The 144,179-nt window shown below is 44.2% G+C and overlaps 18 non-coding genes and 2 pseudogenes across 18 annotated transcripts; all 20 read left to right on the top strand.

The window, feature by feature from the left end:
* Positions 1–14,255: 14,255 nt before the first annotated feature.
* LOC147219883 (U2 spliceosomal RNA) lies at positions 14,256–14,446 on the top strand. Its single transcript, XR_015108158.1, has one exon. It is a non-coding gene; the product is annotated as a U2 spliceosomal RNA (small nuclear RNA).
* A 583-nt stretch (positions 14,447–15,029) lies between these two features.
* On the top strand, positions 15,030–15,193 carry LOC147219882 (U1 spliceosomal RNA). Its single transcript, XR_015108114.1, has one exon. It is a non-coding gene; the product is annotated as a U1 spliceosomal RNA (small nuclear RNA).
* A 21,848-nt stretch (positions 15,194–37,041) lies between these two features.
* Positions 37,042–37,232, top strand: LOC147219881 (U2 spliceosomal RNA). Its single transcript, XR_015108144.1, has one exon. It is a non-coding gene; the product is annotated as a U2 spliceosomal RNA (small nuclear RNA).
* Positions 37,233–37,867: 635 nt separating this feature from the next.
* Positions 37,868–38,031, top strand: LOC147219880 (U1 spliceosomal RNA). The gene has a single exon (XR_015108631.1). It is a non-coding gene; the product is annotated as a U1 spliceosomal RNA (small nuclear RNA).
* Positions 38,032–39,211: 1,180 nt separating this feature from the next.
* On the top strand, positions 39,212–39,330 carry LOC147219879 (5S ribosomal RNA). The gene has a single exon (XR_015108644.1). It is a non-coding gene; the product is annotated as a 5S ribosomal RNA (ribosomal RNA).
* Positions 39,331–41,179: 1,849 nt separating this feature from the next.
* LOC147219878 (U2 spliceosomal RNA) lies at positions 41,180–41,370 on the top strand. The gene has a single exon (XR_015108187.1). It is a non-coding gene; the product is annotated as a U2 spliceosomal RNA (small nuclear RNA).
* A 991-nt stretch (positions 41,371–42,361) lies between these two features.
* On the top strand, positions 42,362–42,480 carry LOC147219877 (5S ribosomal RNA). The gene has a single exon (XR_015108629.1). It is a non-coding gene; the product is annotated as a 5S ribosomal RNA (ribosomal RNA).
* A 26,581-nt stretch (positions 42,481–69,061) lies between these two features.
* LOC147219876 (U2 spliceosomal RNA) lies at positions 69,062–69,267 on the top strand (annotated as a pseudogene).
* A 993-nt stretch (positions 69,268–70,260) lies between these two features.
* Positions 70,261–70,379, top strand: LOC147219875 (5S ribosomal RNA). The gene has a single exon (XR_015108584.1). It is a non-coding gene; the product is annotated as a 5S ribosomal RNA (ribosomal RNA).
* Positions 70,380–72,246: 1,867 nt separating this feature from the next.
* Positions 72,247–72,318, top strand: trnap-ugg (transfer RNA proline (anticodon UGG)). The gene has a single exon. It is a non-coding gene; the product is annotated as a tRNA-Pro (tRNA).
* A 20,835-nt stretch (positions 72,319–93,153) lies between these two features.
* On the top strand, positions 93,154–93,323 carry LOC147219873 (U2 spliceosomal RNA; annotated as a pseudogene).
* A 642-nt stretch (positions 93,324–93,965) lies between these two features.
* On the top strand, positions 93,966–94,129 carry LOC147219872 (U1 spliceosomal RNA). The gene has a single exon (XR_015108236.1). It is a non-coding gene; the product is annotated as a U1 spliceosomal RNA (small nuclear RNA).
* Positions 94,130–95,317: 1,188 nt separating this feature from the next.
* LOC147219871 (5S ribosomal RNA) lies at positions 95,318–95,436 on the top strand. Its single transcript, XR_015108477.1, has one exon. It is a non-coding gene; the product is annotated as a 5S ribosomal RNA (ribosomal RNA).
* A 6,522-nt stretch (positions 95,437–101,958) lies between these two features.
* Positions 101,959–102,077, top strand: LOC147219870 (5S ribosomal RNA). Its single transcript, XR_015108610.1, has one exon. It is a non-coding gene; the product is annotated as a 5S ribosomal RNA (ribosomal RNA).
* A 1,376-nt stretch (positions 102,078–103,453) lies between these two features.
* On the top strand, positions 103,454–103,572 carry LOC147219869 (5S ribosomal RNA). Its single transcript, XR_015108568.1, has one exon. It is a non-coding gene; the product is annotated as a 5S ribosomal RNA (ribosomal RNA).
* A 30,029-nt stretch (positions 103,573–133,601) lies between these two features.
* On the top strand, positions 133,602–133,792 carry LOC147219868 (U2 spliceosomal RNA). The gene has a single exon (XR_015108136.1). It is a non-coding gene; the product is annotated as a U2 spliceosomal RNA (small nuclear RNA).
* Positions 133,793–134,410: 618 nt separating this feature from the next.
* LOC147219867 (U1 spliceosomal RNA) lies at positions 134,411–134,574 on the top strand. Its single transcript, XR_015108230.1, has one exon. It is a non-coding gene; the product is annotated as a U1 spliceosomal RNA (small nuclear RNA).
* A 1,187-nt stretch (positions 134,575–135,761) lies between these two features.
* Positions 135,762–135,880, top strand: LOC147219866 (5S ribosomal RNA). Its single transcript, XR_015108499.1, has one exon. It is a non-coding gene; the product is annotated as a 5S ribosomal RNA (ribosomal RNA).
* Positions 135,881–137,715: 1,835 nt separating this feature from the next.
* Positions 137,716–137,906, top strand: LOC147219865 (U2 spliceosomal RNA). Its single transcript, XR_015108185.1, has one exon. It is a non-coding gene; the product is annotated as a U2 spliceosomal RNA (small nuclear RNA).
* A 995-nt stretch (positions 137,907–138,901) lies between these two features.
* On the top strand, positions 138,902–139,020 carry LOC147219864 (5S ribosomal RNA). The gene has a single exon (XR_015108557.1). It is a non-coding gene; the product is annotated as a 5S ribosomal RNA (ribosomal RNA).
* Positions 139,021–144,179: the final 5,159 nt, after the last annotated feature.

The following is a 144,179-nucleotide window of genomic DNA, read 5'->3' as shown; positions in this document are numbered from 1 at the left end:
CCTCATCCAGGCTCCACCGGATGGGGCTCACGAGCACCCTGTCAGGCAGAATGTTCTCTGGTTCTTCAGGGGCATTTTCAGATGAGTGAATACGTGAAAGAGCATCTGCCCGGCCATTGAGAGTACCGGGGCGATATTGGATGGTGAACTGAAATCTGGTGAAGAAGAGAGCCCATCTGGCCTGGCGGGGGTTCAACCTCTTTGCTTCGCGTAGGTATTGCAAGTTCTTGTGGTCAGAGAGCACAATGAAGGGATATTTTGCTCCCTCAACCCAGTGGCGCCACTCTTCTAAAGCCAACTTGATGGCCAGGAGCTCTCTATCCCCAATATCATAGTTGCTCTCAGCTGAACTCATCTTCTTTGAAAAAAAGACACAGGCATGTAGGATTGCAGGTAGTTTAATTGGTTTTCAGTCCGGGACTTTCTACACAAGTGGAGATGAAGACAATACGAACTTCTCATCCTAACGAGATCAGACAATGACTGAAACTTTAGGTCCGCCTTTATACTCAGGCCTGATTAGTGGGATTATTCCCTGGTGCGGTGTGGTCACCAGGTGCGGAGGATAATTGCTGTGATTGCTGTGCCGCTTGCCCGGGGACCCGATGAGTCGTGACACTCGGAGCCTGTGATCCAGGGGTACCGGTCGTAGTTTGTGGTTTGAAAATGTTGAACAAATCCTTTTCCTGGTTGTGACAGGTTCGCTAGCTTATGAGTTACCCAACCTTTCTTTACTATGCCCAGCTTTTCTTCAAAACTCCATCTAGAAAACAGTTTTAACAATGTATGAGCAACTGAATCCGTGTCTTCTCCTCCTGCAGCCATTGTGGGTTGACAATGCCAATATTAAACAAACACAACTATATTTCTGTTCGCAGCTCGCTAGTACGCTTCTCCTCGCTAATATACTTGTCCACTCTCTGACTATGCAATCAGAGGGTGTGAATATGCTGATGTTGCTATGGCCTGCTAGAAGGCTTTGATGTCGCCAACTCAAAATCTGATTGGATGAAGCAACAGCGTCATCAACACTTATTATTTGCGTAAAGGGCTTGCAGAACTGATTGTGCAGGCCCCCCCACAGGCAGATTCCTTTGACCTTGACCCTGCCTGACAACAGATTATGGCTGGAATGTGATTGTTAATATGAAAGTATATGTCTGGAAGCAGCACAACCAGGGGAAAAGCTATGAAAGGAAGTGAACCGACCATTTGGAATTATTTAATAAAAATTCATGGACAAAATATAATTAACGTTTGTGATTCAGATATTTTTTTGGGCCAGCAGAGAAGGCCTTGCAGGCCCTGACAGCCCACCACTGCTTGGATCAATGATTATCTGCACTTGGCATGATCGGCTTGTATTTGGATGTGTCATATTAATCTTTTCAGTGAGTTTTTGCGTTTTGGTGTGTCCATGGGCACTTTGAACTTTTATCTTTGTGTTTGAATAATTTATTTTTGGAGGTGCTCTTGTCAATACTGTTTTGCATGCTCCTGTATCACACAGGAATTCTGTTAAGACTCCATTAACTTCCAAATTCATGTAGGGTTTTACTGTCAAATTATTCAGTAGTTCCCATGCACTTGCTATATTTATACTTTCAAGTCCTTCCTCTTCTTCATCATCATCATCTGAATGAGTTGGGGTGCGTGCACTTGGTAAGGGTGCACGCTCCTCACTTCACCTATCTCCCCTGTCATTTCCTCCTTGTCTCTTTTGCCCACACTGTCGTGACCAATGGCCTGTTTTACCACAATGCCAACATGAGTCATCTCTGTCTATTTTGTCTTTTCTCAATTCCACTCTGATATCTAATTCTTCCTGTACTCCCTCTCTGGGGTCTTCGTCCTCTACGACCTCCTTGAAACATTAACAATCCTTCATCATCATCATCTTCCATTACATAAACTGATGTTTCTTTGGCTGTTTGTAATTCCTCTGCATGCCTTTCATACGCCATAACACTGTCTACTGTCGCTGTTTCCCCATCAAGCAGACATTTAAGAATAAAAATAAGAACAACTCTATCTCTCTGTGGCACTCACTGTATCACTCTTTTGTTTGAGAAAGTACACAAAAATTATAGTGGAATAATCATCAGTAAACGACAACGCAAATCTGTGTCCATCTATAGATATGGGATCTACTGGCCCTGCCAGATCTGTATGCACTAAATCAAACACCTCTGTTGCTCTTGCATCAGGCTCTCGGTTTCTGATCTGCACAAACTTCCCTTGAATACACACTTTACATGGTGATACAGGTTTTTCAGTTTTCCCTTGGATTACCATACCATCAACCACTTTTGTCAACTTTTGTACTTCGCTATAATTACAATGGCCGAAAATTTCATGCCATGTTTGTAAATCAAAACACCCTTTGCATTTGTCATTACTTTCATCTGCTGTAGATAGGTAGTAAAGTTTGTTCTGCACATTAATAGGAAATACAGTACCGTCAGTCATTTTGACCATGTCTTTTCCTACATTGAAGATTACCGTTGCTCCGCTTGCTGTGGCGGCCATCACAGAAAAAATGTCCTGTGTATAGGAAGGGATGAACAGCGCGTTTCTCAGTGTTGCTGTGTGGTGACGTCCTCTGCTGTCTATGAGGATCACCTCTGCCTCTCCCCGCTGCTTCCCCACGCCTTGACACTTGGTCCCGTCTGCCAGCTCAACATGGTGTGTGTCAGCTCTGAAAGTCTCATCGAAGCTCTTGAACTTTGTCTCATCCGTGATGATGTGAGAAGTAGCGTCCGTGTCCACCATTAGGCCTTTCATCTTCACACCACGCTCTGGAACGATGTCCGCTCCCCGGTCTTCGGTCAAGAAAACCTACGATGTGTTGCCCTCTCCCTCTGCGGCTTGTCTCGCTTGTTCACTCGTTGGACGACGCCTGCAGTTTGCATCTCTGTGCGTCGAGCTTTTGCAAAAACCGCACCACTGTCTTCTTTGGCATGTTCTTGCTTTGTGCCCCTTCACACCACATTTAAAGCACACCATATCCGCCATTGTGTTTTTGTCATTGCCCCTCAGAGTGTCATTTACTTTCGTGTTCACTTTCATAACATTATCTGACACATGAGCGCAGAGTTTTTCAGTGTCTTCATGTGAACGCAATCTCCTTTTAAAATCAGCAAATTTGAGCTTTTCTTCACTTTTAGTCACATGAACTGCAAATGGTTTGAACGATTCTGGAAGTCCCTTTAGCACCATAGCTATGAGAAGATCATCACTCATGACTTCCTCTGCATTTCTTAGCGCCGTGATTATAGTCTCTGCCCTAATCACAAAGTCTGTTACGCTTTCATTGCTGCCTTTCGGCAGTTTGGTCAGGTCAGTATACAGGTTTATAATGCGAGGCTTCCCTTTACCTGCATAATACTCTCGTAGCATCTTCAGTGCCTTTCTCCCATCATCTGCAGCTCCGCGCATGACCAGGCCTAGACTTTTGTCATCTAAAAACTGGATCAGCTGGGCATAGGCCATTTCATTCTGCTCCTTGTCCTTCGCCTCCTCGTCATCGTCATCAAATTCTGGAGTTTCACTCAGAATTGTGTCTTTGAGCCCCTGCAGCCGCATGTAGGCCAAGAATTTTGTCTCCCAGAGTTCATACTGCTTCTCATCTCCGGTAAAAACTAGCCGTGACCATCTACTTGGCCGCTCCATGCCTTGCTAGTTAGAGCACGTGGTAGCACTGTTAGCAGCTGCTAGCTAATCAAGCTAACCGTCACGCCGAGTTCGCAGTATCGTCGCTCTTCTCAGCGGCTCCAAACTGTCTTCAGCCGTCTTTGGGGGTTTCCTGGGCCATTAACCTGCTGTCAGAGGTTATCTGTGCAGTAGATCTGCGTGTTACCCCTCAATACCGGCTGGGTCTTTTACGGAGGAATAATATGTGTGAGACATCTCTTGCTTTGCAGAACTGGAAGAAGTTAAGTTTATTTTCAAGCAAATAAAAACACAACGGACAGACCGGAAGCTGGGACTGGCCCTTCAAAATAAAACGGAAAATAATTGAGAGCATATTTCTCAGTTAATAATAAGAACAACTTTATTTATCCCGAAGGAAATTGTTGTGCCAGAGTTTCAAGTAAAACATAACAATAATAAATACTAGTAGGAAATTGTGTAAACAGTATAAAAAAAAAGGTGGGGAGAGTAAGAAATACAAATAAAACTATGAAGTGTCTAAGTAGCAAGTCAAGGCTATAAAGTGTCTTAAGGTCTTAAGTACAAAGATTTTGAGATTCCCTGTGGCTGAAGGGAGAGGAATTAAAAAGTCTGATAGCCTCAGGTAGGAAAGACCTCCTGTGGCATTCAGTGGAGCTCCTCGGTGGTCCTCTCAGCCGACCAAGTTTCAGATGTAGTTGGTAAGGAGAATTATCTTGCTCATTGAATTCTAATCCACTATGGTTTCCAAATTTCCCTTCATTGCGGAATTGAAACTGTGTAACAGTTTCTCCTGTTTCTTGTTTGCATGCTGCTTACTGTGCATGGGCTGCGGTGGCTGCATGCAGTGGTCTTGCTCTATTTAATACTGCTTGTACAGCAGCCAGATAATTTCCAACCATAGGACCATCTGTTGGATGTTAACAAATCTCTTGTTGGAGATTTCCTCCTTTGTAATCACCTCGATATCTTGCCCATTTTAATAGAAAGACAAGGTTGAATATTTGTTCTAACTCCAATCCAATCAAACTCTATGACTCAGCTAGATGGAAAACTGCATCTTGGAATGGCCCCCAGCCATTATCTGCAGCTTGTTTTACCTCAGTATGTGATATCTTTACACATGGGGGTTTTCCGCATCGTGTGGATTCGGAAATTGTATGATAGGATATAATTTGGCCTCATCTACAATATAACTTTTGTTAAGGTTCTTTCTCCGTGTTTTGTATGGATGTGTTGGTTTTACTTTTACTTGTTCTTGTTTGTCTTTGTGTATGTCCTCATATGCTGGCAGCTTTTTAAGATCTGGGTATAATGGCTCTGGAACCCCTCCCACTGCGCCTTGTGGCATCTCCAGTGGTGGGGGTTGCTGCATCACAGCTTTGACGGCTGTTCCATTATCCTCCTTCTGCACAAACATAGTTTCTTTACTCTGATCTTTAATTTGTTATTTTTTTCTTCTTTTGTATACTTTGTGTTCGTGTGGAGGCTTGTTTAATCCATTTTTCAACTTTTCTCACTTCGTCAAACTTTTCGTCACTCTTTTTCTTGTTTTTGCATTTTTCGTGTTCATCCATAAGTTTTTAATGATGCTAATCTTAATTTTCCATCCCAGCTTTATGTCTTTTTCCATTTTCTTTAATATTTTATATTATCTGGATCCAATTCGTGCATGAACTTCACATCCCCTTCCAAGACTTTTTCATTTTTACTTCTACAAGAGATTCCCATTTTTTTTTACACTACAGGTTGTTGTGGTTAACTATCAGTCACAATGTTCACAGAGATCTTTGACCGTGCCAAGCTCTTATAGAACCTAGTATTCTGCAGACACAGCTGTCACTGCAAACCAACTTTCTCAATTTTAACCACAACCTAAAAATTACACTTACCTCAGAGACTGACTTTAGTCAGTATAAAAATCTCTTTGAAGTGACAACACACACATATATTCCAGTGCACCCTGCTGTTCTTTCTTTTCTTAGGGCTAAAAGTATAAACCTCTGTCTACTTTCTTTTGAAGGAAAAAGTATGAACCACACCTACCTACTTTTCGTGGACAAAAGTATAAACCACATCTACTTTCTTTTAATGGACAAAACCATACTCAGTCTGTTAATTTGGTGTTTACTCCTTGGCCTTCTCGGTCCAGTCAGATCCTGTCAGTCCAGCGATGGCAGGTGTAAGGAGGAAGTTCTAACCACCGGTCTTTCTCTCAGATCACTAGATCTGGCAGTCATTTGGATATAATATCTTTATCTCACCAGGTTGACAGTTTTTGGCACAAGTTGTAATTCTTTAAAGCTGGTGTCTGAAGCTCAAATTTCCCGATAAGGATGTGATTATACACAGTACAGAATATATTCTGTATATATATATGTATATATATATATACAGAATCTAAACAATGTATAAATTCACTCAAATCCAGCCGCAAGAATGAAAGATAAAGCCATTTATTCAAAAATGTTTATCACCCAAATTGAAGGTTTTTGGAACAAGTTGTAAATTACTTTGGAATTCTTTGAAGCTGGTTTCTGTTAAATAGGATTTGAACTTAGACAAAATATGTCAAATGTATAAATATCATGTTGCAGGTTTAGTAGATGAAGCAGTTTGGTCTTTTTTTTTTTTATTTCACCAAATTGAAGGTTTTTTAACAAGTTGTAAATTACTTTGGAATTCCTTAAAGCTGGCACCTGTGGTTGAAAATTATTGAATAGGATGTGATTCTGCACAGTATATATCATCTTTACTTAAATGCAGCCGACAGTTAGAAATATGAAGCCGTTTGGTCAATTTTTTATCTCAGCCAGTCGAGGGTTCTTTTGCAAAAGTTATAAATAACTTTGTAATTCTTTAAATCTGGTGTCTGTTTTTGGAATATGCTGAATAGGGTGTAATTCTACACAATATATGTCACATTTACTGAAATCCAGCCATTTGGACATCAAGTGTTTATCTTACCAATTGAAGCTTTTTAGAACAAGTTTTAAACAAGAAGAGAATTATTGAAAAATGGTGTCTGGTGCTAAAATATGTTGAAAAGGACGTGATTCTACACAATATCTGCGACAGTTACTGATATGGAGCCACATCTTTAAAAGATAAACCCATTTGGTCAAAAAGTGTTTATCTTCCAAGTTTAAGTTTATTGGCACAGGTTGTAAATAACTTTGGAATTCTTAATGCTGGTGCCTGGTGCTGAATTATGCTGAATATGATGTGATTCTACACAAAGTATGTCATCTTTACCTAAATCTACCCAAAGGTTTAAACCATAGACCTATCTGGTCAAAACTCTTCATGTCATGATGTTGAAGCTTTTTGGACCAAGTTATAAATAACAAGTGAATTCTTAAAACTGGTGTCTGGTGCTAAAATATGTTGAAAAGGCCATGATTCTACACAATATATGTCACATTTACTGAAATCCAGCAGCAGGTTTAAAAGATAAAGCCATTTGATCAAAAATGTTTATCTCACCAAGTCGAATGTTTATGGCACAAGTTGTAAATAACTTTGGAATTCTTTAAAGGTTGTGTCTGGTGCTGAAATATGCTGAATATGAAGGATTTCTACAAAATATAGAATCTACAAAATGAATAAATTCACTCAAATCCAGACTCAACAATGAAAGATAAAGGCATTTGGTCAAAAAGTTTTTATCTTCCAAGTTCAAGATTTTTGGCACATATTGTAAATAACCATGGAATTCTTAATCCTGGTATCTGGTGCTAAAATATGCTGAATAGGATGTGATTCTACACAATGTCTTCACCTACTGCTGAGGGTTTTAACGATAAAGCCATCTAGTCAAAATTGTTTTGATTAGATGGCTTTATTGTGGCTTTATTGGCTTTATTGGGTCGAAGAACAAGAACAAGAAGAAGAGGAGGAGTGCGTGTTCAGAAGCAGAGACAGAGGAGGAAAGAGCCTGGGAGTAGGGAGTAGGGAGAGTAGGGACTTTGAATATTGGGACTATGACAGGAAAAGGTAGAGAGTTGGTTGACATGATGCAGAGAAGGAAGGTAGAATACTGTTTGTCCAGGAGACCAGGTGGAAGGGTAGGCTAGTAGTTTAGGAGCAGGCTTTAAGTTGTGCTATTATGGTACTTGCAAGAAGAGAAATGGAATAGGAGTTATCTTAAAGGAGGAGTTTGTTAGGAATGTCCAAGAGGTGAAAAGAATGTCAGATAGACTTATGAGTCTGAAACTGGAAATTGAAGGTGTGATGCTCAATGTTGTTAGTGGCCATGCCCCACAGGTGGGATGTGAATCTGAAGAAAAGGAGAAGTTCTGGAATGAGTTAGATGAAGTGATGCAGAATATTCTCAGAAATGAGAGAGTGGTCATTGGTGCAGACTTCAATGGACATGTTGGCAAAGGCAATAGAGGGGATGAAGAAGTGATGGGCAGATTTGGTATCCAGGATAGGAATGCAGAGGGACAGATGGTGGTAGATTTTGCAAAAAGGATGGAAATGGCTGTAGTGAACACCTTTTTCCGGAAAAAACAGGAACATAGGGTAACTTATAAGAGTGGAGGTAAGAGCACGCAGGTAGACTACATCTTGTATAGATGAGGTAACCTGAAAGATCAGTGACAAAGTTGATAGCTTTTTGGAACAAGTTTTAAATGACAAGGGAATTCTTTAGGTACTGGTGTCTGGTGCTAAAATTAGTTGAATAGGACTTGACTCTACACAACATGTGTCACAAAAGATAAAGATAAAGCCATTTGGACATGAAGTGTTGAAGGTTTTGGCACAAGATGTTAATAACTTTGTCATTTTTTAAAGCTGATGTATGTTGCTGAAATATGCTGAATAGGATGTGATTCTACACAATACAGAATCAACACAATATATTAACTCACTCCAATCCAGCAGCAAGAACGAAAGATAAAGCCATTTGGTCAGAAAGGTTTATCTCACCAAATTGAAGGTTTTTTGAACAAGTTGTAAATCACTTTTCGAATTAGTTAAAGCTGTTTTTTGTTGTTGAAATATGTTGAATGGATGTGATTCTACACAATATACGTCAAATTTTCATGATATGTTGCAGGTGAACAGATAAAGCCATTTGGTCAAAATTGTTTGTCCACAAGATGGCGCCCGTTCACCGTCACGTGGATTTGAGGAGGATTTCCATGTGTCTGATTGTTGATTTTTTTTTTTTATGCTTCGGCGTCCTATTGGTCAGCCATGCACCACGTGACCGATGAGATGCGGAAGACGCATCAGCAATGTTGTTTGAAGTGAAGCTGACGGCCCCCCCAGCTCAAATTGCAAATAATAACATATTCGATGGGAGACATCTCAAAGATCGTGGAGACGAATGTTTAACGTACCATTTGGTGCGTCTACTGTATTATGTTGGTAGATGATAATGCAAAGAGGCAGGAGGGTTGTGGGTGACGTGTGACATAAGTTTTTTAACTGGACAGCCTGTCTCTGCGCCTTGCTTCCGTGTACCGAAGTAAATTCCCACCAAGGAATCTGATCTTAGCGCAAATGGATTGTATTTGACGACAAAAGACGACAGCCCCGATCCGTCCACCACACTGGTCGCGTTTAAAGACTTTCAGACCGGGATCATGGCAAAGTTCTCTCGTTTGTAAAACAATAGAAACCAATTGTGGCATCAGGAGGATGGACGGAATGTGTTCTGTGTTCTGACTTCTTCATGAAAATTGAAGCGTCTGTGTCGTTTCGGTCATTCCGACCCATCGGAACTCAGAGTTTTTCTTGTCGTTGAATGGCTGCGATGGCTGACCCTGGATCAGCTTCTGAAAGGAGCAATGCATGACTCAAAAACGAGTCATGTTCTCTGACTTTTGTTTTATTGGCTGTATTTGTACTAAGGAATCAATTACATGCTTGTGGTCATGTGGCACTCTCGTCTGTTGTTTAAACACATTTTCATCTGCTTGTTCATATGGGAAATGAAAACATTATTATTGAAAATCTCTGGTAAAACTTAAAATGTTTTTTTTATTTTACTGAGTTCTAAATTCACCTTTCTGTGAAAAGGATTTTTTAATCATCTCTGAACAAGCAAGGCTGATTTGAAGCGACTTGCACAAAGATCTACAGACACATTTTTTATTGCGTATTGTAAATGTGTAATACTGAAACACATCTCTTGTGTGTTTTGTAATTTCAGGATGAGTAGAAAAGTCTGATGTTTACTACCTTTCAGGGAAGATCCTGCATTTCCAATCCAATCTGTATCCTGTCCTACAACCCACTGAAGGGATTCAATGCAGCGTTGGTCTGTTCTGCATCTGAGGCTTCCACCATCCAAGGCTGGACCTGCAGCTCTGATATCAAAGGAATGGCTGTTTCAACGAGGTGGAACCGTGGCCAGTAAGATTTCCTTTCACGATGGAAATGCTCCCTTACTTGTTGGCTTCCAACTTCTTCTTCCCCAGGTAATGTTGGAGTAAAGCTTCTCCAGCTGGCATTTGGTCGAGGTGATGGTGGGGATCTAGGTGGTCATTTCATGTTCTTTGACTGTTGTACTGGGGGGCTTTTCCAATAATCATTTGGAGGCAGCCGCTGTCAAGCCTGCAGTAGCTCCCCTCCGTCGTTCCACCGAGATGCACCGATGATCATCTCCATTGCCATGGTAAAGGCTAGAGGGGATGTGGTGCAGCCTGCCCTGAAGCCCACTTCCAATGATCACCATGTTTTGTACTCTGTGGTTGTTTTACAGAATAAGAAATGCTGGAGGAAGCTTCTGACCAGGTTTGTGGTGGTTTCATGCACTTTGAAGGGGTTGAAGGCCTCCCAGAGGACAGATGTGGGGATGGATTAAGAAGCCTTGGCTCGGTTTAGGAATAAAACATGCAGGTCTCTTCTGTGCCCTTTGAAGATCTTATTTGTTATTGTGTTTCAGGTAAGTTTGGAGTGAGAATTTATGACTTGTTATCACGAAGACATGCACCGGGGGTTCAAGATATGTTCAAAGAGGACAGAATTCACGCAGAGGATCACTGTTTGTCATAGCTTCATTTTGACATTGATTTAAGTCCAGACAAGGTGCTGTGAGACTTCAGTGTGTTGTTGGTGCTGATTGCCATCACCCTGCTCATAGGTGAAACTAAAAACTTGAATGTTGTATTTGAATATTTGACAATTTGGTTAAAATAAGCTCAAAATGATCATTACAGTCTAAATCAGCTCATTTTAAAATGTTGATTTGAATAGGTGTCAGTGCCCAGTATCCAGATAAAGTGGGGCAAAACAGTATTTAGTCAGCCAACAATTGTGCAAGTTCTCCCACTTAAAAACATGATAGAGGTCTTTCATTTTCATCATTGGTATACTTCAACTATGAGAGACAGAAATCACATTGTCTGATTTTTAACAAACTTATTTGGACATAATGATGGAGAATAAGTAGTTGGTCGGGAACAAACATTCATTGCAATACTTTCTGATATACCTTTTGCTGGCAATGACAGGTCAAAGGTTTTCTGAAAAGTCTTCATAAGGTATTCCAGGGGCGGGCAAACTTTTTGGCTCAGGGGCCGGATTGACATTTAAAATTTGACAATATGATACATGTAAAACAAAAAATGTATTTGTGAACAGTACATATCAGACTCTTTTGATATTTGCTTTGAAAATAAAACCAACTTGGTTTTGAAGGCTCTGACGTTTGCTTGCATTTCATTCACAAACCATTTTTTCGGTTGGATCTTCAGGTCCAGCTCATTCATGTGTGTCAGTAGGTCCACAGTAAATGTTAAATAACAAAGCCACTCCGTGTCATTCAGTTCAGGATAAATTCTCAAGAGTTCTGAAGTAGCTCCAAAAATTGATCATCTCCAGTTTGAGCTCCCACATTCGTTGATCCAATCATACATATCAAGCATGAATTCTGTACCAATCTTTGATGGGCCAGATGTGGCCTGTTTAAGAATAAGAATAAGAACAACTTTATTTATCCCAAAGGAAATTGTTGTGCCAGAGTTTCAAGTAAAACATAACAATAATAAATAATAGTCGGAAGGAGGGAGAATAAGAAATACAAATATATTATATACAGGACATTCATAGTTCTCTTTTGGATCATCCAAATGCCCTCCAGTAAATTTTGATGACGCGATGGGACACATGCTATCTCAGTAGAGGGACACATCTGGCACTTCAGGGTTTGAGTAAATGGCAGCGTAGTGTGTTACTGATGGTAGCCTTTATTACTTTGGTCCCAGCTCTCTGCAGCTCATTCTCTAGGTCCCCCTGTGGGCGTCTCATCATTTTGACCCCTCGGGTTGAGCTCTTGTGTGGAGCCCAAGATGGAGGGAGATTATTAGTGGTCTTGTATGTCTTCCATTTTCTAATAATTGCTCTCACAGTTGATGTCTTCACACCAAGCTGGTTTCCTAGTCCAGATTCAGTCTTCCCAGCCTGGAGCCGGTTTACATTTTTGTTTATGGTGTCCTTAGACAGCTCTTTGGTCTTGGCCTGATTGAGTTTGGAGTGTGACGGTTTGAGGTTGTGGACAGGTGTCTTCTATCCTGGTAACCAGTTCAAACAGGTGCCATTAATACAGGTAAGGTGTGGAGAACAGAGGGGCATCTTAAAAAAGAAGTTACAGGTCTGTGGGAGCTCTGTGATATCTTGTTTATTGGTAACCAAATACTTATTTTACTGAAGAATTTACCAGTTAATTTATTAAAGATCTTTAACCCCAGCACTGTCTCTCATAGTTGAATAGCAACAGAGGGTCAAATGTGCAAAGCCAAAAATGACTCGGATTGGGACAAAGTGGGGATAAAAAATGGATGAACTTTTCCTTGTTTTATTCATTATGAACATTTTCCATCAGCCGTGTTACAGGTACTGCTTTTCCAGGACATATTTGCAAATGTTAACAGTATGTATCTAATTAAAAGTTAAAAAAAAAAGGTTAATGTGTAAATGTGTTTGTGTTTTTACCCGCTGTGGTTTATATTCACATGAGGTCCAGATGTCACTTTCTAGGACTTTCAAGTTGCACAACAGTGCTCATTATCACGGCATCTCCTCTGGTCCTGCTCACTCTCGGTGAACAGCAGGGGGTCCAGGGCGGGTCTGTGTTGGATCTCAGGTAAGACAGAACAACAAGGTGCTCAGAGGACGTCAGTCACTCCTACAGAGCCAGGGTGGGAGATCTGTACCCAGGGTCCTGTGGTTCTTTGTTTTCCTGCAGACGGGGATGATGTTGGAGGTCTTGGAGCAGACCGGCGCACAGAAGGAGACTCCTGGGCTGCTGGGTGACTGGACTTGGACCTGATTCATCAACAGTGTGTCAGAACTTCTCTCCATTCAGTGCATTTAAAAACCTCTGCATGTCATCGATGGTGGTCTGGCATCAGTTAAGCCACAGAATGCCAGTATAAGAGTACAGAGAAGCGGGACTCGGGATGAAAGTGTCCACGGAGGGGATTCCACAGGTCCCACATCTCTTTTCTTAATTCATAATTTAAAGTACAGTTAATTCATATGGTTGGAATTAGAATTAATTCATATAGTTTGAAGTAGAATTAATTTAAATAGTTCGAAGTAGAATTGAACCGAAGAGTTTATGGCCGTTTATGTCGGTCCCTGAAGGCTCCGGGGTTCCACGATGTGTTCCCGGTCAAGAGCGCTGTCCAGCCCCGCGACGTAAGTTCACTTTTACAGAGAATAGTGACGATTTCTCGACCTACAACCGAATTGACCGTGTTTATAACAACCACGAAGCAACTCCCGGTGATTTTTGACGGTAATTTAGGGCCTTTCGGCCGAGAAATCTCGACGACGTCACAGATTTCGTGAGCTGAGGTAAGGCTAACTAAGCCGCTCCGCTAGCCAAACAGACTAGCTAGCGGCCTTCCGCCATCTTGCCTCGGAGCGCGTCGGTAATTGAGTGTCGGCGACTCAAACGACAACGATAAAGCGGTGGTCTAACCGAGCGCGATCGGCTCCGTCCGGACCAGCAGTCGTCGTAACAGCCGGTATTAGCCGGTGCGGGGCGGGGTTAGCGTTCAAGGCCGTCGAAGGCTGTTTGGGGTGCCGGGGTCCAGTGGGTGTTCGCCACGGGACGAGATGATTTACCGTCGTGTTTAGAAATTGTTCTGCTGGTAGTGACGAAAACATGAATGTAATTAAATGTAAATGTGGATTTAAATCCATTTTACTGTTGTCTTGTGTTCGTGACGTTTTTTGAATTGTGTTTCCCGGCGATGAGCAACGAGTCTCTGTGAGAGCTGGTCGCAACGATGCGGTAACCGGACGGGTTCACAAGATGGCGCCCGTTTGCAGCCCAGTGTATCGTGAGCGGTGCAAACGTCCCTTTTCCACCTGTGTCTTTTCTCCTCACGGGCGACTTTTTGCCACATTCCAGGTGGATTTGAAGGGGACACGATTCCAAGAGTCTGGTTGTTGAAGTCCTGGGTTTACTTTGATGCTTCGGCGTCCTGTCGGGGGGGCGTGCACCACGTGACCGGGCAAATGCGGAAGATGCTTTAGCCATGTTGTTTCTTGTATGAAGTCGTGAGTGAAGCTGACGGTGCGGGGAATGCGGTGGCGTCGAGCGAGGGCGCGGGGCTATCGCTTCTCGGCCTTTTGGCTAAGATCAAGTGTAGTATCTGTTCTTATCAGTTTAATATCTGATACCTCCCCAATCCAGGGACCAAATATTAAATTGATTTTTGGAACAGGGAGATGGAATAGGGGCTTGCTCCGTCCACTCCGCGCATCGACCCGGTATTGCAGTATCTCTGGGAACGGTGCACCCCCTGCTTTTGTGTCCGATGTCGAGGTTGCTGTGGCCTCCAACCCTAACCCATGGGATCCAGATCTTGTCTGTGCTCTGCGTGACCAGCGACACTGTCCCCGTTGTTTCTGCCGGTAGGGAGCGGTAGATAGCGACACACGAGCGTGTCTGCCTGAAACCCTGTCCCTACCATTCGCCCCGTGCAGCCCGATAAAATCCCACTATGGACCAGAACTGAGCCTAAATGGATCGCATTTGAAACGGATGGATTGCCCCCGATAGACTGTGTCAGACTGGGCTCAGGGGGAAGTTCTCCCAGTCATAGAGCGGCAGAAACCCCTCGCGGCATCAGGAGGACGGACGGAACGTGTTCCGGTTGTCCTCTGACTTCTTCGTGAAAATTGAAGCGTCCGTGTCGTTTTCGGCGTCCCGGCCCGTCAGAACTCAGAGTTGACGGTTTTTTGACGGAGTGTGTGTGTGTGTGTGCGTGTGTGTGTGTGCGCGAGAGGGATCGTGTGTGAGCTCCCGGAAGAGTCCGCGTGGGTTCCCCCCCGACTGAGAACGGCGTGCGTGTGAAAGCGGTCCGTGCGCGGGACGCGTGCGACTCATACTTACCTGGCAGGGGAGATACCATGATCAAGAAGGTGGTTCACCCAGGGCGAGGCTCAGCCATTGCACTGCGGCTGTGCTGACCCCTGCGAATTCCCCAAATGTGGGAATCTCGACTGCATAATTTCTGGTAGTGGGGGACTGCGTCCGCGCTCTCCCCTGTTGTGCTGTTAAAGAGCAAGTCTGTGTCGCTGGAGACCGGGTTCACTGTTTATGGTCGCGCGCGCCCACCCTCCCTGGCCGGGCTGTGACCCAACCAGGGAGTTGTCGTTGCACATGGCAGGTGCACCGCAAAAGCGTGGATTTACGATCGGGCTAAAAAACAATCCAGAGTGTCCAAGTCCCTGAAATGCTCCTGCTTCTTGATCTCCACTCCCTGTAGCCTCACCGTTCCACCCGAGTTCCTCTCATCCCCACACATGTATGCTGTCTTGCTGCGACTAACTTTCGTTCCTCTCCTTTCCAGAGCATACCCCCACCTCTCTATAGTTTCACCGAAACACTTTACAGTTTATAGTTTATTTTGATTTCTAATTCTGTCTTTTATTATTTATTACTGTTATATTTTCTGTAACTCTGGCACAACAGTTTCCTTCGGGATTAATAAAGTTGTTCTTATCTTATCTTATCTTATCTTATCTCGACCTCCACCTGTTTTCTGCTCTCACTACAGATCACAACGGCATCTGCGAAGGTCACGGTCCGTGGAAATTCATGTCTACCCTCATCCGTCAGCCCGCCCGTCCGTCACCATTGCGAACAAGAAGGGGCTCAGGGCCTATCCCCGACGGAGTCCCGCTTCCACCTTGAACTTCTCTGGTACCGTCTTACAGCACACCGCAAGCACCACTGTCTCCCAGCTAGCATACATGTCCTGCACCAGTGTAACACACTTCTCTGCCGCTCCAGACTTCCTCATAGGATACCAGAGCTCCTCTCTTGGCAACCTGTCGTACGACTTTTCAAGGTGTACAAAAAGGCAATGGGGCTCCCACGGGCCTTCTCTGTACTTCTTTATGAGCATTCTCGGCGCAAATACTGCATCTGTAGTACTCTTCCTTTTTCCATGTGTATTTTATTTAATTTTCTCTTTCTCTTGTCATTAACTGTCCCGCCGTGCATACGAGTCCTGGTATGGCCTTTGATAGCTCTCTCTTTACCTTAGGCTTTAGCCTTAGACATATATTGTCACATCCAATCTCGCATATGTCAGCAACAGGAACCAGTTTTAAAGATTTCCCGTTTTTTTTTTTAAACTGGTTCCAAAAATCTACAACTTTGTGAGATAATTTTTTTTTGACCAAATGGCTTTATCTTTCATTCTTGAGACAGGATTTGAGTGAATCTATACATTGTTTAGATTCTATATTGTGTAGAATCACATCCTATTCAACACATTTGATCCTAACAAACCAACTTTAAAGAATTCCAGTTATTTTCACTTGTGCCAAAAACCTTCAACTTTGTGAGATACATACTTTATGTCCAACTGGCTTTATGATTAAACCTGCGGCTCGATTTCAGTAAATGTGATGTATGTGGTGTAGATTCACGTCCTAACCAACATGTTTTAGCAACAGAGTTTTAAAGAATTCTCTTTTTTTTTTTAAACTTGTTTAAACTTGGTGAGATGAAATTTTTTGACCAAATGCCATTATGCTTCATTCTTGCGTCTTGATTTGACTGAACTTATGCATTTTGCAGATTCTACATTGTATAGAATCACATCCTATTCAGCTCAATCTAATACCAGGCACCAGCTTTAAAGAATTCCAAAGTTATGGACAACTTCTGCCAAAATCCTCAAACCTCTTGAGACAAACAGTTTTTTTACAAATGGCTTTATCTTTTAAACCTGCGGCTGGATTTCAGTAAATTTGAAATTTAATTGTGTAGAATCACGTCCTAGTCAATATACACTCACCAGCCACTTTATTAGGTACACCATGCTAGTGACGGGTTGGACCCCCTTTTGCCTTCAGAACTGCCTCAATTCTTTGTGGCGTAGATTCAACAAGGTGCTGGAAGCATTCCTCAGAGAGTTTGGTCCATATTGACATAATGGCATCACACAGTTGGCGCAGATTTGACGGCTGCACATCCATGATGCGAATCTCCCGTTCCACCACATCCCAAAGATGCTCTATTGGATTAAGATCTGGTGACTGGGGAGGCCATTTGAGTACAATGAACTCATTGTCATGTTCAAGAAACCAGTCTGAGATGATTCCAGACATGCTGAAAGTAGCCATCAGAAGTTGGGTACATTGTGGTCATAAAGGGATGGACATGGTCAGCAACAATACTCAGGTAGGGTGTGGCGTTGCAACAATGCTCAATTGGTACCAAGGTGCCCAAAGAGTGCCAAGAAAATATTCCCCACACCATTACACCACCACCGCCATCCTACAAAGCAGGATGGATCCATGCTTTCATGTTGTTGACGCCAAATTCTGACCCGACCATCCGAATGTCGCAGCAGAAATCAAGACTCATCAGACCAGGCAACGTTTTTCCAAACCTCTATTGTCCAATTTCGATGAGCTTGTGCAAATTGTAGCCTCAGTTTCCTGTTCTTACCTGAAAGGAGTGGCACCCGGCGTGGTCTTCTGCTGCTGGAGCCCATCTGCCTCAAAGTTGGACGTACTGTGCGTTCAGAGATGCTCTTCTGCCTACCTTGGTTGTAACGGGTGGTTATTTGAGTCACTGTTGCCTTTCTATCAGCTCGAACCAGTCTGGGCCATTCTCCTCTGACCTCTGGCATCAACAAGGCATTTCCGCCCACAGTACTGCCGCTCACTGGATATTTTTTCTTTTTCGGACCATTCTCTGTAAACCCTAGAGATACTTGTGCGTGAAAATCCCAGTAGATCAGCAGTTTCTGAAATACTCAGATCAGCCCTTCTGGCACCAACAACCATGCCATGTTCAAAGTCACTCAAATCATCTTTCTTCCCCATACTGATGCTCGGTTTGAACTGCAGGAGATTGTCTTGACCATGTCTACATGCCTAAATGCACTGAGTTGCCGCCATGTGATTGGCTGATTAGAAATTAAGTGTTAACAAGCAGTTGGACAGGTATACCTAATAAAGTGGCCGGTGAGTGTATGTTGAATATGATGTAATTCCTCTGAATATATGTCACATTTAGTGTAATCCAGCCGCAAGTTTAAAAATTAAGCCATTTGGATATAAAGTGTTTAACTCACAACGTTGAAGTCATTTGGAACAAGTTGTAAATAACTTTTTAATTCTTTAAAGCTGGTGTCTTGAGAAGAAATATGCTGATTAGGATGTGATTCTACACAATATATGTCACCTTTACTAAAATCCAGCCACAGGTCAAAAAGATAATGCCATTTGGACAAAAATGTTTATCTTACCAATTTGTAGGTTTTTTGGCACAAGTTATAAATAACTTAGTAATTCTTTAAAGCTTTTGTTATAAATTTGTTAAATAGGATGTGAATTTACACTATATAGGTCACATTTACTGAAATCCAGCAGCAGGTTTCAAAGATAAAGCCCCTTGTTAATTTTTTTTTTTTTTATCTCACCAAGTTGAAGTTTTTTGGAAATAGTTGTAAATCACATTGGAATTCCTTCAAGCTGGTGTCTGTTGCTGAAATATGCTGAATAGCAGGTGATTCTTTGAAATAAATGTCATAATTACTGAAAATCAGCCGCACGTTTAAAAATAAAGCCATTTGGAAACAAAATGTTTATCTCACCATGATGAAGGATATTGGGCAAAAGTTCCAAATAACTTTGTAATTCTTTAAAGCTGGTGTCTGGAGAAGATATATGCTGATTAGGATGTGATTTTACACGAAAAATATGTCATTATGCTGAAATCTAGCTGCAGGTTAAAAACGATAATTCCATTTGGCCAAAAAAGTTTATCTTACAAATTTGAAGGTTTTTGGATAAAGTTGTAAATAACTTTGTAATTCTTTAAAGCTTGTGTCTGTTGCTGAAATTTGTTGAATAGGAGGTGAATTTACACTTTGAATGGCACATTTCCTGAAATCCAGCGGCAGGTTTCAAAGATAAGGTCCGTTTTTGAAATTTTTTTATCTCACCAAGTTAAAGCTTTTTGGAACAATTTTTAAATTTCAAGAGGATTCCTAACAGCTGATGTCGAGTTCTAAATATGTTGGATTGGACGTGATTCTACACAATATATGTCACATATGCTGAAATCCAGACACAGGCTTAAACAATAAACCATTGGGATATAAAGTGTTTATCTCACTATATTGAAGGTTTTTTGGCACAAGTTATAAATTACTTTGGAATTCTGTAAAGCTGGTGTCTGGTGATGAAATATGTTGATTGGGATGTCATTTTACTGAACACAGAATCTTTACGATGTTTAAATTCACTCAAATCCAGCCGCAAGAATGAAAGATAGAGCCATTTGGTGAAAAATGTTTATTTCACCATATGCCTTAAACTTGGTGAGATAAACATTTTTTACCAAACGGCTTTGTAAAGCTTGTGTCTGTTGATGAAATATGCATATTAGGATGTGATTCTACACAATGTAGAATCTACAAAATGTATAAGTTCAGTCAAAGCCAGCCACAAAAATGAAAGGTAAAGCCATTTGGTCAAAAGTGTTTATATCACCAAATCAAAGTTTTTTGGAACAAGTCGTAAATAACTAAGGAATTCTTTAAAGTTGGTGTTCAGTATTGAAATATGATTAGATATGATTCTCTGCAATTTAAATCTACACAATATTTAAAGTCACTCAGATCCAGCTGCAGGTTTGAAAGGTAAAGTCGTTTGGTAAAAAATGTTTATCTCACCAAGTTTAAGGCATTTGGAACAAGTTGAAAATTACTTGGAATTCTTTAAAGCTGGTGTCTGTTGCTCAAATATGCTGAATAGGATGTGATTATACAAAATAAATGTCATATATACTGAAAACCAGCCGCACGTTTAAAAATAAAGCCATTGGAAACCGAGTGTTTATCTCACCAAGTAGAAGGATTTTGGATAAGATAAAGATAAAGCCATTTTGGTTTAAATTGTTCATTCCACCAATTTGAAGGTTTTTGGCACAAGTTCTAAATAACATTGTAATTCTTTAAAGCTGGTGTCTGGAGAAGAAATATCCTGATTAGGATGTGATTTTTCATTAAATATGTTGTTATACTGAAATCTAGCTGCAGGTCAAAAAGATAATTCCAATTGGTCAAAAATGTTTATCTTGCCATTTCGAAGGTTTTTGGATCAAGTGGTAAATAAATTTGTAATTCTTTAAAGCTTTGGTCCGTTGCCGAAGTTTGTTGAATAGGAGGTGATTCTACGCAACATATTTCACATGTGCTGAAATTCAGCCGCAGATTAAAACAATAAACCATTGAGAAATATAGTTTTTATCACACCAAGTTGAAGGTTTTTGGGCACAAGTTGTAAATAATTTTGTAATTCTTTAAAGCTGGTGTCTGGAAATGAAATATGCTGATTAGGATATGATTCTATACAATGTAGAATCTACAAAAAGCATAAGTCAGTCAAATCCAGCCACAAAAATGAAAGATAAAGCCACATGGTCAAAAATGTTCATATCGCTAAATTGAAATTTTTTGGAACACGTTAATAACTAAGGAATTCTTTAAAGCTGGTGTCTGGTATTGAAATATACTTAATTAGATATGATTTTATGCAATAAAAATATACGCAATATTTAAATTCACTCAAATCCAGCTGTAAGTTTGAAAAGTTAAGCTGTTTGGTAAAAAATGTTCATCTCACCAAATTAGGGCATTTGGTTGAAAGTTGAAAATTACTTTGGAATTTTTTAAAGCTGGTGTCTGTTACTGAAATATGTTCAATAGGATGCGATTCTACACAAAAAATGTCACATTTACTGAAATCTAGCCGCAGGTAGCTCCTCAGCATCATCGACAATGTTCATCACCCCCTGCATGCCACTGATGTCCTGTCAAAGCTCTATCAGCCGCAGAGTGATACCACCGAGAAGCTCCACTGAACGCCACAGGAGGTCTTTCCTACCTGAAGCTATCAGACTTTCTAATTCATCTCTCATTAGCCGCAGGGAATCTCAAAATCTTAAACCTAAAAAAAATAATAATAATTCTCACCCACTTACTGTAAATTGTAATCATTTATCTGTATATATATTCCTAACTATGAAATATTTCATTTCATAACAGCTTCATGTACAATATTCTTTCATACTCTTGTGCACTCCTTATCTTTTACTTGGTACTTAAGACCTTAAGACACTTAATCGTCTTCACTTGTTACTTAAGATACTTTATAGTTTATTTGTATTTCTTATTCTCCCCTTTTTTTCTATAACTGTTTATACAATTTTCTACTATTATTTATTATTGTTATGTTTTTCTTGTAACTCTGGCACAACAAATTCCTTCTGGATAAGTAAAGTTGTTCCTATTCTAATGCTAATTCTTACATTTACTTAAATCCAGCCGCAGGTTTAAAAGATAAAGCCATTTGGTCAAAATTGTTTATTGCACCATGTTTAACCTTTTTGAACACATTTCAAATAACAAGAGAATTCTTTAAAACTGATGTCTGGTGGTAAAATATGTTGAATAGAATGTGATTCTACACAATTACAGTAAGTCACATTTACTGAAATGCAGCTGCAGGTTTCAGAGATAAAGAAGGTCAAGAAGTGTTTATCTCACGAAGTTGAGGTGTCTGGTGCTGAAATTTGCTGAATAGGATGTGATTCTACACAATATATGTCACATTTACTGAAATACAGCCACAGGATTAAAAGATAAAGCCATTTGGTCAAAATTGTTTACCCTAGAACACTAATGTTGGGTTATTTTCACCCACACAATTTTCATCATATGATTTTCATTGTGTTGCCATTGCCCGAGTTTTGAGGGTCCTTGGGAGGCTTCAGGCTGCTCACTGATGTTATTAATTGTATGATTGTGTCACACCTCCCATCAGCCCATCTTTAAAATTGATGAAAGCTGTATTTTATCCAGGATATTGTATTGGGTAAAATATACCCAACGTTAGTGATTGTGTTACTAAATTTAATGTTAGTGTTCTAGGGTTATCTCACCAAGTTGAAGTGTTTGGAACAACTGTTAAATCAGAAGGGAATTCTTTAAAACTTGCATCTTTTGCTAAAATATGTTGAATAGGACGCAATTCCACACAATTTGTTGGAGCGTAATTCTAATTCATGCTGGTCTAAACTGAAGCCTGTAAAGAGGGACTGAGGCTATCAAATGAAATAAGCGACTATTCTTTTGAGTTCTGCAGAGGGGGAGACTTAGCGCCCTCTTTGGAGGCAAGATCCAGAGAATCCCACCGCGTTCCTCCTCGCTTGGTTTTTATTGTGTGAATGTGTTTATTTACATAACAACGTTCATTGGATACTATAGTTCATGCATATACTTATGTTGTCCAGGATGATATACAGGGGAGGGGAGGTTTCTGTCCTGAAGTGTTTATGTCCATTAGAATTTACGTTCAAGGGGGATAAATTCTTATCTAATTATGTTTATGACCATTGGAATCTAAGGTCGTGGAAGACACAATTCCTGTTTAAGGACAAAGGTCATTTTAAGGACATAGGTCATGTGAGCAATCGAAATAACATAGTTATAAATATAGAGAAAACTAATATTTCCCTCCTGTTTATGGGATTACAAACAATGTTAGACACTTCTGCATCATCACGCCATGTTGGTACACAGTTTAAAGATAACACTTAATCCAACATCATCGTCGTCCTCCACAATCGAATCATTATAACTTTCTTTTTCTGAATCACTCATAGGCAGTCGCTCATATATTTGTCCATTATAGTAAGTCCTTGGTTTGGTCTGCACTGCTATTATCTGGAATCGGATCAGATCTCTTTATTTCAATGGCAAGATGCGGGGGGGGGGGGGGAGCCAAGCAACAGGGTTCGGTGAAGGGTTAGATGAAGGGTCACAGGCAGGGTCACAGGCAGAGTCTCACAATTCTCTGGCCCCAGGCAGAGCGTGCCGCTGCTCTTTATGGAGATGTTGATTAGCGGAAGCTGGCCGCTGTGGAAGCTGGCGCTGATTCTCAATTGGGACCCAGCCGTGTCTCCTCTCGGCAGCCGAGAGGAGATCCTGACATTATCGCCATCTGAACCAAGGCTGCGGAAGCCATTTTAGCAATCATGCATCTCAAACATGGAATAACGCACTAAGTAAACAAACAAAACAGAATAAGAATCACAATTACAGGTGTTAGACATTTTAAAATTATTCGCTACCAAGTTCCGTTCACAATCCATCCAAGAGGGTCAAACTGTGAAAATGGCATTAAAGTGTCACTGTCCTCTTTACCCTCTAGCTCAGGCATGTCAAACATACGGCCCGCGGGCCGGACCCGGCCCGTTGGATGATTTAATCCGGCCCGGCATAAATTTCTGAGTATGTCAAAAAAAGAAGCGAGTCTCTAGCTCATTTCTATCAAAAGTTGTGATTTTTTTTTTTAAATAAATACAAACCAAATGCTCCCTCCGGCCACTAGAAGGCAGTAAATGTGTAAAAGCGCTCACGTCCAGCATGCGGCACTGACACGAGTTAGTCACAGGACATAAACATTCGCAACGTGATGTGTCCAATTAAAAATAAACCAGCAATCTTGCTTCACCATTCACCACTACTAAACAAGTTATCGGTCAACACACCCTTCCCAAAATGGCACTGTCAAAAATAAGAAAAGTGGACACAAAGTGCAGAGTTTTCCAGGAAAAATGGACTGAGAAGTATTTATTCACAGAAGTAAATGCAAAACCAGTGTGCTTGGTATGTAATCAGCAAGTTGTTCAAAGAGTTTCATATTCGGCGCCACTATGAGACTCATCATAAAGACAAGTATGACCACTTGAAAGAACAAATAAGGAAAGACCAGATAAACAAATTGGTCACTGGTCTGAAGAAACAGCAGTCTGCTTTTACGCGCAGCCGCGATATTGCTGATGCTGCTGTAAAAGTTTGCTACATCATTGCCAACGAGCTGGTGCAGGCATCCAAGCCATTTTCTGATGGGGAGTTTGTAAAAACATGCATGCTGAAGGCTGCAGAAGTCGTGTGCCCTGAAAAGCGACCTGCCTTTGCCGATATTAGTCTAACGAGGAACACTGTCGCAGATCGTGTGACAGAACTCTCAAGTGACTTGAGCAGCCAACTTAAAGAGAAAATCAAGTCATCTATCGCATTTTCAATTGCAATAGATGAGAGCAGCGATGTCACAGATATTGCTCAACTGGCCATATTCATTAGAGGTGTTGATGAAACTTTGACCATCACCGAGGAGCTGCTTGAATTGGTGCCCATGAATGACACCACAACAGCAGATGACATTTTCAGTGCTCTCGTTGGGGCGCTGGACAAGGTGGGAGCGGACTGGTCCCGTGCCGTGAGCCTGGCTACTGACGGTGGGCCATCAATGGTCGGAAGAAAGGCAGGCGTTGCCACAAAATTCCGTGACAAAGTACAGACTGCAAATGGAGGACAAGAGTTTTGGACATTTCACTGTATTTTGCACCAGGAGGTGTTATGTTACAAAACACTGCAAATGGACCATGTTATGAGTGTGGTTGTGAAAACTGTCAATTTCATCAGAGCACGCGGGCTAAATCACCGTCAGTTTGACACATTTCTCAGTGACAATGACATTCATGCCGTCCTTCCATACCACACTGACGTGCGGTGGTTAAGCAGAGGTGCAGTACTCAAGCGCTTCTTTGAGCGACGAGGGGAAATTGGACAGTTCATGGAGAAGAAGGGACGCCCAGTAAAGGAACTTGAATGCAAGGAATGGGTGCAGGATCTCGGGTTTATGGTTGATATTACACAACACTTGAATATACTTAACACTACATTGCAGGGCCGTAACAGAGTTGTCACTCAATATTACGACAGCATAACTGCGTTCAAGATGAAACTGTCACTGTGGGAGTCGCAGCTATCCAACGGTGACACCGCGCATTTCTCTTGTCTCACAGCTGTGCGTCCGAAGGCACCGGACCGTCCCGATAATGATTTGGATAAATATAAAGACAACATAACAGATTTGCTGCAAGAGTTTGAGCAGAGGTTTCTGGTATTCAATGAACTTGAGAACAAATTTGGCTTTTTTCGCTCGCCATTTACAGTGAAGCCGTCTGATATGCCAGCTGACATTCAGCTCGAGCTTATTGACTTGCAATGCGATTCCGCTATGAAGGATAAATTTGGGTCCGTGGGATTGGGTATGTTTTATCAATATCTCGTGCCAGGTCACCCCAAATTAACAGCCATGGCTGCAAAGGTTCTATCCATGTTTGGGACTACTTATCTTTGTGAACAGGTGTTCTCTGTAATGAACAATAATAAAACAAAGCAGCGCTCAAGATTAACAAATAAACACTTGAATGACATTGTTAAATGTGCTGCTACTCAGGATTTCACACCCAATATCAATGCACTTGTGAAGGCAAAAAGATGCCAAGTTTCAGGAGCCAGCAGCAGCAAGTAGACTGCAGGAGTGCAGTGAGAGAGAGAGAAAAAAAGTGTGATGACACGAAATTTGTTTGCACTCATAAATACAGATCATTAAGAATAAGATTAATCTGGTTTCATATTAAAGACAATTAATAACTTGACCATAACTTGACCCATTGTGTGCAACTTCATTTATTCTCTGGGGTATGCCATGGGTTGACAGAATGTATTTACAGATAGGTTTAACTACAGCTTCTGCATCAGCTTTTGTAGTGGTTGTGTTGCACACGTGAATGATGATGATTCAGTGTGTAGGTTTTGCGGGTTTTGTTGTCGGCTGTAACACAGACATTAGCCACATTACTGGCGTCCAACACAGCACTGAACTAATGCTGTGACCGCGTCTCGGCAAACTAGTCACAGTTGGTTTCACGCCATCCTGTGGTGGAATGTGGTACTACATACTTACGAACAGTAAATGTGAGGAAAGGAGCAAGTTGCTAACTCAGGAAATAAAATACATTAATATCAAAAAAAAAAAGGGAGGGGGATGTCTGGTCTTTGCGCTCTCATAGTTGCAATTTGGATATAATATCTTTATCTCACCAAGTTGACAGTTTTGGCACAAGTTGTAATTCTTAAGAGCTGGTGTCCGAAGCTCAAATTTCCCGATAAGGATGTGATTATAAACAATACAGAATCTAAACAATGTATAAATTCTGTCAAATCCAGCCGCAAGAATGAAAGATAAAGCCATTTATTCAAAAATGTTTATCACCCAAACTGAAGGTTTTTGGAACAAGTTGTAAATTACTTTGGAATTCTTTAAAGCTGGTTTCTGTTGTTGAAATATGTTAAATAGGATTTGAACTTACACAAAATATGTCAAATGTATAAATATCATGTTGCAGGTTTAGTAGGTTTTAACAAGTTGTAAATTACTTTGGAATTCCTTAAAGCTGGCACCTGTTGTTGAAAATTATTGAATAGGATGTGATTCTGCACAGTATATATCATCTTTACTTAAATGCAGCTGACAGTTAGAAATATGAAGCCGTTTGGTCAATATTTTATCTCAGCCAGTTGAGGGTTTTTTTGCAAAAGTTGTAAATAACTTTGTAATTCTTCAAAACTGGTGTCTGTTTTTGAAATATGCTGAATAGGATGTGATTCTAAACAATTAATGTCTGATCCACTAGCATCCAGCCAGATGTTTAAACGATAAATGCATTTGGTTGAAAAGTTCTTACCTCACCAAGTTGAAGATTTTTGAAAAAAGTTTTGAATAAGAAGTGAATTGTTAAAAACTGGTGTTTGGTGCTGCAATATGTTAAATATGAAGTGATACTACACAATGTACAGTATGTTACATTTACTGAAATCCAGCTGCAGGTTTAAAACACACCCATTTGGACATAAAGTGTTTATCTCACCAGTTGAAGCTTTTTCCAAGTTTAAGGTTTTTGGCAAAGGTATTAAAAAACTTTGGAATTCTTTAAAGCTGGTGTCTGGTGCTGAAATTTCCCGATTAGGATGTGATAATACACTATCGAAACAATGTATAAATTCACTCAATCCCAGCCGAAAGAATGAAAGACAAAGCTATTTATTCAAAAATGTTTCACACCAAATTGAATTTTTTGGAACAAGTTGTAAATTACTTTGGAATTCTTTAAATCTGGTGTCTGTTTTTGGAATATGCTGAATAGGGCGTAATTCTACACAATATATGTCACATTTACTGAAATCCAGCCATTTGGACATCAAGTGTTTATCTTACCAATTGAACCTTTTTAGAACAAGTTTTAAACAAGAAAAGAATTATTGAAAACTGGTGTCTGGTGCTAAAATATGTTGAAAAGGACATGATTCTACACAATATCTGCGACAGTTACTGATATGGAGCCACATCTTTAAAAGATAAACCCATTTGGTCAAAAAGTGTTTATCTTCCAAGTTTTAGATTTTTGGCACAGGTTGTAAATAACTTTCAAATTCTTAATGCTGGTGCCTAGTGCTGAATATGATGTGATTCTACACAAAGTATGTCATCTTTACCTAAATCTACCCAAAGGTTTAAACCATAAACCTATCTGGTCAAAACTCTTCATGTCATGATGTTGAAGCTTTTTGGAACAAGTTATAAATAACAAGTGAATTCTTAAAACTGGTGTCTGGTGATAAAATATGTTGAATAGGCCATGATTCTACACAACATACGTCACATTTATTGAAATCCAGCAGCAGGTTTAAAAGATAAAGCCATTTGGTCAAAAATGTTTATCTCACCAAGTTGAATGTTTATGGCACAAGTTGTAAATAACTTTGGAATTTTTAAAAGGTTGTGTCTGGTGCTGAAATATGCTGAATATTAAGGAATTCTACAAAATATAGAATCTACAAAATGAATAAATTCACTCAAATCCAGACTCAACAATGAAAGATAAAGGCATTTGGTCAAAAAGTTTTTATCTTCCAAGTTAAAGATTTTTGGCACATATTGTAAATAACCATGGTATTCTTAATGCTGGTATCTGGTGCTGAAATATGCTGAATATGATGTGATTCTACACAATGTCTTCACCTACTGCTGAAGGTTTTAACAATAAAGCCATCTAGTCAAAATTGTTTTGACTAGATGGCTTTATTGTGGCTTTATTGGCTTTATTGGGTCGAAGAACAAGAACGAGAAGAAGAGGAGGAGTGCGTGTTCAGAAGCAGAGAGAGAGGAGGAAAGGAAAGAGCCTGGGAGTAGGGAGTAGGGAGAGTAGGGACTTTGAATATTGGGACTATGACAGGAAAAGGTAGAGAGTTTGTCGACATGATGCAGAGAAGGTAGGTGGATATACTGTTTGTCCAGGAGACCAGGTGGAAAGGTAGTAAGGCTAGAAGCTTAGGAGCGGGCTTTAAGTTGTACTATTATGGTACTGACAAGAAGAGAAGTGGAATAGGAGTTATCTTGAAGGAGGAGTTTGTTAGGAACGTCCAAGAGGTGAAAAGAATGTCACATAGACTTATGAGTCTGGAATTGGAAATTGAAGGTGTGATGCTCAATGTTGTTAGTGGCTATGCCCCGCAGGTGGGATGTGAATCTGAAGAGAAGGAGAAGTTCTGGAATGAGGTGGATGAAGTGATGCAGAATATTCCCAGAAATGAGAGAGTTGTAATAGGTGCAGACTTCAATGGACATGTTGGTGAAGGCAATAGAGGGGATGAAGACGTGATGGGCAGATTTGGTATCCAGGATAGGAATGCAGAGGGACAGATGGTGGTAGATTTTGCAAAAAGGATGGAAATGGCTATAGTGAACACCTTTTTCCAGAAAAAACAGGAACATAGGGTAACTTATAAGAGTGGGGGTAGGAGCACACAGGTAGACTACATCTTGTATAGATGCGGTAACCTGAAAGAGATCAGTGACTGCAAAGTAGTTGTAGGTGAGAGTGTTGCCAGACAGCATAGGATGATGGTTTGTAGGATGACTCTGGTGACAAGGAAGATGAAGAGGACAAAGGCAGAGCACAGGACAAAATGGTGGAAGCTGAAAAGGGAGGAGTGTTGCATGGTTTTCAGGGAGAAAGGGTCTGGGTGGTCACGGTGAGCTTCCAGATGATTGGACAACAGCAGCTCGTATTATCAAGGAGACAGATAGGAGAGTACTTGGTGTGTCATCTGGAAGGAAAATAGATAAGGAGACTTGGTGATGGAATGAGGAAGTGCAGGAGTATATGCAGAGAAAGCGGTTAGAAAAGACGAAGTGGGATACTGAGAGGACTGAAGAGAATAGACAGGAGTTCAGGGAGATGTGGCAGGTAGCAAAGGCAAAACAAAAAGCGTACGATGACTTGTATGCTCGGATGGATAGAAAGGAGGGTGAGAATGATCTATACAGGTTGGCGAAGCAGAGAGATAAAGATGGAATGGATGTACAACAGGTCCGGGTGATTAAGGACAGAGAGGGAAATGTATTGACAGATGCTAGAAGAGTGATGGGAAGATGGAAAGAGTACTTTGAAGAACTGATGAATGTGGAAAATGAAAGAGAGGCAAGGGTAGAAGAGGTGACTATTGTAGACCACAAAGTAGCAAAAATTAGTAAGAGTGAAGTGAGGAAGGCATTGAAGAAGATGAAGAGTGGAAAAGCAGTTGGCCCTGATGATATACCTGTGGAGGTATGGAAGTGTCGAGGAGAGGCAGCGGTAGATTTTCTGACTAGATTATTCAACAGGATCTTAGACAGTGAGAAGATGCCTGAAGAATGGAGACAAAGTGTGTTGGTGCCTATTTTTAAGAATACAGGGGATGTGCAGAATTGTGGCAACTATAGAGGGATAAAGTTGATGAGCCATACAATGAAGTTATGGGAAAGAGTAGTGGAAACTAGACTGAGAGCAGAAGTCAGCATCTGTGAACAGCAGTTTGGCTTTATGCCTAGGAAGAGTACTACAGATGCAGTATTTGCGTTGAGAATGCTAATAGAGAAGTACAGAGAAGGCCAGAGGGAACTGCATTGTGTTTTTGTAGACCTAGAATAGGCATATGACAGGGTGCCATGAGAGGAGCTCTGGTATTGTATGAGAAGTCTGGAGTGGCAGAGAAGTATGTTCGACTGGTGCAGGACATGTATGCTAGCTGTGAGACACTGGTACGGTGTGCTGTAGGGGTAACAGAGAAGTTCAAGGTGGAGGTGGGACTCCATCAGGGATCAGCTCTGAGGCTCTTCTTGTTAGCAATGGTGATGGACAGGCTGACAGATGAGGCTAGACAGGAATCTCCATGGACCATGATGTTTGCAGACATTGTGATCTGTAGTTAGAGCAGGGAACAGGTTGAGGAAACTCTAGAGAGGTCGAAGTATGCTCTAGAAAAGAGAGGAATGAAGTTAGTCGCAGCAAGACAGAATATATGTGTGTGAATGAGAGGAACTCAGGTGGAACGGTGAGGCTACAGGGAGTGGAGATCAAGAAGCTGGAGGATTTCAGGTACTTAGGGTCAACAGTCCAGAGCAACGGAGAGTGCGGAAAAGAGGTGAAGAGACGGGTCCAAGCTGATTGGAATGGGTGGAGAAAAGTGTCAGGGGTACTATGTGATAGAAGACTATCGGCCAGAATGAACGGAAAGGTGTACAAGACAGTGGTGAGACCAGCGATGATGTATGGACTAGAAACTGTTACAATGACCAAAAGATAGCAGGCAGAACTAGAGGTTGCAGAGATGAAGATGTTGAGGTTCTCTTTGGGAGTGACCAGGATGGATAGGATCAGGAATGAGTCCATCAGAGGGACGGCACATGTTCGATGTTTTGGAGAGAAGGTCAGAGAAGCCAGACTGAGATGGTTCGGTCATGTACAGAGAAGGGATAGAGAATATATTGGTAGACGCATTCTGGAATTGGAGCTGCCAGACAAGAGGTCTCGAGGAAGACTAAAGAGAAGATTTATGGATGTAGTGAGAGAGGATATGAAGGTAGTTGGTGTGAGAGAGGAAGACACAGAGAATAGGGTTAGATGGAGAAAGTTGACTCGCTGTGGCGACCCCTGACGGGAAAAGCCGAAAGAAGAAGAAGATGAAGGCGTCCTATTGGTCGGCCGTGCACCACGTGACCGGGGAGATGCGGAAGATGCATCAGCGATGTTGTTTTAAGTGAAGCTGATGGTGCACCCTCTCAAATTGCAAATGATAACAAATTTGATGGCAGACATCTCAAAGATCGTGAAGACGAATGTTTAACGTGCCATTTGGTGCGTCTACTGTATTATGTTGGTAGATGATAATGCAAAGAGGCAGGAGGGTTGTGGGTGACGTGTGACATAAGTTTGTTAAATGGACAACCTGTCTCTACGCCTTGCTTCCGTGTACCGAAGTAAATTCCCACCAAGGAATCTGATCTTAGCGCAAATGGATTGTGTTTGACGACAAAAGACGACAGCCCCGATCCGTCCACCACACTGGTCGCGTTTAAAGACTGTCAGACCGGGATCGTGGCAAAGTTCTCCCGTTTGTAAAACGATAGAAACCAATTGTGGCATTAGGAGGATGGACGGAATGTGTTCTGTGTTCTGACTTCTTCATGAAAATTGAAGCGTCTGTGTCGTTTCGGTCATTCCAGCCTATCGGAACTCAGAGTTGACGTTTTTCTTGTCGTTGAATAGCTGCGATGGCTGACCCTGGATCAGCTTCTGAATGGAGCAATGCATGACTCAAAAACTTTTGTATTAGTGGTTGTATTTGTACTTAGGAATCAATTACATGCTTGTGGTCATGTGGCACTCTCGTCTGTTGTTTGTACACATTTTCATCTTCTTGTTCATATGGGAAACGAAAACATTGTTATTGAAAATCTCTGGTAAAACTGTTACAATGTTTTTTTTTTATTTTACTGAGTTCTAAATCCACCTTTCTGTGAAAAGGATTTTTTAATCATCTCTGAACAAGCAAGGCTGATTTGTAGCGACTTGCACAAAGATCTACAGACACATTTTTAATTGCGTATTGTAAATGCGTAATACTGAAACACATCTCTTGTGTGTTTTGTAATAAATTTCAGGATGAGTAGAAAAGTCTGATGTTTACTACCTTTCAAGGGAAATCCTGCTTTTCCAATCCAATCTGTATCCTGTCCTACAACCCCCTGAAGGGATTCAATGCAGCGTTGGTCTGTTCTGCATCTGAGGCTTCCACCATCCAAGGCTGGACCTGCAGCTCTGATATCAAAGGAATGGCTGTTTCGACGAGGTGGAACCGTGGCCAGTAAGCTTTCCTTTCACGATGGAAATGCTCCCTTACTTGTTGGCTTCCAACTTCTTCTTCCCCAGGTAGTGTTGGAGTGAAGCTTCTCCAGCTGGCGTTTGGTAGAGGTGATGGTGGGGATCTGGGTGGTCATTTCGTGTTCTTTGACTGTTGTACTGGGGGGCTATTCCAATAATCATTTGGAGGCAGCCGCTGTCAAGCCTGCAGTAGCTCCCCTCCGTCGTTCCACCGAGATGCACCGATGATCATCTCCATTGCCATGGTAAAGGCTAGAGGGGATGTGGCGCAGCCTGCCCTGAAGCCCACTTCCAATGATCACCATGTTTTGTACTCTGTGGTTGTTTTACAGAATAAGAAATGCTGGAGGAAGCTTCTGACCAGGTTTGTGGTGGTTTCATGCACTTGGAAGAGGTTGAAGGCCTCCCAGAGGACAGATGTGGGGATGGATTAAGACGCCTTGGCTTGGTTGAGGAATAAAACATGCAGGTCTCTTCTGTACCCTTTGAAGATTTTATTTGTTATTGTGTTTCAGGTGAGTTTGGAGTGAGAAGTTATGACTTGTTATCGCGAAGACATGCACCGGGGGTTCAAGATATGTTTAAAGAGGACAGAATTCACGCAGAGGTGCACAGTTTGTCATAGCTTCATTTTGACATTGATTTTCAGTCCAGACAAGGTGCTGTGAGACTTCAGTGTGTTGTTGGTGCTGATTGCCATCACCCTGTTCATAGGTGAAACTAAAAACTTGAATGTTGTATTTGAATATTTGACAATTTGGTTAAAATAAGCTCAAAATGATCATTACAGTCTAAATCAGCTCATTTTAAAATGTTGATTTGAATAGGTGTCAGTGCCCAGTATCCACATAAAGTGGGGCAAAACAGTATTTAGTCAGCCAACAATTGTGCAAGTTCTCCCACTTAAAAACATGATAGAGGTCTTTCATTTTCATCATTGGTACACTTCAACTATGAGAGACAGAAAATCACCTTGTCTGATTTTTAACAAACTTATTTGGACATAATGATGGAGAATAAGTAGTTGGTCAGGAACAAACATTCATTGCAATACTTTCTTATATACCTTTTGCTGGCAATGACAGGTCAAAGGTTTTCTGAAAAGTCTTCATAAGGTATTCCAGGGGCGGGCAAACTTTTTGGCTCAGGGGCCAGATTGACTTTTAAAATTTGACAATATGATACATGTAAAACAAAAAATTAATTTGTGAACAGTACATATCAGACTCTTTTGATATTCGCTTTGAAAATAAAACCGACTTGGTTTTGAAGGCTCTGACATTTGCTTGCATTTCATTCACAAACCGTTTTTTCGGTTGGATCTTCACGTCCAGCTCATTCATGTGTGTCAGTAGGTCCACAGTAAATGTGAAATAACAAAGCCAATCCGTGTTATTCAGTTCAGGATAAATTCTCAAGAGTTCTGAAGTAGCTCCAAAAATTGATAATCTCCAGTTTGAGCTCCCACATTTGTTGATCCAACCATACATATCAAGCATGAATTCTGTACCAATCTTTGATGGGCCAGATGTGGCCTGTTTAAGAATAAGAATAAGAACAACTTTATTTATCCCAAAGGAAATGGTTGTGCCAGAGTTTCAAGTAAAACATAACAATAATAAATAATAGTCGGAAGGAGGGAGAATAAGAAATACAAATAAAACCATAAAGTGTCAAAGGCAAGGCTATAAAGTGTTTTAAGGTCTTAAAAAGTACAAAGATTTGAATATCCCCTTCGGCTGAAGGGTTTGCCTACCCTTGATGTGTTCACAGGGTTTTTACACACTGTTGCTGGTAGTTTGGCCCATTCCTCCATGCAGACCTCTTACCTCTTGTAGATCCTGCCTACAAAGCCACTCCTTCATTGCCCGGGCGGTGTGTTTGGGATCATTGTCATACTGAAACCCAGCCACGTTTCATCTTCAATGCTCCTGCAAATGGAAGGAGATTTTCACTCCAAAACTCACAATCCATGGCCACATTAATTCTTTCCTTTCAGCCTTTCTGATCAGTCGTTTGGTCCCTTTGTAGAAAAACAGCCCCAAAGCAATGCTTAACACTGTCAATGGTGTTATTTTGAATGTGATTCAGCATTCCTTCCCCCAGCTACGACACACTTAGCTTTTACTAAAAAGTTGTATTTTGGTTTCATCTGACCATAGGACATTCATAGTCCTCTTTTGGATCATCCAAATGCCCTCCAGTAAATTTAGATGACGTGATGGGACACATACTATCTCAGTAGAGGGACACCTTCGGCACTTCAGGGTTTGAGTACCTGGCGGCGTAGTGTGTTACTGATGGTAGCCTTTATTACTTTGGTCCCAGCTCTCTGCAGCTCATTCTCTAGGTCCCCCTGTGGGCGTCTCATCATTTTGACCCCTCGGGGTGAGCTCTTGTGTGGAGCCCAAGATGCAGGGAGATTATCAGTGGTCTTGTATGTCTTCCATTTTCTAATAATTGCTCTCACAGTTGATGTCTTCACACCAAGCTGCTTTCCTAGTCCAGATTCAGTCTTCCCAGCCTGGTGCCGGTTTACATTTTTGTTTATGGTGTCCTTAGACAGCTCTTTGGTCTTGGCCTGATTGAGTTTGGAGTGTGACGGTTTGAGGTTGTGGACAGGTGTCTTCTATCCTGGTAACCAGTTCAAACAGGTGCCATTAATACAGGTAAGGTGTGGAGAACAGAGGGGCATCTTAAAAAAGAAGTTACAGGTCTGTGGGAGCTCTGTGATATCTTGTTTATTGGTAACCAAATACTTATTTTACTGAAGAATTTACCAGTTAATTTATTAAATCTCTTTAACCCCAGCACTGTCTCTCATAGTTGAATAGCAACAGAGGGTCAAATGTGCAAAGCCATAAATGACTCGGATTGGGACAAAGTGGGGATAAAAAATGGATGAACTTTTCCTTGTTTTATTCATTACGAACATTTTCCATCAGCCGTGTTACAGGCACTGCTTTTCCAGGACATATTTGCAAATGTTAACAGTATGTATCTAATTAAAAGTAAAAAAAAAAAAAGGTTAATGTGTAAATATCTCGTTACAATGTGAACACCTGCAGTTTACAGACAAGTGCAGCTTATGTGTTTGTGTTTTTACCCACTGTGGTTTATATTCAGATGAGCTCCAGATGTCCAGATGTCACTTTCTAGGACTTTCAAGTTGCACAACAGTGCTCATTATCACGGCATCTCCTCTGGTCCTGCTCACTCTCGGTGAACAGCAGGGGGGCCAGGGCGGGTCGGTGTTGGATCTCAGGTAAGACAGAACAACAAGGTGCTCAGAGGACGTCAGTCACTCCTACAGAGCCAGGATGGGAGATCTGTACCCAGGGTCCTGTGGTTCTTTGTTTTCCTGCAGACGGGGATGATGTAGGAGGTCTTGGAGCAGACCGGCGCACAGAAGGAGACTCCTGGGCTGCTGGGTGACTGGACTTGGACCTGATTCATCAACAGTGTGTCAGAACTTCTCTCCATTCAGTGCATTTAAAAACCTCTGCATGTCATCGATGGTGGTCTGGCATCAGTTAAGCCACAGAATGCCAGTATAAGAGTTCAGAGAAGCGGGACTCAGGATGAAAGTGTCCACGGAGGGGATTCCACAGGTCCCACATCTCTTTTCTTAATTCATAATTTAAAGTACAGTTAATTCATATGGTTAGAATTAGAATTAATTCATATAGTTTGAAGTAGAATTAATTTAAATAGTTCGAAGTAGAATTGAACCGAAGAGTTTATGACCGTTTATGTCGGTCACTGAAGGCTCCGGGGTTCCACGATGTGTTTCCGGTCAAGAGCGCTGTCCAGCCCCGCGACGTAAGTTCACTTTTACAGAGAATAGGGACGATTTATCGACCTACAACCGAATTGACCGTGTTTATAACAACCGCGAAGCAACTCCCGGTGATTTTTGACGGTAATTTAGGTCCTTTCGGCCGAGAAATCTCGACGACGTCACAGATTTCGTGAGCTGAGGTAAGGCTAACTAAGCCGCTCCGCTAGCCAAACAGACTAGCTCGCGGCCTTCCGCCATCTTGCCTCGGAGCGCGTCGGTAATTGAATGTTGGCGACTCAAACGACAACGAAAAAGCGGTGGTCTAACCGAGCGCGATCGGCTCCGTCCGGACCAGCAGTCGTCGTAACAGCCGGTATTAGCCGGTGTGGGGCGGGGTTAGCGTTCAAGGCCGTCGAAGGCTGTTTGGGGTCCCGGGGTCCAGTGGGTGTTCGCCACGGGACGAGATGATTTACCGTCGTGTTTGGAAATTGTTCTGCTGGTAGTGACGAAAACATGAATGTAATTAAATGTAAATGTGGATTTAAATCCATTTTACTGTTGTCTTGTGTTTGTGACGTTTTTTGATTTGTGTTTCCCGGCGATGAGCAACGAGTCTCTGTGAGAGCTGGTCGCAACGATGCGGTAACCAGACGGGTTCACAAGATGGCGCCCGTTTGCAGCCCAGTGTATCGTGAGCGGTGCAAACGTCCCGTTTCCACCTGTGTCTTTTCTCCTCACGGGCGACTTTTTGCCACATTCCAGGTGGATTTGAAGGGGACACGATTCCAAGAGTCTGGTTGTTGATGTCCTGGGTTTACTTTGATGCTTCGGCGTCCTGTCGGGGAGGCGTGCACCACGTGACCGGGCAAATGCGGAAGATGCTTCAGCCATGTTGTTTCTTGTATGAAGTCGTGAGTGAAGCTGACGGTGCGGGGGATGCGTTGGCGTCGAGCGAGGGCGCGGGGCTATCGCTTCTCGGCCTTTTGGCTAAGATCAAGTGTAGTATCTGTTTTTATCAGTTTAATATCTGATACGTCCCCTATCCGGGGACCAAATATTAAATTGATTTTTGGAACAGGGAGATGGAATAGGGGCTTGCTCCGTCCACTCCGCGCATCGACCCGGTATTGCAGTATCTCTGGGAACGGTGCACCCCCCGCTTTTGTGTCCGGTGTCAAGGTTGCCGTGTCCTCCAACAACGTCATACGTAACCAACACACACGCGATCCAGATCTTGTCTGTACCCTGCGTGACCAGCGACACTGTCCCCGTTGTTTCTGCCGGTAGGGAGCGGTAGATAGCGACACACGAGCGTGTCTGCCTGAAACCCTGTCCCTACCATTCGCCCCGTGCAGCCCGATAAAATCCCACTATGGACCAGAACTGAGCCTAAATGGATCGCATTTGAAACGGATGGATTGCCCCCGATAGACTGTGTCAGACTGGGCTCAGGGGGAAGTTCTCCCGGCCGTAGAGCGGCAGAAACCCCTCGCGGCATCAGGAGGACGGACGGAACGTGTTCCGGTTGTCCTCTGACTTCTTCGTGAAAATTGAAGCGTCCGTGTCGTTTTCGGCGTCCCGGCCCGTCAGAACTCAGAGTTGACGGTTTTTTTGACGGAGTGTGTGTGTGTGTGCGTGTGTGCGCGTGTGCGCGTGTACGTGTGTGTGTGTGTGTGTGTGTGCGCGCGCGAGAGGGATCGCGTGTGAGCTCCCGGAAGAGTCCGCGTGGGTTCCCCCCCGACTGAGAACGGCGTGCGTGTGAAAGCGGTCCGTGCGCGGGACGCGTGCGACTCATACTTACCTGGCAGGGGAGATACCATGATCAAGAAGGTGGTTCACCCAGGGCGAGGCTCAGCCATTGCACTGCGGCTGTGCTGACCCCTGCGAATTCCCCAAATGTGGGAATCTCGACTGCATAATTTCTGGTAGTGGGGGACTGCGTCCGCGCTCTCCCCTGTCGTGCTGTTCAAGAGCAAGTCTGTGTCGCTGGAGGCCGGGTTCACTGTTTATGGTCGCGCGCGCCCACCCTCCCTTGCCGGGCTGTGACCCAACCAGGGAGTTGTCGTTGCACATGGCAGGTGCACCGCGAAAGCGTGGATTTACGATCGGGCCAGAAAACAATCCAGAGTGTCCCTGAAAGTCCCTGAAATGCTCCTGCTTCTTGATCTCCACTCCCTGTAGCCTCACCGTTCCACCCGAGTTCCTCTCATCCCCACACATGTATGCTGTCTTGCTGCGACTAACTTTCGTTCCTCTCCTTTCCAGAGCATACCCCCACCTCTCTATAGTTTCACCGAGACACTTTACAGTTTATAGTTTATTTTGATTTCTAATTCTGCCTTTTATTATTTATTACTGTTATATTTTCTGGAACTCTGGCACAACAGTTTCCTTCGGGATTAATAAAGTTGTTCTTATCTTATCTTATCTTATCTTATCTTATCTTATCTCGACCTCCACCTGTTTTCTGCTCTCACTACAGATCACAACGGCATCTGCGAAGGTCACGGTCCGTGGAGATTCATGTCTACCCTCATCCGTCAGCCCGCCCGTGCGTCACCATTGCGAACAAGAAGGGGCTCAGGGCCTACCCCCGACGGAGTCCCGCTTCCACCTTGAACTTCTCTGGTCCCGTCTTACAGCACACCGCACGCACCACTGTCTCCCAGCTAGCATACATGTCCTGCACCAGTGTAACACACTTCTCTGCCGCTCCAGACTTCCTCATAGTATACCAGAGCTCCTCTCTTGGCAACCTATCGTACGACTTTTCTAGCTGTACAAAAAGGCAATGGGGCTCCCACGGGCCTTCTCTGTACTTCTCTATGAGCATTCTCGGCGCAAATACTGCATCTGTAGTACTCTTCCTTTTTCCATGTGTATTTTATTTATTTTTCTCTTTCTCTTGTCATTAACTGTCCCGCCGTGCATTCGAGTCCTGGTATGGCCTTTGCTAGCTCCCTCTTTACCTTAGTTAAAGAGTGTCTGATAATTTTTGGTTAGAGTAGCCTTGGGCGCCACTGGCTGTAATCATGGAGACTAAATAGAAGGAGCTCCTGACAGATGTGGAAATGACTGGACGTGGAAAAGACGGAGGACGGCTGCTTATAAAATGCCCTTCCGCGTAGGCTAGTCTCGTCTACGGCCATACCACCCTGAACACGCCCGATCTCGTCTGATCTCGGAAGCCAAGCAGCGTCGGGCCTGGTTAGTACTTGGATGGGAGACTGCCTGGGAATACCAGGTGCCGTAAGCTTTTTTTATGTTCGTTCCCTCTGTCAACAGCAGGAGGTGCTGTCTCTCAAGAGCGCAGACATTTCACACACGGACACACGCCGCTCATTCCCTTGTGTCTGTCCCACCGGAGTCACCGTGAAGCCCGGCGCGACACGCGCTCAGTCATAGTTCCCCGCCTTACTTTCGGGTCACTTTCCGTTGTCTCGCCGCCTCCGTCCTTCGCTCGCCGCCGTTCTTGTCATCCCCGAACAGTATTTCTCCATGTGTGCTGAATTTCTTTTTCTCTCGTTTGTGCCTCTGGCTGTTGAATAATCCAGCCGCTGACCTCCGTACCGCTGGCTCTCCTAGACACTTCCATGCCTCCACATGTACGGTACGTCATCATGACCTACTGCCTTTGAACTCCTCATCCTCTTCGATGCCCTCCTCGCTTCTTTTTACACTTGTCTCTGCTCCTTTTGCGATCGCCAGTAATCAGCGCTTCTACCCTTGGCTCTCTTTCATTATTCTCCATTCATTCATCATATTCCTAGGAGTCTGCTTGTTGAAGTCCTGGGTTTACTTTGATGCTTTGGCGTCCTGTCGGGGGGCCGTGCACCACGTGACCGGGCAGATGCAGAAGATGCATCAGCCATGTTTTTTTTTTTGTAAAGCAGGAACATCGGCCTCCACGGGGACCTCTGTCTCCGGGGCGAGACGGAGGTCTTATCTTATCTTATCTTGACCTCCACCTGTGTTCTGCTCTCCCTGCAGATCACAACGGCATCTGCAAAGGTCACGGTCCGTGGAGATTCACGTCTACCCTCATCCGTCAGGCCGTCCGTCACCGTTGCGAACAAGAAGGGGCTCAGGGCCTATCCCCGAGTCCCGCTTCCACCTTGAACTTCTCTGGTCCAGTCTTACAGCACACCGCACCACTGTCTCCCAGCTAGCATACATGTCCTGCACCAGTGTAACACACTTCTCTGCCGCTCCAGACTTCCTCATAGGATACCAGAGCTCCTCTCTTGGCAACCTGTCGTAGGCCTTTTCTAGGTGTACAAAAAGGCAATGCGGCTCTCGCCGGCCCCCTCTGTACTTGTCTATGAGCATTCTGGGCGCCAATACTGCATCTGTGGTACTCGTCCTTTTTTCCATGTGTATTTTATTTGTTTTTCTCTTTCTCTTGTCATGAACTGTCCCCGCGTGCATACCAGTCCTGATATGGCCTTTGGCAGCTCCCCCTTTACCTTAGGCTGCAGCCGAAGGTAAAGAGTGTCTGATGATTTTCGGTTCGCCGCCTTTCTTGTCATCCCTGTACAGTGTTTCTCCATGTGCGCTGTATTTCTTTTTCTCTCGTTTGTGTCTCTCGCTGTTGAATAATCCAGCCGCTGACCTCCGTACCGCTGGCTCTCCTAGACACTTCCATGCCTCCACCTGTACGCTACGTCATCGGGACCCACTGCCTTTGAACTCCTCATCCTCTTCGATGCCCCCCTCGCTTCTTTTTACGCTGGTCTCTGCTCCTTTGCGGTCGCCAGTAGTCACCGCTTCTACCCCTGGCTCTCTTTCATTTTTCCCCATTCATTCATCAGGTTCCGAGGAGTCTGCTTGTTGAAGTCCTGGGTTTACTTTGATGCTCCGGCGTCCTGTCGGGGGGCCGCGCGCCACGTGAGCGGGCAGATGCGGAATATGCATCAGCCATGTTGTTTCTTGTAAAGCAGGAACGTCGGCCTCCACCGGGACCTCCATCTCCGGGGCGATGGGGGCGATGCGCCGTCGCTCCGGGCCGAGCGGCGGAGACGGCGTGGGGGTTTATTTGTGAATGAAGTCGTGAGTGAAGCTGACGGTGTGGGGAATGCGTTGGTGTCGAGCGAGGGCGCGGGGCTATCGCTCCTCGGCCTTTTGGCTAAGATCAAGTGTAGTATCTGTTTTTATCAGTTTAACATCTGGTACGTCCCCTATCCTTGGACCTAATATTAAATTGATTTTTGGAACAGGGAGATGGAATAGGGGCTTGCTCCGTCCACTCCGCGCATCGACCTGGTATTGCAGTATCTCTGGGAACCGTGCACCCCCCGCTTTTGTGTCCGGTGTCAAGGTTGCCGTGTCCTCCAACAACGTCATACGTAACCAACATACATGGGATCCAGATCTTGTCTGTGCCCTGCGTGACCAGCGACACTGTCCCCGTTGTTTCTGCCGGTAGGGAGCGGTAGATAGCGACACACGAGCGTGTCTGCCTGAAACCCTGTCCCTACCATTCGCCCCGTGCAGCCCAATAAAATCCCACTATGGACCAGAACTGAGCTTAAATGAATCGCATTTGAAACGGATGGATTGCCCCCGATAGACTGTGTCAGACTGGGCTCAGGGGGAAGTTCTCCCGGTCGTAGAGCGGCAGAAACCCCTGGCAGCATCAGGAGGACGGACGGAACGTGTTCCGGTTGTCCTCTGACTTCTTCGTGAAAATTGAAGCGTCCGTGTCGTTTTCGGCGTCCCGGCCCGTCAGAACTCAGAGTTGACGTTTTTTTGACGGAGTGTGTGTGTGTGAGAGATTCACGCAGGGCGGTGTGTGTGTGTGTGCGAGACGGATGGTGTTTGAGCTCCCGGATCCTGCAGTATTTGTGAAGAGTCCGCGTGGGTTCCCCCCCCCGATTGAGTACGCGGTGCATACCCCCACTTCTCTAGATTGACCTCCACCTGTTTTCTGCTCTCACTACAGATCACAACGGCATCCGTAAAGGTCACGGTCCGTGGAGATTCATGTCTACCCTCATCCGTCAGCCCGTCCGTCACCATTGCGACCAAGAAGGGGCTCAGGGCCTATCCCCGACGGAGTCCCGCTTCCACCTTGAACTTTTATGCTATGGCCTTTGCTAGCTCCCTTTTTACCTTAGGCTGTAGCCTAAGGAGTGTCTGATGATTTTCGGTTTGAGTAGCCTTGGGCGCCACTGGCTGTAATCATGGAGACGCAATAGAAGGAGCTCCTGACAGATGTGGAAATGACTGGAGGTGGAAAAGACAGAGGACGGCTGCTTATAAAATGCCCTTCCGCGCGGGTCTCCCTTGTTTACGGCCATACCACCCTGAACACGCCCGATCTCGTCTGATCTCGGAAGCCAACCAGGGTCGGGCCTGGTTAGTACTTGGATGGGAGACCGCCTTGGAATACCAGGTGCCGTATGCTTTTTCATGTTCGTCCTCTCTGTCCCCAGCAGGGGGTGCTGTCTCTCAAGAGCGCCAACATTTCACACACGGACACCCGCGCTCATTCCCTTGTGTCTGTCCCACCGGAGTCACAGTGAAGCGCTCAGTCATAGTTCCTCGCCTTACCTTTCGGGTCACTTTCCGTTGTCTCGCCGTCTCTGTCTGTCGCTCGTCGCCTTTCTTGTCATCCCTGTACAGTATTTTTCCATGTGTGCTGTATTTCTTTTTCTTTTGAATCATCCAGTCGCTGACCTCCGTACCGCTGGCTCTCCTAGACACTTCCATGCCTCCACATGTACGGCATGTCATCAGGACCCACTGCCTTTGAACTCCTCATCCTCTTCGTTGCCTTCCTCGCTTCTTTTCTTAAGAATAAGAATAAGAATAAGAATAAGAATAAGAACAACTTTATTAATCCCGAGGGAAATTGCAGTGCCAGAGTTACAGAAAATATAACAGTAATAAATCATAAAAGAAAGGCAGAATTAGAAATAAAAATAAACTATAAACTATAAAGTATGTCAGTGAAACTATAAAGTGTCTTAGTAAGCAGTGATAAAACTATAAGTGTCTTAGTAACAACTGAGGTAAGGAGTGCACAATAGTATGATAGAAGGGAACATTGTAGTGTAGCTGTTACGAGATGAGATGAAATATGATGAAATATTGCACAGTTTCTGAATATTGCACAGAAATGAGATATTGCACATTTTTGTTTGTTTTTAGGTTTAAGATAGGTTGTTATGGTTGCTGGCGGCTGAATGGAGAGTAGTTAAAAAGTCTGATCGCCTCAGGAGGAAAGACCTCCTGTGGCGTTCAGTGGAGCTCCTCGGTGGTATCAGTCTACGGCTGAAAGAGCTCTGACAGGACGTCAGTGTGGCATGCAGGGGGTGATGGATGTTGTCCATGATGCTGAGGAGCTTCTTCAGCATCCTCCTCTCTGACACCTGCACCACAGACTCCTGCTCCACGCCCAGGACAGATCCAGCTCTCCTGATGAGCTTGTTGAGTCTGTTAGCGTCAGCTGTCTTGAGCCTGCTGCCCCAGCACACAACAGCGTAGAAGATGACGCCGGACACCACCGAGTGGTAGAACATCTGCAGCATGGTCCTGCAGACATTGAAAGATCTGAGCCTCCTGAGGAAGAACAGGCGGCTCTGACCCTTTTTGAAGATGGCGTTGGTGTTAATAGTTGTAAAGTTGTAAATAGTTGACAAGTTGTAAATTACTTTGGAATTCTTTAAAGCTGGTGTTTGGTGTTGAAACATGCTGAATTTAATGTGATTCTCCACAATATATACTTCATATTTATTGAAATCCAGCCACAATTTAAAATAATAAAGTCATTTGGTCAGGAAGTGTTTATCTCACCAAGTCTAATGTTTTTGGCACAAGTTGAAAATGATTTTGGAAGTCTTTCAAGCTGGTGTCTGTTGCTGAAATATGCGTAATAGGACATGATTCTACACAATATAATTCATATTTACTTAAATCCAGCTGCAGCATTAAAGGATAAAGCCATTTGGTCAAAATTGTTTTTCTCATCAATTTGATGGTTTTTGACAAAAGTTGTAAATTTCTTTGGAATTCTTTAAAACCGGTTTTTGTTGCTGAAATATGCTGACTAGAATTTGAATCTACAGGATAGTTGTCAAATTTACTGTATTCCAACCACAGGATTAAAATATAAAGCAATATGGTCAACTAGTGTTTATCTCACCAAGTTGAAGGTTTTTGGCACAAGTTGTAAAGAACTCGAATTCTTTGAAACCGGTGTCTGGTGCTGAATTATGCTGAATATATGTAGTTCTACATAATATATGGAACATTTACTCAAATATAGAAGCATATTCAAAAGATAAAGCCAGCTGGACATAAAGTGTTTACCTCACCAAGTTGAAGGTTTTTGGGTAAAAGCTGTAAATAACTGTAATTCTTTAAAGCTGGTGTCTGTTGCTGAAATATTACTGAACTGGACGTGAATTTATATTATATATGTCACATTTACTGAAATCCAGCCGCAAGTTAAAAAGATAAAGCCCTTTGGTCATTTTTTTTTTTTTTATCCCACCAAGTTGAAGCTTTTTGGAACAACTTTTAAATAAAAAGGGGATTTTTTTAAAATTGTGACCTTTGCAGAAATATGTTGAATAGGACGTGATCCTACATAATATATGTCACATTTACTAATCTCCAGCCGCAGGTTTAGACGATAAAGCCCAATGGACACAGAGTATTTATCCCACCGAGTTGAAGGTTTTTGGCAAAAGTTGTATATAACTTTGTAATTCTTTAGAGTTAGTGTCCGGTACTTAGATAGGATGTGAATATACACTATATATGTCACATTTACTGAAATCTCGCTGCATGTTTAAGGGATAAAGCCATCGGGTAATATTTTTATATTTTATATATTTTTATATATTTTTTATATATTTTTATCAAGTTGAAGCTTTTTGAATAAGTTTTAAGTAACAAGGGAATTCTTTAAATTGTCTGGTATTAAAATATGTCTAATATTACATGGTTCTTCAGAATATAGGTCAGATTCACTTCAATCCAGACGCAGGTTTAAACTAGAGGGACTAAGGAGGGCTCATTTGATCCCTAACCTTTGGAGACTACAGAGGGGTCATTTGATCCCCCTGCCATGGAATGTGGTCTGTCCAGTATGCTAATAATGTGGCAGCCCTCCTGCTGGGAGTTGAATGCAGTTTATCAGAGGAGCAGCTCTGGGAGGAGGGGGGAGAAAGAAGTGTGAATCAGTTTTACATGGATTTCACCTAATCAAGGGTAATTGTAACTTCATTGCTTCTGACTCTGATCTTTCTCTTGAAAGCTTGAATGTGCTTGTTTTTTTTTGGAAATATTCTGCATTGCTTGATGCTGGATAACCACTTCTTGTGCAGGCTTGATACAGCACATGGGTGTTCAGGGTTGCCATGTCGACCATGTTATGGAACACGGTGCCTGGCCATTCTCGTGTTCCTGCCCGCAGGCTGTACTCGCGCACCATCTGATCCAAGGCAACGACACCGGATTTTGTGGAATGTTACTGGGTGATGGTGCTTGGCTTTCTTTTGTGGCTTTCCTCAGTCTGAACCACACCGTGTATACTGCTCATAACGGAGACAGTCTTCTTCCAGCTGGCTGCATACACTGTCAGGGTGGCGTCAGTCGTTGAAAACACCTGAGTGCTGAACTCATTGCATTTCATCTCCTGAGCCGACGGGGGAATATCTCTGCAAATCTTATTGAGTGGCCCAAGACGGGTAGTTTTCCGGCTGAGCAACTTTTTTGCAAGTGAAATTGAGGTGAAAAAATTGTCCGTTGTGACGGTTCTGCCGTGGTCCAGAAATGGTCCCATCAACTTCATTACCACACTCTCGGACGGTCTCTCCTCTTTTGGGACGACCAGGTTCTTTGCCAACATATGGAAATACATTGCAGATATATTTGATGTCAAATCACAAGCCACCCAGAACTTGATGCCAAACTTATCTGGTTTTGTAGCAATATATTGAATCAAAGGACAACGTTTCTGATGGGCAAAGCTGTTCATCAATTGTGATGTGACGACCAGGTCTGTACAGTCATGGCCAAAAGTTTGGAGAATGACACAACAATAGAACCATCTGGCAAACACCTAAAAACCATGAAGGAACAGACATTGTGAAAGTGGCAATCTCAAAACTTTTGGCCATGACTGTAGAATGTGAAGACCAAGGCCTCAGCTACATTTCACACCTTGCATTGTACTCCCAGCAAGTGGCTGCCTGCCATTAGTGCCATATTAGAATAAAAGCAGGTGGTCATCAGAAGGAAACCCCAAGGCTCAGAAATCCCATATCAGTTTCGAGCTGGTAAAGGGCAGTGTTTCCTCAAAGCGTCTCCAAGTGCTTGTTTATGGGGGAATGTGGGTATTCTGTAAGTCTTTCCAAAGAGTGTGGTTCAGTCCTGCTCTATATTTGTACAGCATCATGGAAACGCTGTGTTGGCATTTGGTGCTATACGAATAATCAAATTTGATTGGTCGTGACTTAACTCAGCAAGCTTTTGTGGCTCGTTGGTCTAGGGGTGTGATTCTCGCTTTGGGTGCGAGAGGTCCCGGGTTCAAATCCTGGAGGAGCCCAAGTCCTTCTAATGCTACATTCTGCTGTGTCATACGGACAGATCCGGTCTACTCATCGCACACACCTTGCATCCTTTGCTTCAGCAGCGATGTTCAACCATCACAGACTTTTCCACTCAATGATTACTTGCATAGAAGAAAAAACTCCCAAGTTTCAGCTTCACAAGGAGGACACCTTTGTAGTATTTGGTTCTCAGGACCACTTCAGCACCATCACACTGTCTCCATTCTTCAGGCATCTTCTCACCCTCTAAGATCCAGTTGAATAATCTAGTCAGAAAATCTACCGCTGCCTCTCCTAGACCCTTCCACACCTCCACGGGTGTATCATCAGGACCAACAACTTTTCCACTCTTCATCCTCTTCAACGCCTTCCTCACTTCACTTTTAGTAATTTGTGCTACTTTGGGGCCTACAATAGTTCCCTCTTCTACCCTTGCCTCTCTTTCATTTTCCCCATTGATCAGCTCTTCAAAGTACTCTTTCCATCTTCCCATCACTCTTCTAGCATCTCTCAATACATTTCCCTCTCTGTCCTTAATCACCCGTACCTGTTGTACATCCTTTCCATATTTATCCCTCTGTTTCGCCAACCTGTATAGATCATTCTCACCCTCCTTACTGTCCAACCGAGCATACAAGTCATCGTACGCCCTTTGTTTTGCCTTTGCTACCTCTATCTTTACCTTTCGCCGCATCTCCCTGAACTCTTGTTTGTTCTCTTCAGTCCTCTCAGTATCCCACTTCTTCTTCGCTAACCGTTTTCTTTGTATATACTCCTGCACTTCCTCATTCCACCACCAAGTCTCCTTATCTACTTTTCTTCCAGATGACACACCAAGTACTCTCCTATCTGTCTCCCTGATAACACTAGCTGTAGTTGCCCAATCATCTGGAAGCTCACCGTGACTACCCAGAACCTTTCTCAACTCCTCCCTGAAAACCATGCAACACTCGTCCCTTTTCAGCTTCCACCACTTTGTCCTCCACTCTGCCTTTGTCCTCTTCATCTTCCTTGACACTAGGAGTCATCCTACAAACCACCATCCTATGCTGTCTGGCAACACTCTCACCTACAACTGCTTTGCAGTCACTGATCTCTTTCACATTACCTCGTCTATACAAGATGTAGTCTAGCTGCGTGCTACCTCCGCTCTTATAAGTTACCCTATGTTCCTTTTTTTCTGGAAAAAGGTGTTCACTACAGCCATTCTCATCCTTTTTGCAAAATCTACTACCATCTGTCCCTCTGCATTCCTATCCTAGATACCTAATCTGCCCATCACTTCTTCATCCCCTCTATTGCCTTCACCAACATGTCCGTTGACGTCTGCACCAATTACCATTCTCTCATTTCTGGGAATATTCTGCATCACTTCATCCAACTCATTCCAGAACTTCTCCTTCTCTTCAGATTCACATCCCACCTGCGGGGCATAGCCACTAACAACATTGAGCATCACACCTGCAATTTCCAATTTCAGACTCACAAGTCTGTCTGACATTATTTTCACCTCTTGGACGTTCCTTACAAACTCCTCCTTCAAGATAACTCCTACTCCATTTCTCTTCTTGTCAGTACCATAATAGTACAACTTAAAGCCTGCTCCTAAGCTTCTAGCCTTACTACCTTTCCACCTGGTCTCCTGGACACACAGCATATCCACCCTCCTTCTCTGCATCATGTCGACCAACTCTCTACCTTTTCCTGTCATAGTCCCAATATTCAAAGTCCCTACTCTCAGTCCCAGGCTCTTTCCTTTCCTCCTCTCTCTCTGCTTCCGAACACGCACTCCTCTTCTTCTTGTTCTTGTTCTTCGACCCACAGTAGCCCAATTTCCATTAGTACCCTGTAGGTCATCAGTACCAATGGCGGTCGTTGTTAACCCGGTCCGCGACCGATCCGGTATGGTATAGTTTTGGTTGACTCGCATGTTTGGTTTAGGCAAAACTTTAACGCCGGATGCCCTTCCTGACGCAACCCTCTGCATTTATGCTTGGGACCAGCTCAGGGAGACACTGCTCCATGCCCCCCTGAAGGCAGGCTTGGAGAGACACGGGCCAGTGCCACACTGAGGCTGCATTCCAATGCTGCTCCAAATCAACTCATAAAATCTATTAACCAAATAAATGTCAACTTTATCTGGAGGAACAGACCACACAATCTAAAAAAAAATCACATTTGGTGAAAGAAACAAGTGAAGGAGAGCTGAAAGTGATAGATTTTGACTGCCTGGATGGGACATTGAAGGTGAACTGGTTGAAATCCTGGATCAAACATCATCATTCTTTGTGGTATTGTATTCCAAACTACTTATTCAACAAAGTCGGTGGCCTAAGTCTTCTGCTCATCTCTGACTTTGATAACAAGATTCCTGTCAAATTTTCAGAGTTCCATATACAAATTTTATTATACTGGAAAATGATATATATACACACACAATTTCTCACCACACAGTACAATAATTTGGAACAATAGACATGTACTGCATCACAACAAATCTCTATTTTACAAGGAATGGTTTGAGAAAAGTATATGGTCAATAATTGACTTGGATGACAATGGCAGTCTTCTAGACTATGAACAATTCTGTACTAAACCCAGATTTAACCCTCCCATATTAGAGTTCATAAAGTTACGAAACGCACTACCTCGACAATTTGTATTCCTGACCAAAAATATAATGCATACCAAACCATATAACCACAGTTACCCCAACTATAACTCCAGGGAATCTCAATTCTGGACAGAAAGTGCAGCAACTCCTTTATTAGGAAATGTTTCACCCCTGGACGTCAAAAAAAAAATAATGTTTTAAATAAATTTGATAAGGAATCGATTGCCACGCTGCGAACTATGTATCTGACTCTACGCATACCCCCCCCAGGGTAAAAGGGACCCACTTCAAAATTATGAGTGACATCTACCCATCTAAGGAATTATTGAGGGTACTCTTTAATTTTGAAGATAATATTTGTACATTTTGTGAAGATAACACTGACTGTCACGAACCGCTGGGGCGGACTCGGGCAGGGAACCACGCTTCGGGGCAGAGATGGGTTGAAAGCGCTTTTATTGGGGTTGAAATGGCGGAACGGGATGCAGACGGGATGGGTTGCAGACGGGACGGGATGCAGGGTCTCGCCAGGACGGGTTGCAGATGGGGCTGCGGACTGGACGGGTGTGCAGACGGGACGGGATGCAGACGGGACTGCAGAGGCTGGGTCTCACCAGTACGGGATGCAGACGGGACTGCAGAGGCTGGGTCTCACCAGTACGGGATGCAGACGGGACTGCAGAGGCTGGGTCTCACCAGTGCGGGTTGCAGACAGGACGAGTTGCAGACTGGACAGGATACAGACGGGACGGGTGTGCAGACGGGACGGGTGTGCAGACGGGACTGCAGAGGCTGGGCCTCACCAGTACGGGTTGCAGACGGGACACGGGAGGGGACAGAGGTTACACCGGCCGACTTGGTCCGGTCGTAACGAGGGATGGGACAGAGGTTACACCTGGGGTCCGGTCTTAGCAAGGATGGGGTCCTGGTCGTGGCAAGGGATGGGGTCCTGGTCGTGGCAAGGGCTTCACAGTGGTCTGTGACAGCCACAATCCCCCAGCACCAGGCAGAGCCTGCTGCTGCCCTTTATAGGGATCTTGATTAGCGGCATCTGCTGCAGCTGGTGCGGATTACAATGGGGATCAGGTGTGAACCCTGACAATACCCCCCCCCTCAATGGGCGCCTCCTGGCGCCCCACGGAGCCGGCCTGGGTGGTTCCCCGAGTCCATGTTGGCCGGGGGATTCTGTCATGAACCACTGGGGCGGACTCGGGCAGGGAACCACGCTTCGGGGCAGATATGGGTTGAAAGCGCTTTTATGGGGGTTGAAATGGCAGAACGGGATGCAGACGGGATGGGATGCAGGGTCTCGCCAGAACGGGTTGCAGATGGGGCTGGTTGCAGACCGGGATGCGGACTGGACGGGTGTCCAGACGGGACTGCAGAGGCTGGGTCTCACCAGTACGGGTTGCAGACGGGACGGGTTGCAGACGGGACTGCAGAGGCTGGGCCTCACCAGTACGGGTTGCAGATGGGACGAGTTGCAGACTGGACGGGATGCAGACTGGACGGGATGCAGACTGGACGGGTGTGCAGACTGGACGGGTGTGCAGACTGGACGGGTGTGCAGACTGGACGGGTGTGCAGATGGGACGCAGGGGCTCACCGGGGCGGGTATGCAGACGGGAGGCAGACACCCGGACACACTTGGTCCGGTCATAACGAGGGAGGGGACAGAGGTTACACCGGCCGACTTGGTCCGGTCGTAACGAGGGAGGGGACAGAGGTTACACCTGGGGTCTGGTCGTGGCAAGGGATGGGGTCCTGGTCGTGGCAGGGCTTCACAGTGGTCTGTGAGGGCCACAATGGCAGGGGTGGGGTCCGGTCGTGGCAAGGGTGGGGTCCGGTCGTGGCAAGGGTGGGGTCCGGTCGTGGCAAGGGTGGGGTCCGGTCGTGGCAAGGGCTTCACAGTGGTCTGTGAGGGCCACAATCCCCCGGCGCCAGGCAGAGCGTGCCGCTGCCCTTTATAGAGATCTTGATTAGCGGCATCTGCTGCAGCTGGCGCCGATTACAATGGGGATCAGGTGTGATACCCTGACACTGACACCACTGACCATATATTTTTCTTATGCGAAAAAGTACAGGGCTTTTGGGCTAAAACTCAAAAATGGGTTAAAGATCATTTTCCATCGTCACCACTTTCCTTCTCAAGAGATGATATAACATTTGGACTACTTTTAAGCAACAAAAGAGATGAACTCTGTGCCAATGTTATTTTAGGCCTGTCCAAGTTCATCATTCACAAAAACAGAATGCAAAAATGTTCCCCAAATTTTAATTTCTTCAAAAACGATTTTGAATTATATAAAAAAAAGTCTTAAAACTTATGGAAAAATCCAAAAACCAAAACATATACAGTTTGATGGCTGAGATTCCTTGTGAACCGCCAACTTAATGACATGTTATATTCCCCTTGCAATTTTTTTTTTTTTTTTCGTTTTAATCTTATTTGTCTATCTCTTTATTCAATTATTTCCTTTTAATTTCTTTTTTTTTTGTCTAGCATTATAAATTTCTCACAAACCGTGAACACTAGTAACTTCTGATTACATCCAGAACGAATGTCCTTATGTCCTTTGCTTCCTCATCCCTGGTTTGACATTCAGTTCTACCTTGCCATGTTTATGTGTACATTTGTATAATTGCGTGTACTATTTATCTTCAATAAAAAAAAAAAAAAAAAATGAGAGGCTGAGAGAACTTCCTTGTCTCTCTCGCCCCCTCCCCCCTTAACGCCCCCCTCTTCTTCCTCACGGCGGCCGATGGGACGCGATTCTCGCCGTTGTCGTGGGAGTAGGGTAAAGGATTCCCCGCGTCGGTGCGAGCAATGCGTTTCGAGGCGTATTGCATGTGTGTGTGGATGGGGGGGGTTTGACAACCACCCCCTCCCTCCCCCAGCACAGCAACGATGTACTTCCCCAGCCTAAAATCCAAGTCGAAAGCAATTCAGTCTTGTTTTAAGACGGTGTGAGGGTGACAGCAATCGTCCAAGAAGCTTTCTTCGGTTATTTTTGAGGTTTCTCAATGTACTCCTAATGGGAGAGAAGGTAAAGCCCACAGTAAAGGCTACAGGCTTTGCCCTTGTCCGCGCTGCAAGGGACTTTACCCGGTTTTCGAGGGGACCTCCTGCGTAATGGTGTTGAATTGACCGTCTGCTAGGGCGGTTTGATTTTCTCCCTTGAAGCTTGCCCACATGGGGTGTTCCCTGTTTGTGGGGTCCCCTGACTCTAGATGACCTTGAGCATTGCTGGCCCTCCAAGGTGTTTGTCTCATTTGAATGTCTGCCCTGTCAGCTTTCAATGGTGCTTTGTGCCTACCATTGTGACCATGGGTAACGGGGAATCAGGGTTTTATTCAGGATTCACCTGAGTCTGGCGGATCGGGAGCCCCAGGAATGGAGGAGCGGAGGAGAGCAGAAGCTCGGCCCATGATTCGCCTTAGTCCTCTTGATCGCGGGTGCCAGGGCCCGGGGCGGAGGACTGGAGGAGCAGAGGAGAGCAGAAGCCCAGCCTGCGATTCGCCTAAGTCCCACGGATCTGGAGTACCAGGACCCGGAGCGGAGGAGCGGAGGAGAGCAGAAACCCGGCCCGTGATTCACCTAAGTCCCCCGGATCGGGAGTACCAGGGCCGGGAGTGGAGGAGCGGTGGAGAGCAGAAGCCCGGCCTGCGATTCGCCTTAATCCGAAGGATCGCGAGTACCAGGCCCTGCAGCGGAGGAGCAGAAGAGAGCAGAAGCCTGGCCCGCGATTCGCATAAGTCCCCTTTATCGCGAGTACCAGGACACGGAGCGGAGGAGAGCAGAAACCTGGCCCGTGATTCGCCGAAGTACCCCAGATTAGGAGTACCAGGGCCGGTAGTGGAGGAGCGGTGGAGAGCAGAAACCCGGCCCGTGATTCACCTAAGTCCCCCGGATCAGGAGTACCAGGGCTGGGAGTGGAGGAGCGGTGGAGAGCAGAAGCCCGGGCCGCGACTCGCCTAAGTCCCCCGGATCGCGAGTACCAGGGCCCCGAGCAGAGGAGCGGAGGAGAGCAGAAGTCCGGCCCGCTATTCGCCTGAGTCCGCCGGATCGAGAGCACCAGGACCCGGAGCGGAGGAGTGGAGGAGAGCAGAAGCCCTGCCCGTGATTCGCCTAAGTCCCCTTGATCGCGAGTACCAGGGCCCGGGGCGGAGGAGGGGAGGAGCGGAGGAGAGCAGAAGCCCGGCCCGTGATTAGCCTAAGTCCCCCGGATCGCGAGTACCAGGACCAGGAGCGGAGGAGCTTTGTCATTTGATTGACTTCCTCACTCAGCCGCCAGTTCTGGGATATCCAGTTTTTGAACAGCCCTTCACGGTACACTGTGATGCTACGCAGGAGAGATTTCGGGCTGTGCTATAACAGCGACAGGGTGGAAAGCTGGTTGTGATTGCTTACGGATCAAGAACTCTTTTTTTTTTTTGAACATTTATTAGAACAGGTTCCTCAGCAGAGTCGCACACATTCTTACAAAACCTCATAACAAGATACACATTATACTATATTCTTTATAGGTCACTTATTTCCTCACTGGTGCGCGAAAAATAAAATAAAAAAAAATAAAAAAATAAAAAATAAAAAAAATAAAACACAAAAACAAACAAAACAAACAAAAAAAAACATCTAACTCAGTCAAATAGAGATAATATCTTCAACTCTCCAAATATTTTTTAATGGGTGCCCATTTGTCAAGATATAGGTCTGTCTGAAGCCGTAAGTTTTTTCTGTTATGCGTTCCATGCAGTTTACATCCTTATGTCTCTGACGCCACTGGTCCAGGGAAGGTGGGTGGGGTTTGAGCCAGTGTACTGTGATCATTTTATGTGCAATTAATAGAAGAACTCTTATCGAAAACATCTGGTTTTTCCTTAAATCGCTTGTTGATGCTGTACCCATAATAAAGTGCTGTGGATCAATTGGTCTGTTTAATTTTAAAATCTCACTTATTTGTTTTTTCACCTCTTCCCAGAATTTCATCAGTTTAGGGCAGTCCCAAAAAATGTGGGAAAAGTCCTCCGTTATGCCACAGCCCCTCCAACACAGGGGAGAACAGTTATTATCATAAGAAGCTAGTATCAAGGGAGTTTTAAAATACCTTATTCTTAACTTCCAGCTAAAATCCCTCCATGTTGGGCTGCTTAAACATTGTTGCCAGGGCAACCAAGAACTCTCCCGTTCTCCATCAGCAATCACGGCATTAGATTCCAGTTCCCACTTAGCTTTCACATCCAGTGTGTCCACTAAAGTGTCCATACGTATCCTGCCATATATATCTGATATTGTATTTTTAATGTTCATTTTGTTCTCAACTATCTCAATCCAATATTGTTCAAAATTAGATGAAGCTTCTTTAATATTGTCCCATTCTTTGTGTGTCATCAAATAATGTTGAATTTGAAAATATCTAAATAAATCCTTAGAGTCAATGCCGTATTTTGCCTGAAGTTGTGAAAAAGCCCTCAGAGTTCTTCCTTCAAATAACTGATTTATTGTGATTAAACCTTTCCCTGCCCATCTAATGAAACCACCGTCCATCTTTGCTGGCAGAAAGTCACCTGCTGCTGTTATTTTTGCTGCCCTCGATAGAGCTAGAGGTAGATTCAGGAATCGTCTTGTCTTTTCCCAAACCTTAAGTGTATGGTTGACATATTCATTTTGTATCTTAAGTCCACGTCTTGCTTTTGAATTTAGAAAGGGAAGAGTTGAAAGCGACACATTTTTAACTGAACCTTGCTCTATATGCACCCATCTTGTGTCCATATCTAGTTTTATCCATGAGACCAATTTTCCAAGTTGTGCTGCCAGGTAGTAACTTCGGAAATGTGGCAAGGCCAATCTGCCCTTATCTCTGGGTGCACAGAGTATTTTCAATCTCACTCTAGGCCTCTTGTTCTGCCATAAAATTTGGAAAGGAGCTTATCCAGTAATGTAAAGGTAGATACAGGAACAGTGATAGGCAGAGCATTGAACAGAAACAGCATTCTAGGTAGGACATTCATCCTGATATGTTCTATCCACCCAACTAAGGACAAAGGAAGCACCTCCCATCTTTCTATGTCATTTTTGATCTGAGAAATTAGTTTACCATAATTTGACTTATATAGCTGACTTGTGTCGTGTGTGAGAATGATTCCCAGGTATTTAAAGCCCCCTTTTGACCACTTGAATTTCATCTGTCCGTCCAAGCATGTCAGCCAGCATCATGTTATCATCATTGCTTCTGATTTCCCCTCATTCACCTTGTACCCTGACACCTCCCCATAGTCCCTCAGTCATCTATTATGCAATGCCTGAGGATTTCTTATAAACAAAAGAACGTCATCCGCAAACAACAAAATTCTGTGCATCTCCCCTCCTTCATCTACTATTCCCTTGATCTGATCGTTTGTCCTTATCAATTCAGCAAGCGGTTCGATACACAATGTGAACAAAATAGGCGAGATTGGGTTCCCCTGCCTAACTCCTTTTTTAAGGTGAAAAAATTGGGAGCAGTACCCATTCACCCTGACCTTTGATATTGAGTCTTTATTCAGTGCTTCAATCCATTTTATAAATGTCATATTAAATCCCATTTGTTCCATAGTAAATTTCAGATATGTCCAGTCGAACGCCTTCTCAGCATCTAGACCAGTGGTTCTTAACCTTGTTGGAGGTACTGAACCCCACCTGTTTTACATGCGCATTCACCGAACCCTTCTTTATTGGATCGAGGATCGTTTTGTTGATGGGTACAAAGAACAGGCAGAGTAGCCTTTTCATCGAATCTGGCTCCCTTCACCTTGAATTCAGCAAGTGCTATGTTCTTGTAGTTCCCATCTCCATGCAGCTTAAGGAAGCTGTCCCTTAGTTTTGCCGGTGCTGGACTAGAATTGCTCATCTTGTCTTTGCAAATCATGCAGTTAGGACATCGATTCCAATCACGTTCCGTCATACATGTGAATCCGTATTGTACGTGTTCTTCCGACCGCTTTCTTTTTTTGCCCGACATAATTAGTATGAAGGGATTAAAATATTAAGAAAGAAATCACATGACGTACCATCACGACAGTCACAAGTTACTACAACTGAGCGCGCCAAAATCCCTGCAGCACGGATAGGCCAAGCTATGTTGCGTGATCACCTGCAGCCAGTGATGTCATCACCAGTGTGTGTCTTGACCTCAGCCGAACCCCTGAGACTGACCCACCGAACCCCTGGTTAAGATCGAACCCAGGTTAAGAACCACTGGTTTAATCTAATCGCAATTTCAATACATTTCCCTCTCAGCACCACCTTTGCCCCCTCCCAAAGAGTCGAGGGGGATACTGATCCATTATCATTAATTTTGAAGTACTCATCAATTGTTTTTTTTATGTTTTCCTTTATATTTGGATCCGTCAACAATGAGATATTTAGTCTCCAGTATTTGAAGTGCCAACCAAAGCCTAAATTTAATTTCATATATACAGGACCATGATCAGATAGGGTACCAGGTTCAATAACACATTCTCTGACTTTATATAAGCTTTGTTTTGAAATGCAAATCAAATCAATTCTTGGGTATGACCCATGTACCATGGACAGAAAGGTGAAATCTCTCGTGGTCGGGTTCTTAGCCCTCCAAACATCCACAAGTCCTAATTCTTCCAACATATGTTTTGCTGCCCTGGATTTCCTGCTAATGGGCCCATAATCATAAGGAGTTTTATCCAATTTTACATTTAAAACACAATTGAAATCTCCTCCTAAAATTATAGTACCTCTGGCTTCTCTTGCCATTACAGTTGCCACTTCTTTAAAGAAATTGGGGTCATCTTCATTGGGGGCATAGATATTCATGATAGTTAGCTCTACTCCACCCAAGGTTCCCATAATAAGTATATATCTCCCCGCTTTATCCTTCACTTCTGTCTGAATTGCAAAACTAATTGAATGACTAATTAAAATTGCTACTCCTCTTTCTGCTGTTTGAAGAAAAAGCATAGAATACCTGTGCAACCCAGTCTCTCCTCAATTTCTTATGTTCTACCTCATTTAAGTGAGTTTCCTGTAGTAACGCTATTGAGCAATTACATTTCTTCAACTGAGTCAGCATTTTTTTTCTTTTTATAGGATTATTTAATCCTTTGACATTATAACTGACAATCCCTACCTCTGACATAAATCGGCATTTCTTATTTTCATTTTACTCTCCCCAGATTCACCTTTGCATAAAGTAACTATCCTTGCCCTCGTAGTAACAAAAATCACTTGTGCCGACCTAACCGACATGTCAAGGAAATAAGAACTCTTAAAACACAGAACAGAAAAAATAAAGTAAACATATGTGACTTCCAATAGTCCAGCTGAGTACAGAGATCTGTCCAGCTCCTGTTGTAATGCAGGCAGAGGGTTGTGATTTAAGATTCCCTCTGGGCAAAGTGCACTGAGTGCTGTCCAAACCACAGACCAAAGAAAAAAACAAAACCTTTGGTGAGGCAGTGATCCCAACACGGGTCTCATCGTAAAAAAATATTAATTGAAAATAATAGCAGAGTTAACTCTCCTCTCCTCTCAATAACTTTACAATATGATTCACTTAACTTCAGCATATTTGGCTGTTTAAACTATGAACAGTAATACACATAGCACTTTAAGATTGACAGTAATAACGTTATCTAATTATTTTTACATTACCCGGGCACAGTACTCCTCATCATTTTAGTCCAGCAAAACAGCCCGCAGGTCTGCGGCGGACAGTGATGTGTCCTTTCTTTCTCTCTTCCCACCATCCTGTCTTGTATGTATCATGTATCTTTTGAGAGTTCCCATTCCAGTCTCTCTCTCTTGCGAACCTGCAACTCGATGCCCAGCTTCTTCAACGTTGGCACAGCATCCACCAGCGGAGGAAATGTTTTCACTCCCGACTCCAAGTTGATTCTCAGCTGCGCCGGATAGCGGCACATTGCCCGGATCTCCTTCTCCTTCAGCTGCTTGATCACTCCTCGGACCCGCGTTCTCTTCCTCTGTATTTCTGGAGAGTAATCCTGGTTAAAGTAAATCACTCCCTTTTGGAACTTCACTCGTTTTTGGGCCCATGCTTGTCGCAGCACTGCTTCCTTTTTCTGTATAATCCAGAAACCTCACGATAATGGAGCGCGGAGGCGCTGAACTCGCAGGCTTTAGCCCCAGTGATCTGTGTGCCCTCTCGATTTTTACATTTAGCTCGGGCGGGAGTTGTAGCGCCGTCTCAATTAAGTTCCTCACAAAACCAATCATGTCACCTTTCTCACTTTCCTCGGGGACTTGATAAATTCTCAGATTGTTGCGGCGCATCCGATTCTGTAGATCGTCGCACATGTTCGTCAGGGCCGCCTCCCGTTTCAACAGGTGCCTCAGCATCCTCTCATGGCGCTGGCTTGTGTCTTCCACCTGGCATACCCTGGTCTCCGCTTCCTCAGTTCTCCGCTCTAGCTTCTCCATCCTTTGAATCAATCCTTTGAATATACATTTTTACCATATATATGCACTCTCGCCATGTCTTTCCTGTATGTTCCATACATTTTCTTAGTATGTTTTTTACTGTTTCATTTGTTCTTTCCACTAACCCTGCAGTTTGTGGATGATAAGAACAATGTCTCTTTAAGTCAATGTCCATAACTTGACCCATTGTGTACAACTTCATTTATTCTCTGCAGTATGCCATGGGTTGGCAGAATATATTTACAGATAGGTTTAACTACAGCTTCCGCATCAGCTTTTGTAGTGGTTGTGTTGCACACGTGAATGATGATGATTCAGTGTGTAGGTTTTGCGGGTTTTGTTGTCGGCTGTAACACAGACATTAGCCACATTACTGGCGTCCAACACAGCACTGAACTAATGCTGTGACCTCGTCTCGGCAAACTAATCACAGTTGGTTTCACGCCATCCTGTGGTGGAATGTGGTACTACATACTTACGAACAGTGAATGTGAGGAAAGGAGCAAGTTGCTAACTCAGGAAATAAAATACATTAATATCAAAAAAAAAAAAGGGAGGGGGATGTCTGGTCTTTGCGCTCTCATAGTTGCAATTTGGATATAATATCTTTATCTCACCAAGTTGACAGTTTTTGGCACAAGTTGTAATTCTTAAGAGCTGGTGTCCGAAGCTCAAATTTCCCGATAAGGATGTGATTATACACAATACAGAATCTAAACAATGTATAAATTCACTCAAATCCAGCCGCAAGAATGAAAGATAAAGCCATTTATTCAAAAATGTTCATCACCCAAACTGAAGGTGTTTGGAACAAGTTATAAATTACTTTGGAATTCTTTAAAGCTGGTTTCTGTTGTTGAAATATGTTAAATAGGATTTGAACTTACACAAAATATGTCAAATGTATAAATATCCTGTTGCAGGTTTAGTAGGTTTTAACAAGTTGTAAATTACTTTTGAATTCCTTAAAGCTGGCACCTGTTGTTGAAAATTATTGAATAGGATGTGATTCTGCACAGTATATATCATCTTTACTTAAATGCAGCCAACAGTTAGAAATATAAAGCCATTTGGTCAATTTTTCATCTCAGCCAGTCGAGGGTTTTTTTGCAAAAGTTGTAAATAACTTTGTAATTCTTCAAAACTGGTGTCTGTTTTTGAAATATGCTGAATAAGATATGATTCTAAACAATTAATGTCTGATTCACTAACATCCAGCCAGATGTTTAAATGATAAAGGCATTTGGTTGAAAAGATCTTACCTCACCAAGTTGAGGATTTTTGAAAAAAGTTTTGAATAAGAAGTGAATTGTTAAAAACTGGTGTTTGGTGCTGCAATATGTTAAATATGAAGTGATACTACACAATGTACAGTATGTCACATTTACTGAAATCCAGCTGCAGGTTTAAAACACACCCATTTGGACATAAAGTGTTTATCTCACTAGTTGAAGCTTTTTCCAAGTTTAAGGTTTTTGGCAAAGGTATTAAAAAACTTTGGAATTCTTTAAAGCTGGTGTCTGGTGCTGAAATTTCCCGATTAGGATGTGATAATACACTATCGAAACAATGTATAAATTCACTCAATCCCAGCCGAAAGAATGAAAGACAAAGCTATTTATTCAAAAATGTTTCACACCAAATTGAATTTTTTGGAACAAGTTGTAAATTACTTTGGAATTCTTTAAATCTGGTGTCTGTTTTTGGAATATGCTGAATAGGGCGTAATTCTACACAATATATGTCACATTTACTGAAATCCAGCCATTTGGACATCAAGTGTTTATCTTACCAATTGAAGCTTTTTAGAACAAGTTTTAAGAAGAAAAGAATTATTGAAATCTGGTGTCTGGTGCTAAAATATATTGAAAAGGACATGATTCTACACAATATCTGCGACAGTTACTGATATGGAGCCACATCTTTAAAAGATAAACCCATTTGGTCAAAAAGTGTTTATCTTCCAAGTTTTAGATTTTTGGCACAGGTTGTAAATAACTTTCGAATTCTTAATGCTGGTGCCTGGTGCTGAATATGATGTGATTCTACACAAAGTATGCCATCTTTACCTAAATCTACCCAAAGGTTTAAACCATAAACCTATCTGGTCAAAACTCTTCATGTCATGATGTTGAAGCTTTTTGGAACAAGTTATAAATAACAAGTGAATTCTTAAAACTGGTGTCTGGTGCTAAAATATGTTGAATAGGCCATGATTCTACACAATATATGTCACATTTACTGAAATCCAGCAGCAGGTTTAAAAGATAAAGCCATTTGATCAAAAATGTTTATCTCACCAAGTCGAATGTTTATGGCACAAGTTGTAAATAACTTTGGAATTCTTTCAAGGTTGTGTCTTGTGCTGAAATATGCTGAATATTAAAAAATTCTACAAAATATAGGATCTACAAAATGAATAAATTCACTCAAATCCACACTCAACAATGAAAGATAAAGGCATTTGGACAAAAAGTTTTTATCTTCCAAGTTAAAGATTTTTGGCACATATTGTAAATAACCATGGTATTCTTAATGCTGGTATCTGGTGCTAAAATATGCTGAATATGACGTGATTCTACACAATGTCTTCACCTACTGCTGAAGGTTTTAACAATAAAGCCATCTAGTCAAAATTGTTTTGACTAGATGGCTTTATTGTGGCTTTATTGGCTTTATTGGGTCGAAGAACAAGAACAAGAAGAGGAGTGCGTGTTTGGAAGCAGAGACAGAGGAGGAAAGGAAAGAGCCTGGGAGTAGGGAGTAGGGAGAGTAGGGACTTTGAATATTGGGACTATGACAGGAAAAGGTAGAGAGTTTGTCGACATGATGCAGAGAAGGAAGGTGGATATACTGTTTGTCCAGGAGACCAGGTGGAAGGGTAGTAAGGCTAGAAGCTTAGGAGCAGGCTTTAAGTTGTACTATTATGGTACTGACAAGAAGAGAAGTGGAATAGGAGTTATCTTGAAGGAGGAGTTTGTTAGGAATGTCCAAGAGGTGAAAAGAATGTCACATAGACTTATGAGTCTGAAATTGGAAATTGAAGGTGTGATGCTCAATGTTGTTAGTGGCTATGCCCCGCAGGTGGGATGTGAATCTGAAGAGAAGGAGAAGTTCTGGAATGAGGTGGATGAAGTGATGCAGAATATTCCCAGAAATGAGAGAGTGGTAATAGGTGCAGACTTCAATGGACATGTTGGCGAAGGCAATAGAGGGGATGAAGAAGTGATGGGCAGTTTTGGTATCCAGGATAGGAATGCAGAGGGACAGATGGTGGTAGATTTTGCAAAAAGGATGGAAATGGCTGTAGTGAACACCTTTTTCCAGAAAGGAACATAGGGTAACTTATAAGAGTGGGGGTAAGAGCACGCAGGTAGACTACATCTTGTATAGACGAGGTAACCTGAAAGAGATCAGTGACTGCAAAGTAGTTGTAGGTGAGAGTGTTGCCAGACAGCATAGGATGATGGTTTGTAGGATGACTCTGGTGACAAGGAAGATGAAGAGGACAAAGGCAGAGCACAGGACAAAATGGTGGAAGCTGAAAAGGGAGGACTGTTGCATGGTTTTCAGGGAGGAGTTGAGAAAGGGTCTGGGTGGTCACGGTGAGCTTCCAGATGATTGGACAACAGCAGCTTGTATTATCAAGGAGACAGATAGGAGAGTAATTGGTGTGTCATCTGGAAGGAAAATAGATAAGGAGACTTGGTGGTGGAATGAGGAAGTGCAGGAGTATATGCAGAGAAAGCGGTTAGCAAAGACGAAGTGGGATACTGAGAGGACTGAAGAGAATAGACAGGAGTTCAGGGAGATGTGGCGAAAGGTAAAGATACAGGTAGCAAAGGCAAAACAAAAAGCGTACGATGACTTGTATGCTCGGATGGATAGAAAGGAGGGTGAGAATGATCTATACAGGTTGGCGAAACAGAGAGATAAAGATGGAATGGGTGTACAACAGGTCCGGGTGATTAAGGACAGAGAGGGAAATGTATTGACAGATGCTAGAAGAGTGATGGGAAGATGGAAAGAGTACTTTGAAGAACTGATGAATGTGGAAAATGAAAGAGAGGCAAGGGTAGAAGAGGTGACTATTGTAGACCACAAAGTAGCAAAAATTAGTAAGAGTGAAGTGAGGAAGGCATTGAAGAAGATGAAGAGGGGAAAAGCAGTTGGCCCTGATGATACACCTGTGGTGGTATGGAAGTGTCGAGGAGAGGCAGCGGTAGATTTTCTGACTAGATTATTCAACAGGATCTTAGACAGTGAGAAGATGCCTGAAGAAAGGAGACAAAGTGTGTTGGTGCCTATTTTTTAGAATACAGGGGATGTGCAGAATTGTGGCAACTATAGAGGGATAAAGTTGATGAGCCATACAATGAAGTTATGGGAAAGAGTAGTGGAAACTAGACTGAGAGCAGAAGTCAGCATCTGTGAACAGCAGTTTGGCTTTATGCCTAGGAAGAGTACTACAGATGCAGTATTTGCATTGAGAATGCTAATAGAGAAGTACAGAGAAGGCCAGAGGGAGCTGCATTGTGTTTTTGTAGACCTAGAATAGGCATATGACAGGGTGCCAAGAGAGGAGCTCTGGTATTGTATGAGGAAGTCTGGAGTGGCAGAGAAGTATGTTAGACTGGTGCAGGACATGTATGCTAGCTGTGAGACACTGGTACGGTGTGCTGTAGGGGTAACAGAGAAGTTCAAGGTGGAGCTGGGACTCCATCAGGGATCAGGTCTGAGGCTCTTCTTGTTAGCAATGGTGATGGACAGGCTGACAGATGAGGCTAGACAGGAATCTCCATGGACCATGATGTTTCCAGACATTGTGATCTGTAGTGAGAGCAGGGAACAGGTTGAGGAAACTCTAGAGAGGTCGAAGTATGCTCTAGAAAAGAGAGGAATGAAAGTTAGTCGCAGCAAGACTCAATATATGTGTGTGAATGAGAGGAACTCAGGTGGAACGGTGAGGCTACAGGGAGTGGAGATCAAGAAGCTGGAGGATTTCAGGTACTTAGGGTCAACAGTCCAGAGCAACGGAGAGTGTGGAAAAGAGGTGAAGAGACGGGTCCAAGCTGATTGGAATGGGTGGAGAAAAGTGTCAGGGGTACTATGTGATAGAAGACTATCGGCCAGAATGAACGGAAAGGTGTACAAGACAGTGGTGAGACCAGCGATGATGTATGGACTAGAAACTGTTACAATGACCAAAAGACAGCAGGCAGAACTAGAGGTTGCAGAGATGAAGATGTTGAGGTTCTCTTTGGGAGTGACCAGGATGGATAGGATCAGGAATGAGTCCATCAGAGGGATGGCACATGTTCGATGTTTTGGAGAGAAGGTCAGAGAAGCCAGACTGAGATGGTTTGGTCATGTACAGAGAAGGGATAGAGAATATATTGGTAGACGCATTCTGGAATTGGAGCTGCCAGACAAGAGGTCTCGAGGAAGACTAAAGAGAAGATTTATGGATGTAGTGAGAGAGGATATGAAGGTAGTTGGTGTGAGAGAGGAAGACACAGAGAATAGGGTTAGATGGAGAAAGTTGACTCGCTGTGGCGACCCCTGACGGGAAAAGCCGAAAGAAGAAGAAGAAGAAGGCGTCCTATTGGTCGGCCGTGCACCACGTGACCGGGGAGATGCGGAAGATGCATCAGCGATGTTGTTTGAAGTGAAGCTGACGGTGCACCCTCTCAAATTGCAAATAATAACAAATTCGATGGGAGACATCTCAAAGATCGTGAAGACGAATGTTTAACGTGCCATTTGGTGCGTCTACTGTATTATGTTGGTAGATGATAATGCAAAGAGGCAGGAGGGTTATGGGTGACGTGTGACATAAGTTTGTTAACTGGACAACCTGTCTCTACGCCTTGCTTCCGTGTACCGAAGTAAATTCCCACCAAGGAATCCGATCTTAGCGCAAATGGATTGTGTTTGACGACAAAAGACGACAGCCCCGATCCGTCCACCACACTGGTCGCGTTTAAAGACTGTCAGACCGGGATCGTGGCAAAGTTCTCCCGTTTGTAAAACAATAGAAACCAATTGTGGCATCAGGAGGATGGACGGAATGTGTTCTGTGTTCTGACTTCTTCATGAAAATTGAAGCGTCTGTGTCGTTTCGGTCATTCCGGCCCATCGGAACTCAGAGTTGACGTTTTTCTTGTCGTTGAATGGCTGCGATGGCTGACCCTGGATCAGCTTCTGAAAGGAGCAATGCATGACTCAAAAACGAGTCATGTTCTCTGACTTTTGTATTAGTGGCTGTATTTGTTCTAAGGAATCAATTACATGCTTGTGGTCATGTGGCACTCTCGTCTGTTGTTTGTACACATTTTCATCTGCTTGTTCATATGGGAAACGAAAACATTATTATTGAAAATCTCTGGTAAAACTGTTACAATGGTTTTTTTTTTAATTTTACTGAGTTCTAAATCCACCTTTCTGTGAAAAGGATTTTTTAATCATCTCTGAACAAGCAAGGCTGATTTGTAGCGACTTGCACAAAGATCTACAGACACATTTTTAATTGTGTATTGTAAATGTGTAATACTGAAACACATCTCTTGTGTGTTTTGTAATAAATTTCAGGATGAGTAGAAAAGTCTGATGTTTACTACCTTTCAAGGGAAATCCTGCTTTTCCAATCCAATCTGTATCCTGTCCTACAACCCCCTGAAGGGATTCAATGCAGCGTTGGTCTGTTCTGCATCTGAGGCTTCCACCATCCAAGGCTGGACCTGCAGCTCTGATATCAAAGGAATGGCTGTTTCGACGAGGTGGAACCGTGGCCAGTAAGCTTTCCTTTCACGATGGAAATGCTCCCTTACTTGTTGGCTTCCAACTTCTTCTTCCCCAGGTAGTGTTGGAGTGAAGCTACTCCAGCAGGCATTTGGTAGAGGTGATGGTGGGGATCTAGGTGGTCATTTCATGGTCTTTGACTGTTGTACTGGGGGGCTTTTCCAATAATTATTTGGAGGCACGAATCGGAGGCAGCCGCAGTCAAGCCTGCAGTAGCTCCCCTCCGTCGCTCCACCGAGATGCACCGATGATCATCTCCATTGCCATGGTAAAGGCTGGAGGGGATGTGACGCAGCCTGCCCTGAAGCCCACTTCCAATGATCACCATGTTTTGTACTCTGTGGTTGTTTTACAGAATAAGAAATGCTGGAGGAAGCTTCTGACCACGTTTGTGGTGGTTTCATGCACTTGGAAGAAGTTGAAGGCCTCCCAGAGGACAGATGTGGGGATGGATTAAGACGCCTTGGCTTGGTTGAGGAATAAAACATGCAGGTCTCTTCTGTACCCTTTGAAGATTTTATTTGTTATTGTGTTTCAGGTGAGTTTGGAGTGAGAAGTTATGACTTGTTGTCACAAAGACATGCACCGGGGGTTCAAGATATGTTTAAAGAGGACAGAATTCACGCAGAGGTGCACTGTTTGTCATAGCTTCATTTTGACATTGATTTTCAGTCCAGTCAAGGTGCTGTGAGACTTCAGTGTGTTGTTGGTGCTGATTGCCATCACCCTGTTCTTAGGTGAAACTAAAAACTTGAATGTCGTATTTGAATATTTGACAATTTGATTAAAATAAGCTCAAAATGATCATTACAGTCTAAATCAGCTCATTTTAAAATGTTGATTTGAATAGGTGTCAGTGCCCAGTATCCAGATAAAGTGGGGCAAAACAGTATTTAGTCAGCCAACAATTGTGCAAGTTCTCCCACTTAAAAACATGATAGAGGTCTTTCATTTTCATCATTGGTATACTTCAACTATGAGAGACAGAAAATATCATTGTCTGATTTTTAACAAACTTATTTGGACATAATGATGGAGAATAAGTAGTTGGTCAGGAACAAACATTCATTGCAATACTTTCTTATATACCTTTTGCTGGCAATGACAGGTCAAAGGTTTTCTGAAAAGTCTTCATCAGGTATTTCAGGGGCGGGCAAACTTTTTGGCTCAGGGGCCGGATTGACTTTTAAAATTTGACAATATGATACATGTAAAACAAAAAATGTATTTGTGAACAGTACATATCAGACTCTTTTGATATTTGCTTTGAAAATAAAACCAACTTGGTTTTGAAGGCTCTGACATTTCTTGCATTTCATTCACAAACTGTTTTTTTGGTTGGATCTTCACGTCCAGCTCATTCATGTGTGTCAGTAGGTCCACAGTAAATGTTAAATAACAAAGCCAATCCGTGTTATTCAGTTCAGGATAAATTCTCAAGAGTTCTGAAGTAGCTCCAAAAATTGATAATCTCCAGTTTGAGCTCCCACATTCGTTGATCCAATCATACATATCAAGCATGAATTCTGGACCAATCTTTGATTGGCCAGATGTGGCCTGTTTAAGAATAAGAATAAGAACAACTTTATTTATCCCAAAGGAAATGGTTGTGCCAGAGTTTCAAGTAAAACATAACAATAATAAATAAAGCGGGGATAAAAAATGGATGAACTTTTCCTTGTTTCATTCATAATGAACATTTTCCATCAGCCGTGTTACAGGCACTGCTTTTCCAGGACATATTTGCAAATGTTAACAGTATGTATTTAATTAAAAGTAAAAAAAAAAAAAAGGTTAATGTGTAAATATCTGGTTACAATGTGAACACCTGCAGTTCACAGACAAGTGCAGCTTATGTGTTTGTGTTTTTACCCGCTGTGGTTTATATTCACATGAGCTCCAGATGTCCAGATGTCACTTTCTAGGACTTTCAAGTTGCACAACAGTGCTCATTATCACGGCATCTCCTCTGGTCCTGCTCACTCTAGGTGAACAGCAGGGGGTCCAGGGCGGGTCTGTGTTGGATCTCAGGTAAGACAGAACAACAAGGTGCTCAGAGGACGTCAGTCACTCCTACAGAGCCAGGATGGAAGATCTGTACCCAGGGTCCTGTGGTTCTTTGTTTTACTGCAAACAGGGATGATGCTGGAGGTCTTGGAGCAGACCGGCGCACAGAAGGAGACTCCTGGGCTGCTGGGTGACTGGACTTGGACCTGATTCATCAACAGTGTGTCAGAACTTCTCTCCATTCAGTGCATTTAAAAACCTCTGCATGTCAACAATGGTGGTCTGGCATCAGTTAAGCCACAGAATGCCAGTATAAGAGTTCAGAGAAGCGGGACTCGGGATGAAAGTTTCCACGGAGGGGATTCCACAGGTCCCACATCTCTTTTCTTAATTCATAATTTAAAGTACAGTTAATTCATATGGTTAGAATTAGAATTAATTCATATAGTTTGAAGTAGAATTAATTTATATAGTTCGAAGTAGAATTGAACCGAAGAGTTATGGCCGTTTTCCGAACATACCCCGTTAACGGAAGTGAAGAAGGGAGCTGTCGGTCCCTGAAGGCTCCAGGGTTCCGCGATTTGTTCCCGGTCAAAAGCGCCGTCCAGCCCCGCGACGTAAGTTCACTTTTACAGAGAATAGTGACGATTTCTCGACCTACAATCGGATTGACCGTGTTTATAACAACCGCGAAGCAACTCCCGGTGATTTTTCACGGTAATTGAGGGCCTTTCGGCCGAGAAATCTTGACGACGTCACAGATTTCCTGAGCTGAGGTAAGGCTAGCTAACAGCCTAGCTAGCGGCCTTCTGCCATCTTGCCTCGGAGCGCGTCGGTAATTGAGTGTTGGCGACTCAAACGACAACGATAAAGCGGTGGTCTAGCCGAGCGCGATCGGCTCCGTCCGACCAGCAGTCGTCGTAACAGCCGGTATTAGCCGGTGCGGGGCGGGGTTAGCGTTCAAGGCCGTCGAAGGCTGTTTGGGGTGCCGGCGTCCAGTGGGTGTTCGCCACGGGACGAGATGATTTACCGTCGTGTTTAGAAATTGTTCTGCTGGTAGTGACGAAAACATGAATGTAATTAAATGTAAATGTGGATTTAAAACCATTTTACTGTTGTCTTGTGTTCGTGACGTTTTTTGAATCGTGTTTCCCGGCGATGAGCGGCGAGTCTCTGTGAGAGCTGGTCGCAACGATGCGGTAACCAGACGGGTTCACAAGATGGCGCCCGTTTGCCGCGCTGTGTATCGTGAGCGGTTCAAACGTCCTGTTTCCACCTGTGTCTTTTCTCCTCACGGGCGACTTTTTGCCACATTCCAGGTTGATTTGAAGGGGACACGATTCCTAGGAGTCTGCTTGTTGAAGTCCTGGGTTTACTTTGATGCTTTGGCGTCCTGTCGGGGGGGCGTGCACCACGTGACCGGGCAGATGCGGAAGATGCATCAGCCATGTTGTTTCTTGTAAAGCAGGAACGTCGGCCTCCACCGGGACCTCCGTCTCCGGGGCGATGGGAGCGATGGGGGCGATGGGGGCGATGGGGGAGATGCGCCGTCGCTCCGGGCCGAGCGGCGGAGACAGGGTGGGGCTAAGATCAAGTGTAGTATCTGTTTTTATCAGTTTAACATCTGGTACGTCCCCTATCCTCGGACCTAATATTAAATTGATTTTTGGAACAGGGAGATGGGATAGGGGCTTGCTCCGTCCACTCCGCGCATCGACCTGGTATTGCAGTATCTCCGGGAACGGTGCACCCCCCGCTTTTGTGTCCGGTGTCAAGGTTGCCGTGTCCTCCAACAACGTCATACGTAACCAACATACATGGGATCCAGATCTTGTCTGTGCCTTGCGTGACCAGCGACACTGTCCCCGTTGTTTCTGCCGGTAGGGAGCGGTAGATAGCGACACACGAGCGTGTCTGCCTGAAACCCTGTCCCTACCATTCGCCCCGTGCAGCCCGATAAAATCCCGCTATGGACCAGAACTGAGCCTAAATGGATCGCATTTGAAACGGATGGATTGCCCCCGATAGACTGTGTCAGACTGGGCTCAGGGGGAAGTTCTCCCGGTCGTAGAGCGGCAGAAACCCCTGGCAGCATCAGGAGGACGGACGGAACGTGTTCCGGTTGTCCTCTGACTTCTTCGTGAAAATTGAAGCGTCCGTGTCGTTTTCGGCGTCCCGGCCCGTCAGAACTCAGAGTTGACGTTTTTTTGACGGAGTGTGTGTGTGTGAGAGATTCACGCAGGGCGGTGTGTGCGTGTGTGTGCGAGACGGATGGTGTTTGAGCTCCCGGATCCTGCAGTATTTGTGAAGAGTCCGCGTGGGTTCCCCCCCCCGATTGAGTACGCAGTGCATACCCCCACTTCTCTAGATTGACCTCCACCTGTTTTCTGCTCTCACCACAGATCACAACGGCATCCGCAAAGGTCACGGTCCGTGGAGATTCATGTCTACCCTCATCCATCAGCCCGTCCGTCACCATTGCGACCAAGAAGGGGCTCAGGGCCTATCCCCGACGGAGTCCCGCTTCCACCTTGAACTTTTATGCTATGGCCTTTGCTAGCTCCCTTTTTACCTTAGGCTGTAGCCTAAGGAGTGTCTGATGATTTTCGGTTAGAGTAGCCTCGGGCGCCACTGGCTGTAATCATGGAGACTAAATAGAAGGAGCTCCTGACAGATGTGGAAATGACTGGAGGTGGAAAAGACAGAGGACGGCTGCTTATAAAATGCCCTTCCGCGCGGGTCTCCCTCGTTTACGGCCATACCACCCTGAACACGCCCGATCTCGTCTGATCTCGGAAGCCAACCAGGGTCGGGCCTGGTTAGTACTTGGATGGGAGACCGCCTTGGAATACCAGGTGCTGTAAGCTTTTTCATGTTTGTCCTCTCTGTCCCCAGCAGGGGGTGCTGTCTCTCAAGAGCGCCAACATTTCACACACGGACACCCGCGCTCATTCCCTTGTGTCTGTCCCACCGGAGTCACAGTGAAGCACTCAGTCATAGTTCCTCGCCTTACCTTTCGGGTCACTTTCCGTTGTCTCGCCGTCTCTGTCTGTCGCTCGTTGCCTTTCTTGTCATCCCTGTACAGTATTTTTCCATGTGTGCTGTATTTCTTTTTCTTTTGAATCATCCAGTCGCTGACCTCCGTACCGCTGGCTCTCCTAGACACTTCCATGCCTCCACATGTACGGCATGTCATCAGGACCCACTGCCTTTGAACTCCTCATCCTCTTCGTTGCCTTCCTCGCTTCTTTTCTTAAGAATAAGAATAAGAATAAGAATAAGAATAAGAATAAGAATAAGAACAACTTTATTAATCCCGAAGGAAATTGCAGTGCCAGAGTTACAGAAAATATAACAGTAACAAATCATAAAAGAAAGGCAGAATTAGAAATAAAAATAAACTATAAACTATAAAGTGTCTCAGTGAAACTATAAAGTGTCTTAGTAAGCAGTGATAAAACTATAAGTGTCTTAGTAACAAGTGAGGTAAGGAGTGCACAATAGTATGATAGAAGGGAACATTGTAGTGTAACTGTTACGAGATGAGATGAAATATGATGAAATATTGCAGAGTTTCTGAATATTGCACAGAAATGAGATATTGCACATTTTTGTTTGTTTTTAGGTTAAAGATAGGTTGTTATGGTTGCCGGCGGCTGAATGGAGAGGAGTTAAAAAGTCTGATCGCCTCAGGAGGAAAGACCTCCTGTGGCGTTCAGTGGAGCTCCTCGGTGGTATCAGTCTACGGCTGAAAGAGCTCTGACAGGACGTCAGTGTGGCATGCAGGGGGTGATGGATGTTGTCCATGATGCTGAGGAGCTTCTTCAGCATCCTCTCTGACACCTGCACCACAGACTCCTGCTCCACGCCCAGGACAGATCCAGCTCTCCTGATGAGCTTGTTGAGTCTGTTAGCGTCAGCTGTCTTGAGCCTGCTGCCCCAGCACACAACAGCGTAGAAGATGACGCTGGACACCACCGAGTGGTAGAACATCTGCAGCATGGTCCTGCAGACATTGAAAGATCTGAGCCTCCTGAGGAAGAACAGGCGGCTCTGACCCTTTTTGAAGATGGCGTTGGTGTTAATAGTTGTAAAGTTGTAAATAGTTGACAAGTTGTAAATTACTTTGGAATTCTTTAAAGCTGGTGTTTGGTGGTTTGATGCCAAACTTATCTGGTTTTGTAGCAATATATTGAATCAAAGGGCAACGTTTCTGATGGGTAAAGCTGTTCATCAATTGTGATGGGACGACCAGGTCTGTACAGTCATGGCCAAAAGTTTGGAGAATGACACAACAATAGAACCATCTGGCAAACACCTAAAAACCATGAAGGAACAGACATTGTGAAAGTGGCAATCTCAAAACTTTTGGCCATGACTGTAGAATGTGAAGACCACGGCCTCAGCTACATTTCACACCTTGCATTGTACTCTCAGCAAGTGGCTGCCTGCCATTAGTGCCATATTAGAATAAAAGCAGGTGGTCATCAGAAGAAAACCCCAAGGCTCAGAAATCTCATATCAGTTTCGAGCTGGTAAAGGGCAGTGTTTCCTCAAAGCGTCTCCAAGTGCTTGTTTATTCGGGAATGTGGGTATTCTGTAAGTCTTTCCAAAGAGTGTGGTTCAGTCCTGCTCTATATTTGTACAGCATCATGGAAACGCTGTGTTGGTGTTTGGCGCTATATGAATAATCAAATTTGATTGGTCGTGACTCAACTCATTGCAAGCTTTTGTGGCTCGTTGGTCTAGGGGTATGATTCTCGCTTTGGGTGCGAGAGGTCCCGGGTTCAAATCCCGGACGAGCCCGAGCCCTTCCAATGCTACATTCTGCTGTGTCATACGGACAGATCTGGTCTACTCTTCGCACACACCTTGCATCCTCTGTTTCAGCAGCAATGTTCAACCATCACAGACTTTTCCACCCAATGATTACTTATATAGAAGAAAAAACTCCCAAGTGTCAGCTTCACAAGGAAGACACCTTTGTAGTATTTGGTTCTCAGGACCACCTCGCTATAATGTCATCCAGAATGGTGAGACTGAAAATAGAGTCTACTCGTAAGCCCTTTAGTACCAGGGCTTACAATGGGCCCATGGCATTGCTGGCTACCTTCTCGTTTTCCATTGCAGTAACCAGGCACTTCACCGTTTGCTTGGGGCAACAGGTGAATCTGCCTTCAGATTAGCATGCAGGCTCTGATTATTCTTCAGGGGAACCTGGTCTTACAGCCCTCAAGGATTTTCTTTGGGATTGCTTCGGCAGGACACTGGAAACAGGCTGGATCCTCTCCAAAATACTTTTGTACTTTGGCAGGAGGGGGCAGGACATCATACATGGATCTGATGGTCAAGCTCAGCTTGTGGCCTCCATGTTCCACTGCCGCTCCAAAAGATCATACTACTTTTTACACCATCTCAGCTCACCCAGCGGCCATGCTTGGTGAGGGACAAAGCTCTGGCAATTCAGTCTGCTTCTTCCTGGTGGTGCATGTCCAGTACCACCAGCTGGTGCTGCTCAGCGGGAGAAGCCTTCCGTCATGTGGGATATTTTTGTTTTCCTGCACCTCTTGCCATGTTGAATTGGCCCACAATGTCCCTTTGTCTCACGGCAGACTTTGCCTTTGCTTTACTTTTCATTTTCTCCCAGTCTCTACGGTAGAAGCAGCACTGCCGCTGAAGAGATGTTGGGACTCTTTGACATTGTCTCATGTCTTGCTTAGTAATACTTGTATTTCTCCACCAGGCCCAATTATGGTGGGGATAGGGCTCCATTGATTGTGATCAGCATTGCAGAGAAAATCAAGTCACATCTCATTTGCCATTAGGTTTTCTCACATTCAATACCTTTTCAAGGGTGACATTTTACCAGTTCTTCGGTCTTCCCTGTCCGGTCAACGTCAAGGTACGCTCTCACCTATCAGTTGTCTTCAACGTAGGTATCCTGTGCAACAAAGGAGTCGGAGCTAATATCCCGGTTCAAATGACAACAAAACAAAACAAACTTACTTGCTCACATTACAGCGCTGTGAAAAAGTAGGAGCAAACAAGATGAGAGTCAGGGAATCATCAGTGATTTGAATCCGGGACCTCTCGCACCCTAAGCGAGAATCATACCCCAAGACCAACGAGCCACGCCCACTGCTTGCATGTTGACTGTTTTTCGCGCTTTATTAAATCTCTATTATAGTTTGTTTTCTTTATTTATATTCCCTTCATCCACCTGGATGAGCCCATGAGGTGGGGCAGCTAAATGACTCTGGTGACAAGGAAGATGAAGAGGACAAAGGCAGAGCAGAGGACAAAGTGGTGGGAGCTGAAAAGGGAGGAGTGTTGCATGGTTTTAAGGGAGGAGTTGAGAAAGGGTCTGGGTGGTCACGGTGAGCTTACAGATGATTGGACAACAGCAGCTCGAGTTATCAGGGAGACAGATAGGAGAGTACTCGGTGTGTCATCTGGAAGAAAAGTAGACAAGGAGACTTGGTGGTGGAATGAGGAAGTGCAGGAGTGTATACAGAGAAAGAGGTTAGCAAAGAAGAAGTGGGATACTGAGAGGACTGAAGAGAACAGACAGGAATTCAGGGAGATATAGCGAAAGGTAAAGATAGAGGTAGCAAATGCAAAACAAAAAGCGTACGGTGACTTGTATGCTCGGATGGATAGAAAGGAGGGTGAGAATGATCTATACAGGTTGGCGAAAACAGAGAGATAAATATGGAAAGGATGTACAACAGGTCCGGGTGATTAAGGACAGAGAAGGAAATGCATTGACAGATGCTAGAAGAGTGATGAGAAGATGGAAAGAGTACTTTGAAGAGCTGATGAATGGGGAAAATGAAAGAGGCAAGGGTAGAAGAGGGGACTATTGTAGACCACAAAGTAGCACAAATTAGTAAAAGTGAAGTGAGGAAGGCATTGAAGAGGATGAAGAGGGGAAAAGCAGTTGGTCCTGATGATATACCTGTGGAGGTGTGGAAGTGTCTAGGAAAGGGAGCAGTAGATTTTCTGACTAGATTATTCAACAGGATTTTAGAGAGTGAGAAGATGCCTGAAGAATGGAGACAAAGTGTGATGGTGCCTATTTTTAAGAATATAGGGGATGTGCACAATTGCGGCAACTATAGAGGGATAAAGTTGATGAGCCGTACAATGAAGTTATGGTAAAGAGTAGTGGAAACTAGACTGAGAGCAGAAGTCAGCATTTGTGAAAAGCAGTATGGCTTCATGCCGAGGAAGAGTACTACAGATGCAGTATTTGCGTTGAGAAAGCTAATAGAGAAGTACAGAGAAGGCCAGAGGGAGCTGCATTGTGTTTTTGTAGACCGAGAAAAAGCATATGACAGGGTGCCAAGAGAGGAGCTCTGGTATTATATGAGGAAATCTGGAGTGGCAGAGAAGTATGTTAAACTGGTGCGCGACATGTATGCTAGCTGTGAGACATTGGTACGGTGCGCTGTAGGGGTAACAGAGAAGTTCAAGGTGGAGGAGGGACTCAACCAGGGATCAGCTCTGAGCCCGTTCTAGTACGCAATGGTGATGGACAGATGAGGTTAGACAGGAAACCCCTTGATGTTTGCGGATGACATTGTGATCTGTAGTGAGAGCAGAAAACAGGTAGAGGAAAATCTAGAGAGGTGGAGGTATGCTCTGGAAGGGAGAGGAATGAAAGTTAGTTGCAGCAAGACAGAATATATGTGTGTGAATGAGAGGAACTCGGCTGGAACGGTGAGGCTACAGGGAGTGGAGATCAAGAAGTTTGAGGATTTCAGGTACTTGGGGTCAAAAGTCCAGAGTAACGGAGAGTGTGGAAAAGAGGTGAAGAGACGGGTCCAAGCAGGTTGGGATGGGATTGAGAAAAGTGTCAGGGGTACTATGTGATAGAAGACTATGGGCCAGAATGAAAGGAAAGGTGTACAAGACTGTGGTGAGACCAGCGATGCTGTATGGCCTAGAAATGTTTGGAACAAGGTGTAAATTACTTTGGAGTTCTTTAAAGAATTCTAAAATAATTTTAAACTTGTTCCATTAACCTTCAACTTGTTGAGATTAACGCTTTTTGACCAAATGGCTTAATCTTTTATCCCTGCGACTGGATTTCAGTAAATGTGACATATTGTAATAGAATTACGTCTTACTCAAAACATTCTAACTCCAGACACTAGTTTTAAAGACTTCCATTGTTATTTAAACTTGTTCAGAAAAGATTCAACTTGGTGAGATAAACACTTGCTGATTAATTTCCTTTATCTTTAATCCTGTTGCTGGTTTTCAGTAAATATGACATTTAATCTGTAGAATCACATTCTATTCATCATATATCAGCACCAGACACCAGGTATAAAAGAAGTACAAAATTAAAAAATGCTAAAAAAAATGTGATGCTCAACAATATATAGTTTATATTTAATGAAATCCAGCCACATGTTTAAATGGTAAAGCAATTTGTTCAGGAAGTGTTTATCTCACCAAATTGAAGGTTTTTGGCACAAGTTAAAAATAATTTTGGAAGTCTTTCAAGCTGGTGTCTGTTGCTGAAATATGCGTAATAGGACATGATTCAACACAATATATTTCATATTTACTAAAATCCAGCCGCAGGATTAAAGGATAAAGCCATTTGGTCAAAATTGTTTTTCTCATCAAGTTGATGGTTTTCGTGTCATTCTTTAGAGCTTGTGTCTGTTGATGAAATATGCAGATATGGATGTGATTCTACACAATACAGAATCTACGCAATGTATGAATTCACTCTAATTTAGCTGCAAGAATGAAAGATGAAGCCATTTGGTCAAAAATGTTTATCTCGCCAAATTTAAGGTTTTTTGAACAAGGTGTAAATTATTTCAGAATTCTTTAAAGGTAGTTACTCTTGTTGAAAAATGTTGAATAGGATGTGATTCTACACAATAAAAAATCTACACATTATATAAATTCACTAGAATCCAGCAGCAAGAATGAAATATAAAGCCATTTGTCCAATTATGTGTACCCTGCAAAGTGTAAGCTCTTTGGAACAAGTTGTAAATAACATTGGAATTCCTTAAAGCTGGTGTCTGGCGCTGAAATATGCTGATTAAGATGTGATTCTAGACAATATAAAATCTACAAAATGTATACATTCACTGAAATCCAGACGCAAGAAGGGAAGAGAAACCCATTTGATCAAAAATGTTTATTTCGCCAAATTGAAGGCATTTGGAACAAGTTGTAAATTGCTTTCGAATTCTTAAAAGCTGGTGTCTGTTGCTGAAAATTGTTGAATGTGATGTGAATTTGCACTCTATTGGTCAACTGTAACGAAATCCAGGCGGAAGTTTGAAAATAAAGGCATTTGGACCTAAAATGTTTATTTCACTAAGTTGAAGGTTGTTTGGCACAAGTTGTAAATATCTCTAATTCTTTAAAGCTGGTGACCGGTGATGAAATATGCTGATCTGGATGTGATGCTACACATGACAGAATCTACACAATGTATTAATTCCCTCAAATCCAGCCACAAGAAAGATGAAGCCATTTGGTCAAAAATGTTTTTCTTTTTTTTTTTGAACATTTATTAGAACAGGTTCCTTAACAGAGTTTTATACATTCTTACAAAACCTCATAACAAGATATACATTATACAATAATCTTTATAGGTCACTTATTTCCTCAATAGCAAGTGAAAAATAAAATAAAACTAAAAAAAAACAGAAAAAAAAACAAAAAAAAACAAAACCCAAACACCAAGAAAAGCATCTAACTCAGTCAAATAGAGATAATATCTTCAACTCTCCAAATATTTTTTAATGGGTGCCCATTTGTCAAGATATAGGTCTGTCTGAAGTCGTAAGTTTGCTGTTATGCGTTCCATGCAGTTTACATCCTTAAGCCTCTGACGCCACTGGTCCAGGGTAGGTGGGTGGGGTTTGAGCCAATTTACTGTGATCATTTTATGTGCAATTAATAGAAGAACTCTAAGCGTAAACACCTGTTTTTTCCTAGGCCGCTTGTTGATGCTGTACCCATAATAAATTGCTGTGGATCAATTGGTCTGTTTGATTTTAAAATCTCCCTTATTTGTTTTTTTTATCTCTTCCCAGAATTTCATCAGTTTAGGGCAGTCCCAAAAAATGTGGGAAAAGTCCCCCGTTATGCCACAGCCCCTCCAACACAGGGGAGAACAGTTATTATCATACGAAGCTATTATCAAGGGAGATTTAAAATACCTTATTCTTAACTTCCAGCTGAACTCCCTCCATGTTGGGCTGCTTAAACATTGTTGCCAGGGCAACCAAGAACTCTCCCGTTCTCCATCAGCAATCATGGCATTAGATTGCAGTTCCCACTTAGCTTTCACATCCAGTGTGTCTACTGAAGTGTCCATATGTATCCTGCCATATATATCTGATATTGTATTTTTAATGTTCATTTTGTTCTCAACTATCTCAGTCCAATATTGTTCAAAATTAGTTGAAGCTTCTTTAATATTGTCCCATTCTTTGTGTGTCATCAAATAATGTCGAATTTGAAAATATCAAAATAAATCCTTAGAATCAATGTCGTATTTTGCCTGAAGTTGTGAAAAAGCCCTCAGAGTTCTTCCTTCAAATAACTGATTTATTGTGATTAAACCTTTCCCTGCCCATCTAATGAAACCACCGTCCATCTTTGCTGGCAGAAAGTCACCTGCTGCTGTTATTTTTGCTGCCCTCGATAGAGCTAGAGGTAGATTCAGGAATCGTCTTGTCTTTTCCCAAACCTTAAGTGTATGGTTGACATATTCATTTTGTATCTTAAGTCCACGTCTTGCTTTTGAATTTAGAAAGGGGAGAGTTGAAAGCGAAACATTTTTAACTGAACCTTGCTCTATATGCACCTATCTTGTGTCCATATCTAGTTTTATCCATGAGACCATTTTTCCAAGTTGTGCTGCCAGGTAGTAACTTCTTAAGTGTGGCAAGGCCAATCCGCCCTTATCTCTGGGTGCACAGAGTATTTTCAATCTCACTCTGGGCCTCTTGTTCTGCCATATATATTTGGAAATGAGCTTATCCAGTAATGTAAAGGTAGATACAGGAACAGTGATAGGCAGAGCATTGAACAGAAACAGCATTCTAGGTAGGACATTCATCCTGATACTTTCTATCCTCCCAACTAAGGACAAAGGAAGCACCTCCCATCTTTCCATGTCATTTTTGATCTGAGAAATTAGTTTGCCATAATTTGCCTTATATAGCTGACTTGTGTCGTGTGTGAGAATGATTCCCAGGTATCTAAAGCCCCCTTTTGACCACTTGAATTTCACCTGTCCGTCCAAGCATGTCGGCCAGCATCCTGTTATCATCATTGCTTCTGATTTCCCCTCATTCACCTTGTACCCTGACACCTCCCCATAGTCCCTCAGGCATTGCATAAGGGCCGGTATAGATGACTGAGGGTTTCTTATAAACAAAAGAACGTCATCCGCGAACAACGAAATTTTGTGCATCTCCCCTTCTTCATCTACTATTCCCTCGATCTGATCGTTTGTCCTTATCAATTCAGCAAGCGGTTCGATACACAATGCGAAAAAATAGGCGAGATTGGGTTTCCCTGCCTGACTCCTTTTTTAAGGTGAAAAAATTGGGAGCGGTACCCATTCACCCTGATCCTTGATATTGGGTCTTTATTCAGTGCTTCAATCCATTTATAAATGTCATATTAAATCCCATTTGTTCCATAGTAAATTTCAGATATGTCCAGTCCACTCTGTCGAACGCCTTCTCAGCATCTAGACTGAGAAGCATTGACGGGTGAACTGAATGTCTTGCCACTGATTGTACATTTAATGCTCTTCTAATATTTGCTCCTTGTCGACCTGGTATGAAACCAGTCTGGTCTGGATTAATCAATTTACCTAAATACTTCTGCATTCTATTTGCTAATATGGCACTAATAATCTTTACGTCATTCCCCAACAAACTGATTGGCCTATAGGCACCACAATCTAATGGATCTTTCCCCTCTTTGTGTATAACCGCTATTACTGCCTCAGACCAGGTCTTAGGTGGGTCAGATAGGTGGGTTTTCTCAGATAGGAGCTATTGATTCGTCCGCCTCAGATGCAGAGAGTTTTCTTAAATCAAGATTTTTGAATATATCTTCTAATTTCCTTTTGTCTTGTGTTTCTCCTGATGTATCATAAAGGTTTTTATAGTAAGTTTGGAATGCCTCAGCTATCTCCTCTGGGTGGGAGACCTCGGTCAGAGAGGAGGGGTGTTTTATCTTAGGGACAATACGGCTTGATTGTTGTTTCCTCAGTTGAAAGGCAAGTAGCCGGCTTGCCCTATTTCCCTTTTCATAGTACCTTTGGCTTGTGTATCAAAGTACTCCCTCTGCTTTTTGTGTGAGAAGTTCATCCAAGGAGGTTTTACTTTCTTGTATTTGTTTAAAGACATTTTTGTCCCTTGTCATTTTGTGTTCATGTACTAGTCTTTTTATGTCACTTTCCAGCTGTTTTTCCTTTTCCATTCTCTGTCGGTTTAATCTAATCGCAATTTCAATACATTTCCCTCTCAGCACCACCTTTGCCCCATCCCAAAGAGTCGAGGGGGATACTGATCCATTATCATTAATTTTGAAGTACTCATCAATTGCTTTTTTTATGTTTTCCTTTATACTTGAATCTGTCAACAATGAGATATTTAGTCTCCAGTATTTGAAGTGCCAACCAAAGCCTAAATTTAATTTCATATATACAGGACCGTGATCAGATAGGGTACCAGGTTCAATAACACATTCTCTGACTTTATATAAGCTTTGTTTTGAAATGCAAATCAAATCAATTCTTGGGTATGACCCATGTACCATGGACAGAAAGGTGAAATCTCTCGTGGTCGGGTTCTTAGCCCTCCAAACATCCACAAGTCCTAATTCTTCCAACATATGTTTTGCTGCCCTGGATTTCCTGCTAATGGGCCCATAATCATAAGGAGTTTTATCCAATTTTACATTTAAAACACAATTGAAATCTCCTCCTAAAATTATAGTACCTCTGGCTTCTCTTGCCATTACAGTTGCCACTTCTTTAAAGAAATTGGGGTCATCTTCATTAGGGGCATAGATATTCATGATAGTTAGCTCTACTCCACTCAAGGTTCCCATAATAAGTATATATCTCCCCGCTTTATCCTTCACTTCTCTCTGAATTGCAAAACTAAATGAATGACTAATTAAAATTGCTACTCCCCTCTTTCTGCTGTTTGAAGAAAAAGCATAGAATACCTGTGCAACCCAGTCTCTCCTCAATTTCTTATGTTCTACCTCATTTAAGTGTGTTTCCTGTAGTAACGCTATTGAGCAATTACATTTCTTCAACTGAGTCAGCATTTTCTTTATTTTTATAGGATTATTTAATCCTTTGACATTATAACTGACAATCCCTACCTCTGACATAAATCGGCATTTCTTATTTTCATTTTACTCTCCCCAGATTCACCTTTGCATAAAGTAACTATCCTTGCCCTCGTAGTAACAAAAATCACTTGTGCCGACCTAACCGACATGTCAAGGAAATAAGAACTCTTAAAACACAGAACAGAAAAAATAAAGTAAACATATGTGACTTCCAATAGTCCAGCTGAGTACAGAGATCTGTCCAGCTCCTGTTGTAATGCAGGCAGAGGGTTGTGATTTAAGATTCCCTCTGGGCAAAGTGCACTGAGTGCTGTCCAAACCACAGACCAAAGAAAAAAACAAAACCTTTGGTGAGGCAGTGATCCCAACACGGGTCTCATCGTAAAAAAATATTAATTGAAAATAATAGCAGAGTTAACTCTCCTCTCCTCTCAATAACTTTACAATATGATTCACTTAACTTCAGCATATTTGGCTGTTTAAACTATGAACAGTAATACACATAGAACTTTAAGATTGACAGTAATAACGTTATCTAATTATTTTAACATTACCCGGGCACAGTACTCCTCATCATTTTAGTCCGGCAAAACAGCCCGCAGGTCTGCGGCGGACAGTGATGTGTCCTTTCTTTCTCTCTTCCCACCATCCTGTCTTGTATGTATCATGTATCTTTTGAGAGTTCCCATTCCAGTCTCTCTCTCTTGCTAACCTGCAACTCGATGCCGAGCTTCTTCAACGTTGGCACAGCATCCACCAGCGGAGGAAATGTTTTCACTCCCGACTCCAAGTTGATTCTCAGCTGCGCCGGATAGCGGCACATTGCCCGGATCTCCTTCTCCTTCAGCTGCTTGATCACTCCTCGGACCCGCGTTCTCTTCCTCTGTATTTCTGGAGAGTAATCCTGGTTAAAGTAAATCACTCCCTTTTGGAACTTCACTCGTTTTTGGGCCCATGCTTGTCGCAGCACTGCTTCCTTTTTCTGTATAATCCAGAAACCTCACGATAATGGAGCGCGGAGGCGCTGAACTCGCAGGCTTTAGCCCCAGTGATCTGTGTGCCCTCTCGATTTTTACATTTAGCTCGGGCGGGAGTTGTAGCGCCGTCTCAATTAAGTTCCTCACAAAACCAATCATGTCACCTTTCTCACTTTCCTCGGGGACTTGATAAATTCTCAGATTGTTGCGGCGCATCCGATTCTGTAGATCGTCGCACATGTTCGTCAGGGCCGCCTCCCGTTTCAACAGGTGCCTCAGCATCCTCTCATGGCGCTGGCTTGTGTCTTCCACCTGGCATACCCTGGTCTCCGCTTCCTCAGTTATCCGCTCTAGCTTCTCCATCCTTTGAATCAATCCTTTGAATATACATTTTTACCATATATATGCACTCTCGCCATGTCTTTCCTGTATGTTCCATACATTTTCTTAGTATGTTTTTTACTGTTTCATTTGTTCTTTCCACTAACCCTGCAGTTTGTGGATGATAAGAACAATGTCTCTTTAAGTCAATGTCCATAACTTGACCCATTGTGTACAACTTCATTTATTCTCTGCAGTATGCCATGGGTTGGCAGAATATATTTACAGATAGGTTTAACTACAGCTTCCGCATCAGCTTTTGTAGTGGTTGTGTTGCACACGTGAATGATGATGATTCAGTGTGTAGGTTTTGCGGGTTTTGTTGTCGGCTGTAACACAGACATTAGCCACATTACTGACGTCCAACACAGCACTGAACTAATGCTGTGACCTCGTCTCGGCAAACTAATCACAGTTGGTTTCACGCCATCCTGTGGTGGAATGTGGTACTACATACTTACGAACAGTGAATGTGAGGAAAGGAGCAAGTTGCTAACTCAGGAAATAAAATACATTAATATCAAAAAAAAAAAGGGAGGGGGATGTCTGGTCTTTGCGCTCTCATAGTTGCAATTTGGATATAATATCTTTATCTCACCAAGTTGACAGTTTTTGGCACAAGTTGTAATTCTTAAGAGCTGGTGTCCGAAGCTCAAATTTCCCGATAAGGATGTGATTATACACAATACAGAATCTAAACAATGTATACATTCACTCAAATCCAGCCGCAAGAATGAAAGATAAAGCCATTTAGTCAAAAATGTTCATCACCCAAACTGAAGGTGTTTGGAACAAGTTATAAATTACTTTGGAATTCTTTAAAGCTGGTTTCTGTTGTTGAAATATGTTAAATAGGATTTGAACTTACACAAAATATGTCAAATGTATAAATATCATGTTGCAGGTTTAGTAGGTTTTAACAAGTTGTAAATTACTTTTGAATTCCTTAAAGCTGGCACCTGTTGTTGAAAATTATTGAATAGGATGTGATTCTGCACAGTATATATCATCTTTACTTAAATGCAGCCAACAGTTAGAAATATAAAGCCATTTGGTCAATTTTTCATCTCAGCCAGTCGAGGGTTTTTTTGCAAAAGTTGTAAATAACTTTGTAATTCTTCAAAACTGGTGTCTGTTTTTGAAATATGCTGAATAAGATATGATTCTAAACAATTAATGTCTGATTCACTAACATCCAGCCAGATGTTTAAATGATAAAGGCATTTGATTGAAAAGTTCTTACCTCACCAAGTTGAGGATTTTTGAAAAAAGTTTTGAATAAGAAGTGAATTGTTAAAAATTGGTGTTTGGTGCTGCAATATGTTAAATATGAAGTGATACTACACAATATATGTCACATTTACTGAAATCCAGCTGCAGATTTAAAACATAAACCCATTTGGACATAAAGTGTTTATCTCACCAGTTGAAGCTTTTTAGAACAAGTTTTAAACAAGAAGGGAATTCTTTAAAATTGGCGTCTGGTGCTAAAATATGTTGAAAAGGACATGATTCTACACAATACATGTGACAATTACTGATATGGAGTCGCATCTTCAAAGGATAAAGCCATTTGGTCAAAAAGTGTTTATCTTCCAAGTTTAAGGTTTTTGGCAAAGGTATTTGCCAACTTTGGAATTCTTTAAAGCTGGTGTCTGGTGCTGAAATTTCCCGATTAGGATGTGATAATACACTATGGAAACAATGTATAAATTCACTCAATCCAGCCGAAAGAATGAAAGACAAAGCTATTTACTCAAAAATGTTTCACACCAAATTGAATTTTTTGGAACAAGTTGTAAATTACTTTGGAATTCTTTAAATCTGGTGTCTGTTTTTGGAATATGCTGAATAGGGCGTAATTCTACACAATATATGTCACATTTACTGAAATCCAGCCATTTGGACGTCAAGTGTTTATCTTACCAATTGAAGCTTTTTAGAACAAGTTTTAAGAAGAAAAGAATTATTGAAATCTGGTGTCTGGTGCTAAAATATATTGAAAAGGACACGATTCTACACAATATCTGCGACAGTTGCTGATATGGAGCCACATCTTTAAAAGATAAACCCATTTGGTCAAAAAGTGTTTATCTTCCAAGTTTTAGATTTTTGGCACAGGTTGTAAATAACTTTCGAATTCTTAATGCTGGTGCCTGGTGCTGAATATGATGTGATTCTACACAAAGTATGCCATCTTTACCTAAATCTACCCAAAGGTTTAAACCATAAACCTATCTGGTCAAAACTCTTCATGTCATGATGTTGAAGCTTTTTGGACCAAGTTATAAATAACAAGTGAATTCTTAAAACTGGTGTCTGGTGCTAAAATATGTTGAATAGGCCATGATTCTACACAATGTCACATAGACTTATGAGTCTGAAATTGGAAATTGAAGGTGTGATGCTCAATGTTGTTAGTGGCTATGCCCCGCAGGTGGGATGTGAATCTGAAGAGAAGGAGAAGTTCTGGAATGAGGTGGATGAAGTGATGCAGAATATTCCCAGAAATGAGAGAGTGGTAATTGGTGCAGACTTCAATGGACATGTTGGCGAAGGCAATAGAGGGGATGAAGAAGTGATGGGCAGATTTGGTATCCAGGATAGGAATGCAGAGGGACAGATGGTGGTAGATTTTGCAAAAAGGATGGAAATGGCTGTAGTGAACACCTTTTTCCAGAAAAAAACAGGAACATAGGGTAACTTATAAGAGTGGGGGTAAGAGCACGCAGGTAGACTACATCTTGTATAGATGCGGTAACCTGAAAGAGATCAGTGACTGCAAAGTAGTTGTAGGTGAGAGTGTTGCCAGACAGCATAGGATGATGGTTTGTAGGATGACTCTGATGACAAGGAAGATGAAGAGGACAAAGGCAGAGCACAGGACAAAATGGTGGAAGCTGAAAAGGGAGGAGTGTTGCATGGTTTTCAGGGAGGAGTTGAGAAAGGGTCTGGGTGGCCACGGTGAGCTTCCAGATGATTGGACAACAGCAGCTTGTATTATCAAGGAGACAGATAGGAGAGTAATTGGTGTGTCATCTGGAAGGAAAATAGATAAGGAGACTTGGTGGTGGAATGAGGAAGTGCAGGAGTATATGCAGAGAAAGCGGTTAGCAAAGACGAAGTGGGATACTGAGAGGACTGAAGAGAATAGACAGGAGTTCAGGGAGATGTGGCGAAAGGTAAAGATACAGGTAGCAAAGGCAAAACAAAAAGCGTACGATGACTTGTATGCTCGGATGGATAGAAAGGAGGGTGAGAATGATCTATACAGGTTGGCGAAACAGAGAGATAAAGATGGAATGGGTGTACAACAGGTCCGGGTGATTAAGGACAGAGAGGGAAATGTATTGAGAGATGCTAGAAGAGTGATGGGAAGATGGAAATAGTACTTTAAAGAACTGATGAATGTGGAAAATGAAAGAGAGGCAAGGGTAGAAGAGGTGACTATTGTAGACCACAAAGTAGCAAAATTAGTAAGAGTGAAGTGAGGAAGGCATTGAAGAAGATGAAGAGTGGAAAAGCAGTTGGCCCTGATGATACACCTGTGGTGGTATGGAAGTGTCGAGGAGAGGCAGCGGTAGATTTTCTGACTAGATTATTCAACAGGATCTTAGACAGTGAGAAGATGCCTGAAGAAAGGAGACAAAGTGTGCCTATTTTTAAGAATACAGGGGATGTGCAGAATTGTGGCAACTATAGAGGGATAAAGTTGATGAGCCATACAATGAAGTTATGGGAAAGAATAGTGGAAACTAGACTGAGAGCATAAGTCAGCATCTGTGAACAGCAGTTTGGCTTTATGCCTAGGAAGAGTACTACAGATGCAGTATTTGCATTGAGAATGCTAATAGAGAAGTACAGAGAAGGCCAGAGGGAGCTGCATTGTGTTTTTGTAGACCTAGAATAGGCATATGACAGGGTGCCAAGAGAGGAGCTCTGGTATTGTATGAGGAAGTCTGGAGTGGCAGAGAAGTATGTTAGACTGGTGCAGGACATGTATGCTAGCTGTGAGACACTGGTACGGTGTGCTGTAGGGGTAACAGAGAAGTTCAAGGTGGAGCTGGGACTCCATCAGGGATCAGGTCTGAGGCTCTTCTTGTTAGCAATGGTGATGGACAGGCTGACAGATGAGGCTAGACAGGAATCTCCATGGACCATGATGTTTGCAGACATTGTGATCTGTAGTTAGAGCAGGGAACAGGTTGAGGAAACTCTAGAGAGGTCGAAGTATGCTCTAGAAAAGAGAGGAATGAAAGTTAGTCGCAGCAAGACTCAATATATGTGTGTGAATGAGAGGAACTCAGGTGGAACGGTGAGGCTACAGGGAGTGGAGATCAAGAAGCTGGAGGATTTCAGGTACTTAGGGTCAACAGTCCAGAGCAACGGAGAGTGTGGAAAAGAGGTGAAGAGACGGGTCCAAGCTGATTGGAATGGGTGGAGAAAAGTGTCAGGGGTACTATGTGATAGAAGACTATCGGCCAGAATGAACGGAAAGGTGTACAAGACAGTGGTGAGACCAGCGATAATGTATGGACTAGAAACTGTTACAATGACCAAAAGACAGCAGGCAGAACTAGAGGTTGCAGAGATGAAGATATTGAGGTTCTCTTTGGGAGTGACCAGGATGGATAGGATCAGGAATGAGTCCATCAGAGGGACGGCACATATTCGATGTTTTGGGGAGAAGGTCAGAGAAGCCAGACTGAGATGGTTCGGTCATGTACAGAGAAGGGATAGAGAATATATTGGTAGACGCATTCTGGAATTGGAGCTGCCAGACAAGAGGTCTTGAGGAAGACTAAAGAGAAGATTTATGGATGTAGTGAGAGAGGATATGAAGGTAGTTGGTGTGAGAGAGGAAGACAAAGAGAATAGGGTTAGATGGAGAAAGTTGACTCGCTGTGGCGACCCCTGACGGGAAAAGCCAAAAGAAGAAGAAGAAGAAGGCTTCCTATTGGTCGGCCGTGCACCACGTGACAGGGGAGATGCGGAAGATGCATCAGCAATGTTGTTTTAAGTGAAGATGACGGTGCACCCTCTCAAATTGCAAATAATAACAAATTTGATGGCAGACATCTCAAAGATCGTGAAGACGAATGTTTAACGTGCCATTTGGTGCGTCTACTGTATTATGTTGGTAGATGATAATGCAAAGAGGCAGGAGGGTTGTGGGTGACGTGTGACATAAGTTTGTTAACTGGACAATCTGTCTCTACGCCTTGCTTCCGTGTACCGAAATAAATTCCCACCAAGGAATCCGATCTTAGCGCAAATGGATTGTGTTTGACGACAAAAGACGACAGCCCCGATCCGTCCACCACACTGGTCGCGTTTAAAGACTGTCAGACCGGGATCGTGGCAAAGTTCTCCCGTTTGTAAAACAATAGAAACCAATTGTGGCATCAGGAGGATGGACGGAATGTGTTCTGTGTTCTGACTTCTTCATGAAAATTGAAGTGTCTGTGTCGTTTCGGTCATTCCAGCCTATCGGAACTCAGAGTTGACGTTTTTCTTGTCGTTGAATGGCTGCGATGGCTGACCCTGGATCAGCTTCTGAATGGAGCAATGCATGACTCAAAAACTTTTGTATTAGTGGTTGTATTTGTACTTAGGAATCAATTACATGCTTGTGGTCATGTGGCACTCTCGTCTGTTGTTTAAACACATTTTCATCTGCTTGTTCATATGGGAAACGAAAACATTATTATTGAAAATCTCTGGTAAAACTGTTACAATGTTTTTTTTAATTTTACTGAGTTCTAAATCCACCTTTCTGTGAAAAGGATTTTTTAATCATCTCTGAACAAGCAAGGCTGATTTGTAGCAACTTGCACAAAGATCTACAGACACATTTTTAATTGCGTATTGTAAATGTGTAATACTGAAACACATCTCTTGTGTGTTTTGTAATAAATTTCAGGATGAGTAGAAAAGTCTGATGTTTACAACCTTTCAAGGGAAATCCTGCTTTTCCAATCCAATCCAATCTGTATCCTGTCCTACAACCCACTGAAGGGATTCAATGCAGCGTTGGTCTGTTCTGCATCTGAGGCTTCCACCATCCAAGGCTGGACCTGCAGCTCTGATATCAAAGGAATGGCTGTTTCGACGAGGTGGAACCGTGGCCAGTAAGCTTTCCTTTCACGATGGAAATGCTCCCTTACTTGTTGGCTTCCAACTTCTTCTTCCCCAGGTAGTGTTGGAGTGAAGCTTCTCCAGCTGGCATTTGGTAGAGGTGATGGTGGGGATCTAGGTGGTCATTTCATGTTCTTTGACTGTTGTACTGGGGGGCTTTTCCAATAATCATTTGGAGGCAGCCGCTGTCAAGCCTGCAGTAGCTCCCCTCCGTCGTTCCACCGAGATGCACCGATGATCATCTCCATTGCCATGGTAAAGGCTGGAGGGGATGTGACGCAGCCTGCCCTGAAGCCCACTTCCAATGATCACCATGTTTTGTACTCTGTGGTTGTTTTACAGAATAAGAAATGCTGGAGGAAGCTTCTGACCAGGTTTGTGGGGGGTTTCATGCACTTGGAAGAGGTTGAAGGCCTCCCAGATGACAGATGTGGGGATGGATTAAGACGCCTTGGCTTGGTTGAGGAATAAAACATGCAGGTCTCTTCTGTACCCTTTGAAGATTTTATTTGTTATTGTGTTTCAGGTGAGTTTGGAGTGAGAAGTTATGACTTGTTATCGCGAAGACATGCACCGGGGGTTCAAGATATGTTTAAAGAGGACAGAATTCACGCAGAGGTGCACTGTTTGTCATAGCTTCATTTTGACATTGATTTTCAGTCCAGTCAAGGTGCTGTGAGACTTCAGTGTGTTGTTGGTGCTGATTGCCATCACCCTGTTCATAGGTGAAACTAAAAACTTGAATGTTGTATTTGAATATTTGACAATTTGATTAAAATAAGCTCAAAATGATCATTACAGTCTAAATCAGCTCATTTTAAAATGTTGATTTGAATAGGTGTCAGTGCCCAGTATCCAGATAAAGTGGGGCAAAACAGTATTTAGTCAGCCAACAATTGTGCAAGTTCTCCCACTTAAAAACATGATAGAGGTCTTTCATTTTCATCATTGGTATACTTCAACTATGAGAGACAGAAAATATCATTGTCTGATTTTTAACAAACTTATTTGGACATAATGATGGAGAATAAGTAGTTGGTCAGGAACAAACATTCATTGCAATACTTTCTTATATACCTTTTGCTGGCAATGACAGGTCAAAGGTTTTCTGAAAAGTCTTCATAAGGTATTCTAGGGGCGGGGAAACTTTTTGGCTCAGGGGCCGGATTGACTTTTAAAATTTGACAATATGATACATGTAAAACAAAAAATGTATTTGTGAACAGTACATATCAGACTCTTTTGATATTTGCTTTGAAAATAAAACCAACTTGGTTTTGAAGGCTCTGACCTTTGCTTGCATTTCATTCACAAACGTTTTTTTCGGTTGGATCTTCACGTCCAGCTCATTCATGTGTGTCAGTAGGTCCACAGTAAATGTTAAATAACAAAGCCAATCCGTGTCATTCAGTTCAGGATAAATTCTCAAGAGTTCTGAAGTAGCTCCAAAAATTGATAATCTACAGTTTGAGCTCCCACATTCGTTGATCCAATCATACATATCAAGCATGAATTCTGTACCAATCTTTGATTGGCCAGATGTGGCCTGTTTAAGAATAAGAATAAGAACAACTTTATTTATCCCAAAGGAACTTGTTGTGCCAGAGTTTCAAGTAAAACATAACAATAATAAATAATAGTCGGAAGGAGGGAGAATAAGAAATACAAATAAAACCATAAAGTGTCAAAGGCAAGGCTATAAAGTGTTTTAAGGTCTTAAAAAGTACAAAGACTTGAATATCCCCTTCGGCTGAAGGGTTTGCCTACCCTTGATGTATTCACAGGGTTTTTACACACTGTTGCTGGTAGTTTGGCCCATTCCTCCATGCAGACCTCTTACCTCTTGTAGATCCTGCCTACAAAGCCACTCCTTCATTGCCCGGGCGGTGTGTTTGGGATCATTGTCATGCTGAAACCAGCCACGTTTCATCTTCAATGCTCCTGCAAATGGAAGGAGATTTTCACTCCAAATCTCACAATCCATGGCCACATTAATTCTTTTCTTTCAGCCTTTCTGATCAGTCGTTTGGTCCCTTTGTAGAAAAACAGCCCCAAAGCAATGCTTCACACTGGCAATGGTGTTATTTTGAATGCGATTCAGCATTCCTTCCCCCAGCTACGACACACCTAGCTTTTACTAAAAAGTTGTATTTTGGTTTCATCTGACCATAGGACATTCATAGTCCTCTTTTGGATCATCCAAATGCCCTCCAGTAAATTTAGATGACGCGATGGGACACATACTATCTCAGTAGAGGGACACATCTGGCACTTCAGGGTTTGAGTACCTGGCGGCGTAGTGTGTTACTGATAGTAGCCTTTATTACTTTGGTCCCAGCTCTCTGCAGCTCATTCTCTAGGTCCCCCTGTGGGCGTCTCATCATTTTGAGCCCTCGGGTTGAGCTCTTGTTTGGAGCCCAAGATGGAGGGAGATTATCAGTGGTCTTGCACGTCTTCCATTTTCTAATAATTGCTCCCGCAGTTGATGTCTTCACACCAAGCTGCTTTCCTAGTCCAGATTCAGTCTTCCCAGCCTGGAGCCGGTTTACATTTTTGTTTATGGTGTCCTTAGACAGCTCTTTGGTCTTGGCCTGATTGAGTTTGGAGTGTGACGGTTTGAGGTTGTGGACAGGTGTCTTCTATCCTGGTAACCAGTTCAAACAGGTGCCATTAATACAGGTAAGGTGTGAACAGAGGGGCATCTTAAAAAAGAAGTTACAGGTCTGTGGGAGCTCTGTGATATCTTGTTTGTTGGTATTTTACTGAAGAATTTACCAGTTCATTTATTAAAGATCTTTAACCCCAGCACTGTCTCTCATAGTTAAATAGCAACAGAGGGTCAAATGTGCAAAGACAAAAATGACTCGGATTGGGACAAAGTGGGGATAAAAAATGGATGAAGTTTTCCTTGTTTTATTCATTATGAACATTTTCCATCAGCCGTGTTACAGGCATTGCTTTTCCAGGACATATTTGCAAATGTTACCAGTATGTATTTAATTAAAAGTAAAAAAAAAAAAAGGTTAATGGGTAAATACCTCATTACAATGTGAACACCTGCAGTTCACAGACAAGAGCAGCTTATGTGTTTGTGTTTTTACCCGCTGTGGTTTATATTCAGATGAGCTCCAGATGTCCAGATGTCACTTTCTAGGACTTTCAAGTTGCTCAACAGTGCTCATTATCACGGCATCTCCTCTGGTCCTGCTCACTCTAGGTGAACAGCAGGGGGGCCAGGGCGGGTCGGTGTTGGATCTCAGGTAAGACAGAACAACAAGGTGCTTAGAGGACGTCAGTCACTCCTACAGAGCCAGGATTGAAGATCTGTACCCAGGGTCCTGTGGTTCCTTGTTTTCCTGCAGACGGGGATGATGTTGGAGGTCTTGGAGCAGACCGGCGCACAGAAAGAGACTCCTGGGCTGCTGGGTGACTGGACTTGGACCTGATTCATCAACAGTGTGTCAGAACTTCTCTCCATTCAGTGCATTTAAAAACCTCTGCATGTCATCGATGGTGGTCTGGCATCAGTTAAGCCACAGAATGCCAGTATAAGAGTTCAGAGAAGCGGGACTCGGGATGAAAGTGTCGACGGAGGGGATTCCACAGGTCCCACATCTCTTTTCTTAATTCATAATTTAAAGTACAGTTAATGCATATGGTTAGAATTAATTCGTATTGTTTGAAGTAGAATTAATTTATATAGTTCGAAGTAGAATTGAACCGAAGAGTTTATGGACGTTTTCCGAACATACCCCGTTAACGGAAGTGAAGAAGGGAGCTGTCGGTCCCTGAAGGCTCCAGGGTTCCGCGATTTGTTCCCGGTCAAGAGCGCTGTCCAGCCCCGCGACGTAAGTTCACTTTTACAGAGAGTAGTGACGATTTCTCGACCTACAACCGAATTGACCGTGTTTATAACATCCGCGAAGCAACTCCTGGTGATTTTTGACGGTAATTGAGGGCCTTTCGGCCGAGAAATCTCGACAACGTCACAGATTTCGTGAGCTGGGGTAAGGCTAACTAAGCCGCTCCGCTAGCCAAACAGACTAGCTCGCGGCCTTCCGCCATCTTGCCTCGGAGCGCGTCGGTAATTGAGTGTTGGCGACTCAAACGACATCGATAAAGCGGTGGTCTAGCCGAGCGCGATCGGCTCCGTCCGGACCAGCAGTCGTCGTAACAGCCGGTATTAGCCGGTGCGGGGCGGGGTTAGCGTTCAAGGCCGATGAAGGCTGTTTGGGGTGCCGGGGTCCAGTGGGTGTTCGCCACGGGACGAGATGATTTACCGTCGTGTTTAAAATTTGTTCTGCTGGTAGTGACGAAAACATGAATGTAATTAAATGTAAATGTGGATTTAAATCCATTTTACTGTTGTCTTGTGTTCGTGACGTTTTTTGAATTGTGTTTCCCGGCGATGAGCAACGAGTCTCTGTGAGAGCTGGTCGCAACGATGCGGTAACCAGACGGGTTCACAAGATGGCGCCCGTTTGCAGCCCAGTGTATCGTGAGCGGTGCAAACGTCCCGTTTCCACCTGTGTCTTTTCTCCTCACGGGCGACTTTTTGCAACATTCCAGGTGGATTTGAAGGGGACACGATTCCAAGAGTCTGGTTGTTGAAGTCCTGGGTTTACTTTGATGCTTCGGCGTCCTGTCGGGGGGGCGTGCACCACGTGACCGGGCAAATGCGGAAGATGCTTCAGCCATGTTGTTTCTTGTATGAAGTCGTGAGTGAAGCTGACGGTGCGGGGAATCCGCTGGCGTCGAGCGAGGACGCGGGGCTCTCGCTTCTCGGCCTTTTGGCTAAGATCAAGTGTAATATCTGTTCTTATCAGTTTAATATCTGATACGTTCCCTATCCGGGGACCAAATATTAAATTGATTTTTGGAACAGGGAGGTGGAATAGGGGCTTGCTCCGGTATTGCAGTATCTCTGGGAACGATGCACCCCCCGCTTTTGTGACCGATGTCAAGGTTGCCGTGGCCTCCAACAACGTCATACGTAACTGACACACACGGGATCTAGATCTTGTCTGTGCCCTGCGTGACCAGCGACACTGTCCCTGTTGTTTCTGCCGGTAGGGAGCGGTAGATAGCGACACACGAGCGTGTCTGCCTGAAACCCTGTCCCTACCATTCGCCCCGTGCAGCCCGATAAAATCCCACTATGGACCAGAACTGAGCCTAAATGGATCGCATTTGAAACGGATGGATTGCCCCCGATAGACTGTGTCAGACTGGGCTCAGGGGGAAGTTCTCCCGGCCGTAGAGCGGCAGAAACCCCTCGCGGCATCAGGAGGACGGACGGAACGTGTTCCGGTTGTCCTCTGACTTCTTCGTGAAAATTGAAGCGTCCGTGTCGTTTTCGGCGTCCCGGCCCGTCAGAACTCAGAGTTGACGGTTTTTTGACGGAGTGTGTGTGTGTGAGTGTGCGTGTGTGCGCGTGTGCGTGTGTGTGTGTGTGTGTGTGTGTGTGTGTGTGTGCGCGCGCGAGAGGGATCGCGTGTGAGCTCCCGGAAGAGTCCGCGTGGGTTCCCCCCCGACTGAGAACGGCGTGCGTGTGAAAGCGGTCCGTGCGCGGGACGTGTGCGACTCATACTTACCTGGCAGGGGAGATACCATGATCAAGAAGGTGGTTCACCCAGGGCGAGGCTCAGCCATTGCACTGCGGTCGTGCTGACCCCTGCGAATTCCCCAAATGTGGGAATCTCGGATGCATAATTTCTGGTAGTGGGGGACTGCGTCCGCGCTCTCCCCTGTCGTGCTGTTCAAGAGCAAGTCTGTGTCGCTGGAGGCCGGGTTCACTGTTTATGGTCGCGCGCGCCCACCCTCCCTGGCCGGGCTGTGACCCAACCAGGGAGTTGTCGTTGCACATGGCAGGCGCACCGCGAAAGCGTGGATTCACGATCGGGCCAGAAAACAATCCAGAGTGTCCAAGTCCCTGAAATGCTCCTGCTTCTTGATCTCCACTCCCTGTAGCCTCACCGTTCCACCCGAGTTCCTCTCATCCCCACACATGTATGCTGTCTTGCTGCGACTAACTTTCGTTCCTCTCCTTTCCAGAGCATACCCCCACCTCTCTATAGTTTCACCGAGACACTTTACAGTTCATAGTTTATTTTGATTTCTAATTCTGCCTTTTATTATTTATTACTGTTATATTTTCTGGAACTCTGGCACAACAGTTTCCTTCGGGATTAATAAAGTTGTTCTTATCTTATCTTATCTTATCTTATCTTATCTTATCTTATCTTATCTCGACCTCCACCTGTTTTCTGCTCTCACTACAGATCACAACGGCATCTGCGAAGGTCACGGTCCGTGGAGATTCATGTCTACCCTCATCGGTCAGCCCGCCCGTGCGTCACCATTGCGAACAAGAAGGGGCTCAGGGCCTATCCCCGACGGAGTCCCGCTTCCACCTTGAACTTCTCTGGTACCGTCTTACAGCACACCGCACGCACCACTGTCTCCCAGCTAGCATACATGTCCTGCACCAGTGTAACACACTTCTCTGCCGCTCCAGACTTCCTCATAGGATACCAGAGCTCCTCTCTTGGCAACCTGTCGTAGGCCTTTTCTAGGTGTACAAAAAGGCAATGCGGCTCCCGCCGGCCCCCTCTGTACTTGTCTATGAGCATTCTGGGCGCAAATACTGCATCTGTGGTACTCGTCCTTTTTTTCTATGTGTATTTTATTTATTTTTCTCTTTCTCTTGTCATTAACTGTCCCGCCGTGCATTCGAGTCCTGGTATGGCCTTTGCTAGCTCCCTCTTTACCTTAGGTAAAGAGTTTCTGATATTTTTTGGTTATAGTAACCTTGGGCGCCACTGGCTGTAATCATGGAAACGCAATAGAAGGAGCTCCTGACAGATGTGGAAATGACTGGAGGTGGAAAAGACGGAGGACGGCTGCTTATGAAATGTCCTTCCGCGTAGACTAGTCTGGTTTACGGCCATACCACCCAGAACACGCCCGATCTCGTCTGATCTCGGAAGCCAAGCAGGGTCGGGCCTGGTTAGTACTTGGATGGGAGACCGCCTGGGAATACCAGGTGCCGTAAGCCTTTTTTATGTTCGTCCCCTCTGTCAACAGCAGGAGGTGCTGTCTCTCAAGAGCGCCAACATTTCACCCGCGGACACACGCCGCTCATTCCCTTGTGTCTGTCCCACCGGAGTCACCGTGAAGCCCGGTGCGACACGCGCTCAGTCATAGTTCCCCGCCTTACCTTCTTCGGTCACTTTCCGTTGTCTCGCCGCCTGCCTCCGTCCGTCGCTCGCCGCCTTTCTCGTCATCCCCGTACAGTATTTCTCCATGTGTGCTGAATTTCTTTTTCTCTCGTTTGTGCCTCTCGCTGTTGAATAATCCAGCCGCTGACCTCCGTACCGCTGGCTCTCCTAGGCACTTCCAGGCCTCCAAATGTACGTCATCAGGACCTACTGCCTTTGAACTCCTCATCCTCTTCAATGCCCTCCTCGCTTCTTTTTACACTTGTCTCTGCTCCTTTTGCGATCGCCAGTAATCAGCGCTTCTACCCTTGGCTCTCTTTCATTTTTCCCCATTCATTCATCATATTCCTAGGAGTCTGGTTGTTGAAGTCCTGGGTTTACTTTGATGCTTTGGCGTCCTGTCGGGGGGCCGTGCACCACGTGACCGGGCAGATGCGGAAGATGCATCAGCCATGTTTTTTTTTTTGTAAAGCAGGAACATCGGCCTCCACGGGGACCTCCGTCTCCGGGGCGAGACGGAGGTCTTATCTTATCTTATCTTGACCTCCACCTGTGTTTTGCTCTCACTGCAGATCACAACAGCATCTGCAAAGGTCACGGTCCGTGGAGATTCACGTCTACCCTCATCCGTCACCGTTGCGAACAAGAAGGGGCTCAGGGCCTATCCCCAACAGAATCCCGCTTCCACCTTGAACTTCTCTGGTCCCGTCTTACAGCACACCGCACCACTGTCTCCCAGCTAGCATACATGTCCTGCACCAGTGCAACACACTTCTCTGCCGCTCCAGACTTCCTCATAGGATACCAGAGCTCCTCTCTTGGCAACCTGTCGTATGACTTTCAAGGTGTACAAAAAGGTAATGCGGCTCCCACCGGCCTTCTCTGTACTTCTCTATGAGCATTCTCGGCGCAAATACTGCATCTGTAGTACTCTTCCTTTTTCCATGTGTATTTTATTAAATTTTCTCTTTCTCTTGTCATTTACTGTCCCGCCGTGCATACGAGTCCTGGTATGGCCTTTGATAGCTCCCTCTTTACCTTAGGCTTTAGCCTTAGGCTGTAGCCTAAGGTAAAGAGTGTCTGATGATCTTTGGTTAGAGCAGTGTAGCACCCAACCTCTTAGTTATTGCAGTGATAGTACAATGGTTTGGGCCCTGGGAACGTTACTTCGATGAAATTTTCAATGGTAAACAGGAGAAACAATAATACCTAATTTTTTGATAACTTAAACTTATTTATGCTTTTTGATTATAGCGGTGCCTCCATCTCCTAAGGATAAAATATGAATTAAGACAAACACAGATCTCTTTAAGTACAAATTTAAAGTTTAGTTTCACAAAATTAAAAGAAAGAAAAATGAAATAAAATTGGTAGTGCGTTCATTTGAGATTTTGTCGCTTTGCAACTACATAAACATATTCAAAAACCATGTACATCCCTTCAAGTTCAGTCCAGTTCAAAAACCATAACCTTAAAGTCCTTTTTGTTTTTCTCAGAAAGTTCAATCGTGGCAGGCCTGATTCGATGCTCGGGATCGTTGGACCAGAAAAACAGAAAATGTCCGTTTCACTTGTTCACAAGCCCCAAAATAAAATGCATGTGCTTTGATGTACTCACTAATCCTTTTGGTGTTGAAGCAATGGATAGTCAAATGTTGTCCATCACCATGCGATTCCCTCTCGGCAAACGGGTTAGCAATGACTTGGCATCACGAAGTGCACTCGGTGAAACTCATCGGTTAAGCCTCAGCAGAAACGTCCAGAGAATTCCTCTCGGTCCACTGAGCATCAAAGGTCTCCAATTCCAAGCTCATATACTTTACATACAGAGTATGAAATTAACTCGCGGTAAAATGCTAACAATGCTAACGCTCGATTAGCATCGCATATGTGCACTTAAACATATCGTCTAAGCATAAAAATCATATACATCGAGTACTCACTCATCACAGGGTTAAATAGTCGAAAACAGCAACGTAGACTCTGCATCCACAATGTTTTATGACCATTCTCCTTTCAGCTTAGCTTCACAAACTTCCCTCGGCAAACGCAGCAGTCGAATGCCTCGCGCCTAGATGTTCTATTGCCTTCCTCATTCACATCCCGCCCTCACGCATGGGATTGGACACTAAGTGTACATCAACCAATACAATTAAAGAAAATACCATATTGACACTTAACAAGTTCGGATGCAAACAAAAGCACATGTTGAGCTGTACGTTTCACACAAGCTTGCGGCGATTAAAAGCACGATTCCCAAATAAATGACAAAAACCTTAGATAAGATTAAACCTTGTTTTTAACCATTTATGAACACATTTTAAACATGAAATATTAAATGTTTTACAGCCATTTCAGTCTTATTTAATTTTACTTAAATGTTAAAACATCTTTACATTTTAGCCTGTATGGTCTGTAATGACATTTTAGACGGGCTACATCCTCCCCCTTCTAAAAGGTATAGATGTCCTCATCTAACTGTACTGTTTAGACTTAGATCTGTAGGGGCATGTTTTAGGATGTTTCACAAGATCAGGGTTTCCTCTGGCACTGAGATTCAAGTGAATGACCATGCTCTGGTGCACAATAGTCACAGGTTCCCCAGCTTGAGTTCCAGGTTTATCATAGGTCAAGCGGATCACTGGTTTTACTTCACGCGTTGACTTTCTGCTTCTAGGGCTGGTTTGAGTTCTCAACTCCACATCAGTGTCTTCAGCTGTATCATTAGTATCTGCGTCCTCGTTGGAGGACGGATATTCCTCTTCCTGTGAACTGACAGAATGTACTTTCTCCACCTCCGGTTCACTCTCAGATGAGGGGAAATTTTCAAAGGGAGTATGCTCTGGGGTGGTTCGGTCTGGTATGGACAGTGGTTTCCTGACCTTATCATAGGTTGGGCACTCGTAGACACACTCATACTCAGATTCAGAGTTTAAAGAGATGTCAGATGTCTGATCATTTTGGTGATGTGTTTGATGTCTTAAGAGTATGTTGTCTCCTGGTAACTGGTGTTCTGACTCTTTTAGTTTGTTCAGAATTATCTGGAATCCTGACAAGATAACCAATTTGTAGAAGGTGGTCTCTGTGTAGAGTTTTGACACTTCCAGTTCCTTGTTCGGGTTTGACTCTGTATACAGGTAAGTTGGAAAACTTTTTAATCACAATATAGGGTGTGGATTTCCATCTATCTTGTAGTTTGTTTCCCAGTTAGGCCAACATTTCTTATGAGGACTCTTCTTGTAGAGGTTGGTCTCTTACTCATTGATCATAACAGGTTTTGTTTCTCAGATGGCTCTTGGTTGCACACTCTGCAGCTAAATGGTAAGCTTTTTGGAGTTCTTTTCTCATTTTGTCCACATACTGTAGGTGAGACGTCTCTGAATTACCGTCGAGAGCTGTACCAAAACAGAGGTCAACAGGCAATCTGGCATTGCGCCCGAACATTAAGTAGTATGGGGAATATCCAGTGGACTAATTTTTAGTGCAGTTATACGCATGTACTAACTGACTGATATGTTGACTCCAGTTTTGTTTCTGCACATTTTCAAGCGTTCCAAGCATTGAGAGAAGTGTTCTGTTGAAATGTTCTGGTTGAGCATCACCTTGCGGATGATAAGGTGAGGTGCACGACTTTCTTACTCCAAGCATGGATAAGAGTTCTTTTATAAGGCGGCTTTCAAAATCTCTACCTTGGTCTGAATGTATTCTAGCGGGTAGTCCATAATGAACAAAGTACTTTCCCACAATACTTTGGCAACTGTAACTGACTTTTGGTCCTTTGTAGGAAATGCCTGAGCATACCTTGTATAACAGACCTGGGCATTGTACGGCCCACGGGCCACATCCGGCCTGCGGGATGGCACTGACGGGCCTGTATGACAGACCTGGGCAATGTATGGCCCGGGCCACATACCTTTGGTTGACTCTGACCGCCATTGTAAGGTTAATTGGAAATTACAAAATAAACATACTTTCTAATTTCACCTCATTCATGGGCTAAAGCTGCACTGCTTTTATTCTGAAGTTGTTTTTTTTTTAATTCACGCACATAATGACGTAATGCGTATATCAAGACATGCGCGCGATTGAATCACAAGACAACTTTCACCCTCAAAAATGTCCGCTCAGGCTAAAAAAAGAAAGGTAGATGCCGAATGTAGGATTTTCAACAAAAATTGGACAGCTAAGTATTTATTTACTGAAGTTGGAGGTAAAGCTGTGTGTTTAGTTTGCGGGGAGCAGATCGCCGTGTTTAAGGACTACAATTTGAGTCGGCATTACCAGACGAAACATGCAGAGAAATATAAAAACCTGACTGATGATGAAAGAACGCGGACATTGGAAGCTTTGCTAGTTAAGCTGCAAACGCAGCAAGGCTTTTTTACCAAGCTTCATACATCCAGGGATGCAGCAACCAAGACCAGCTTCGTGATATCCCACAAAATAGCCAAAAACAGCAAGCCATTCGCAGAGGGGGAGTTTGTGAAAGAGTGCTTGGTAGACTCTGCAGCACTAATATGCCCTGAAAAAAAAGCGGCATTTGAGCAAGTCCCGCTGTCCAGGCGAACCGTGACGAGAAGGATCGAGGACATTGCGGGGAATCTGGAGCTACAGCTGCAACGTGAAGTGCCAAGTTTTGACTTTTTCTCCTTGGCTTTGGACGAGAGTTGTGATGTCCGCGACACAGCCCAGCTACTCGTATTTGTCCGTGGGATAGCGCCGGACTTCAAGATTACGGAGGAGCTGGCAGCAATGCGGTCGTTAAAAGGGATGACGACAGGGAGCGATCTCTTCACTGAGGTAAATGCTTGTATGGACACGTTGGGACTGAAATGGGACAGACTGGCAGGTGTCACCAAGGACGGTTGTCCAAATCTTACAGGGAAAAATGTCGGACTTTTAAAACGCATGCAGGATAAAGTGACTGAAATTGACCCTGATCAGAAATTGGTATTTTTACATTGCATTTTACACCAACATGTGTTGTGCACATCAGTGCTAAAAATTAACCATGTTATCGATGTTGTTACTAAAATAGTTAACTTCATCGGGGCGCGGGCACTGAATCACAGACAGTTTATAACACTTCTGGAGGAGCATGAGAGTGAGCACAGTGACATTGGCTACCACACTTCTGTGAGATGGCTCAGCCTGGGCAAAGTGCTAAAAAGAGTCTGGGATCTGAAAGCAGAAATCCAGGAGTTTTGTGAGACAAAAGGCAAGGCCATCCCAGAGCTTGCAGATGAGGACAGGATGGCAGATTTTGCATTTGCTGTTGATGTGACTGCACTGATGAATGAACTGAACACCAAGCTGCAAGGCAAGGGCCTTTTTGTGCATGAAATGCAAAGCCCGGTGAAGGCTTTCATGAGAAAGATACAGTTTCTTTCAAGACAACTGGAGAGTGACACTCTCACTCACATGCAAACCCTGACAGAAGTCACACCATCAGCTGATAACCTCTGCAGGTACTCATCCATGTGAGGAGCATTGTATGGTGTGTTTTCAAGGTGATTTGAGGATCTTAGAACAATGGAGAATGACATGCACATGGTTTCTTCTGCCTTTACCTTCCGTGTGGATGATGCACCCAGTGATTTTCAGCTGGAACTCATTGACCTGCAGTCTAATGTAGTACTGGCAGAGCACTTTAAGTCAGGATCTCTGCTGGATTTCTACTCTTCTCTCAAGGAGGAGAACTTTCCAAACATTAGGAGACATGCTCAGAAGATGTTTGTTCTCTTTGGCTCTACCTACATTTGTGAACAAACATTTTCAATGATGAAGTTTACAAAATCCAGGTATAGATCCTCTCACTGATGATCATCTGTCAGCTGTGCTTCACATCTCCACTTCAGAAATTCAACCTGACTTAGATGCACTTGTTAAAGCCCAGCAGAGATTAGATTTCTCTCACTGAACAAGAAAAAAGAACTTTAAAACACCAAATGAGGTAGCTAGAGCTCCTCTCTTGGCAACCTGTCGTACGCCTTTTCTAGGTGTACAAAAAGGCAATGGGGCTCCCACGGGCCTTCTCTGTACTTCTCTATGAGCATTCTCGGCGCAAATACTGCATCTGTAGTACTCTTCCTTTTTCCGTGTGTATTTTATTTATTTTTCTCTTTCTCTTGTCGTTAACTGTCCCGCCGTGCATTCGAGTCCTGGTATGGGCTTTGCTAGCTCCCTCTTTACCTTAAGTAAAGAGTGTCTGATGATTTTTGGTTAGAGTAGCCTTGGGCGCCACTGGCTGTAATCATGGAGACTAAATAGAAGGAGCTCCTGACAGATGTGGAAATGACTGGAGGTGGAAAAGACGGAGGACGGCTGCTTATAAAATGCCCTTCCGCGTAGGCTCGTCTCGTTTACGGCCATACCACCCTGAACACGCCCGATCTCGTCTGATCTCGGAAGCCAAGCAGCGTTGGGCTTGGTTAGTACTTGGATGGGAGACCGCCTGGGAATACCAGGTACCGTAAGCTTTTTCATGTTCGTTCCCTCTGTCAACAGCAGGAGGTGCTGTCTCTCAAGAGCGCCAATATTTCACACACGGACACACGCCGCCCATTCCCTTGTGTCTGTCCCACCGGAGTCACCGTGAAGCCCGGCGCGACACGCGCTCAGTCATAGTTCCCCGCCTTACTTTCGGGACACTTTCCGTTGTCTCGCCCCCTCCGTCCTTCGCTCGCCGCCTTTCTCGTCATCCCCGTACAGTATTTCTCCATGTGTGCTGAATTTCTTTTTCTCTCGTTTGTACCTGTCGCTGTTGAATAATCCAACCGCTGACCTCCGTACCGTTGGCTCTCCTAGGCACTTCCAGGACTCCACATGTTGGGTACGTCATCAGGACCCCCTGCCTTTGAACTCCTCCTCCTCTTCGATACCCTCCTCGCTTCTTTTTACACTCATTTCTGCTCCTTTTGCGATCGCCAGTAATCAGCGCTTCTACCCTTGGCTCTCTTTCATTTTTCCCCATTCATTCATCATATTCCTAGGAGTCTGGTTGTTGAAGTCCTGGGTTTACTTTGATGCTTCGGCGTCCTGTCGGGGGGCCGTGCACCACGTGACCGGGCAGATGCGGAAGATGCATCAGCCATGTTGTTTTTTTTTAAAGCAGGAACATCAGCCTCCACCGAGACCTCCGTGTCCGGGGCGAGACGGAGGTCTTATCTTATCTTATCTTGACCTCCACCTGTTTTCTGCTCTCACTACAGATCACAACGGCATCTGCAAAGGTCACGGTCCGTGGAGATTCACGTTTACCCTCATCCGTCAGGCCGTCCGTCACCGTTGCGAACAAGAAGAGGCTCAGGGCCTATCCCCAACAGAGTCCCGCTTCCACCTTGAACTTCTCTGGTACCGTCTTACAGCACACCGCACAACTGTCTCCCAGCTAGCATACATGTCCTGCACCAGTGCAACACACTTCTCTGCATAGGATACCAGAGCTCCTCTCTTGGCAACCTGTCGTATGACTTTTCAAGGTGTACAAAAAGGCAATGCGGCTCCCACCGGCCTTCTCTGTACTTCTCTATGAGCATTCTCGGCGCAAATACTGCATCTGTAGTACTCTTCCTTTTTCCATGTGTATTTTATTTAATTTTCTCTTTCTCTTGTCATTAACTGTCCCGCCGTGCATTTGTGTCCTGGTATGGCCTTTGCTAGCTCCCTCTTTACCTTAGGCTGCAGCCTAAGGTGCAGTGTGTCTGATGATTTTTGGTTATAGTAACATTGGGTGCCACTGGCTGTAATCATGGAAACGCAATAGAAGGAGCTCCTGACAGATGAGAAAATGACTGGAGGTGGAAAAGACGGAGGACGGCTGCTTATAAAATGCCCTTCCGCGTAGGCTAGTCTCGTTTACGGCCATACCACCCTGAACACGCCCGATCTCGTCTGATCTCGGAAGCCAAGCAGCGTCGGGCCTGGTTAGTACTTGGATGGGAGACCGCCTGGGAATACCAGGTACCGTAAGCTTTTTCATGTTCGTTCCCTCTGTCAACAGCAGGAGGTGCTGTCTCTCAAGAGCGCCAACATTTCACACACGGACACACGCCGCCCATTCCCTTGTGTCTGTCCCACCGGAGTCACCGTGAAGCCCGGCGCGACACGCGCTCAGTCATAGTTCCCCGCCTTACCTTGTTCGGTCACTTTCCGTTGTCTCGCCGCCTTTCTCGTCATCCCCGTTCAGTATTTCTCCATGTGTGCTAAATTTCTTTTTCTCTCGTTTGTGCCTCTCGCTGTTGAATAATCCAGCCGCTGACCTCCGTACCGCTGGCTCTCCTAGGCACTTCCAGGACTCCACATGTACGGTACGTCATCAGGACCCCCTGCCTTTGAACTCCTCCTCCTCTTCGATGCCCTCCTCGCTTCTTTTTACACTCGTTTCTGCTCCTTTTGCGATCGCCAGTAATCAGCGCTTCTACCCTTGGCTCTCTTTCATTTTTCCCCATTCATTCATCATATTCCTAGGAGTCTGGTTGTTGAAGTCCTGGGTCTACTTTGATGCTTTGGCGTCCTGTCGGGGGGCCGTGCACCACGTGACCGGGCAGATGCGGAAGATGCATCAGCCATCTTGTTTTTTGTAAAGCAGGAACATCGGCCTCCACCGGGACCTCTGTGTCCGGGGCGTGACGGAGGTCTTATCTTATCTTGACCTCCACCTGTTTTCTGCACTCACTACAGATCACAACGGAATCTGCAAAGGTCATGGTCCGTGGAGATTCACGTCTACCCTCATCCGTCACCATTGCGAACAAGAAGGGGCTCAGGGCCTATCCCCGACGGAGTCCCGCTTCCACCTTGAACTTCTCTGGTACCGTCTTACAGCACACCGCAAGCACCACTGTCTCCCAGCTAGCATACATGTCCTGCACCAGTGTAACACACTTCTCTGCCGCTCCAGACTTCCTCATAGGATACCAGAGCTCCTCTCTTGGCAACCTGTCGTACGACTTTTCAAGGTGTACAAAAAGGCAATGGGGCTCCCACGGGCCTTCTCTGTACTTCTTTATGAGCATTCTCGGCGCAAATACTGCATCTGTAGTACTCTTCCTTTTTCCATGTGTATTTTATTTAATTTTCTCTTTCTCTTGTCATTAACTGTCCCGCCGTGCATACGAGTCCCGGTATGGCCTTTGATAGCTCTCTCTTTACCTTAGGCTTTAGCCTTAGACATATATTGTCACATCCAATCTCGCATATGTCAGCAACAGGAACCAGTTTTAAAGATTTCCCGGGTTTTTTTAAAACTGGTTCCAAAAATCTACAACTTTGTGAGATAATTTTTTTTTTGACCAAATGGCTTTATCTTTCATTCTTGAGACAGGATTTGAGTGAATCTATACATTGTTTGGATTCTATATTGTGTAGAATCACATCCTATTCAACACATTTGATCCTAACAAACCAACTTTAAAGAATTCCAGTTATTTTCACTTGTGCCAAAAACCTTCAACTTTGTGAGATACATACTTTATGTCCAACTGGCTTTATGATTAAACCTGCGGCTCGATTTCAGTAAATGTGATGTATGTGGTGTAGATTCACGTCCTAACCAACATGTTTTAGCAACAGAGTTTTAAAGAATTCTCTTTTTTTTTTTAAACTTGTTCCAAAATTCTTCAACTTGGTGAGATGAAATTTTTGACCAAATGCCATTATGCTTCATTCTTGCGTCTTGATTTGACTGAACTTATGCATTTTGCAGATTCTACATTGTATAGAATCACATCCTATTCAGCTCAATCTAATACCAGGCACCAGCTTTAAAGAATTCCAAAGTTATGGACAACTTCTGCCAAAATCCTCAAACCTCTTGAGATAAACAGTTTTTCTACAAATGGCTTTATCTTTTAAACCTGCGGCTGGATTTCAGTAAATTTGAAATTTAATTGTGTAGAATCACGTCCTAGTCAATATACACTCACCGGCCACTTTATTAGGTACACCATGCTAGTGACGGGTTGGACCCCCTTTTGCCTTCAGAGCTGCCTCAATTCTTTGTGGCGTAGATTCAACAAGGTGCTGGAAGCATTCCTCAGAGAGTTTGGTCCATATTGACATAATGGCATCACACAGTTGCCGCAGATTTGACGGCTGCACATCCATGATGCGAATCTCCCGTTCCACCACATCCCAAAGATGCTCTATTGGATTAAGATCTGGTGACTGTGGAGGCCATTTGAGTACAATGAACTCATTGTCATGTTCAAGAAACCAGTCTGAGATGATTCCAGCTTTATGACATGGCGCATTATCCTGCTGAAAGTAGCCATCAGAAGTTGCGTACATTGTGGTCATAAAGGGATGGACATGGTCAGCAACAATACTCAGGTAGGCTGTGGCGTTGCAACAATGCTCAATTGGTACCAAGGTGCCCAAAGAGTGCCAAGAAAATATTCCCCACACCATTACACCACCACCACCAGCCTGAACCATTGATACAAAGCAGGATGGATCCATGCTTTCGTGTTGTCGACGCCAAATTCTGACCCGACCATCCGAATGGCGCAGCAGAAATCAAGACTCATCAGACCAGGCAACGTTTTTCCAAACCTCTATTGTCCAATTTCGATGAGCTTGTGCAAATTGTAGCCTCAGTTTCCTGTTCTTAGCTGAAAGGAGTGGCACCCGGCGTGGTCTTCTCCTGCTGTAGCCCATCTGCCTCAAAGTTGGACGTACTGTGCGTTCAGAGATGCTCTTCTGCCTACCTTGGTTGTAACGGGTGGTTATTTGAGTCACTGTTGCCTTTCTATCAGCTCGAACCAGTCTGGGCCATTCTCCTCTGACCTCTGGCATCAACAAGGCATTTCCGCCCACAGAACTGCCGCTCACTGGATATTTTTTCTTTTTCGGACCATTCTCTGTAAACCCTAAAGTCACTCAAATCATCTTTCTTCCCCATACTGATGCTCGGTTTGAACTGCAGGAGATTGTCTTGACCATGTCTACATGCCTAATGCACTGAGTTGCCGCCATGTGATTAGCCGATTAGAAATTAAGTGTTAACAAGCAGTTGGACAGGTATACCTAATAAAGTGGCCGGTGAGTGTATGTTGAATATGATGTAATTCTTCGTCACATTTAGTGTAATCCAGCCGCAAGTTTAAAAATTAAGCCATTTGGATATAAAGTGTTTAGCTCACAACGTTGAAGTCATTTGGAACAAGTTGTAAATAACTTTAATTCTTTAAAGCTGGTGTCTTGAGAAGAAATATGCTGATTAGGATGTGATTCTACACAATATATGTCACCTTTACTAAAATCCAGCCACAGGTCAAAAAGATAATGCCATTTGGACAAAAATGTTTATTTTACCAATTTGTAGGTTTTTGGCACAAGTTGTAAATAACTTAGTAATTCTTTAAAGCTTTTGTTATAAATTTGTTAAATAAGATGTGAATTTACACTATATAGGTCACATTTACTGAAATCCAGCAGCAGGTTTCAAAGATAAAGCCCTTTGTTATTTTTTTTTTTTTATCTCACCAAGTTGAAGTTATTTGGAAATAGTTGTAAATCACATTGGAATTCCTTCAAGCTGGTGTCTGTTGCTGAAATATGCTGAATAGCATGTGATTCTTTGAAATAAATGTCATAATTACTGAAAATCAGCCGCACGTTTAAAAATAAAGCCATTTGGAAACAAAATGTTTATCTCCCCATGATGAAGGATATTGGGCAAAATATTGGGCGTTCTACTTCCGGCGCTGCCTCGGGCGGCTGCCTGCCAGAGTTGCTCCTCACCAAGTGTCTCTCTCGTAATACACTACAATGTTCCCTTCTATTCCCTTCTATCATACTATTGTGCACTCCTTACCTCACTTGTTACTAAGACACTTATAGTTTTATCACTGCTTACTAAGACACTTTATAGTTTCACTGAGACACTTTATAGTTTATAGTTTATTTTTATTTCTAATTCTGCCTTTCTTTTATTATTTATTACTGTTATATTTTCTGTAACTCTGGCACAGCAATTTCCTTCTGGATTAATAAAGTTGTTCTTATTCTTTTTCTTATTCTTAAAAGTTCCAAATAACTTTGTAATTCTTTAAAGCTGGTGTCAGGAGAAGATATATGCTGATTAGGATGTGATTTTACACAAAAAATATGTCATTATGCTGAAATCTAGCTGCAGGTTAAAAACGATAATTCCATTTGGCCAAAAAAGTTTATCTTACAAATTTGAAGGTTTTTGGATAAAGTTGTAAATAACTTTGTAATTCTTTAAAGCTTGTGTCTGTTGCTGAAATTTGTTGAATAGGAGGTGAATTTACACTTTGAATGTCACATCTCCTGAAATCCAGCGGCAGGTTTCAAAGATAAGGTCAGTTTTTCAAATTTTTTTATCTCACCAAGTTAAAGGTTTTTGGAACAATTTTTAAATTTTAAGAGGATTCCTAACAGCTGATGTCGAGTTCTAAATATGTTGGATTGGACGTGATTCTACACAATATATGTCACATATGCTGAAATCCAGCCACAGGCTTAAACAATAAACCATTGGGATATAAAGTGTTTATCTCACTATATTGAAGGTTTTTTGGCACAAGTTATAAATTACTTTGGAATTCTGTAAAGCTTGTGTCTGTTGATGAAATATGCATATTAGGATGTGATTCTACACAATGTAGAATCTACAAAATGTATAAGTTCAGTCAAAGCCAGCCACAAAAATGCAAGATAAAGCCATTTGGTCAAAAGTGTTGATATCGCCAAATCAAAGTTTTTTGGAACAAGTCGTAAATAACTAAGGAATTCTTTAAAGTTGGTGTTCAGTATTGAAATATGATTAGATATGATTCTCTGCAATTTAAATCTACACAATATTTAAAGTCACTCAAATCCAGCTTCAGGTTTGAAAGGTAAAGTCGTTTGGTAAAAAATGTTTATCTCACCAAGTTTAAGGCATTTGGAACAAGTTGAAAATTACTTGGAATTCTTTAAAGCTGGTGTCTGTTGCTCAAATATGCTGAATAGGATGTGATTATACAAAATAAATGTCATATATACTGAAAACCAGCCGCACGTTTAAAAATAAAGCCATTGGAAACGGAGTGTTTATCTCACCAAGTAGAAGGATTTTGGATAAGATAAAGATAAAGCCATTTTGGTTTAAATTGTTTATTCCACCAATTTGAAGGTTTTTGGCACAAGTTCTAAATAACATTGTAATTCTTTAAAGCTGGTGTCTGGAGAAGAAATATGCTGATTAGGATGTGATATTTCATTAAATATGTTGTTATACTGAAATCTAGCTGCGGGTCAAAAAGATAATTCCAATTGGTCAAAAATTTTTATATTACCAATTTGAAGGTTTTTGGATCAAGTGGTAAATAAATTTGTAATTCTTTAAAGCTTTGGTCTGTTGCCGAAATTTGTTGAATAGGAGGTGATTCTACGCAATATATTTCACATGTGCTGAAATCCAGCCGCAGATTAAAACAATAAACCATTGAGAAATACAGTTTTTATCACACCAAGTTGAAGGTTTTTGGGCACAAGTTGTAAATAATTTTGTAATTCTTTAAAGCTGGTGTCTGGAAATGAAATATGCTGATTAGGATATGATTCTATACAATGTAGAATCTAAAAAAAAGCATAAGTCAGTCAAATCCAGCCACAAAAATGAAAGATAAAGCCACATGGTCAAAGATGTTCATATCGCTAAATTGAAATTTTTTGGAACACGTTGTAAATAACTAAGGAATTCTTTAAAGCTGGTGTCTGGTATTGAAATATACTAAATTAGATATGATTTTATGCAATAAAAATATACGCAATATTTAAATTTACTCAAATCCAGCTGTAAGTTTGAAAAGTTAAGCTGTTTGGTAAAAAATGTTCATCTCACCAAATTAGGGCATTTGGTTGAAAGTTTAAAATTACTTTGGAATTTTTTAAAGCTGGTGTCTGTTGCTGAAATATGTTCAATAGGATGCGATTCTACACAAAAAATGTCACATTTACTGAAATCTAGCCGCAGGTAGCTCCTCAGCATCATCGACAATGTTCATCACCCCCTGCATGCCACACTGATGTCCTGTCAAAGCTCGATCAGCCGCAGAGTGATACCACCGAGAAGCTCCACTGAACGCCACAGGAGGTCTTTCCTACCTGAAGCTATCAGACTTTCTAATTCATCTCTCTTCAGCCGCAGGGAATCTCAAAATCTTAAACCTAAAAAAAAAAAAAAAATTCTCACCCACTTACTGTAAATTGTAATCATTTATCTGTATATATATTCCTAACTATGAAATATTTCATTTCATAACAGCTTCATGTACAATATTCTTTCATACTCTTGTGCACTCCTTATCTTTTACTTGGCACTTAAGACCTTAAGACACTTTATCGTCTTCACTTGTTACTTAAGATACTTTATAGTTTATTTGTATTTCTTATTCTCCCCCTTTTTTTTCTATAACTGTTTATACAATTTTCTACTATTATTTATTATTGTTTTAATGCAGCCTCAGGGCGGCACTGGCCCATGTCTCTCCAAGCCTGCCTTGGGGGACAGGGAGCAGTGTCTCCCTGTGCCGGTCCCAAGCCCGGATAAATGCAGAGGGTTGCGTCAGGAAGGGCATTCGGCGTAAAACTTTTGCCAAAACCAAATATGCGAGACAACCAAAACTATACCATACCGGATCGGTCGCGGACCGGGTTAACAACGACCGCCATTGGTACTGATGACCTACAGGGTACTAATGGAAATTGGGCTACTGTGGGTCGAAGAACAAGAACGAGAAGAAGAGGAGGAGTGCGTGTTCGGAAGCAGAGAGAGAGGAGGAAAGGAAAGAGTCTGGGACTGAGAGTAGGGACTTTGAATGTTGGGACTATGACAGGGAAAGGTAGAGAGTTGGTCGACATGATGCAGAGAAGGAAGGTGGAATACTGTTTGTCCAGGAGACCAGGTGGAAAGGTAGTAAGGCTAGAAGCTTAGGAGCAGGCTTTAAGTTGTACTATTATGGTACTGACAAGAAGAGAAATGGAGTAGGAGTTATCTTGAAGGAGGAGTTTGTTAGGAACGTCCTAGAGGTGAAAAGAATGTCAGATAGACTTATGAGTCTGAAACTGGAAATTGAAGGTGTGATGCTCAATGTTGTTAGTGGCTATGCCCCACAGGTGGGATGTGAATCTGAGGAGAAGGAGAAGTTCTGGAATGAGTTAGATGAAGTGATGCAGAATATTCCCAGAAATGAGAGAGTGGTCATTGGTGCAGACTTCAATGGACATGTTGGTGAAGGCAATAGAGGGGATGAAGAAGTGATGGGCAGATTTGGTATCCAGGATAGGAATGCAGAGGGACAGATGGTGGTAGATTTTGCAAAAAGGATGGAAATGGCTGTAGTGAACACCTTTTTCCAGAAAAAACAGGAACATAGGGTAACTTATAAAAGCGGAGGTAGGAGCACGCAGGTAGACTACATCTTGTATAGACGAGGTAACCTGAAAGAGATCAGTGACTGCAAAGTAGTTGTAGGTGAGAGTGTAGCCAGACAGCATAGGATGGTGGTCTGTAGGATGACTCTGGTGACAAGGAACATTAAGAGGACAAAGGCAGAGCAGAGGACAAAATGGTGGAAGCTGAAAAGGGAGGAGTGTTGCATGGTTTTCAGGGAGGAGTTGAGAAAGGGTCTGGGTGGTCAGGGAGAGCTTCCAGATGATTGGACAACAACAGCTAGTGTTATCAGGGAGACAGGTAGAAGAGTACTTGGTGTGTCAGCTGGAAGGAAAGTAGATAAGGAGACTTGGTGGTGGAATGAGGAAGTGCAGGAGTGTATACAGAGAAAGAGGTTAGCGAAGAAGAAGTGGGATACTGAGAGGACTGAAGAGAACAGACAGGAGTTCAGGGAGATGCGGCGAAAGGTAAAGATAGAGGTAGCAAAGGCAAAACAAAAAGCGTACGATGACTTGTATGCTCGGTTGGATAGTAAGGAGGGTGAGAATGATCTATACAGGTTGGCGAAACAGAGAGATAAAGATGGAAAGGATGTACAACAGGTCCGGGTGATAAAGGACAGAGAGGGAAATGTATTGACACATGCTAGAAGAGTGATGGGAAGATGGAAAGAGTACTTTGAAGAGCTGATGAATGTGGAAAATGAAAGAGAGGCAAGGGTAGAAGAGGTGATTATTGTAGACCACAAAGTAGCAAAAATTAGTAAAAGTGAAGTGAGGAAGGCATTGAAGAGGATGAAGAGTGGAAAAGCAGTTGGTCCTGATGATATACCTGTGGAGGTGTGGAAGTGTCTAGGAGAGGCAGCGGTAGATTTTCTGACTAGATTATTCAACAGGATCTTAGAGAGTGAGAAGATGCCTGAAGAATGGAGACAAAGTGTGATGGTGCCTATTTTTAAGAATAAAGGGGATGTGGAGAATTGTGGCAACTATAGAGAGATAAAGTGTATAAATCATACAATGAAGTTAGAGGAAAGAGTAGTGGAAACTAGACTGAGAGCAGAAGTCAGCATTTGTGAACAACAGTATGGCTTCATGCCTAGGAAGAGTACTACAGATGCAGTATTTGCGTTGAGAATGCTAATAGAAAAGTACAGAGAAGGCCAGAGGGAGCTGCATTGCGTTTTCGTAGACCTAGAAAAAGCATATGACAGGGTGCCAAGAGAGGAGCTCTGGTATTGTATGAGGAAGTCTGGAGTGGCAGAGAAGTATGTTAGACTGGTGCAGGACATGTATGCTAGCTGTGAGACACTGGTACGGTGTGCTGTAGGGGTAACAGAGAAGTTCAAGGTGGAGGTGGGACTCCATCAGGGATCAGCTCTGAGGCTCTTCTTGTTAGCAATGGTGATGGATAGGCTGACAGATGAGGCTAGACAGGAATCTCCATGGACCATGATGTTTGCGGATGACATTGTGATCTGTAGTGAGAGCAGACAACAGGTAGAGGAAAATCTAGAGAGGTGGAGGTATGCTCTGGAAAGGAGAGGAATGAAAGTTAGTCGCAGCAAGACAGAATATATGTGTGTGAACGAGAGGAACTCGGGTGGAGCGGTGAGGCTACAGGGAGTGGAGATCAAGAAGCTGGAGGATTTCAGGTACTTAGGGTCAACAGTCCAGAGCAACGGAGAGTGCGGAAAAGAGGTGAAGAGACGGGTCCAAGCAGGTTGGAATGAGTGGAGAAAAGTGTCAGGGGTACTATGTGATAGAAGACTATCGGCCAGAATAAAAGGAAAGGTATACAAGACAGTGGTGAGACCAGCAATGATGTATGGACTAGAAACTGTTCCAATGACCAAAAGACAGCAGACAGAACTAGAGGTTGCAGAGATGAAGATGTTGAGGTTCTCTTTGGGAGTGACCAGGATGGATAGGATCAGGAATGAATCTATCAGAGGGACGGCACATGTTCGATGTTTTGGAGAGAAGGTCAGAGAAGCCAGACTGAGATGGTTCGGTCATGTACAGAGAAGAGATAGTGAATATATTGGTAGACGGATGCTGGAATTGGAGCTGCCAGACAAGAGGTCTCGAGGAAGACCAAAGAGAAGATTTATGGACGTAGTGAGAGAGGATATGAAGGTAGCTGGTGTGAGAGAGGAAGATACGGAGAATAGGGTTAGATGGAGAAAGTTGACTCGCTGTGGCAACCCCTAACGGGAAAAGCCGAAAGAAGAAGAAGAAGAAGAAGATTTACAGTGAAGCCTTCTGATATGCCAGCTGACATTCAGCTCGAGCTTATTGACTTGCAGTGCGATTCCGCTATGAAGGATAAATTTGGGTCCGTGGGATTGGGTACGTTTTATCAATATCTCATGCCAGGTTACCCCAAATTAACAGCCATGGCTGCAAAGGTTCTATCCATGTTTGGGACTACTTATCTTTGTGAACAGGTGTTCTCCGTAATGAACAATAATAAAACAAAGCAGCGCTCAAGGTTAACAAATAAACACTTGAATGACATTGTTAAATGTGCTGCTACTCAGGATTTCACACCTAATATCAATGCACTTGTGAAGGCAAAAAGATGCCAAGTTTCAGGAGCCAGCAGCAGCAAGTAGACTGCAGGAGTGCAGTGAGAGAGAGAAAAAAAGTGTGATGACACGAAATTTGTTTGCACTCATGAATACAGATCATTAAGAATAAGATTAATCTGGTTTCATATTAAAGACAATTAATATTGTGCAGTACATTCTTAGCTTCAGTAGGGCCAGCCTAGTAGTTCAATCTGATGTAGTCTAATCTTATTGCCCATGCACTGCTATAACTTTTATATTTTATTTATTTATTTTATTTTATTTTGTAATTCTTTTTTTATTTATTTCAAAGCAGTATGACAAGGCGAAAATATTTTTTTCATAGCTTCCACTTGAGTTTGTTTAGTGTGGTGAGTTGGTTCAGGTGGAAAACTGCATTCACTCAAATGTTAAAATAAACCAGTTGTTAACACATTCACCGCCAAACATGAAAATATTTTTTTTCCATTGTTTGTGAATAAATGTGTTGTGCTTAGAAAAGGTCCCTTGTCTTCTGTGATTATGATATGTAGGGTAGGGTACAAATGTAGGCTGAATGATAAAGCATAGTACAGAAAAACAAAGCTAAATATTTGGAGTTGACACTCTTTTACTGATCCGGCCCACCTGAGAACAGAAAGTCTGGATCCGGCCCCAGAGCCAAACTGAGTTTGACATGCCTGCTCTAGCTGGTTCTTTAATGTGGTCAATTTGTCATGAATAGCTGTGAAATTGTCTTGCATGTCCGGGATGTATGTGCAACTTTATTGTCCTATTATCCTTCCTTGGCTAGGATAATGTCTAAGGCCATATGATTTTGTAGAAGCATTTCTTTCATAGCCATAGTCTCTGGATTTTTTCATCACAGTCCATTCAATTCTTGAACAGTTGACGTTAGGTTCTCTAAGGTTGCCCAGATCTCATTCATTCGATGTCCCAGGTAGGCTACACCATAGTTAGGGAACATTGTCATAAGTTTTCCTCTAGTCACTTATCAAGGCTCTTCGACTACATCCATGTCCCGTCGGCCTAATGGGTTGTATGCCATGAGTCATGTTATGCTCTGGTATAAAAGTCATGGCGCTTCCTAATCAGCCCAAATAGCATGTGCCACACCAGTGTTGGGGCAGATACAGAAATGCTCGTCTGCCACAAATCCATACATGTGTTTTTGGGCATGGATAACCGTATTTATGTGGGAATGCGAAAATCCTCCATGGTGGAATACCAAATTTGGTGAGGTTTGTTTCAATACCCAATAATGGCTTGAGGGCAGTCAGATTCATGGCGCACGCATCCATTCCCCACTTTCCAACCTCACATATACTATTACTATAGGAGTCATAAGTTTTCCTAACTAGTCTATCCGTTTCCATATTTAGCACAGTGTCACACTTAAGTTGGCCCAGATAATGATCCTTTTTACCACACTGTCGTTTCATGCAAAATGGTGGTGTCTTTTTCATTGTAATTAGAATGAATCCCTCAATGACAGTTTTGTTGGTTGCCATAGAATAATTGCTGGTAATCGCCAATTTGATGGATTGTAAGGCAGAAAGGGAAGGACTGAGGTATTTGTTATATTCTGAAAAATTCAAAATCTCTGATTCAGTCCTTGGGAATACACTCATATTATGGACAAGGTTTCACGTTCATTAATTGGATGAGGTTGTATAGTCGGGTTAGGAGACACTGATATTGGCATTACAGTACAAACATAGCAATCAGTTTGGTCTCCTGCTGTTATATTTATCAATTGCCACCAGAGACTGTTACAGGGAGGAGCATTGTTCTCATTTCATAGTTCTTTATAAGTTTGAGATAGGCCCTTCTTTACTCATCAGACTTGTCATTGTTTGTCTCTGCCTTCTCCTGCTGAGTTGGGTGCTCCTGTTTTGGCGGGCTCTTCCTGGATCCTTCCAACCTAAACGGTTAGGGATCTGGTGGTTTCTTCACTAATGCAGCCGATGCCTTGAGACGAGTAAGACTATCCTTCTTACTCCCCTTTGTAGTCAGCCTTCCCCTCTAGCCAGTGTTAGTAGGATCAACAGGGAGTACCTTACAGTGTGATTATGAATCCAAGTGGATCGTTCCGCAGTTTTCACTGCAGTCGGCGTGGTCAGAAGTACTTGGAATGGTCCTTCCCAGCGTGCTGAACTCCAACAGCTTCTCTTTATGACTTTCACGAAGATCCAATCACCAACTCCAACCTTCACCTGTGGAGCAGATTGAGATTCAGGCAGATCATTTGCGTCTGTTACATCTCGTTGCCTTAGTGTATTTCTAATGTATTCCACTAAGTTTCTTCTGTGTGGGCCTTCTCTAGGTCTGGATGTGTCATCGATAACCTGAATGGTCCACCATGTATTATCTATTATGGTGTCAAACCATTCACTGTGGTAACTATGTGCATATACATTTTTACCATATATATGCACTCTCGCCATGTCTTTCCTGTATGTTCCATACATTTTCTTAGTCTGTTTTTTACTGTTTCATTTGTTCTTTCCACTAACCCTGCAGTTTGTGGATGATAAGAACAATGTCTCTTTAAGTCAATGTCCATAACTTGACCCATTGTGTACAACTTCATTTATTCTCTGCAGTATGCCATGGGTTGGCAGAATATATTTACAGATAGGTTTAACTACAGCTTCTGCATCAGCTTTTGTAGTGGTTGTGTTGGACACGTGAATGATGATGATTCAGTGTGTAGGTTTTGCGGGTTTTGTTGTCGGCTGTAACACAGACATTAGCCACATTACTGACGTCCAACACAGCACTGAACTAATGCTGTGACCGCGTCTCGGCAAACTAATCACAGTTGGTTTCACGCCATCCTGTGGTGGAATGTGGTACTACATACTTACGAACAGTGAGTGAGAGGAAAGGAGCAAGTTGCTAACTCAGGAAATAAAATACATTAAATATAAAAAAAGGGGAGGGGGATGTCTGGTCTTTGCGCTCTCATAGTTGAAATTTCCACCCATTTGCCGTGGCTGTCAATCATTACCAAACAATATCTATATTTCCTACAGAATTGAATTCAATAAAATCCATGTCCATCACTTCTAAAGGATATTGTGGATCTGGAAACCTTCCTTTCTTTGGTCTTAGTTTCCTTGAGTATTATTTTTAAAGCATGTTATACATTGTGCACACACATTTTTTTAAGCAGGAATTTAGTATAATGGTATAGAAGTGTTTTGACGTAAGTACCTCCATCCCTCCTGTTGACACATGGCAAGGCCCATGGGTCATTTTCATTTATCATCAAAATTCCATTGAAGTCTGTTGCTCCTCTCTTGAGCCAGGATTGTCTTTCAGCAGCTGACGCATTCTCCTGAGCATCTTTTAGTACATCATTGTCAATTAATGATGGTGCGGTAGATAGTTTTTCAGCATGCATGCTGTATTTTTGTTTTTCTGCTTCCTTTGCTATTTTGTCAGCAAAGGCATTTCCTTTTGTAAAATCATCTGTTCCTGAGTGATGTGCTCTGCATTTTACTACTTCTAATTTTCATGGGAGCGGAATATCTTCTAGTAGTTCTCTTAAGAGTGCTGCATGCGTTACTGTTTTTCCTGTAGTCGTCACCATGCCTCGCTGTTGCCACATTTTTGCAAATACAAAGAGTGTGGAATAGGCATATTGGCAATCAGTGTAAATTGTTACATCAATCCCTTCTGCTACTTGGCAGGCTTCTATCAATGCTATAATTTCAGCTGCTTGGGCTGATAGTGATGTTGGTAACGCCCTTGAAGTTATGACCTGGTTCAGGAGTTCTACCACAGCACAGCCTGTGTGTGTGACTCCTCTGTCATCTTTAAAAGATGATCCATCTACAAACCACACACAACCATTAGATAGTGGTGTGTCTTGCAAATCTGGTCTTGGTAGAACTACTTGTTATGTTTCTGTTATGCAATCATGAGGTGTGCCATCTATTGGTAAAGGTAAAAATGTAGCTGGATTGAGTTGTGTTCATCGTTTGATGGTAAGATGTGGTTGACTTAGCAGCACCGCTGTAAAATTTATTTGTCTAGCTGGAGATAGAAAAGACAATTTGCTTGCAGTAGGAGAACCTCAACTGCATGTGGTACTAATAGTTCAAATGGATGAACTACATCAGCCGAATTTTCTACAGCTAGAGCGGCTGCTGTTACTGCTTGTACACATGGTGGGAAAGCTCTAGCTACACTGTCCAACTGTTTTGAGTGATAAGCTACTGGTCTAAATTTATCCCCACATTTCTGTAAGAGTAAGAACGTCATGTGTGACTGTTTACAGTCCACAGTTACGATAAATGGCTTATTGTAGTTTAGATGTGCCAGTACGGATACACTGCAAAGTTGGTGTTTGATTTCCGCAAACAATTCATCTGCTTCTGGTGTCCAGGTGATAGAACATCATTCATAGCCAATGGGTTTTCACATACCACTTTCAAAAGCGGTGCAGTTATGATTGCAAATTCTGCGATGAATGCTGTACAATAGTTACATAAACCAAGGACAGACACCATTTCTTTCTTTGTTCTTGGTTTAGGAGCTTTCTTCACAGCGTTTTTTTCTTGATTCAGGCTGTAAATCAGCAATGACCTTTTGAATTTCTGCTGCAAAAATTAATGGACTTTCTACATACCCATGTGGCATTCAGGCTTCCCGTGGCGTAAGCCACAAAAACGGACAGAAGCCACAATAAATGCCTTTATAGCAAATGTATGCGACACATAAAAAAAACCCAATAATAACCTTATAAATTTTCCGTATTATTAAGGAAAATAGCAGTATTTTACTCACTCAAATTCTGATCATTTGTAGACAAAATCCATCCTCCTTCCTTTCCTCAAATAGAGTTCTATTATCCTGTCGCACAGATCATCCCTGCGCTTCGTCTCCAAGCACTCCCAGCAATACAATTTGCAGTGTACCTCGGAGCCTGTGACCCAGGGGTACCGGTCGTAGTTCGTGGCTTGGAAATGTTGGACAAATCCTTTTCCTGTTTGTGACAGGTTCACTAGCTTAGGAGTTGCCCGACCTTTCTTTACTATGTCCAGCTTTTCTTCAAAAAGAAAATCGCTTTAACAATATGTTAGTAACTAAATCCGTTTCTTCTCCTCCTGCAGCCATTGTGGGTTGAAAAAAACGAAATTAAACAAACATAACTATATTTCTGTTCACAACTCGCTAGTACGCTTCTCCTCAAAATCTACGCCAGCTCAAAATCTGATTGGTTGAAGCAACAGCATCATCAACACTTTTTTTGCGTAAAGGGCTTGCAGAACCGATTGTGCAGGCCCCCCCCGGCAGACTCCTTTGACTATGACCCTGCCTAGCAACAGATTATGGCTGAAAAGTGTTTGGTTAAAAGCTTTAGTATGAAAATGCTTGTCTGGAAGCGGCACAACCAGGAGAAAAGCTATGAATGGAAGTGAACAGACCGTTTGGAATTATTTAATAAGTATTCATGGACAAATTTTAATTAACGTTTGTGATTCAGGTATTTTTTTAGGCCAGCAGAGAAGGCCTTGCAGGCCCTGACAGCCCACCACTGGTATATGGTTTAGAAATCCCTTTCTTTACAAGTCTCATTTAATCTTGAAGTGCTTTTCTATATTTTTCAATACCAATTACTTGTTAAAGTTTTGTGCCTTTGTAAGATCAGTGGGATCAGTTGCAATGCATACATGTGAATGATAAAAGTAAATTACACTTTTGTCTCAGGAAATATTTGGTGTTTCATGAAATGTTTTGTAAAAGGATTGTTCATTAAATTCCAAGATTTTCCAAATGTCCTTTTACTTCCTCACACCAAAACAGAGAAAAGACATGACATTATGATTATCTATTGCTGAGTATGCTATTATTTTAATGTTCCGGGCCACTTGAGTTTGACCCTCCTGGTCAAAGGGCAGTTTTGATGTAGGGTTGATTAACACCCCGCCTGTCGAGCTTGCATTTAAACAAGAAATAATTATAACCCACAATATCCGTTTAAACCAGATGCAGCAGAGGGCATCCATGAGACCATAGCCGGTTTGATATCGAATTAGTGGGAAGCAACACACCAGCTTCTATCAAACACCCCATTGCTGCCAGTTAGAAAACCCGATGGATTCTGGCGAATAGCACACGGCTTGAGGGAAGTCAATGCTCAGTGTGTGAAGGCTTTAGAAGCTGTTCCTAATCCACACTTATTTTTGGCACAATAATGCCAGCTCAAACATGGTTTAAGGCGCTCGATTTATCCAATGCTTTTTTGTATCCCACTGCATGACAACAGCCGAGACCAACTCACGTTTACGTGTTACAGAAACAAGTATATGTACACTCGTCTCCCTCAGGGCTTGGCTAATTCTCCAGGTATATTCAGTCATTGCCTACGTGCTTTGTTGAATGACATACAAATCCCTAATGAGGTTGAGGTCATCCAATATGTCGATGAGATCCTAATTGCAGCTACGAATCCCCAATAATGTCTAGAAGCCACCAGAAATATCCTACTGCCCCTGGTGGCCCATGGCCACAAGATGTCGAGGAAAAAACTTTAATGTGTGCGTCAATCAGTGGTATTCCTCGGACGCCTACTTTCCCCAGCAGGGCTATCCCTTACAACCATCCAAATGACCTCGATTCTGCAATATGCTAGGCCAGAAACTGTACGTGATATGATGGGATTTCTTGGACTTCTGAACTATCACAGCCACCACATCCCTAATTTCGTGGACCAGACGGCTCCCATGAGACAGATGATGGCCAAGGCAGAATACTCTAACCTCTCAGCTCCCCTTTCGTGGACTACACAAATGGAGGTGCATTTCATCAAAAATTAAAGGCCTGATTAGCCAAGCAATCGCCCTTGCCGTGCCAGATTACTCTAAACCCTTTTGTTTGCTGAAAAAGAACGGCGTTGACAGCCACTTCCAGAGAGGGAGTGGACAGGCAAAGGATCAAAAAGAAGTGTTGATGTACTACAGCTCAAAATTGGACCCCACTGAAATGTCGCAGTGACAATGCATTACGCAGTGACACATGACAATGCATCACCCATTAATAGTGTATACAACACATGGGGTGCAAGCGTTCTTGGAGTCCACAGCCTTCTCCATGACATCGTTAAGGTGTCAAAGCAAAATATTGCTGAGGCCAAACGTCTCATTCCAAACACCTGACGTTCTGCTGGCAGATGAGATCTTGCTGTTTCCATTGCACAAGTGCACCCCAATTGTGCGCCAAGACGTGAAGTTCCGAACCTACCTCTGAGCTGACTCGCTACTGGGCGATAGGAGAGTACTGTCCATCGATGGCTGTTGCCACTGCACAACGTGTAGCACATACGACTTGAGACCAGGCTACGCAATTGTGGAGAGAAGAGAAGGAACATGGCAGGTGGTTAAAGCGAAAATGCTGGAAGAGGATGAGAAACTCTCAGCCCAGAGAGCTGAACTACAGGTCATGGTGGGAGCACTCATAGAGCTCAAAGGTCAGAGAGGAGAGATCTGAACAGACTCCCAATATTTATATGGTTTATGCCATATAGGATTGGCAGGAATGTCCAGGTCTGGACGGACTATATCAGCAGGAACACCATGTAAGCACAGAGACCTGGTGATGCGACTGGCACGAGAAATCCTGGAACCAGATGAACTGGCAGTCAGAAATATAACAGCACGCTCCGGGGGCCTGGATGAAGATTCACAAGGGAACGAACAAGCAGACAGATATGCGAAATTAGTTGCAGGATTTCCAGTGGATGGTGAACTACCGCTGATGCTAAACGAGATGGAGCAGGAAGCCTCCCAAGCGGAAATAGAACAAAGCTCCTGGACAAGCATGAACCCTGACCAACTAAAGCAGCTGCAAGAACCAGGCACCCCATGGGAAAAGTCTGTCTGGACGGGGCACGGAGCAAGAAAGAACAACGAAGGGTTCTGGCAGACACCGACGGGAGAAATGGTGCCCCCTTTGGAAGGCGCACATGGTGTATTTCGAGAAGCACACGGCCCAACTCACAATACAATAAAACAATAAGGTGGTTCAGGGGTTGGTGGTTGCCATATTTCAAACAAAAGATAAAGGAAACATTGGATGGTTGTACAGTATGTAGCCAACACAACCCCAAACCAGGACTAAGGACAAAGAGAGATCTGTTCCCACTACAAATTGACATGGCTTGAAGCATTAGTCATCGCACTGCATAATATCAGAAATAAAGCCCAGAATGATTGATATTGGTTCACGCCGCACCAGCTTCCTACCAGAAGAGGGTATGAACATCCTGTTGGTGGGGTCCGGACAATGTCAGGACCCCTCCCGCTGTTAAAAAAAGCATATTGGGCTGCACTAACAGAATCTGTAGTGTTTCTGTCTTCTCCCAGGCCTGGACCAGACTGTCACGGGCTGGGGGCGGACTCAGGCAGGGAACCACACCACCAAGGCTGAAATCAGGGTAGGAACTCTTTTATTTAGGTAGGCAGGGTGTCGCAGGCAGAGTTACGGGAAGGGTCACAAGACAGGGTCTCGCAAGCAGGCTCACAGGCAAGCTCTCAATACAGAATCACGATATATTTGCAATTCTCTGGTGCCAGAGCAGTGCGTGCCACTGCTCTTTATGGAGATTGTGATTAGCGGCAGCTGGCCGCTGCTGCAGCTGGCACTGATTTTTAATTGAACTCAGCTGTGTCTCCTCTCGGCTGCCGAGAGGAGATCCTGACAGTAGCCCCCCTCAACGGGCGCCTCCCGGCACCCCACGGAGCCGGCCTGGGTGGTCGCGGTGGAATTGCCGGATCAACGAGGGGGCCAGAATCTGCCGAGCCGGAACCCAGGATCTCTCCTCCAGACCATAGCCCTCCTAGTCCACCGGATATTGCAGCCCCCTACCCCGCCGGCGAACATCCAGGAGGCTGGAGATGGTGTAAATGGGATCACCATCTAGAACGCGAGGAGGAGGGGGAGTGGAAATGGGAGGGGCCAGGGGATCTTCACGGACCGGTTTGACCTGGGAAACGTGAAACGTGGGGTGGAGCTTTAGTGAAGGCGGGAGTCGGAGACGGATAGAAGACGGATTGATAATAGCAGTGATCTCAAATGGGCCAATGAATTGCGGGGAGAGTTTTTTGGGGGATGCCTTCAGAGGAAGGTCCCAGGTGGAGAGCCAGACTTTGCGACCGGGGGCGTAGATTGGCGCCTCGGATCGGCGGCGGTTAGCCTGGGTCTGAGTTCGCCGGGAAGCACGGAGGAGGGCGGCGCGTGCCTGGCGCCAGGTCCGAGCGCACCTGCGGAGATGGACGCCGACCGAGGGAACCAATCTCTCATTCGTGTTCGGGAAACAAGGGAGGCTGGTAGCCGTACGCGCAATGGAAAGGCGAGGGCTGGGTAGCGGCGCTGGGGAGGGTGTTGTGCACGTACTCCACCCAGGGAAGGTGATCACTCCAGGAGCTGGGGTTTCTAGAGGTGACGCAGCGGAGGGCCGCCTCCATCTCCTGGTTCAGCCGCTCCGTCTGGCCGTTACTTTGGGGGTGGAACCCGGACGACAGGCTGACCTTGGCCCCAATTGCTAAACAAAAGACCTTCCAAACGCTGGACGTGAACTGGGGACCTCTATCGGAAACGATGTCTACGGGGATGCCATGAGCGCGGAAAACGTAAGAAACTAATAATTTAGCCGTGTCTAGTGCAGAGGGAAGTTTGGGAAGTCAAATAAAGTGCGTGAATTTAGAAAAACGATCAATGATGGACAGGATAACTGTGTGCCCCTTAGAGGGGGGTAAACCGGTAACGAAATCTAAGGCAATATGGGACCAAGGTCGCCAGAGAATCGGGAGGGGCAGTAGCCACCCCGAGGTAGGTTGAGTAGAGGACTTAGACTGCTCTTAGACTGAGCAGGCTGAAATGTACCGGCACAAGGACATGGAGGGCCACCAGAATCTCTGCCGCGCCACCCTCAGAGTTCTGTACCTCCCTGGGTGGCATGATAGCTGGCTGAAATGGGCCCACCGGAGGACGTCGGCCCGGGCTGTCTCCGGGACGAACGTCGTCCCCGGGGGACCGGCCTCCGGAAATACCTGGTTCTGTTGAGCCTGTCGGACCGCGGTTTCTACATCCCAGACCAAGCAGGCCAGGTGGCATGGAGACAGGATGGGCTCGGGGGGCTCGGAACCCCCCTCTTTAGAGTGGACACGGGACAGGGCATCAGGCTTAATGTTTCGATTACCAGGTCGGTATGACAAAGAGAAACTAAAACGATCGAAGAAGAGTGCCCACCTGGCCTGTCTGGGGTTCAATCTTTTGGTGGTCCGCAGGTACTCCAGGTTCCGGTGGTCGGTCCAGACCAGGAACGGCATCTCCGCCCCCTCCAGCCAGTGTCTCCACTCCTCCAGCGCCAGCTTGACGGCCAGCAGCTCCCTATTTCCCACGTCATAGTTCCGCTCGGCCGGCGACAGTTTTTTCGAAAAAAAAGGCACAGGGATGGAGCTTGCTGTCCCCGCCGGAGCGCTGAGACAGCACCGCCCCCACTCCGGTATCCGAGGCGTCGACCTCCACGATACACTGACGTGAGGTGTCGGGCTAAGTGAGGATTGGGGCGGTGGTGAACCGAGTTTTGAGGGTTAGGAATGCGTTGCGGGCGGCCGGGGTCCATGAGAAGCGAATTTTGCTGGAGGTGAGTGCGGTGAGGGGTGCGGCAATTTGGCTGTAGTTCTGAATTAAGCGGCGGTAGAAATTGGCGAAGCCCAAGAACCGCTGCAACTGCTTGCGGTCCCCGTGCTCCGGCCAGTCCCTCACCGCCGCTATCTTGGAGGGGTCCATCCCGATCTTTCCCGCAGTGATGATGTAACCCAAGAAGGACACCGACGGCACGTGGAACGCCCACCTCTCCGCCTTTACGAAGAGGCGGTTCTCTAGAAGGCGCTCCAACATCTGTCTCACGTGCCGCCGGTGCTCTTCCTCGCCGCGGGAGAAGATCAGGATGTCGTCTAGGTAAACAAAAACAAACCAGTCCAAGAAGTCCCGCAGGACGTCATTGACAAGATGCTGGAAGACGGCGGGGGCGTTGGATAAGCCAAAGGGCATTACTAGATACTCAAAATGCCCCAGGGGCGTATTAAAGGCCGTCTTCCATTCCTTAAATCCAATTTTGTGAAAATCTGGGCTCCGTGGAGGGGGGTAAAAGCCGAATCGATAAGGGGAAGTGGGTACTTGTTCCGGATGGTGATCCTGTTCAGACCCCGGTAGTCCACGCAGGGTCTGAGGCACCCATCCTTCTTCCCCACGAAGAAGAACCCCGCCCCGGGAGGTGGATGGTCGAATCAAGCCCGTCGCCAGGGAGTCTGTAATATACTCTTCCATGGCGGTTCTCTCAGGTCTTGACAGATTATATAGTCGACCTCTGTGTAGAACTGTGTCCTGCTGGAGGTCTATGGCGCAGTCATAAGGCCGGTGAGGGGGGAGGGTCAGGGCATTATCCTTGTCGAGGACCTGGGCGAGATCATGATACTCGGAAGGGACGCAGGATAGGTCCGGGGTTGACGGTCGACTCTGGGGCTGCGGAACTACCGGGGGTCGGGGCGGAGGTCAGGCAGGTTGAATGGCATGATGTGCTCCAGGTCCGGATTTTGCCAGCGGCCCAGTCGATGTGGGGATTTTGTAGTTGCAGCCAGGGGAACCCGAGCACCAGGGGGGAGTGAAGTCCAGACAGGATGGCGAAGGAGATTGATTTGGAATGGTTACCGGAAATCCGGATGCGGACGGGTGCGGTGTGGCGCTGTACATGGGCCAGCCGGCGGTTGTTCAATGACAGGGCGCAGCGGAATGGTTGGATAGCTGTGGTGGGGATGAGGAGCTCTTTAACCAGGGCCTCGTCTATGAAGTTGCCCTCTGCCCCTGAGTCTACCAGCGCCGAGACTGAGCGCTGGTGCATGCCCCACTCCAGCGAGGTTGGCACCCGTAGGTGGGCCAGCGGGGGGGAATCACTGTATGACTCACCAGGATCCCCCGAGTCACTGGCGAGCCTTGGCTTTTCCCAGCTTGGCCGAGCAGGTGGCGGCGTAGCGGCCCACCTCACTGCAGTAGAGGCAGGCATTCCGGCGCCGCTGGGCAGTCTTCTCCTCAGCGGTGAGGTGCGCTCGGCCCAGCTGCATGGGCTCCTCCCCTGACGCGGCGCGACCTGAGGCTGAGGGCAAAGGACGGGCAAATGAACTTGGGCGGAGTGGAGAAGTGGGGTTATGGGAGCCGGGATAGGGGCGAGGCAGGACTGGGGTTCGGGCTCAGTCTGAAGGGGGTCCCTGGGCTTTCTTCTCCTGCCACCTCTCGCGGAGATGATTGTCTATCCGGATTGCGAGGTTGATCAATGCATGCAGGTCCGGAGGTCCGTCCCTCGCCGCCAGCTCTTCCTTCAGCTCCTCATTGATTCCCCTCAGAAAGGCGTATTGTAGTGCTGGGTCATTCCAGTCACAAGCTGCCGCCAGGGTCCAAAACTCAACGGCATACTCAGTGACACTCCGCCCCCCTTGGGTGAGGTCGCCCAAGCATTTCGCTGCGTCGTCTCCCTGGAGAGGGTGGTCGAACACTTCTCTCATCTCGGCGGTGAAAGCGGCATAGGACCGACACGGCAGTCCGCCTCACCGCCGACCCCAGCGTAGTGCAGCTCCGGTAAGTAAACTGATGGTGTAAGCTATTTTCTGTTCATCCCTGTGGTAGGTCATCGGCTGCAAGCCAAACACTAGTGAGACCTGCAGCAAAACTCCTCCACATTTGCCTTGGTCTCCGGAGTATCGCGGGGGGTCTGGTACATGCGGTTCCTTTGCGGGTTGATATCGAGGGGCGGGGGCTGGTTCCGGACCAGGGGTCGGCGGAGCGGAAGGATTCTGCTGCAACGATCTCTGGGCTAGGACAGAGGAGATCTGGCTCAACCGGGCGAAGATGTTTTCCACTTGCCCCTGAGTCTGGTGTAGAGAGGCAGCCAGGTCGCGTAGTGTCTGGCTGTGCCTATCTAAGGTGTCTGGGGTGGTGGCTAGCTGCGCAAGCCTGTTGGAGATGGACTCCAACCTGCCATGGGCCTGACATCCGGCATCTGCTAACTCTCCCAGAATACTCTCGTGTTGTCCAAGCACTTGGCTGTGTATGGTCAGGGCGGCTTGGATATCCATTTCGGGGCTGAGACCGGGTCCCGGTGGTGGGCTCCCCGAGTCCATATTGGCCAGAGAATTCTGTCACGGGACGGGGGTGGACTCGGGCAGGGAACCACACCACCAAGGCTGAAATCAGGGTAGGAACTCTTTTATTTAGGTAGGCAGGGTGTCTCAGGCAGGCAAGCAGGCAGGGTGTCTCAGGAAGGGTTACAGGAGGGGTCCCAGGCAGAGTTATAGGAAGGGTCCCAGGCAGAGTTACAGAAAGAGTGTTGCCAGACAGCATAGGATGGTGGTTTGTAGGATGACTCTGGTGACAAGGTAGATGAAGAGGACAAAGGCAGAGCAGAGGACAAAGTGGTGGGAGCTGAAAAGGGAGGAGTGTTGCATGGTTTTCAGGGAGGAGTTGAGAAAGGGTCTGAGTGGTCAGGGTGAGCTTCCAGATGATTAAACAACTACAGCTAGTGTTATCAGGGAGACAGGTAGAAGAGTACTTGGTGTGTCATCTGGAAGGAAAGTAGATAAGGAGACTTGGTGGTGGAATGAGGAAGTGCAGGAGTATATAGAGAGAAAGCGGTAAGCAAAGAAGAAGTGGGATACTGAGAGGACTGAAGAGAACAGACAGGAGAACAGACAGGGAGATGCGGCGAAAGGTAAAGATAGAGGTAGCAAAGGCAAAACAAAAAGCGTACGATGACTTGTATGCTCGGTTGATAGTAAGGAGGATGAGAATGAGCTATACAGGTTGGCGAAACAGAGCGATGATGATGGAAAGGATGTACAACAGGTCCAGGTGATTAAAGATAGCGAGGGAAATGTATTGAGAGATACTAGAAGAGTGATGGGAATATGGAAAGAGTACTTTGAAGAGCTGATGAATGTGGAAAATGAAAGAGAGGCAAGGGTAGATGCCACAATTCTGCACATCCCCTTTATTCTTAAAAATAGGCACCATCACACTTTGTCTCCATTCTTCAGGCATCTTCTCACTCTATAAGATCATGTTACATTACATCACATTACATCACATTGCATTTGGCAGACGCTTTTATCCAAAGCGACTTACAATAGAGGACATAGGGACTGCAAATACACTTGCAAATACACGATGCACAGGAAATATACAGAACAGTAAGCTTGGGTTAGTGAGGTTTTTTTTTTTTGACGAAGACATACACAAACGTACACACACACACACTGCATAGCCTAACTTGCTGCCTAACCTGATCTGGGGCATCAGCGCAGTAAAAAGTCCTGAAAGAGAACAGTTTTTACCTGTTTCTTGAAGGTTGAGATAGATGATGCTAGTCTTGTTGCTTCTGGAAGTTTGTTCCACCACTGAGGTAGTAGAACTGAGAACAGTTTTGCCTGAGATCGCTTAGAGCGAGCAAAAGGTACTGCTAGTAGGTTTGTATTAGAGGAACGCAGCTCTCTGCCGGGAGCATAAGGTCTTATCATTTCATTCAGATATGCTGGACCTGTTCCTGAGGTGGTTTTGAATGCCAGGGTCAGGGCCTTATGCTTGACACTTGTTGGCTTCCAACTTCTTCTTCCCCAGGTAGTGTTGGAGTGAAGCTTCTCCAGCTGGCATTTGGTAGAGGTGATGGTGGGGATCTAGGTGGTCATTTCATGTTCTTTGACTGTTGTACTGGGGGGCTTTTCCAATAATTAAGTGAATACCAACCGTGCTGCAGCATTCTGTACTGACAAAGCAGGAATAGGAAATGGATGGACTTCTCCCTGTGTGATTTAGACAAGCGGGCCATATCTATTTATGAGTTTACGGTAATTTAACTTTGGTGACTGACAACAGGGTGGCGATAGTGGCGAACGCAGTCGAAGGTACGGCTGATAGAGGTTTCCCGGTCGAGGTGTCCCACGGTTTAAATTACATTTATATCCAGTTGACAGTTTGCTTGTGTCCATTGCGCTTTTTGCATCTCGTTTCCCGTGGATGAGCGCCAAGTCTCCACGAGAACGGGTCGAGTAGACACAGTAACCGGTGGTGTCCACAAGATGGCGCCCGTTCATCGTCCCGTGGATTTGAGGAGGATTTCCATGTGTCTGATTGTTGATTTTTTTTATGCTTCGGCGTCCTATTGGTCGGCCGTGCACCACGTGACCGGGCAGATGCGGAAGATGCATCAGCGATGTTGTTTTAAGTGAAGCTGACGGTGCACCCTCTCAAATTGCAAATAATAACAAATTTGATGGCAGACATCTCAAAGATCGTGAAGACGAATGTTTAACGTGCCATTTGGTGCGTCTACTGTATTGTGTTGGTAGATGATAATGCAAAGAGGCAGGAGGGTTGTGGGTGACGTGTGACATAAGTTTGTTAACTGGACAACCTGTCTCTACGCCTTGCTTCCGTGTACCGAAGTAAATTCCCACCAAGGAATCTGATCTTCGCGCAAATGGATTGTGTTTGACGACAAAAGACGACAGCCCTGATCCGTCCACCACACTGGTCGCGTTTAAAGACTGTCAGACCGGGATCGTGGCAAAGTTCTCCCGTTTGTAAAACAATAGAAACCAATTGTGGCATCAGGAGGATGGACGGAATGTGTTCTGTGTTCTGACTTCTTCATGAAAAATGAAGCGACTGTGTCGTTTCGGTCATTCTGGCCCATCGGAACTCAGAGTTGACGTTTTTCTTGTCGTTGAATGGCTGCGATGGCTGACCCTGGATCAGCTTCTGAATGGAGCAATGCATGACTCAAAAACTTTTGTATTAGTGGTTGTATTTGTACTTAGGAATCAATTACATGCTTGTGGTCATGTGGCACTCTCGTCTGTTGTTTGTACACATTTTCATCTACTTGTTCATATGGGAAACGAAAACATTATTATTGAAAATCTCTGGTAAAACTGTTACAATGTTTTTTTTTTTATTTTACTGAGTTCTAAATCCACCTTTCTGTGAAAAGGATTTTTTAATCATCTCTGAACAAGCAAGGCTGATTTGTAGCGACTTGCACAAAGATCTACAGACACATTTTTAATTGCGTATTGTAAATGTGTAATACTGAAACACATCTCTTGTGTGTTTTGTAATAAATTTCAGGATGAGTAGAAAAGTCTGATGTTTACTACCTTTCAAGGGAAATCCTGCTTTTCCAATCCAATCTGTATCCTGTCCTACAACCCACTGAAGGGATTCAATGCAGCGTTGGTCTGTTCTGCATCTGAGGCTTCCACCATCCAAGGCTGGACCTGCAGCTCTGATATCAAAGGAATGGCTGTTTCGACGAGGTGGAACCGTGGCCAGTAAGCTTTCCTTTCACGATGGAAATGCTCCCTTACTTGTTGGCTTCCAACTTCTTCTTCCCCAGGTAGTGTTGGAGTGAAGCTACTCCAGCAGGCATTTGGTAGAGGTGATGGTGGGGACCTAGGTGGTCATTTCATGGTCTTTGACTGTTGTACTGGGGGGCTTTTCCAATAATCATTTGGAGGCAGCCGCTGTCAAGCCTGCAGTAGCTCCCCTCCGTCGTTCCACCGAGATGTACCGATGATCATCTCCATTGCCATGGTAAAGGCTAGAGGGGATGTGGCGCAGCCTGCCCTGAAGCCCACTTCCAATGATCACCATGTTTTGTACTCTGTGGTTGTTTTACAGAATAAGAAATGCTGGAGGAAGCTTCTGACCAGGTTTGTGGTGGTTTCATGCACTTGGAAGAGGTTGAAGGCCTCCCAGAGGACAGATGTGGGGATGGATTAAGACGCCTTGGCTTGGTTGAGGAATAAAACATGCAGGTCTCTTCTGTACCCTTTGAAGATTTTATTTGTTATTGTGTTTCAGGTGAGTTTGGAGTGAGAAGTTATGACTTGTTATCGCGAAGACATGCACCAGGGGTTCAAGATTTGTTTAAAGAGGACAGAATTCACGCAGAGGTGCACTGTTTTTCATAGCTTCATTTTGACATTGATTTTCAGTCCAGTCAAGGTGCTGTGAGACTTCAGTGTGTTGTTGGTGCTGATTGCCATCACCCTGTTCATAGGTGAAACTAAAAACTTGAATGTTGTATTTGAATATTTGACAATTTGATTAAAATAAGCTCAAAATGATCATTACAGTCTAAATCAGCTCATTTTAAAATGTTGATTTGAATAGGTGTCAGTGCCCAGTATCCAGATAAAGTGGGGCAAAACAGTATTTAGTCAGCCAACAATTGTGCAAGTTCTCCCACTTAAAAACATGATAGAGGTCTTTCATTTTCATCATTGGTATACTTCAACTATGAGAGACAGAAAATATCATTGTCTGATTTTTAACAAACTTATTTGGACATAATGATGGAGAATAAGTAGTTGGTCAGGAACAAACATTCATTGCAATACTTTCTTATATACCTTTTGCTGGCAATGACAGGTCAAAGGTTTTCTGAAAAGTCTTCATCAGGTATTCCAGGGGCGGGCAAACTTTTTGGCTCAGGGGCCGGATTGACTTTTAAAATTTGACAATATGATACATGTAAAACAAAAAATGTATTTGTGAACAGTACATATCAGACTCTTTTGATATTTGCTTTGAAAATAAAACCAACTTGGTTTTGAAGGCTCTGACATTTCTTGCATTTCATTCACAAACTGTTTTTTTGGTTGGATCTTCACGTCCAGCTCATTCATGTGTGTCAGTAGGTCCACAGTAAATGTTAAATAACAAAGCCACTCCGTGTCATTCAGTTCAGGATAAATTCTCAAGAGTTCTGAAGTAGCTCCAAAAATTGATAATCTCCAGTTTGAGCTCCCACATTCGTTGATCCAATCATACATATCAAGCATGAATTCTGGACCAATCTTTGATTGGCCAGATGTGGCCTGTTTAAGAATAAGAATAAGAACAACTTTATTTATCCCAAAGGAAATTGTTGTGCCAGAGTTTCAAGTAAAACATAACAATAATAAATAAAGCGGGGATAAAAAATGGATGAACTTTTCCTTGTTTCATTCATAATGAACATTTTCCGTCAGCCGTGTTACAGGCACTGCTTTTCCAGGACATATTTGCAAATGTTAACAGTATGTATTTAATTAAAAGTAAAAAAAAAAAAAGATTAATGTGTAAATATCTCGTTACAATGTGAACACCTGCAGTTCACAGACAAGTGCAGCTTATGTGTTTGTGTTTTTACCCGCTGTGGTTTATATTCAGATGAGCTCCAGATGTCCAGATGTCACTTTCTAGGACTTTCAAGTTGCACAACAGTGCTCATTATCACGGCATCTCCTCTGGTCCTGCTCACTCTAGGTGAACAGCAGGGGGTCCAGGGCGGGTCGGTGTTGGATCTCAGGTAAGACAGAACAACAAGGTGCTCAGAGGACGTCAGTCACTCCTACAGAGCCAGGATGGAAGATCTGTACCCAGGGTCCTGTGGTTCTTTGTTTTCCTGCAGACGGGGATGATGTTGGAGGTCTTGGAGCAGACCGGCGCACAGAAGGAGACTCCTGGGCTGCTGGGTGACTGGACTTGGACCTGATTCATCAACAGTGTGTCAGAACTTCTCTCCATTCAGTGCATTTAAAAACCTCTGCATGTCAACAATGGTGGTCTGGCATCAGTTAAGCCACAGAATGCCAGTATAAGAGTTCAGAGAAGCGGGACTCGGGATGAAAGTGTCCACGGAGGGGATTCCACAGGTCCCACATCTCTTTTCTTAATTCATAATTTAAAGTACAATTAATTCATATGGTTAGAATTAGAATTAATTCATATAGTTTGAAGTAGAATTAATTTATATAGTTCGAAGTAGAATTGAACCGAAGAGTTATGGCCGTTTTCCGAACATACCCCGTTAACGGAAGTGAAGAAGGGAGCTGTCGGTCCCTGAAGGCTCCAGGGTTCCGCGATTTGTTCCCGGTCAAAAGCGCCGTCCAGCCCCGCGACGTAAGTTCACTTTTACAGAGAATAGTGACGATTTCTCGACCTACAATCGGATTGACCGTGTTTATAACAACCGCGAAGCAACTCCCGGTGATTTTTGACGGTAATTGAGGGCCTTTCGGCCGAGAAATCTTGACGACGTCACAGATTTCGTGAGCTGAGGTAAGGCTAGCTAACAGCCTAGCTTGTGGCCTTCTGCCATCTTGCGCGTCGGTAATTGAGTGTTGGCGACTCAAACGACAACGATAAAGCGGTGGTCTAGCCGAGCGCGATCGTCTCCGTCCGACCAGCAGTCGTCGTAACAGCCGGTATTAGCCGGTGCGGGGCGGGGTTAGCGTTCAAGGCCGTCTAAGGCTGTTTGGGGTCCCGGGGTCCAGTGGGTGTTCGCCACGGGACGAGATGATTTACCATCGTGTTTAAAAATTGTTCTGCTGGTAGTGACGAAAACATGAATATAATTAAATGTAAATGTGGATTTAAAACCATTTTACTGTTGTCTTGTGTTCGTGCCGTTTTTTGAATCGTGTTTCCCGGCGATGAGCGGCGAGTCTCTGTGAGAGCTGGTCGCATCGATACGGTAACCAGACGGGTTCACAAGATGGCGCCCGTTTGCCGCGCTGTGTATCGTGAGCGGTTCAAACGTCCTGTTTCCACCTGTGTCTTTTCTCCTCACGGGCGACTTTTTGCCATATTCCAGGTTGATTTGAAGGGGACACGATTCCTAGGAGTCTGGTTGTTGAAGTCCTGGGTTTACTTTGATGCTTTGGCGTCCTGTCGGGGGGGCGTGCACCACGTGACCGGGCAGATGCGGAAGATGCATCAGCCATGTTGTTTCTTGTAAAGCAGGAACGTCGGCCTCCACCGGGACCTCCGTCTCCGGGGCGATGGGGGCGATGGGGGACATGCGCCGTCGCTCCGGGCCGAGCGGCGGAGACGGGGTGGGGGTTGATTTGTGAATGAAGTCGTGAGTGAAGCTGACGGTGCGGGGGATGCGCTGGTGTCGAGCGAGGGCGCGGGTCTATCGCTTCTCGGCCTATTGGCTAAGATCAAGTGTAGTATCTGTTCTTATCAGTTTAATATCTGATACGTCCCCTATCCGGGGACCAAATATTAAATTGATTTTTGGAACAGGGAGATGGAATAGGGGCTTGCTCCGTCCACTCCGCGCATCGACCCGGTATTGCAGTATCTCTGGGAACGGTGCACCCCCTGCTTTTGTGTCCGATGTCAAGGTTGCCGTGGCCTCCAACAACGTCATACGTAACCAACACACACGGGATCCAGATCTTGTCTGTGCCCTGCGTGACCAGCGACACTGTCCCCGTTGTTTCTGCCGGTAGGGAGCGGTAGATAGCGACACACGAGCGTGTCTGCCTGAAACCCTGTCCCTACCATTCGCCCCGTGCAGCCCAATAAAATCCCACTATGGACCAGAACTGAGCCTAAATGGATTGCATTTGAAACGGATGGATTGCCCCCGATAGACTGTGTCAGACTGGGCTCAAGGGGAAGTTCTCCCGGTCGTAGAGCGGCAGAAACCCCTCGCGGCATTCGGAGGACGGACGGAACGTGTTCCGGTTGTCCTCTGACTTCTTCGTGAAAATTGAAGCGCCCGTGTCGTTTTCAGCGTCCTGGCCCGTCAGAACTCAGAGTTGACGTTTTTTTTTGACGGAGTATGTGTGTGTGTGTGTGTGTGTGTGTGTGTGTGTGTGTGTGTGTGTGTGCGAGAGGGATCGTGTGTGAGCTCCCGCAACAGTCCGCATGGGTTCCTCCCCGACTGAGAACGGCGTGCGTGTGAAAGCGCTCCGTGCGCGGGACGCGTGCGACTCATACTTACCTGGCAGGGGAGATACCATGATCAAGAAGGTGGTTCAGCCAGGGCGAGGCTCAGCCATTGCACTGCGGCTGTGCTGACCCCTGCGAATTCCCCAAATGTGGGAATCTTGACTGCATAATTTCTGGTAGTGGGGGACTGCGTCCGCGCTCTCCCCTGTTGTGCTGTTCAAGAGCAAGTCTGTGTCGCTGGAGGCCGGGTTCACTGTTTATGGTCGCACGCGCCGACCCTCCCTGGTTGGGTCACAGCCAACCAGGGAGGGCACATGGCAGTTGCGGTTGCACATGGCAGGTGCACCGCAAAAGCGTGGATTTACGATCGGGCCAAAAAACAACCCAGAGTGTCCAAGTCCCTGAAATGCTCCTGCTTCTTGATCTCCACTCCCTGTAGCCTCACCGTTCCACCCGAGTTCCTCTCATCCCCACACATGTATACTGTCTTGCTGCGACTAACTTTCGTTCCTCTCCTTTCCAGAGCATACCCCCACCTCTCTATAGTTTCACTGAGACACTTTTCAGTTTATAGTTTATTTTGATTTCCAATTCTGCCTTTTATTATTTATTACTGTTATATTTTCTGTAACTCTGGCACAACAGTTTCCTTCGGGATTAATAAAGTTGTTCTTATCTTATCTTATCTTATCTTATCTTATCTCGACCTCCACCTGTTTTCTGCTCTCACTACAGATCACAACGGCATCTGCAAAGGTCACGGTCCGTGGAGATTCACGTCTACCCTCATCCTTCAGGCCGTCCGTCACCGTTGCGAACAAGAAGGGGCTCAGGGCCTATCCCCAACAGAGTCCCGCTTCCACCTTGAACTTCTCTGGTCCCGTCTTACAGCACACCGCACAACTGTCTCCCAGCTAGCATACATGTCCTGCACCAGTGCAACACACTTCTCTGCCGCTCCAGACTTCCTCAGAGGATACCAGCGCTCCTCTCTTGGCAACCTGTCGTATGACTTTTCAAGGTGTACAAAAAGGCAATGCGGCTCCCGCCGGCCTTCTCTGTACTTCTGTATGAGCATTCTCGGCGCAAATACTGCATCTGTAGTACTCTTCCTTTTTCCATGTGTATTTTATTTAATTTTCTCTTTCTCTTGTCATTAACTGTCCCGCCGTGCATTTGAGTCCTGGTATGGCCTTTGCTAGCTCCCTCTTTACCTTAGGCTGCAGCCTAAGGTGCAGTGTGTCTGATGATTTTTGGTTATAGTAACCTTGGGTGCCACTGGCTGTAATCATGGAAACGCAATAGAAGGAGCTCCTGACAGATGTGGAAATGACAGGAGGTGGAAAAGACGGAGGACGGCTGCTTATAAAATGCCCTTCCGCGTAGGCTAGTCTCGTTTACGGCCATACCACCCTGAACACGCCCGATCTCGTCTGATCTCGGAAGCCAAGCAGCGTCGGGCCTGGTTAGTACTTGGATGGGAGACCGCCTGGGAATACCAGGTGCCGTAAGCTTTTTCATGTTCGTTCCCTCTGTCAACAGCAGGAGGTGCTGTCTCTCAAGAGCGCCAACATTTCACACACGGACACACGCCGCTCATTCCCTTGTGTCTGTCCCACCGGAGTCACCGTGAAGCCCGGCGCGACACGCGCTCAGTCATAGTTCCCCGCCTTACCTTGTTTGGTCACTTTCCGTTGTCTCGCCACCTCCGTCCGTCGCTCGCCGCCTTTCTCGTCATCCCCGTTCAGTATTTCTCCATGCGTGCTGAATTTCTTTTTCTCTCGTTTGTGCCTCTCGCTGTTGAATAATCCAGCCGCTGACCTCCGTACCGCTGGCTCTCCCAGGCACTTCCAGGCCTCCACATGTACGGTACGTCATCAGGACCCACTGCCTTTGAACTCCTCATCCTCTTCGATGCCCTCCTCGCTTCTTTTTACACATGTCTCTGCTCCTTTTGCGATCGCCAGTAATCAGCGCTTCTACCCTTGGCTCTCTTTCATTTTTCCCCATTCATTCTGTATATTCCTAGGAGTCTGCTTGTTGAAGTCCTGGGTTTACTTTGATGCTTTGGCGTCCTGTCGGGGGGCCGTGCACCACGTGACCGGGCAGATGCGGAAGATGCATCAGCCATGTTTTTTTTTTGTAAAGCAGGAACATCGGCCTCCACCGGGACCTCCGTCTCCGGGGCGAGACGGAAGTCTTATCTTATCTTGACCTCCACCTGTTTTCTGCTCTCACTACAGATCACAACGGCATCTGCAAAGGTCACGGTCCGTGGAGATTCACGTCTACCTTCATCCGTCACCATTGCGAACAAGAAGGGGCTCAGGGCCTATCCCCGACGGAGTCCCACTTCCACCTTGAACGTCTCTGGTCCAGTCTTACAGCACACCGCACCACTGTCTCCCAGCTAGCATACATGTCCTGCTCCAGTGTAACACACTTCTCTGCCGCGCCAGACTTCCTCATAGGATACCAGAGCTCCTCTCTTGGCAACCTGTTGTACGACTTTTCAAGGTGTACAAAAAGGCAATGGGGCTCCCACGTGCCTTCTCTGTACTTCTCTATGAGCATTCTCGGTGCAAATACTGCATCTATAGTAATCTTCCTTTTTCCATGTTTATTTTATTTAATTTTCTCTTTCTCTTGTAATTTACTGTCCCGCCGTGAATTCGAGTCCTGGTATGGCCTTTGATAGCTCCCTCTTTACCTTAGGCTGCAGCCTAAGGTAAAGAGTGTCTGATGATTTTCGGTTCGCCGCCTTTCTTGTCATCCCTGTACAGTGTTTCTCCATGTGCGCTGTATTTCTTTTTCTCTCGTTTGTGTCTCTCGCTGTTGAATAATGCAGCCGCTGACCTCCGTACCGCTGGCTCTCCTACACACTTCCATGCCTCCACCTGTACGGTACGTCATCGGGACCCACTGCGTTTGAACTCCTCATCCTCTTCGATGCCCCCCTCGCTTCTTTTTACGCTGGTCTCTGCTCCTTTGCGGTCGCCAGTAGTCACCGCTTCTACCCCTGGCTCTCTATCATTTTTCCCCATTCATTCATCAGGTTCCGAGGAGTCTGCTTGTTGAAGTCCTGGGTTTACTTTGATGCTCCGGCGTCCTGTCGGGGGGCCGCGCGCCACGTGAGCGGGCAGATGCGGAAGATGCATCAGCCATGTTGTTTCTTGTAAAGCAGGAACGTCGGCCTCCACCGGGACCTCCGTCACCGGGGCGATGGGGGAGATGCGCCGTCGCTCCGGGCCGAGTGGCGGAGACGGCGTGGGGGTTTATTTGTGAATGAAGTCGTGAGTGAAGCTGACGGTGCGGGGAATGCGTTGGTGTCGAGCGATGGCGCGGGGCTATCGCTCCTCGGCCTTTTGGCTAAGATCAAGCGTAGTATCTGTTTTTATCAGTTTAATATCTGATACGTCCCCTATCCTTGGACCTAATATTAAATTGATTTTTGGAACAGGGAGATGGAATAGGGGCTTGCTCCATCCACTCCGCACATCGACCCGGTATTGCAGTATCTCTGGGAACGGTGCACCCCCCGCTTTTGTGTCCGATGTCAAGGTTGCCGTGTCCTCCAACAACGTCATACATAACCAACATACTTGGGATCCAGATCTTGTCTGTGCCCTGCGTGACCAGCGACACTGTCCCGACACTGTTTCTGCCGGTAGGGAGCGGTAGATAGCGACACACGAGCGTGTCTGCCTGAAACCCTGTCCCTACCATTCGCCCCGTGCAGCCCGATAAAATCCCACTATGGACCAGAACTGAGCTTAAATGAATCGCATTTGAAACGGATGGATTGCCCCCGATAGACTGTGTCAGACTGGGCTCAGGGGGAAGTTCTCCCGGTCGTAGAGCGGCAGAAACCCCTGGCAGCATCAGGAGGACGGACGGAACGTGTTCCGGTTGTCCTCTGACTTCTTCGTGAAAATTGAAGCGTCCGTGTCGTTTTCGGCGTCCCGGCCCGTCAGAACTCAGAGTTGACGTTTTTTGGACGGAGTGTGTGTGTGTGAGAGATTCACGCGGGGCGGTGTGTGTGTGTGTGTGCGAGACGGATGGTGTGTGAGCTCCCGGATCCTGCAGTATTTGTGAAGAGTCCGCGTGGGTTCCCCCCCCCGATTGAGTACGCGGTGCATACCCCCACTTCTCTAGATTGACCTCCACCTGTTTTCTGCTCTCACTACAGATCACAACGGCATCCGCAAAGGTCACGGTCCGTGGAGATTCATGTCTACCCTCATCCGTCAGCCCGTCCGTCACCATTGCGACCAAGAAGGGGCTCAGGGCCTATCCCCGACGGAGTCCCGCTTCCACCTTGAACTTTTCTGCTATGGCCTTTGCTAGCTCCCTTTTTACCTTAGGCTGTAGCCTAAGGAGTGTCTGATGATTTTCGGTTCGAGTAGCCTCGGGCGCCACTGGCTGTAATCATGGAGACTAAATAGAAGGAGCTCCTGACAGATGTGGAAATGACTGGAGGTGGAAAAGACAGAGGACGGCTGCTTATAAAGTGCCCTTCCGCGCAGGCATCCCTCGTTTACGGCCATACCACCCTGAACACGCCCGATCTCGTCTGATCTCGGAAGCCAACCAGGGTCGGGCCTGGTTAGTACTTGGATGGGAGACCGCCTTGGAATACCAGGTGCCGTAAGCTTTTTCATGTTCGTCCTCTCTGTCCCCAGCAGGGGGTGCTGTCTCTCAAGAGCGCCAACATTTCACACACGGACACCCGCGCTCATTCCCTTGTGTCTGTCCCACCGGAGTCACAGTGAAGCGCTCAGTCATAGTTCCTCGCCTTACCTTTCGGGTCACTTTCCGTTGTCTCGCCGTCTCTGTCTGTCGCTCGTCGCCTTTCTTGTCATCCCTGTACAGTATTTTTCCATGTGTGCTGTATTTCTTTTTCTTTTGAATCATCCAGTCGCTGACCTCCGTACCGCTGGCTCTCCTAGACACTTCCATGCCTCCACATGTACGGCATGTCATCAGGACCCACTGCCTTTGAACTCCTCATCCTCTTCGTTGCCTTCCTCGCTTCTTTTCTTAAGAATAAGAATAAGAATAAGAACAACTTTATTAATCCCGAAGGAAATTGCAGTGCCAGAGTTACAGAAAATATAACAGTAATAAATCATAAAAGAAAGGCAGAATTAGAAATAAAAATAAACTATAAACTATAAAGTATCTCAGTGAAACTATAAAGTGTCTTAGTAAGCAGTGATAAAACTATAAGTGTCTTAGTAACAAGTGAGGTAAGGAGTGCACAATAGTATGATAGAAGGGAACATTGTAGTGTAGCTGTTACGAGATGAGATGAAATATGATGAAATATTGCACAGTTTCTGAATATTGCACAGAAATGAGATATTGCACATTTTTGTTTGTTTTTAGGTTAAAGATAGGTTGTTATGGTTGCTGGCGGCTGAATGGAGAGGAGTTAAAAAGTCTGATCGCCTCAGGAGGAAAGACCTCCTGTGGCGTTCAGTGGAGCTCCTCGGTGGTATCAGTCTACGGCTGAAAGAGCTCTGACAGGACGTCAGTGTGGCATGCAGGGGGTGATGGATGTTGTCCATGATGCTGAGGAGCTTCTTCAGCATCCTCCTCTCTGACACCTGCACCACAGACTCCTGCTCCACGCCCAGGACAGATCCAGCTCTCCTGATGAGCTTGTTGAGTCTGTTAGCGTCAGCTGTCTTGAGCCTGCTGCCCCAGCACACAACAGCGTAGAAGATGACGCCGGACACCACCGAGTGGTAGAACATCTGCAGCATGGTCCTGCAGACATTGAAAGATCTGAGCCTCCTGAGGAAGAACAGGCGGCTCTGACCCTTTTTGAAGATGGCGTTGGTGTTAATAGTTGTAAAGTTGTAAATAGTTGACAAGTTGTAAATTACTTTGGAATTCTTTAAAGCTGGTGTTTGGTGTTGAAACATGCTGAATTTAATGTGATTCTCCACAATATATACTTCATATTTATTGAAATCCAGCCACAATTTAAAATAATAAAGTCATTTGGTCAGGAAGTGTTTATCTCACCAAGTCTAATGTTTTTGGCACAAGTTGAAAATGATTTTGGAAGTCTTTCAAGCTGGTGTCTGTTGCTGAAATATGCGTAATAGGACATGATTCTACACAATATAATTCATATTTACTTAAATCCAGCTGCAGCATTAAAGGATAAAGCCATTTGGTCAAAATTGTTTTTCTCATCAATTTGATGGTTTTTGACAAAAGTTGTAAATTTCTTTGGAATTCTTTAAAACCGGTTTTTGTTGCTGAAATATGCTGACTAGAATTTGAATCTACAGGATAGTTGTCAAATTTACTGTATTCCAACCACAGGATTAAAATATAAAGCAATATGGTCAACTAGTGTTTATCTCACCAAGTTGAAGGTTTTTGGCACAAGTTGTAAAGAACTCGAATTCTTTGAAACCGGTGTCTGGTGCTGAATTATGCTGAATATATGTAGTTCTACATAATATATGGAACATTTACTCAAATATAGAAGCATATTCAAAAGATAAAGCCAGCTGGACATAAAGTGTTTACCTCACCAAGTTGAAGGTTTTTGGGTAAAAGCTGTAAATAACTGTAATTCTTTAAAGCTGGTGTCTGTTGCTGAAATATTACTGAACTGGACGTGAATTTATAGTATATATGTCACATTTACTGAAATCCAGCCGCAAGTTAAAAAGATAAAGCCCTTTGGTCATTTTTTTTTTTTTTTTTATCCCACCAAGTTGAAGCTTTTTGGAACAACTTTTAAATAAAAAGGGGAATTTTTTTAAATTGTGACCTTTGCAGAAATATGTTGAATAGGACGTGATCCTACATAATATATGTCACATTTACTAATCTCCAGCCGCAGGTTTAGACGATAAAGCCCAATGGACACAGAGTATTTATCCCACCGAGTTGAAGGTTTTTGGCAAAAGTTGTATATAACTTTGTAATTCTTTAGAGTTAGTGTCCGGTACTTAGATAGGATGTGAATATACACTATATATGTCACATTTACTGAAATCTCGCTGCATGTTTAAGGGATAAAGCCATCGGGTTATATTTTCATCTTATCAAGTTGAAGCTTTTTGAATAAGTTTTAAGTAACAAGGGAATTCTTTAAAACTGGTGTCTGGTATTAAAATATGTCTAATATTACATGGTTCTTCAGAATATAGGTCAGGTTCACTTCAATCCAGACGCAGGTTTAAACTAGAGGGACTAAGGAGGGATCATTTGATCCCTAACCTTTGGAGACTACAGAGGGGTCATTTGATCCCCCTGCCATGGAATGTGGTCTGTCCAGTATGCTAATAATGTGGCAGCCCTCCTGCTGGGAGTTGAATGCAGTTTATCAGAGGAGCAGCTCTGGGAGGAGGGGGGAGAAAGAAGTGCGAATCAGTTTTACATGGATTTCACCTAATCAAGGGTAATTGTAACTTCATTGCTTCTGACTCTGATCTTTCTCTTGAAAGCTTGAATGTGCTTGTTTTTTTTTGGAAATATTCTGCATTGCTTGATGCTGGATAACCACTTCTTGTGCAGGCTTGATACAGCACATGGGTGTTCAGGGTTGCCATGTCGACCATGTTATGGAACACAGTGCCTGGCCATTTTCGTGTTCCTGCCCGCAGGCTGTACTCGCGCACCATCTGATCCAAGGCAACGACACCGGATTTTGTGGAATGTTACTGGGTGATGGTGCTTGGCTTTCTTTTGTGGCTGTCCTCAGTCTGAACCACACCGTGTATACTGCTCATAACGTAGACAGTCTTCTTCCAGCTGGCTGCATACACTGTCAGGGTGGTGTCAGTCGTTGAAAACACCTGAGTGCTGAACTCATTGCATTTCATCTCCTGAGCCGAAGGGGGAATATCTCTGCAAATCTTATTGAGTGGGCCAAGACGGGTAGTTTTCCCGGTGAGCAACTTTTTGCAAGTGAAATTGAGGTGAAAAAAGAGTCCGTTGTGACGGTTCTGCCGTGGTCCAGAAATGGTCTCATCAACTTCATTACCACACTCTCGGACAGTCTCTCCTCTTTGGGACGACCAGGTTCTTTGCCAACATATGGAAATACATTGCAGATATATTTAATGTCAAATCACAAGCCACCCAGAACTTGATGCCAAACTTATCTGGTTTTGTAGCAATATATTGAATCAAAGGACAACGTTTCTGATGGGCAAAGCTGTTCATCAATTGTGATGTGACGACCAGGTCTGTACAGTCATGGCCAAAAGTTTGGAGAATGACACAACAATAGAACCATCTGGCAAACACCTAAAAACCATGAAGGAACAGACATTGTGAAAGTGGCAATCTCAAAACTTTTGGCCATGACTGTAGAATGTGAAGACCAAGGCCTCAGCTACATTTCACACCTTGCATTGTACTCCCAGCAAGTGGCTGCCTGCCATTAGTGCCATATTAGAATAAAAGCAGGTGGTCATCAGAAGGAAACCCCAAGGCTCAGAAATCCCATATCAGTTTCGAGCTGGTAAAGGGCAGTGTTTCCTCAAAGCGTCTCCAAGTGCTTGTTTATGGGGGAATGTGGGTATTCTGTAAGTCTTTCCAAAGAGTGTGGTTCAGTCCTGCTCTATATTTGTACAGCATCATGGAAACGCTGTGTTGGCATTTGGTGCTATACGAATAATCAAATTTGATTGGTCGTGACTTAACTGAGCAAGCTTTTGTGGCTCGTTGGTCTAGGGGTGTGATTCTCGCTTTGGGTGCGAGAGGTCCCGGGTTCAAATCCTGGAGGAGCCTGAGTCCTTCTAATGCTACATTCTGCTGTGTCATACGGACAGATCCGGTCTACTCATCGCACACACCTTGCATCCTTTGCTTCAGCAGCAATGTTCAACCATCATAGACTTTTCCACTCAATGATTACTTGCATAGAAGAAAAAACTCCCAAGTTTCAGCTTCACAAGGAGGACACCTTTGTAGTATTTGGTTCTCAGGACCACTTCAGCACCATCACACTTTGTCTCCATTCTTCAGGCATCTTCTCACCCTCTAAGATCCAGTTGAATAATCTAGTCAGAAAATCTACCGCTGCCTCTCCTAGACCCTTCCACACCTCCACGGGTGTCAGGACCAACAACTTTTCCACTCTTCATCCTCTTCAACGCCTTCCTCACTTCACTTTTAGTAATTTGTGCTACTTTGGGGCCTACAATAGTTCCCTCTTCTACCCTTGCCTCTCTTTCATTTTCCCCATTGATCAGCTCTTTAAAGTACTCTTTCCATCTTCCCATCACTCTTCTAGCATCTCTCAATACATTTCCCTCTCTGTCCTTAATCACCCGTACCTGTTGTACATCCTTTCCATATTTATCTCTCTGTTTCGCCAACCTGTATAGATCATTCTCACCCTCCTTACTGTCCAACCGAGCATACAAGTCATCGTACGCCCTTTGTTTTGCCTTTGCTACCTCTATCTTTACCTTTCGCCGCATCTCCCTGAACTCTTGTTTGTTCTCTTCAGTCCTCTCAGTATCCCACTTCTTCTTCGCTAACCGTTTTCTTTGTGTATACTCCTGCACTTCCTCATTCCACCACCAAGTCTCCTTATCTACTTTTCTTCCAGATGACACACCAAGTACTCTCCTATCTGTCTCCCTGATAACACTAGCTGTAGTTGCCCAATCATCTGGAAGCTCACCGTGACTACCCAGAACCTTTCTCAACTCCTCCCTGAAAACCATGCAACACTCGTCCCTTTTCAGCTCCCACCACTTTGTCCTCCACTCTGCCTTTGTTCTCTTCATCTTCCTTGACACTAGGAGTCATCCTACAAACCACCATCCT

Source organism: Fistularia commersonii, chromosome 24 (genome assembly GCF_037954325.1).
Source record: "Fistularia commersonii isolate RoL2024-O1a breed Wild chromosome 24, RoL_Fcom_v1.0, whole genome shotgun sequence".
Lineage (NCBI taxonomy): Eukaryota > Metazoa > Chordata > Actinopteri > Syngnathiformes > Fistulariidae > Fistularia > Fistularia commersonii.
This window is presented reverse-complemented; position numbering and strand designations above follow the sequence as displayed.